Source organism: Megalops cyprinoides, chromosome 10 (genome assembly GCF_013368585.1).
Source record: "Megalops cyprinoides isolate fMegCyp1 chromosome 10, fMegCyp1.pri, whole genome shotgun sequence".
Taxonomy (NCBI): Eukaryota; Metazoa; Chordata; class Actinopteri; order Elopiformes; family Megalopidae; genus Megalops; species Megalops cyprinoides.
Genome location: NC_050592.1, coordinates 21784029 through 21928207, shown reverse-complemented (window position 1 = coordinate 21928207; position 144179 = coordinate 21784029). Strand labels below are relative to the sequence as shown.

General features: G+C 39.4%; 7 protein-coding genes and 1 long non-coding RNA gene across 10 annotated transcripts in view; 3 read left to right on the top strand and 5 right to left on the bottom strand.

Annotated features, from left to right (window-relative positions):
* Positions 1 to 66231, bottom strand: part of cdk14 (cyclin-dependent kinase 14) — a 127374-nt gene extending 61143 nt beyond the window's left edge. The window contains exons 1-10 of one of the 3 annotated variants that reach the window (XM_036539201.1): positions 65821 to 66231; positions 62657 to 62688; positions 34342 to 34587; positions 26634 to 26728; positions 25483 to 25562; positions 21906 to 22000; positions 18869 to 18931; positions 13508 to 13631; positions 6685 to 6805; positions 1879 to 1972 (exon numbers count right to left, since the gene is read on the bottom strand). In XM_036539201.1, coding sequence (XP_036395094.1) covers positions 1879 to 1972; positions 6685 to 6805; positions 13508 to 13631; positions 18869 to 18931; positions 21906 to 22000; positions 25483 to 25562; positions 26634 to 26728; positions 34342 to 34587; positions 62657 to 62688; positions 65821 to 65914 — 1044 coding nt within the window. In that variant the 5' untranslated portion in view covers positions 65915 to 66231. Of the gene's footprint in view, positions 1 to 1878; positions 1973 to 6684; positions 6806 to 13507; positions 13632 to 18868; positions 18932 to 21905; positions 22001 to 25482; positions 25563 to 26633; positions 26729 to 34341; positions 34588 to 43900; positions 44019 to 62656; positions 62689 to 65820 lie in introns of those variants that run through there. The other 2 variants (XM_036539202.1, XM_036539203.1) reach the window with 2 other exon arrangements.
* Positions 66232 to 70526: 4295 nt separating this feature from the next.
* Positions 70527 to 82519, bottom strand: LOC118784786 (pituitary tumor-transforming gene 1 protein-interacting protein). The gene is made up of 7 exons (XM_036539204.1): positions 82251 to 82519; positions 81612 to 81661; positions 80466 to 80574; positions 77665 to 77770; positions 76876 to 76941; positions 74177 to 74223; positions 70527 to 70667 (listed from the first exon to the last, which is right to left on the bottom strand). The coding sequence occupies exons 1-7, from the start codon at positions 82363 to 82365 to the stop codon at positions 70618 to 70620; spliced, it is 543 nt and encodes a 180-aa protein (XP_036395097.1). The 5' UTR covers positions 82366 to 82519; the 3' UTR covers positions 70527 to 70617.
* A 2967-nt stretch (positions 82520 to 85486) lies between these two features.
* LOC118784787 (sorcin-like) lies at positions 85487 to 87821 on the bottom strand. The gene is made up of 4 exons (XM_036539206.1): positions 87680 to 87821; positions 87051 to 87164; positions 86095 to 86165; positions 85487 to 85584 (listed from the first exon to the last, which is right to left on the bottom strand). The coding sequence occupies exons 1-4, from the start codon at positions 87702 to 87704 to the stop codon at positions 85561 to 85563; spliced, it is 234 nt and encodes a 77-aa protein (XP_036395099.1). The 5' UTR covers positions 87705 to 87821; the 3' UTR covers positions 85487 to 85560.
* A 5369-nt stretch (positions 87822 to 93190) lies between these two features.
* LOC118784629 (sorcin-like) lies at positions 93191 to 99014 on the bottom strand. Its single transcript, XM_036538959.1, has 8 exons — positions 98494 to 99014; positions 96800 to 96892; positions 96407 to 96476; positions 95939 to 95982; positions 95296 to 95443; positions 94761 to 94874; positions 93879 to 93937; positions 93191 to 93655 (listed from the first exon to the last, which is right to left on the bottom strand). The coding sequence occupies exons 1-8, from the start codon at positions 98539 to 98541 to the stop codon at positions 93629 to 93631; spliced, it is 603 nt and encodes a 200-aa protein (XP_036394852.1). The 5' UTR covers positions 98542 to 99014; the 3' UTR covers positions 93191 to 93628.
* A 177-nt stretch (positions 99015 to 99191) lies between these two features.
* On the top strand, positions 99192 to 103903 carry snrnp48 (small nuclear ribonucleoprotein 48 (U11/U12)). Its single transcript, XM_036539194.1, has 9 exons — positions 99192 to 99430; positions 99808 to 99921; positions 100396 to 100456; positions 100746 to 100826; positions 101846 to 102031; positions 102226 to 102347; positions 102879 to 102988; positions 103111 to 103260; positions 103676 to 103903. The coding sequence occupies exons 1-9, from the start codon at positions 99269 to 99271 to the stop codon at positions 103734 to 103736; spliced, it is 1047 nt and encodes a 348-aa protein (XP_036395087.1). The 5' UTR covers positions 99192 to 99268; the 3' UTR covers positions 103737 to 103903.
* Positions 103904 to 105525: 1622 nt separating this feature from the next.
* Positions 105526 to 120897, top strand: zgc:113232 (uncharacterized protein LOC541546 homolog). The gene is made up of 28 exons (XM_036539550.1): positions 105526 to 105530; positions 105887 to 106043; positions 106111 to 106179; positions 107152 to 107208; positions 110010 to 110094; positions 110751 to 110813; positions 111236 to 111537; positions 112776 to 112829; positions 112996 to 113049; positions 113464 to 113517; positions 113872 to 113925; positions 114437 to 114490; positions 114955 to 115008; positions 115722 to 115775; positions 115967 to 116020; positions 116123 to 116167; positions 116293 to 116346; positions 116488 to 116541; positions 116652 to 116705; positions 117953 to 118024; positions 118135 to 118170; positions 118615 to 118659; positions 118809 to 118841; positions 119318 to 119464; positions 119739 to 119915; positions 120072 to 120162; positions 120436 to 120513; positions 120692 to 120897. The coding sequence occupies exons 1-28, from the start codon at positions 105526 to 105528 to the stop codon at positions 120895 to 120897; spliced, it is 2262 nt and encodes a 753-aa protein (XP_036395443.1).
* Positions 120898 to 123611: 2714 nt separating this feature from the next.
* Positions 123612 to 124718, bottom strand: LOC118783970. The gene is made up of 3 exons (XR_005005214.1): positions 124641 to 124718; positions 124503 to 124544; positions 123612 to 124167 (listed from the first exon to the last, which is right to left on the bottom strand). It is a non-coding gene; the product is annotated as an uncharacterized LOC118783970 (long non-coding RNA).
* A 1741-nt stretch (positions 124719 to 126459) lies between these two features.
* Positions 126460 to 129993, top strand: LOC118785130 (CD83 antigen-like). Its single transcript, XM_036539670.1, has 5 exons — positions 126460 to 126500; positions 126627 to 126751; positions 127069 to 127300; positions 128469 to 128563; positions 128958 to 129993. Exons 1-5 carry the CDS (start codon positions 126467 to 126469, stop codon positions 129111 to 129113), a joined length of 642 nt encoding a protein of 213 aa, XP_036395563.1. The 5' UTR covers positions 126460 to 126466; the 3' UTR covers positions 129114 to 129993.
* The last annotated feature ends 14186 nt before the right edge of the window (positions 129994 to 144179 follow it).

The window sequence follows — 144179 nt, the reverse complement described above, 5'->3', positions numbered from 1 at the left end:
ATTATAGATTCAAATTGACTGAAACCTAGCAGACACAGCACATCCTGAGGTTTATTATCAGATGAGGACTTAACAATACTGCCTAACAAGATGCATTTTAAAGCTAAATTAAAGAAAAGCGCATGAAATAAATTCAAGGCCTTTATGCTTTTAGATATCTGATGGGGTTGGAAGATTACAAAATCATTCCTATATGTGAGGCTTTGCATAAAAATCTCATCTACAGCAAACAGTAAAGCTATCAGACTTATAGGCCTGGGTAATGTATTATCAATCATAACTCCAATCATAATGTGAAAAATGGTTACGCTGTCCCTGGGTCAGGGCTATTATCATGTTACAAACATGTTGTGCACTTGGTTAAATGCTTCCAATCAAATGCTTTTCCTGAGTTTTATTTTCAAATACATATTGACTGCTTTTTTTTTTTTTGAAAGATAAACATCAACTTCAAGCTCTGGGCAAACATGCTACACGAATATAGTAAGGTCAGGTATTGACAATTTTCAAAGGACCCTTTAACATGGAGGCACGTTCAATATTACTCATCAGCATTTCCTTTCACAGAAGACTGCACTCTGCAATATTCGCACCAATTACCAGCTGACACCAGCCTGGACTTTCTGAAGGCAGAGTGAGAAAACAATGTCAGAATATGGAATTAAAATGTCAGTTTCAGACAGCAGAAACGGTCGGAGCCAATACTCTGCCCGAGGTGCATGTTCCATTTTTACATATTTATCAAGCATAACTGTGGCTCCCTCTTCCACTGACAGCTGAATATGCCTGGTTTGTGAGGATAAACTTGATTGGAAGTGAAAAGTAAAACTGCACCAATTTGTTGGTCACCGCTTAATAAGGGACATGGGGTCTTGGGAGTATTTGTGCACTTTTTATGTGTGTGTGTGTGTGTGTGTGTGTGTGTGCGCATGCATGGATGTGCATGTGCATATATTTTTGTGTGCATATAATTTATGACTGGCCTACTACTGTTTCTTTACCAATAAACAGATGCAGGGCTGTGGATCCAGGGTAGCCTCGCTGCTAGCACAGTTTCAGGGTACAGGTGCACCCAGTACCAGACTTGGCTGCAAGCCATCTGATTTCATCCTATTTTTTTTTTTTTCTGGGTGGGGTGGGGGGTGGTATTGGTACTTTATGGATTTAGGCAGCTGCCTCTGGCAAATCTTCTCAAGAAAAGAAAAAAAAAACAGGAATCGATACAGCCCGTTTTCCCACCATCTCCTGTACTAGTGGGATTGGCTAGTAAAGCATATCTTCAGGGCTGCTCTCCAGCTCTCCCAAATCTCTTTATCCAGCCTCGAATGATGATAACAATAATGCCTTTTTTCTAACCTGTCCATCATTTTTTTTTTCTTTTCATAGCAATCATCACTTCAATCAGTTTTCCTCTGTTGAAGGTGGATATAAATGTGGCAGTATTACCCATTTCAGTCATTTTCAGTTATGGGAGAGTCACTGTAACTTTAGAAGAGCAGATCTCCGCATTAACATATACCCTTTAAATATTTATCACGATCATCCCGGGTCTTCTGCCTTAATACATCCAAATGGACATTTTCTTCATCTATTACCTTTTTAACTGAATTTGAGGTCGAAATGTAAGTACATATTTAAAATCTAATACATTTTATGACATATAACACACAATAGGCCAATCTGACACCTTACATAATTACATAAGATCACTAATATTACTCCACATCGATACACAAAACACACACATAAGTTACCTAGTATTTACAAAGCAATTGTCCAGACTATTGTCCTATTTAATAAAAATTGCCACCACGACAAACAAACCACATCAATGACTGACATCAATGACAATTTAGGGAAAAGATGGCGGTTACTCACCAGAAATATCCTCTCCAGCTGGTCCTGAATATCCTTCATCCCTGGAAAAGCAGCCACTCCTTGGATCATTTCGATGAAGATGCACCCCACGCCCCTGATATATGGAAATCCAAGTGGAATGAATGAAAATTAGTCATTGTGATGCAACTGAGGGCTTGATTACTATCAACCCGGCCTCTCCACAGTGCTTTACGCATGGGTCTTGTGCTGTAATTAAAACCCAGCTTTACCTTTCACAGGCAGGGGTGGCTTTAATGAGCACCCAGGCCAGTTCTCTGTGCTTTAACTTACAATTATCATTTAACATGTTCTGCACATCTATTTGGTGCTTGAAATTAATTAGAACTTTTCTGTAAAAAGTCAACAGACACTTCAAAAACAAACTCCAGGGGAAGTGCTCAGGTGCACATACCAAGCACAGGCAGCTAATTTATAAATTCTTGGTACATTCAGTCAGTCTTTCCCTGAATTTTATTTTCTCATATAACAACTGTAGGTGCCTTTCAATGAGGTCTGAAATTCACTGTTCAAGTGGAGGCAACAGAGAATCATTGTCAATAGAGAATTACTGTCAGTACTGTCATCGTTAAATCTACAATGGACTGTACCTGTACATGTTTACCTGCATTGTACTTGCCAAGTAAATTAACACTTCCAAATTCTACCAAATGAGTTGCAGACAACTCTAGCGATATACTGCTACAGCAGGACTAGACAATATGCTGGCTATGTACAGTTACCTAAGCCACACTGTGAGTAAATATAAATGCAAACTTTGCAACCATTCTGGTCAGATGAGAGAGCCAAGATGCAATGCCTCCCCGTAGGAAACCCAGTTTTTTTGATCCGTCCAGTCCTTATCTTAACTAAAACTACATCTGACAGGGTGGCTACAACTAGCACTGCTCAAATGAATAGATGTCTTTTGAAACACAGTTCAAGTAAATGATGGTATTAAAAGCCAGACCTGATAAAGCATCCTATTTAGGTGCTCCCAGTTCTCACAGTCTGTTCAGTGGTCTAGGATTTGACATAAAATGACTTAAGGCACTATTTCTTCTGTTTAAATACTAATGGACAGCACACTGATAAAACAATACCAGATCACAATCAGAACGTAACAACATCTCCCGTAGCCCTTTAATGCGGGGCCACAGCTGAGTCCATCCATCACCTTGAAGGATACAGACAGCGTGGATAAGACTCCCCTGTCTCTCAGCGCATCGTGCCCATCACGGCTTCATTAGGCACAGGGGAGACAATATAGATCTTCGGTCTGACAAACAAAGGACTTCTTCATGATGAATGCCTCAAATTAATACACACTGCAACGCGCTCACAACACCTCTCTTACACAGGACACCAGCTCGGCTGAAATGCTTTCATAAGGGTATTGTCTCATTGAAGGCATGTAATGGGAGACGCAGACACTTGACTGTAATGACCGTGTATGAAGTAAGTTGACAATACAGCTTTCTCAAATTGTCTTCATCAATCACAATTTTATGTATGCACCCGCACACACATGTACAGTGCCATCCATATCTACCCAGTACTAAAGATAAATAAAAATATGCTATAAAAGAAAAATAAACAAGCTGTTTCATTTTTTATACTTCAGTTTTAAAAGCACTGCAAAAGGCACATCATAATCCAGAAAAAATGCAGGTCACATTTATTCACACTTTTAAGTAATATGAAAGCAATATATCATAACAAATCTATAACACTATGGTTATAGTTATGGTTATGAACACTAAGTTCAGTGGGTGATTCTGGAACCATCCCAAAGACTTTCTGCTTTCCTGTGGTATAAAAGGAGGTACCAAACAAGTAAGAATCATCAGCAGCATGCATTAACATACATGATGTCAGAAAACTCTGGTAAAGAGTCAGTGACCTCCATGAGTTAGAAGATGGCTATAAAAGAATTCATAAAAAGCTGAATCTACCACTTTCCACTGTAATATCCATTATTAGGAAATTTGGGGATACTGGTACTGCAGCAACCCTGCAAGGAACATGTCTGTGTTTCCGCCATGGAGATTTTCTCAGAAAACTGCCTTCTTCAGGATAAAAAGTTTGAAAAAGAACCATTCAAAACTCATGCATGAATGTTGCATTTATGGCTGGATTGCGAGGGAGAAGCTTCCTTTGAAGGCAAGTCACAAAAAAGGCAACTTGAAAGACAATTGTAAGAATACCTCATGGTTAGACAAAAATGCAGATTGAGCTTTCTAGGTATGCTTCAACATTTTGGCCAAAAACCTGGTTCCCTCTGCCATGTGAAAATGGATATTTAACCACCACAATGGTCAAAACTATTTATCCCAATCTACACAGAAATGGTCATCTGAACACAAAATAAATGCTCTGAGCTGATCATCTCAACCACCAAATTTCAATCTAATCAAATATTTGTGGTTCAAACTCAAGAATGCAGTTCACAAATATAAACGAAAAGGTCTGGAGGAGTTAGCCTGATTCTGCCAGAGAGAAATTCTCACTAAGATGTGCCAGAACCACATAAAATACTACAGGAAGGGTCTTGTCAGTGTATTCCATGCCAGCAGATTTACAAAATACTAATTACAGGGGTGTTACTTTGCTCCGTCCAATGCCATTGAGTTTAAAGTACAACTTTTTTTTTTTTTTGCAGGAAAATGATTTTATATGTACGGTTTTCTTTCACAGAATATTCTTGTTCCTATTTAATCAGAAGTATAAACAAACAGATGGTACTGCATATAGATGCTTTTATGCCTAAAACAGTGCTTTAATGTGAATGCATCTGTAATGACCACCAGAATGACAACCAGTAACAAAATAAGTTCCATTGGACATGACATAAAAAGAAATATAAAAGGTGACTTCCTCGAAAGCTTATTGCTGTCCATCTCACTGTGCTCCTGTGCTTGCATGTTAACCAAGTGTTTCTTTAAGAAAGAAAGCCTCTCTGAAAGTGGCTCTGACAGTTGGGGGGCTATTGTTCAGTCCTGCAGCAGGAAAAACCCAGGGAGGCACTGTCGGTGTGTTTAAACTCGTGTCAGGGTTCATTTGTCAGCTAGCAATTGTTACTGACAGATTCAGTTAACGGTCCACCGCACACTGACCCACTCGCCCCCTGCAGGAAACGACTGAGCGGTTACACTGCTGAGATATAATATATATAAATATATAAACCTGAGGAGAATTCTCCAATAATACGGTGGTACTTCTCAGTTCACAATGTACTGTGCCTATAAATCATATGCACCATGCGTGATATTGTATTATCCACGTGTAATCTACTCCATCTGTCTCCATATGTTTATATGCGTTCATGACAAATCGATAGGCCCCTTGACACACCTACACGCAGGGTAGATTGTGGTGCAGTTTTGTCTCTAACTTCGATGTAAATATGCTAAAATCAAAAGGACTCACCTAGAAAATTTTCCTTTCACTTTACAGTGTAACTTGTATCATTAACTGAACTGTCCATCAAGCAGCAAGGATGATCTTATGAGCCACACTTATGCTTGACTTATGACATGACAAAAATGTCCGATATTTATAGAAACAGTGATCCAGATCCCTGCTACACTGTCAAATAGAAAAAGTGGGCCACTGTAATTTAAGTATGAACAATCTACTGTAATGTAAGTAATGCTTATGCATGGCACATTGACTCCCAGTGATTGTCTCTATCTATCGTCCAGTGATCTTCACTGAGGTGTAAAAGGCCTCCCTCCAGTCTTGTCCACCTGCTCCCCCTCTCCCTGCTGATATGTAATTGCCCACCGAAAGATGCAGCTGGGGTCTTCTATGTGGCTGTCCCCACAGAGGCCCGTCCAAAAATAGACAGAGCCTCGCCTCATTGCCCACCTTAGAAATCCCTCTCTATAGGATTCTCCTGGTCTCCTGTGACAAGAACATTCTTCTATATGAGAACTGCCCAATGAAGCAAAGCATTTTCCTATATGCTGCCCAGTAAAGCACAGCATCTTTATCCTGCTTCTGTTGACCATGTACTGTATGGTATTGTTGTACCTTACAGTACATGATCAGTACCATCTCTTTTCCCTCTTACACTTTCAGAGCACAGCATTATCCAAATGTCTTACTTAGACAATCTTTAAGACTTTCCATTCACTACCATTTCCCACCTTTTTTCAGTCTCACTCAAGCTCACTCTTAAATATTCCATAAATATTACTTTTTCACTCTAGGATATTCAAGAATATTGTATTGTTAAGAACATTTGTTTTACCATGAAACATTTAACTGTCCCTGCTCCAAACCATAATATTATTCCTATTCATCTTGCCATATTCAAATCATATTCATTAAGAGTTCTGAAATAGTATAACATCAGCTCCTCCATTAAATGGAGAGGACAGAGATATATATACTCTCCGTAAATATATATTGCAAATATATTCTGTTACATAGGTTTAATGTAACACTGAGTTGAAAGTTCTGCCCTAGCTGAGGTGAAGACACTGCATTTGAATCCTCATTAATAATGAAACCATTGTTAGTTTAGCACTGATTCTAATCAATACTGATCTGTGCCGAACCTTCCTAACTACTAATCACTGACTGTGAGTTCTACACCCTTTACATGAATACATTATGTATATGTATATGTAGAAAATGATCTTCAAAACATAGCTCCAGAAGAAGCAGGAAAAGTTATCTTGCAGCTAAGCAGAATTGTTTTGGAGATCTTTTTCTTCTGATTCTTTTGAAGTGGTAAAAAGCACAATATAGCTCATGGCTCTCAGTCATGGACAGAACAGACAGACATTGGTTGGTACCCACCACATGTCCAGGCAGGTAGAGTAGTCCGTGGAGCCCAGCAGTACATCTGGCGGTCTATACCACAATGTCACCACCTCATTGGAGTACGTGTGGCTGGGGACCGACTTCGCTCGTGCCAGGCCTGTGTGACAGCAATGCAGAGAAATGAATGGAATGAAGTGATATCATAGTTCTCATTTACATATAGCAATGAGATCTGCAAGGCGGGAGTAGGGGAAAGCCATGGAGTGAAGACGACTGATTTCCTCCTTCGAAACATTTAACAAAATTCTCTATACTGTTGAATTTTCAGAAAATACATGAAACACATTAGAATTAAAAACAGATTCAAATGCAATTAATATCCACACTCAAAGCCAATGTAAGGGGCAGAATATTGTGTGCAAGCCATGAATTCTGCCATCACACAGACCAATGGTGGCCATAAAAAGTATCTATCACAGGGAGGAATAGCTAATTACCAGGACTAACACCCACGTCCTGACATGCAATGCCTTCAGCGGGAAAAAAAAGACAAGCTGGTGTCCTTGGAGTGAGGAGACAGACATCTTCACCCTGATCAGTTCCTCTCTACACTGTAATTTACAGTGAATAATCTGCGCTTTAAACAAAGGCAGTGTCAAAGTGAGAGGCTGCTATTAACACAGAAATAGAGAGGGGGTATCATTTCCTCAGCCGGAGGTCAACAGGAGGTTAACACCTCAGGGGGTGGGGCCCCTCATTATCAAATGCACCAGCAATATGTTGCAAGAGGGGCAATTTCATCTGGGAACTAATTGTTATCATGATACAGCAAGGGGGCGGGGGGTGGACTGGGGGTCGGGGGGTGCACCACCATGCATTCAGCGGACACAGCGGGTGAATAACCTCCTCTCGTCCCGGGGCAGTCGCCATGGCAACAGCACAGGGAAAGCCACGTTCTCTTGAAAAGGAAGAAAGGCGGGAGGGAGCTGGGTGAAGTGACATTACACATCTACACGCTTCCTCAAAGCCTCTTTCTCAAAAGGCTGGCACTATCACACAAGGACTCCCGGCTGTGAGAGTAGGCTTAGAGACCAAGCGCCCACATTTCCCAAAGCCCTGGTGCCCCGGGGATGAAGGTCAGGTAGATCTGCGCTCTGAATTATACATCACTCTCTTTCCCCCAGCGCTGTGGCTGATCTGAGTACAGCCTACATGTGGGGGGAAGAAAAGAAATCCTCTCTTAATCCTCCCATCCACATTTCCCCCCTTCAGAAAAAATGCTGTTTTATGTGGCTGTTCCTAGACTGTGCTGTGTAGCAACACAGTCCGATCAGGCTGGACAGATAATGAAATCAATAAAACAACTATTGATTTGGTAAATGGCCTTGCCCTTGAATAACTTACGTAGCTTAAATGATGCATAGCTCAGAGAGAGGATTTCAACTTGCAACTGTTGAAAAGTGGATTTCCCAGAATACTCTGCTGTATTTCCACACATCATGAAATCACCATTTGGCACTCATTGGAAACCATCTATTGCTGCATAGATCATACATACAAATGAATTAAAGAGTACAGCTAAATTAAAGTGAACAACTGCTGCAGCTCTGTAAAATTGTTTCAGTTAGTAGTGTACAACCTCTTTTTCATCACCTCAGTAAATGGTTCAGAGATTACAGAAAGAATGAAAAGACGTAATTATAGTCCTATTCACATCGCTAGATGCCACTGCCCTCAAGAGCAGTAATTTACTGCATTTGTTCAGATTCTAGGGGCAGTGACAGATTACTGTTTTTTTCCAGGTAAATCACTGCTTGTGTTTTAGAATTTATAGGTAAAAAACATAAATCTATCCGCAGCAGTATGTGCACACATGTACTATATTGTTGTTCTTGCCTTTATTACAGTTAAGTTAAGTTAAGTTAAGTTAATGAACAATTTTATTCAAAATTCCTTATCACGATGCTAATGAACTCTGTTTTTAAATAAATTAAGTGTCAGGAGACACGTTTTTTTTTTTTACAACGAAGCTTATTAAACAGAACACCCATCTATCATCCACAGCCATCCCAGTCTGCCCCTGCCTCATATAATTGGGCTTCTTAACATCTGATCGCATTCATTTAATTAACCGAGAGCATACTAAATCTAACAACCTGTGTTAACAAAAGGATTTAAAAGTTTGGTCTATTATGGGGCAGACACAGAAAACTAGCAACTAGCATTAAAATTATTCATTCATTCAAATTTGATGACAGTTTTCCACTACAGGACGGCATTAATATGCCACACTCCCAATCAATTAAGAAACATGTGACTTGTAGGATCATTAAGCACTCACAAAACCCAGTGTACTGTATATTCAAAAAGGACAGCCCAAACTTGTTTATTATGCAGGACCATTGGCAATTTAAAGTGCCATAAAAGGGTCTGCACTTGATTAGAAGAATCAACAAACGCAATTTCAAAAAGGAAATACAAATAGTTGTTTTCGTCAGTTTATCCCTTGTGGACCTAATTAAAATGTGTAGAAATGAATCATTTGGAGACACAAAATATCAGAGAATAACAAATTGTCATGAAAAAAAAATTCCCACCTACATGTACATGATGTGTGAGCTTATATGGATGTAGGAGAACCATAAACCTTGACTAGGGGATTAAGAATAACGGCTCACAGCAGGTCTACCTAAGGGCTGGAATAACGATAAGGTTTCATTGACTTTCATGCCGAATTACCGTGGCTTTCCCCAGGAGAGCGACACTGAAGTGCAGATCCTCCTACACCCCCCACCCCCCCAGTCTTTCATGCCCTTCCTCCAAACCGCGTATTACAGGTGTATAAGGAGCACAGCAGGGAGACTCCATGCAGGACTTTGTACTCCTCTACAAATGACATTATTCTTTAAAATACTGTAGGCGGCAGGGGGGTGGTGTGTTTGATTAATAATTTTTGAGATATTTTATTGCAGATGTTTACTCTAAAATGCTGTTTTTGGGTATAAAGCAATAACCCTGATCCTAAATCACAAACTGACCCCTTTTGTCTGTTTTGTTTCATTCAGTTTTTAAAGAGATAAACGCAAACCCTTCAGTAAAGATGGACCGCCTCAGCCAGTACGTTCGATTAAATGGTCACTGCTCAGCAGAAAAAAAGGCTGTTTGATAACTCAGACTTCAAACCACAACAGAAAAACACATCTATTTCATCACCTGTCTCCAGAGAGCCGCCGCACAGAACTGTCTCGTCTCTGATTAATCTCTAGGGTCCTTGTGGCGCATCTGCTCCCGTCCCTACGGCTCGGAGCAGCCAAACGGACTGTTTTACAGCACGCAGGGGACGCTTCCCTCTTTCACGTGGATTCTTCCACTCGGCCTTTCGTTACATCACATCACCTTACATGCTGGCCATGATTTGCTGGCCAAATGGGATTGATTCATATATGCACTAAAATCCTACACACATTCTTCTGAGAGAAACGGCACACATGACCACCAGGCCTGGGATGACACACAGAGCCCTGCTCCCCATACATGAGGCTTCTTTTGTCTGTTCTTTTTTTGCATGATCAATGCACGTCTTTCAGACTCTGATGCTGCAGAATATAGGCTGCACAAAGTTGCATGCCATAGTAGTGAGGACTTGATGCAAATAAAAAAAAAACACCCCAAAAAAGCTACACAATTAACAGTGATACTTTCAAATGATAGAAAGGTCCTTAAACTGTGGGCACTCATTTCAAACAAACCACCCAAATCAGAGCAGTATTACAATATGGAATAAAACACACACACAGAGCACACACACAAACATACAAACACACATACACATGTGTGCACACACACACACATGCAAATGTCATCCTTTGAGTGACACTTGAACCTCAACTGCACCACTTACAAAAGCACTGAGAGAAAAGTGTCAGGCCTCCCAGAGGATTCGCTTCTGTTTTACACACAGTGTTTAAGCCCATTGTGAGTGGAATAATGTCCCAGACAGATAACACAAGAGCTACTGAATGCAGTTTGATCTGGAATGAGAAAATGGATTCCAAAAGAGAGGGATGACTAACAAAGGCAATCACGACTCCAGGCAGTCATTTCCACTCTATTCACACACAATAAAGCATGATTAATGAAGATAACTTGGATTCTGCCCATCTTTTCAGACAGAAACAACTACTGGCCTACACTACAGCTATATGGGAACTCCAAATCCTAACTGTGGCACTTCATTTACAGTAGAATTCATGCACACGGAGTACTTTGTTATTTCTTCTTGGAACAATGAAGGACTATTTTGTATTTTGTCCATTAGAAGTGGTTCTAATTGGTTTTCTCTGATTAGGAGCAGCCACTGGACTGTAGGCCTTAGGGACATAGGGTTCAAACTGGGTGCTCTAAGGTAGCCACACCTGTAGGGCTGTCGCGGTGAAGGAATTTCCCCTGCGGTGATTTAGAATGGCTCAACAGCGCAATATGCGGTATTATCACCATTTTTTTTGCAAATTACTTCATTTATCCTGAATTTAGTATAAATAAGCTTTATAAGGTAATAAGGTATATTGCTGCTTTTTAAATGACAAAGATGACACAGTTTTAAAACAAATTAAATACTTGTTTATTGTTAAGTGCAGAACACAGCAGGACATGAGGCGCAATAAGAATGCAAGGTAGGCTACACACCTTTTCCCCTTTATGAAAAAAAAGGGATTAAGCCCCCCGATCTGCGGTTTCAGTTACCCGCGGTCAACCGCGGTCTGAAAATATTAAATGGAAAATTCCGGGAATAAACAATTCATAAGTTTTAAATTGTATGCCGTTCTGAGTAGCGTGATGATATCGCGCGCTGTCCTGGCCGGGACATGAATCCACAGTGGAATCACAACACAACTTATTTGCAGGTCCCGGCAGTAACAAGGCTGAGGTGACATGGTTGTGCCTGAAAAAATTATGCACTGGGCAAAAGTATTGCCTGTGCAAGTACATACCAACTATAATGTCATTCTGAAAGCAGTTTCATAATCTATGAAATGTACAAGCACATATGCAGGAACACACACACACTCACACACACTCACGCACACTCACGCACACACATACACACACACTCACACACATACACACACATACACACACACTCACACATATACACACACACACACATATATATATATATATATATATACACCTTTCAGAATAAACAAAAAGACATATGTGCCTTCATCTATTAGTTAAACAGATAAATGTTATAATCATCTGCCTCAGACAAGCTGTTTAATGATATCTTTGAATTTTTTGCTGCTGGTAAACTGAGCCCAGAACCATATGCCCCAAGCCCTCAGTCCAAATGGCTTCTCAGCAGCTGTCTTAGAACAACTCTTTTTGTTTGGGGGTGAAAACAGAGATTTGGCAGGGCTCTGGCCTGCCCTAATGCCCTGAGCAGAGTTTCTATTGACATGCCATACGGCAAGCAGAGTGATTAGGGCAATGACATACTGCAGTCAGAATAGGAGCCAGCCTCACTCTTCTGAGCCAGATTTCAGTCCTCTCACACACACACCCATGCTAGAACATACATATACTGAAACATGCACACTAACCACACACACACACACACACACACACACACACACACACACACACACACACACACACACACAGACAATGCATCATACAAATGCAAATATACACTGGAAATGAATGGGTGTACACACACTGGGACATACACATGCACACACAAGTTTGGCACATATACATGTGTAGAAATGAGCTGAATCACACATATATATTTACATTCACACACAAGAATATAAATGCACACACAGGGTACCCAGTAGGGAAGATATTCCTGGTTTAGAAGCCAGCCAGACAGATGTTGTGCTGTTACAATCCATTTGCTGTGGAAGCTTACTTGTGTGTGATATGATTGAGGTATATGGTTCATAAACTGAAGACAATCCTCTCATCTAAATTACATCAGTAAAAAATGAGAACAATATAAGCCCGCTAAACAAACAAATAATGAGATACATATTAAATCTGTATTGACAGGCAGGAATGGGGTCCTTTGTGTTTTGCCTTGGCAGCAAATGGATCTGACAGCCACTTCCAATGGAAAGAATTGATTTTCTCACAGCCTTTTGTTTCTTAATCTTTGCTTCTCATTAAAATATAAATGCAATTAAGTAGAAGCTGACACAGGCTCAGTTCCATATACGACAGAGGGTATGTTATAGGGCAGGCACATGCCTTAGTCCTGCCCAGACAGGGCACCATCAGCCTTCCTGCTGAGCCACTGCGGGCCTTCTGAGACTCCACTGACCCCTCCCAATCCACATCAACCTCTTAGCCCTCCTGCCTCAATGTCGTTCATTCTTCCCCTACCTCACTCTGTAACTGCTTTATCAGTGGCTGAGGAGACTCACCCCCACTTTCACTTTAAAACATGTTGGGTTTCATGATGTGCATCACGCTGTTTGGGAAGACGTCCATCAAATGTCGAGTGACTTCTTTCTAAGGCATTCACCATGTTGCACATGTTTCTATTTAAATGGCATTTCTGTGCAATGTAAAAACAGTAACCTTGTTCTACATGGTGCGCTAATAGTAGGGTAGGCACTATATATATCTTTACTGTTCGTATCATACTGTTTGAGAGATTTATTTTCCTATTCTATTTTCCTGTGTTTATCTTGGGCGGTAAGTTTACAAGATTCACCAAAGGTATGCCAATGGTTTACAACTCTATGTAAGAGCATGTGCTTAGACAACATCTGACATATACCAAAGTCATCAGGAAGCATAACCCCCACACCAGACATCAGACAGACGGACGGACGGGCGGAGATGGCCTTACCGAAGTCAGCCAGCTTCAGCTCCCCCATGTCGCTGATCAGCAGGTTCTGGGGCTTGAGGTCCCGGTGCAGGATGTAGCGCTGGTGGATGTAGGACAGGCCTCGCAGCAGCTGGAACAGGAATAGCTGCAGGGGGGCAGAGGGGGAGGGCCGGGCTCAGTGTGCAAACTCTACCCATCGGGCCTAACTGGGCGGAAATGGAAAATTTGGACCACTCTCTCTCCACACAGAGGTCTTTGACTGGTTAGAACAATGTCCTCATTAAATAGCAACTCTAAAGCTTCCTCCCACTATACAAAGTAAAACCTTTGCTGCAGTACCAGTCCCATCATCAGCACAGGGCTTGCAAAGAACTTTATGTAGTGTAGCATAACTTTCAGCCATTGAGGTAAGCTTTCATCCATATGATACAACACATCAAATGGTAGAATTTAACCAAAGTGCCCCTTCAGTTCTGTCAGAAAATGCACCTTACATGCTTGTAAACATCAGTATCCAGGTAAGGAAAGGCATTAAAATTGAATACTCTGATATCAATGTTAGAAAAAAAATGTGTTTCAAATGGTGTTTTCTTCATGACATTAGAAACCCCACTAATACTCTTAGAATCTAAGGTTTGGTTATTCCTGGGTATTCCATACGATAAGACGATAAGATGATATACAGATATTAAATTTGTGACTTTGGCAGACATATTGAAGCATTCTTTCAAAATAATGTATGAGTCAATATTAATTTCTCCGCCATGTCATTTTGTTACAGTTATCAGGCTAGATTCACTTACAAAATTGTTCAACAACATCAAGGCAGTTATTAATTGCTAAAATGCTGTGGTCATTTCCAAACATTCCCATAATTCCTACTGCATAATTGTAATTATTACCACTATCGATACTACCACCATATATCAATGTTTACGGATTATTTATAAAGTAACTGCTATCAAATACTGATACAGTATGGCTGCAATTAATTAAAAAAATGAGATTTTTGCTTCTTCCAAACTGTGGCCGTTCATCCTTCAGAGGAGCTTCGTTTAAGAGTCATTCTGTATTTTCCCAGTTTCTCCTCCACATTCAAACCTTGTTACTGTCTCTGAATAAATAACTCCTCCTGAGCACTACCCAGTCTTCAGCCAATTAGGCAGAGCAGAGATGCATGCCATCCAATCACGGATCAAGAACATCAGTTTAGCATTCTGTAGCCCGTGTCGCAAATAATGAAAGGCAGGCTGAATCTGGCGTGGGGAATACATGTTTACACAAGTATGTCAAACACACGCATCAAATTCTCTGCCCTTGTTCAGAGGAGAATCCTGCATTGAATGTAGGTTAAAGCACATATTTCTTTGTTTGAATGTAAATGTGAAACTCAGCAACTACATGTAACCCAATGAAAGACTTTTTGGAAAAAAAGTGATTAAATATGATATCATGGGTAAAAATAACGGACATGAATAAAGGAAACATGACAATAGGTTTTCCTATAAATGACAACAATCCTTCAATGACATAGCATTCTATAATATATATATATATATATCTTTACGTATGTCTGTATCTCTGTGGCACAGTGACAGAATCCAAGCCAACTGCCACCTAATACCAATACCTTGTCCACCACCAAAAAACACACTTGGCTACCTAACAGATGTGACATCTGCTAGGAGACCCATGCTTCCCAAATATAATGTGGATCTTGGATCTGTCCATCTGCCTGTAGGTATCAGAGGGAGGACAAGGCAGATCCTCACTAATTAAAGGCTAGACAGTGTGGAGGAAAAGCCATGGTGGAGCGACAGGAGGAGTGGGGGTGGGGGGGAGCCAGTCAAATTTTCAAATGCTACATCATTCTGTAAAACACCTCGGACTTCATTTCAACAGTAATACAAGACGTGAGTAAAAAGGTACAAGCTGGAAGAGTGTGATTCTAAGAAGTGGTTTGAACTAGGCTCAGCTAAAACGTGTATAAAGTCAATAAATCAATGGAGGCAGAGTGAGTATCAAATGGACCGTGCATCCGTTCGCATCTGCTTTGTCTCACCGTGCCAGCATCTCATTTACCCCTGAAAGCATCTGCAAAAGGGTGTCTTAATCTGGCGTAACATTACTCCAGCAGTCTTACACCTGCTTTGTTCCTGGGACTGGTAATGGAGGATAGGACCTCGCCGGAGTGAAATCAAACCCCAGGGAGTGTGTATTAGCATATCCATTACTATCCTTCATCTCACTGCATCCCATTACCAGAGCAGGACTCTACAATTTAACTCATCATTTCTAGCACCCTTAGAGAAAATTATGAGTCCCAAGAGAAAAACAACCGTGTGCTGGGGTCAGAAAAATACCTCCACACATGACGAATACCTTCTGAAATCTGATGTCTACAAATATAAAATGAAAAATCCTCAAACATTTATCGTATTGACATTCACTGAAGAAATGTTTATAGGAGCTGCATTGTTTTGAATCAATTGATTCACAGCATAGATTACATGCTGTTTTATACAATTATCCATGTCAAACAGTTTTGGTTGGGTGTCAGTGCCAGATCGATCCCTGGAATCGACAGGAGTGCAAGTTGAGCCGTCCGTCTACTCTCTTCTAACCAGACAGAGCTGAAATAGAAAATCAATAGGGGGTTGTTCCTGAATAACACGATAACCTGATAGCCCACACAGAGTTGATTTTGGGGAAGAATGTTTAAATATTGTTTGTCACATTTGATAACATCACATGAAATCAAACCAAGCATGCAGTTTCTTCTATTTTCATTTATGCCTTCAACAGGGAGCGTGCTTGCTGTGAAACTAGAAGTTTGAAGTTTTGAATCCAATGGTGGGACACTGCAGTTGCACTATTGAGCAATGTACTTCATGTGGATTAATTTAGTAAATACCCCACTGTATATGTGGATTAATTGTTAAATGTATGTATACAGGTCTATAATGGAATGAAAGTTATTCCAAGATGCTTGTGAAGCATCCTATTGTATCCAGAATGTAATGAAATAAATGTTGTTTTTTTTCTCAAGACAAACCACATACTCCAACAGGGCCAACAAAGGTTGAGTTTGACCCCACAGGGGACTTTAAGGGAACTTGATGGGAGCCTGGGAGTGTCGGATTATCTAGTGTCAGCAGTCTGACCAATAATTACATTAGTAGTTTAATGGCTAAGCTCTTGGCTCTAAATGCTAATTTCATCCAACCAATAACAGAGAGGCTAATAGGTTGTATTTTAAATGATTAGTAAATATGGATTTCAGCAGCCAAGCCTCTCACAGCTCCGGCCAATCAATGAGGTAATGAGAAAATTAAACCGAAATACAGAGACTTCTCTTTGCTTGATTAAAAACACGACAGAAGTGATTAAAGATATGAAATAGGGGTTTAATAACTCAGCAAAGATAACATCAGTTAGGCAGAATCTCCATCTCGAAACTCATGAGAAAATATTCACCAACATTACGTTTAGTGGTATTTCACGGCTGAAAGATTCGGTTAGACCTACGCTACACTGACAGATTCTCGATTGCTCAATTCAAAGATTTAATAGCTTTCACAGCTGCTGTAAGAACTCGCCCACAAAACTCAATCTTCGCTCGCATTTCAGGAATTTGGTTTGTTTTGGTTTCAGCTGCCACGTAATGAGACTTCTCTCAATGCTTTGCCTGTCCCACCTGTGGTAGCTTGGCCACTGCTCTGCTACCATAATACTCTACTTCAATTGGTCCCATTCCTGCCATATGTGATGACCTTCATATGTATCAAGTGTGCTCACAAAAACATAATAACGATGAAAAAATATGAAAATGACATGAAAATGAGAATATAAAAATAAAAATGATGCATACATTTAATATGTCAGCTTCTTATATGTTCAAAATACACACTGCTATCTCAACATATGTAATATGAATGTTGATTTGTTTATATTGTTGGTTATTAATAAAACAGAATACACTTATACATCTCATAAATGTCAAATTGACATACTGAAAATACATTTGTCGTATCTTTTTGATTCATATTTAATGTATTTACTGAAATCCGCTGTCATGAAATCAGAAAAATCCACTGTGACAAGCATTGGTCCATACGTACAGCCTACCCACCAGGCATCCTTCCTAGAGATTTACTCCGTGAGGACAACAAGAATGACAATTTCATATTAGCTTTCAATGACCTGGTAGACATATAGCCCAAAACAGAGGGCAGTGGTTCACCTCATTAACACCGCATTTGCATTTACATAGAAAAAACATTTATGGAAGAAAGGAGAAATTTACATTAACAACCTTTGGAAAATGTGAGCACAGGTAAACGCAATTTCTCTGACGTCTCCAGTGCAATATGTTCTCTTTTTGAGTCCTAAATTATTCATCTGAATTTCAATGAGGCTGTCGACAGGATAAATGCATTACTTATGCAAATCCTTGGTGACAAAAGGTAAAACATATTACATAACAGACGTAGCCTACAATCTGCTCCATGCCTCCTTCTAGCAGACTTTCTCCCTCCCTCCCTCCCTCCCTCACTCTCTCTCACACACACACACACACACACACACACACACACACACACTCAACACACCATGTCAAGCACACAGTACTGGTTTTGAACTCATGCCTCTGTTTTTCCAGTGGGCATGCTCCAGCCCATACTGTGGGATCAGCATTAGGGTGCAATATTTTCACTTCCTGGAAAGATCCAGTGCAGTTCCAAGTGCAGTACTGTGACTTTAGATTAGTCTATTATTGGAAAGGCCTGTACTGAACTGTGTGGATCATTATACCTGATCAGCCTGTAGAATGCCATATGATCTAAAAATGAAGGTGCAGAAATGGCTGCACTTGACTTACAGATCAGAAGGAAGGAATAATATGGTAACCTTCAATTACCTAAACTTCCCGGATTACATATAGACCACCAACAGAAACAAAAGTATACACAAAAGTGGCAATTACATGAAAACATAATGTTATCAGAAAAGTAAAGTGCTTCTGAAATGCCAGTGCAACATATATCATACCTCATTGGTTTTACTTGCTTTTTCATATTGCAATGATCTGATCACAACCTGTGCCTGTGTTTTCAAAAGGACAAATGGTGTGCATGTTGATATTGCCTTCTACAGATAATAGAAAAAGACGTAAGTTTTCAAAAACGTTTTTCACACAGGCAGAAGCACAATAAAAATGCATTTTCTGAACAGATTCCCTGGTGACAAAATGCAGGCTCAATGGAATTATGTTTCACCATACGTAGAGGGGACTGACACAATTTGACTGGGTAGCAGTACCTCCTACGGAAGCCCTTAGCCTTTTTCTGTACAAGATGCTGTCTGTATTTTGGTCCCACTCACCTTCACATTGTCCGGATGGAGACCACCAGGATGCTTGTCCATGTACTGGCACAAGTCAGTATGCTGGAGGACAGAAAGAGGTAGGTCAATTCGGCTTAAGCTTAGAAAGCTGCAGGTTTCACTTGGTGATCAACATGCTTCTCTTGTACCCTTAACCAAGGCACTTCAACACTACCAATGTATATAGTGTATTTAGTTGTGTTAACTGGCAATTATAAAAATGTAGGTTTCCTTAGATGAGGGTTAATGCAAAGCAAGGCCACAATGTAAAACACTTCATTGAAGACCAGAGAGCATAAAAAACTTGGGTCAATTTCTTTCTGCTTCTGATTAATTAAAAACTCATAATGCTTTGTCCTCTGTCACTTTCTAGATCATTCCTAACATATGCTAAATGTATTTGCTGCATAGAGCACTTGTGCACAAATTGTGGGTCTAGGACAGCATAAATCCAAACTGGCCCAATTTCTGCTATACAATTTAGGAAAATATTGGCAGAAGGTATTCATGTAGTTTTCTGGGCAAATTCTACAAGAATTCATAGTACTTAAAATATCTGTATGCATTCTTTTTTTTGTTGACATTTCACAAAAGATGTATTCACCGCATTTTAAGGGATGTGTGTACATGCCCTTTGAAAGGATTTCATTTTGTCCGAATCCATTGAAATTTCAGATTTTCTGCACTCAGGATCTCCACAAAGCCCTCAAGTCAATTGCTTGGAAGTAGTGCTTGTCAAAGCGCAAAGTACAACATGTAATTCAGAGAGAAAGGAATTACCCTGAGCTGCTCTCTTCTTTCCTGGCAACAGACATGGGCTGTTCAGGGGGCACTGATATTTGCAAACTCCCACTGTTCCCTACATCCCGATAAATGTGTTTCCGTCATGAATAATTCACTCTGTTCACACACGCTTTGCACCGTCTGTCCATCTTAATCAGAACTGTGCAGAACCTGTGCTCTCCCCCACTCTCTGCCTGTCAATCATTATTAACGACTAGCCATGGAAAAGAATTGATATTCTTGGGGAGAGGCACAGATCATGAGGAGAAAGGTCTGGAAGGACACAGAGGAATTTGGATATGTAATATTGGTTATACTAGCAGGGACCATGGTAGACAGATTTGCTGTTTGGTGCATTCTAAATATCTATGTAGCTACTGTGGCTAGAACATGTTAGTCAACAAGTAGCTATTCTCTACATACAATACTGAGCTATAAATATTGATTGCTAAATTTTGAAATACATGAGGTCATTAAAAAATCCTCAATATACACTTAAGGCTATTTCATACCTTCTTCACAACAGAATAAAGTTGCAATATTAATTTGACTTCTTCTTGAATTCCAACACAAAAGGTATTATCCGAATTACTCTCTACTTCGTGGTCACCTGTTTTTTACAGATTTAACCTTAAACTCAATGACAGTACCAACACTTGATAAGTCATTAGTGCCTTTGTATGTACAGTTTATAGCTAAAAAGTGAAGTTTAATTCAATGTATGGTCTTTTTATGGTATCTTGAGTGCCACATTGTGTTTGACCACTAGAGGGCTTCCACCCATCTCAGCAATGTACAGTATTCATAAAAGTACGGGTACAAAGCAGTCCTGATTGTTAATGAAAGCAGACATTGTGAGTTGAAATATTAAACTGAGATTACACTTTTCAAGCTTTAAATACACATCATATTTACCAATACCGCAGATGAGCATTAGTCTATAAATCCTAAAACCCATCATATAAGACAGTAAGAAAACCGGTACGATCTTGAGTCCTACGTTTTCTGATATTATTTATTCATTTGTTGTAATTTACTGACCAGCTTTTGTCTGATGACTTAATGTCCAAAACCAAAGTCTGCAGCATGTTAAATCAAATTTGGCGGAAGGCTGGCAGAAGGTGAAGTCATATTTTTAATTTTTTTTGCTTTGTAACTCCAACAGAGTAACTGGTGCCACCATGCAGTGCACGCATAGCTGTATAAAGCACTTTTAACTGTTTGCCAAGAGGGAACAGTAAGTTATGAGGAAGAGAAGGGGATGTACATTTCTATTAATATCCACTGGTTTGCAAAAAAGAACCTATATTTGAGAGCATGGTTTGAAGACCTAGAAAAGCTCAAATAAAAAGCAGAGGAGGCAAGCCCCTCAAGGCCTCGGTGAAACCACCGTCCAATGTTTGGCAGCAAGACATAACAAACAGGCTCTTCATTGATTATTATAGTTTCAAAGAGGAGAAAAAGGCTGTGTTTGGGGCCACAGCTTAGAAGCAAGTCCAAACCTTTTTCAAATATTCTGCCATTTTACAAGCATAAAAAGTCTGAATTTGAATTTGGATTAAACAGACTAAACATTTCAACAGAGCCAAAAGCAAACACGCCAGCTTCCTCCTTTGGATGCAGATGAAGTAAAAATCCAAGGGAGCGATTCAAGTCAACCACCAAGCGGTCTGGCGTAGACTTTCAATGACTAAGTTATATGCGAGTGTTAAAACCTTCAAAACATGTTAATTTTGATTCAATGTGAAATAAATATCACACTGTTGAGACACTTTTTTTAAAATTCTCTCTGTACTGAAAATTCTTTACTCAATTATCGCTTCATACATATAGTATATGCAGTGCTAAAAATTCATTTTAGCTTTCCTGGTAAAGTCAAAAAACACATTTAAAAGGTTAACCTCAGGGAATGTGTTTGGTTGGATGCACCAGGGGCACAACAAGTCAACAGCCCTTCAGAGGGTGATTTATATATTCTTATGTGCAGGCATCTAAGCAAACACTCCATCAATCTTCCTTTTATAAAGAACTATCCAGAGTGTGCAACTGCTGTGCAGATGGATCAAACCACACTCCCAGTCAGCAATAAAATGACTAAACCAACTTTTTAATTATGTCAATACAGTCATAAATGTTGATGTTCACTTCGTTACAAACTGGGTGCTGTCAGCCTTCTTGCACTGAATAAAGTCAGCTTCTGAACCTATTATTTTTTTGCTACACAGGAGTAGACATCCAGTCTTCTTGCACTTACCACATACTCGAAGACCAGCGTTAGAGTTTCCTTTGTGTGAATGATGTCGTGTAACAGGACAATGTTTGCGTGCTTCAGGCCTTTCAAAAGTGATGCTGTGGAGATGAAAACAAGAGAATTGTCAACAGGTTACAGCTGTCCCACATGGCCTGCTCATGCTATCACAGACGCAGAGTGACGTATTTGCCACTCTGTGGATCTCTCGCTCGCACATTGGTGTGTGTGTCTGTGTGAATAGCAGTAGAAAAATCAGAGCAAAGGGAATAATCCCATCAACTTCAATTACACTCACTCACACTGTTGCTGTCACTCATTCCTCAGCCTGTCTGCCAATAAATCTGAGTCAAAAAAGGCAAAGCTTTGTTTTTATGCAGTGCCTTGGAAATACATTTTATATTGCAAAACGGTGCAAAACAGATTCAAATAAATTGAGTAATAACCACAAAACTATGTATGGTACACTACCCTTCCAGTGTCCCCAAAATCTGAGAATGTGGAACACCATATTAAACATGTTACATTATCGCAAATGTAACGTTCCATTCCATATTACTTGAGAGAAAGGTGAATACTGTCCTTCACAGTCCTCACTTTACCCATTTGATCTTGTAATTAAGCTGGGCAGAATAATGAAGGCATGAAAGGGAGATTCAGTTCTGTCCCTCGGGCACTAAAACTCAGAAGAGTTCACATTGTATTGGCGTATGTTTCCAGCTCTTCTGGCACTTGGGGGTAAGAGAACCTACTGTCTCACAGTCAAGGTCAAGACAAAAAGTGAGAAAACTGATGAATGAAATAGTGGGGAAAGTCTGAAGAAACCAAAGGCCACAGGACAAAGCATTAAAGATGTGTACTTGATTGGCATGACATTTGATTCACGGTGGGGGTAAACCCTTCTCTGAGTTTGTACAAACAATCACCCAGGGACAGTAATCATATTCAGCATTCCTGAGGCAGTGCTCCTCCCTATTATCTACACTAACAAGTTGTGCATGAAAATTGCAATTAGTTAGCTGTCATTTATAAAACTCTCCCTGTGTCTGAACTCTGGCCAAGTGAGAGCACTGAGGGTAGGAATGCTTACAAATAGGGATTCACATGTTTAAAGATTTAGATCAAAGACAGCACAAAGCTTTTGCAATTACAACTCCTTAATCACTGCAGAACAAATAGTTCACAGAAATATCATCTCATTAAAGCTAAACAAAGCTACACATGGTTTAATTTAAAACAAAGGCCAGTGCAGAATATTGAGTGTGTGTATTGTGAGTAGCAAACAGGATTTTCTAACTGTGGTGAATGTGATTAATCTGGCAAATCCAAGTTCATTGCAAGGGCATGCTGCATCTAAGGCAACTATACTCTAGAAGTGTATAAGGACTCATGACAAGATTTCAGTATCATCGATTTTTTTTTCTAAACATATTATTTTACATTTCTCAAGTCTACTAGCCAACATGCAGGAAAGCTTTTCCCATTTTGTTGTGGTAGAAATGACCTCTGTGTCCACCAAATGTCATACACTACTGGAATGAAAACGATTACAGGAGAGCAGTAAATGATGCTGTATCAGGAAGAGTAAGTGGGTTGAGGTTGGTGCGAAATACATTTTTTTTTTACAGTTATGGTTGTTGTTGTGATTGCCTTGGTGGATATACGTATGATTGCTGTCATGGTGGCTGTCCTTGTGGTAGCTGCACTTGTTGCCCTTACAGGTGTTGTAGTGGTTATGTTTTATGGTTTATTGGTGGGAAAATGAAAAGACCTATGAAAATACACAAAGATCATGTAAATTCAGGTAATTAAATATGGCTTGGATGGTGCACTAATTAGATGCTCACAGGCAAACTGAATGTGTAGGGAAATCCATAAGTGATATTGACATCAACCCCCGGAATCACAAAGAGCCTGATTCACTCTCCTTCTGTTAAGACCTTAGGTCTTTGGCGCAGTGAGCTGCTCAGTGTTGTTACTAAGGTTATGAGTACAATTCCCCTTTCACATCAAACCAGAGACACCAAACTGCAGACACCAAAACACACAGAGAAGCTAAGCAGCTCTTGTACTGGTGGGCAATTCATTGCATGTGGATGCCAGGCTTGTGCGCTGGGGCTTCTCCCCAGCTCCACACCCCTGCATGTCCTTTGCTGGGCTGTCCATTCGGAGCGCTGCATGCCTTCCCCTAACACCCTATAATTCTCCACACGTTTCAGGCTGGAGTCATCTCACTCAGTAATTGCTAAATTAGTTCCATTTCAAAGCAGCTTTCTGATCTACACGGCAGGCGAGGGAGCAGGAGGACTATCTGCACTCAATTTAACAGCACTGGATCTGGCAGATCAGAAAAAAAAAAATCTTTTTCTCGTCAGAATCAGAAAAAAAGGTGCAAGTTCTCACACTTGTCCTGAGATCCCTTCTGAGGTGTGCCGTGGGCGTGCCCTCTTTCAACTGGCTCTGAGCACTGTGGTAGCTGTGAAAAGCCCGCAGCACTCAGCCACAGCCACATCATAGCTGCTTCCATTGTTTTGCACAGGGCAAGGCCACAAGGGCTGCCAGATTCTAATCTTCATTTCAGTAACGATTACGATTGTTTTATGCTGTGAAAGAAGTCTGCCCACTGGTACTTCCCTCTTTGTAATGATGGACTCCCGAGATAAGATTAGCAGGATAAATGTATTTTGCCTGAGGAGCAACGGAATGGTTCCCAGCTTGTGGTGTTTGAATGTAAATTTAAAAAAAGCATCCAGGGTATTCCCATTGCAAGTCTAGGCACTTTATGCACTCTGTTGAACCAAAGAGCTGAAAATGACTTCCTACATCTCCAGCTTTATGCATTAGACCACTACATGGCTGTACCTTTCACTAACTGACAGGAAACAGCATTTATCCTAACCCACTGTTAGCACCGCCCCTCTCTGTCATGCAATCATCAACCACCAAGACGCAAGTTTATTCCTACACTCACACACATGCACACAAACCTCCTTGTATAATTACAGTTGTACACTAGCACCAGATAGCCCCTTTTCTATGTATCATTTACTGTATAGTATACATCAGTTCTGCACATTAACTGAAATCTTAACTTGGTTACATTAGAAATGGTAACACTTCAACACCCGAGATCTGACAATAACGTAAATAACAGTAACAATGCTGTTGCTGAACGTGTTAATGCACTGTTAGATTTATGGCTCCGCAGACATGTTTTGTGCCTTCATTCTATTTGCTAGCTAGCAAAAAAGCGTTCCAAATTAATGGAGTAGAACAGTTATGTTGTGACTACCTAGAAAGAAGTGCATACAATAAATCATTTACAAATGAAGTACACCTGACTGAATAGTCCCTGGTGTATAAAACAATCCTAGTAAGTAGGACATCTTAACCCCAAAAGAACACTGTGTTTGTAAATAGCTGTCTACTGATCACACGGCACTTTTTAGGATATTGTGGTGCTAGAAATGCTTCTTTGTAGGAAGAAAATGGCTGATCAGGGTTTTTCACTCAAGACACAGTGCAGCAGTGAGCAAAATGCAACAGAGCTGTAATCAGACGCCATTCATAAGCCCAAACCCACCTTCCCTGATGGCTGTGAAGGGAGTGCCTTCTTCTTCCTGCAGGCGAATCACTTTCAGTGCAACCAGCTTGCCGTTCACCCTCACATTATGGAAGCAAAAAAGTGCAATCAGTAAACAATGGCACCAAGGACAGTTTGTGCTTTTTCCAATTAGACGTGATGCTGTTTGAGATCACTGAAGTGAAACTTACAATACGGAGCGAGATTATTAAATAAAATGAACTTAAACCAAAAAAAATCCATTGGGGTGAAATATGACACAATTTTCCCTTATAAAAAGCATTCATACCATAACTTCATTACACTGAAAAATTAGATCAATAATTTTCATTGCTTTTTTTGCAAGTGAATTTTCATTTTCCACTCATTAATAGGTAGCTTTATTATTTTGAGGCTTTTGAGCATACAGAAACAGAATAAAACCGTTCCATCATGCCAAAGGAATGACAAAATAACTTTATAAAAAAAAGACATTAAACAATTAAATTCAGAAAATCTAAGATTTAATCAAATAAATGGTCTTCTGTGTTCTGCATGATAAAACAGCCATTTTTATCACTGCACAGCAATGTGAATTTTAATTGATTGTTGCTAGAAACATGTAATTCAGTGTATTAAAAGTAATCATATGAGATGACTGCTCTCAGTTCCAATTTCCCATCTAATTACTGCATCTTCTCTTATTAAAACATGCACTACAATCTCTACTGGCTGCTGGAAATTCAGTCTGGAACGATCATAATATTTAAGTCAGCCTCAATTTTAATAGGAAATCCAAATCTAATTTCATACTCAAATCTAGATGAATGAAAATGGAGAAAAATCTGCTGTTTCAAAACATGTTGAACAACATTAAGTTTGAAGTAACGGTCTTCACAGCAGCGCACAAGCCCTTAGCTTTTTTCATAGCCTATTCCCATTGGGCTCTGATGTACTAGCTTTACAGACATGGCTGTTCACATTGAAGGGGATATTTTACATTTTTTAATAACCTAACCATAGTATATTATGTCATTCATTCTGGGTGAATAGGAAATAGGAAATTTATTGAGCTTAGGAACCTCTTTTTTGAGAGTGACCTGATATTGTTGTGCTCATAGTAAACTCTCAGCTCATCAAAGCGATGTCATAACACAGAGGAGTGTACCTACTTGCTCTTCCCTTTGTAGACCGTGGCATATGAACCCTCTCCCAGCTTTTCCAGCTTCTCATAGGAATCTGCTTTCCCAAACTTGGGGCTTGTAGGCTGCAACAGAGGAAAAGAAGGGGGATCCATGAGAAGGGTGTGATTATGAGAGGAAAAGAAACCGTGGGGGCTGGAGCACTACAGCCAGGGTTGATTGACACGGCTTTATGGGTAGTCTTGATGTCCGCACACTGGCCCGCCAAGTGTAGCACAAGGCTGCCAGCGGCTGTGCTTTTTTTTCTCACCCCTGGGTGTTAGGGACTAGGTCCAGTGGATATCTCAACAGAGTCAGGTGTCACGCTTTTTGTCATGCACCCCTATGGGTGCGTTCCTGTGACACCGGATCCCGCAGCGTGCCTCCATACTGCTCAGAGTAGGAAAAAGGAGGGTTTTGTTACATTTTTTTGGCCCGAGGACCAATGCTACTGAAAGTGATGGACTGCTTCCATTCTGCCAGGGAATGTGGTCTCTGGGACTCTGCAATGAGGGAATTATATCAGCATCTCAGAAAACCTTAGAGACCAAAGTGGCTTTGCCACAGAGGGGAACTTGTGAAGGGCACAGCCTGGAATATTAAGGAAGCTTCAATGCTTTACGTGAAGGGAACCATTCAATATTTTCATGCTGTCTAATCATTGGGTCATTGGATTCATGAAGCAGGATTTCCTCTTGTGCATTTCCTCACAAGAGGAAATCCTCACAATAGCGAATAAAGTGACACGGGTGACACCTGTAAGAAACACTGTCCACGTTTACATGCATGTTAATAATGCAGGTAAAATGCGAGAAGGACAATACTCTACTCAATTAGGCAGAAGTCATGTAAACACCTTACTGTGATTATTTTAATGTGGCTAAGCTCTTAGTCACAGTAAAGAATCGCAATAAGACATGTGGAGTACTCAGATCTTATTCGCATTACAATAGGACTACTGGAACATGTAAACGCCTCATTCACACTTCTTGGTTTGTATTAAAACTGAGCATGTTAGAAAGAATGAAAAATTTTCTTTGTCAACAACGTTAACGTTAAGTAAACTATGTCTCTGGCTCTGCCCCCTGCTATTTCTACTGTTTCTTCGCCTTATCCACCATCCAACTGCAAACGGGACTACGTCAGAAATACCTTTTTGCAGAAACATGTAAATGGCTTAATCAAACTATTGTCTTAATCACAGTAATGACGATAATGTTATTTTGCGTACATGTGAAGGTAGTCTGTGCACTGACATGATCAGCAAAAAAAGAGCGTGTGCCTGAGTGTGAATGTTTTTGTGAGGGAGCAGGGTGAGAGGGAGAGAAAGAGAGAGAGGGTGAGAGAGGGTGAGAGAGAGAGAGAGAAAGAGAGAGAGAGTGCGAGAGAGAGAGAGGCCTCCATTATGAAGTGATTCTGAACGAGTCAGAGGAAAAGCTATTAAACAGATGCCTGAGCGCTTACAATCCATCAGTCTATGCTCTTTCATCCACTGACCTAAAATGCCATACAGAAATGATTCTGAAACACAAAACCAAAATCTGCAACCTTCAGCCACCTCCATTACCACAGAGCAGCTGAGCCAGATTCCTCATTCCTCATAAATGTCCCCAACCACATCTTCCAAAATCAAATTTCCTGGAAAACATATTCCAAAAATAAAAAAAAAAACACCCAAGATCATCATAACAGAGTCACTAGCCTTCCCTTGGCGCAGACTAAAAACCCACCTCTTCAGACTACATCTTGGCTCCCTGAACACTGACTATCCTATCTCCTGAGCACCATCATCTGCGATAACTACTATTTCATATCACATTTAACACAGGGTTTTTGAGTACTTATGCACTTTTGTGATTACAATTGTGTCATTTTCATATTTGACTAATTTGACGTGGTGCTCCATTACAGTACTTGGTACTTCATTGTAGTGGTAATGTTCATTGTGGCACTGTTTCATGACAACTTTCCAGTTTGTACAATTTTGTATCTAGACTACTGTTCACCTAACTCTTTAAATGAACTGTATTAGTCATTCTAAATGAGGGCTCCTCCTACATGACTAAATGACTACATGTAAATCACTGGTTTTTGGAAAGACTTCTAAGACTTCTGGTGTTTTTACATTGGTGAAGTATTTTATGCTGCACTGAAACATACAATCTACCTGTATGAAGGGCAAAATCTTGTTTATGCATCAATAAAAACCTACAGTGGTCAAGCCACAGATCTATTCATTTTCATTCTTTAGGAGAAATGTGAGAAAATGATTGATATTTATTTCCTACATTCGAAAACAGAGCATAGATTATTCTAAAAGGATATTTTCTGGTGTGGTCTAAAAATCCATAGTACTGATAGATACAAGCAAGATATTAAAAGCTGATATAAAATGCTACCCCAGCCCAAGCATGTTTTCAGATCTGGAATGTAATGGGTTGATCCATAAAGTCAGGTATGAAAACTGTTGCCTAATGACTGAGCAAAGTGTATGCACTTACTGCAGTCTTTAGAGAACACAGCTGCAGAAGTGGATGGAGGTAAAAGTGAAACGACAGCAAAAAGCACCCTGAAACATGAAAGAACACCTTTCTACAGTGTGGGAGACATTTATGGACATTGTTGATGGAAACAAGAAAAAGACTAATGCTGCAATATTTACTGAATGGGGAAACCTGCTTCATTCTGATTCGGTTAAGACTGGGACAATAAGTTTACTGAAGCACAGAAAAGGGTGCGATAAGAAAAGCACTCCAACTCCATACAAAATTCCAATAATGGTATTTGGAACAAGGTCAGGTCCTGTACCTGAAGAAAAATGAAAGAAAACTGGCTGAAAGTATCTGCAACAGACATTTTCATTTTGGTATTTTCACACAGACTCTACAGACAGACCAATCAGGACTCTGCAAGTAGACGTAATATGTCCATACAGAATGTCCCAACAAATGGACATACAGCTTCTAGCCTTCAGACAGTCAAGTGAAGAGATGTTCCAATCAAAATCAGCATCAACCTGATAGCACTGAGAGCGACAACAGATAGCCCATAAAGACAGTCAGCCCAACAAATCTAAATTAAGGAATTAGGGGAAGCATACCAGGACAAGTCAGGGCTGGGCATATAGGTTATTTTTTCACTTTGGAAATTTCAGGTAGTGCCTGTGTAAGTAATGTTCAGTTCCAGTCCTGGTGAGATTACTCATTAAGACCTCTATTCCACCTAGCAGTTTCAATTCCAAGGTACTAACACAACCACAGTTTTAAATTCTTTACTAAACACAACAACAGCTCAATTCTTTCAGCTGTGACCCAAGTAAACATAAGCTGAATCTAACTGGCAGTGGTGCTATCGAGCCAAAGCTACACATTTCAGAATTCACATGGCTGTACTGGTGCCAGCCTTCATAGTCCACTGATCTCTGCAGTCTTCACAGCGTTTTTAGTGACAGATCACTTGAGCATGAGCTCAGCTGCAAAAATATTGATAGCCGTTGTGCAAACTCCTCTCCGTCGAGAAGAGAAGAGCCCCGCCCTTGGAGACAGGACCCCCATAGTTCACAGAGTCTTTCATCAGCCTGTTCTGACACTTTCTTGTGATACCTACTGCAGACTCTTTGATGGTAAGATCTCTCCTCTTCTCTTTAATGAGAGTAGGGCTTTCTGCTTTCACCATGTCCATCATTGACTCTCCATCTTGTCTCCTGAGAGTGTTCACATTGTGTGTGTGTGTGTGTGTGTGTGTGTGTGTGGGGGGGGGGGGGGGGGGGGGGTCTTTTAAACCTTCAATGTGACACAACAAAACTCCTTAGTTCTTTACAAAATTATGCTGCTTTTTCCTTTAGATAATGTTCACCAAAACGGCCAGTGAATGACAGTGTGGTTCTTTTGTAGATATTTTAGTTTTACTGCTGTTCTGCACGGGTAACTGGAGCATGTATGTTTCAGAAGAGTGTTTTATTATTTTTATTTATTACTATCACTGCTTTCATATTGTTGCAATGCAACTATTCATGTGATAACTTAAAGGATGAAGGTTTTGGCAGCTCCACTATAAGGTGCAAGTTGTTTTTGGTTAGACGGCTCAAAGAAATTCTGACAGTCCCTGAAGAATTATCCAGTTCCCTTAGCAAAATATCTACTTGTGGACAGATGGGACTTCATAAAAAACAATTCAGACTCTGCCCAGCTTTTGAATCCTTCAGATGTTTCCTTCCTGTTGAAGCCTTGTCTTCCCTCAAGACCATCTCACCATCTTTCAAAGCACTAATAAGCTTGACATATCTGCAGATCTTATAAACAATCACTCATGTCTCCCGAGACTAGACAGGAAGTGAAATACTATCTAGCATAGTTTGCTGGACGGACACTTCTACCCACTACCAGCAGAGGAAGTCATAGTTGGGAGAATAAATGATGGCTATGATCCTTAAATGAAGTGTACTACAATAACCTGTGATGCATCCTTTCATTATACTTACATAACAGCCACATAATTGCTTATTAAGGCTTCCCATAAGCATTCGCAAATCTTTATAACAGTTTATGACAACCAAACACCATTGCTTATAATAGCATGGCTGGCGCTAATGGTCTTTTCATAACCTCAGAATATACTTTTGTAAAAATGTATTCAAATAATTTACTTACTTATGTTTTGCTTTTGCTTAATGCCAAATTACAGCACAACAGCTTCACATTCAGGTCACACTACAAAAGGCTGGTAAACCTGGTATCTGAGATGCATGTAATCCACACACCAGGGGCATGAATAGTGACCCAAATAGCAGTATCCCATGTCTACTGGTGCCACCAAAACAATATTATTTTCTGAAATGAAATTGATAATATCCTATAATAAAAACACTTTACAGTTATTTAAGAAAAGTTCTTTCCTAATATGTGAAAAATATCTCCCCTCAGAAAACACACTCTCCTATAAATGTTAGCCCATATGGACACACTCAATAAACAGAAATCTGATCAGTGCACAAAGAGATGTCCCCTCATGTTAACTTTAGATTCACTGTCCATGCTGTAACATATCTAGTGAGAACATTCTGAGGGATTTTTAAATGGAAAATTTTGACTTACACAAACCCATCCACATGCATACACACAAGCATGCGCAACACCCTTGACGGAGTGCCAGCCATGACAGTGGTTGCAATGGGTTGATGATGTCAGCCATGATCTAACGCCACTGGTCTGTGGCCCAGGAGAAGTGGTGCTCCTCCCAGCAGACACCCACAAAAACTACAGAACTGGGTTTAGGGGATCTTAAAAAACTAAATAAACAGGCTAAAATAAAAGAAGAGTAGCTTTCCCTGATTTTAGGTTGCATCTGCGGAGTTCAGGGGTTTTCCCTTGCTTTACATTATTAGATAACAATAATCCCAGGTTCTGCAAAGAGCAATAACCATGAAAAAATGCTTTTTTTGGACAGGATACCTATTTTTCCACTGCCCCTAATGAAAAGCTCTGGCTGGTAGTAAGGCTGACATCATACAGGAGAAGGAGGAGGGTATGGATGCAGGCTTACAGGACACAGTTCATAAAGCTCAGCTGCACACAGGAGTACTTGGTACATATCATAAAACATATCAAATTTAAATTTCTGACTGTAGTTTTCCCTTAAAGAGAGACACTCATACCTGAGAGGAAACCTGTCCCTGGACGGGAACCCCATAACTGTTGTGTGATTTCCTCCTAAGTGGGCAATAATGGAGGAGCACGAGTCAGGGCTGCCTAGAAGTCCCTTTGAGATGTTAAGTGGCTCCTGTTCTCATGCATTTTTCATGGCTATGAATCAGCCAGCAAATATGCTCTCCTCTGACAGGTTTTAAACAACTGGCCTCTACAACAGAAATAATGCTGTGAGTACAGCACATTCTGTCCAAACACATCCCCACGTCACACCAATGGGACAACCCTGGGAGTAGGCTGGGCTCAATATTTACCCCGCCCATTCTGCAATAGTGCCCGCCTCCATGCTCACACAGAGTCAGATGCTGTGCTCTTCTTCTTTTCAGCAAAAACCCTGCCACCCCCACAACTTTATTGAACAGCCAGCTCCAGAAACTTACACCAGCACAGCGATGTCAGCAGGTCACCTACAGCATATCAATGAACTCGTTTGAGTTCGCTTCGGTGTTTTGAATACTCTCCAAGATGCAACATGCGGTGACATTTCGCAGTGTTTGCTAACATGAGATCCCACACATGGTCATAACATCTGATCTCACAAGGCAACTGTAACCCCATGAGACACAGTAACAAACAGCTAAGTTCAGTTGTATAAAACTGTACTTGTAATCTCTGTAAGAAAATTCAACAACTTCAAAAAAAAAAACTTTTTTGTTATGTTCATATGCAAGTCATATCATCTACTTTATTTAAGTCTCAGGTATTCAGTGCAAAAGAATAACATGATCATTGGACTCAAAGCCTTGAGCTTGTATCTATGAGTACAGTACATTTGTCTTACTATTCCACATACATGCTTCAGTTTTTCTACTTATACTAGCTACCATTCACCTGCTTTATTACTTAGGCAGTATTTCCCTTTAGAGTTGTTACGATGAACAGACAGACATGATGTCCAATGAACAGTGTTTCTGATCAGTGCATTTAAAAACTGGCAGCCCATAACATCTCAAAAAGAATATATTGGACAAAAAGTTCTGATTAGCATTTTTTTTATAAATTAGATTTAGGCTTTCAAACGTTAAACAAGTGGGTTTTCCATACAGTTCAACTTCCATATAGTGTCAAGAGCAGCTGATTTAAGTAATTCCTATGAAAGTAATTCCTATAACAATTTAGTAGTCGGGCTTCATCATTATGGGATTTTTTCTCTTTTTTCAGGTGGTTGATAATCACAGCAATTTCTGTGAGAACCCAGGAAATCAAAAATGAATACAGACTTGTGCTTTGTAATAAAATCTGAATATGCAAACAACAGACCAATCAAGAGGAAAACAGATGAACTAATTATGGGCTTCACAGTCCCCATCGAGCCCATTTCTTTAAATTCTAAAAACGATGATTGTGATATTGAAATGATATTTAAATGATATTTAAAGTCTTATTCAGCAGCAAGTGATATGATCATCATTATTTGCTCATTTGGCCCATACTCTTATCCAGAGGTCTTACAGGGCTAATACACTATGATACATTAAAACAACAGGTACGGAGCAGCCAGAACTACAGTGAGCAAGAATAACAGTAAAAACAAAGCACCTAACAACTGACTGATCAACATAAAAGTAAAACATAATGATGATGTGTAAAAGCAGCATTACCTCAAACCACATACCATACACCAAAAATATAACACCGACTGCTCATATTAGCCATTTACAGAGCTTGATCAACACTGCCAACACCTCAGTGATAGCAAAGGATGCATCAAATAACAGTTATTTAAGAAAATATACTGTATCAAACAATACTGTATTCTTTGCAAGTATTTCAATTCCAATAGTTATAAACTCCCCAGTTTATGAGCTTGAATTGTTATTTCTATGATATATATGCATTAAGTAAGAAGAGTGAACCCAGACCCATGACTGGAACAATCTGTTGGCCACTGAACCTACTTATGACAATATCACAACATTTGCAATATGGCAGAATTTATTCAGCATCTTACTAGCATGATACTATTATCCACACTGACATCCAATGGTACTCACAGAGCTGGGGCTGGAGTGGCGTCGGAGTTTGGGCGATTCCTTCCCCGTGGACGAGCCTTTGAAGTTGATGCAGGCATTGTTCTCGGAGTGGACCCTCTTCACCTGGCTGGCGGGCTTCTCGAAGGGGTCGAAGCCGCTCTGCGTCCGCTGGACCCTCACCTTCTTGTCCTCAGGGATAGTGTCCAGGGGCTTGATGACTGAGTCCATTCCCTGGCAGTTGCGTGTGGACATCTTCGTGACACATATCTGTCGATGGAAAGGGAAGCGGAGTAGGAAGGTGTTAAGTGACTCATGCATTCCTCTGAACGTTATGAGAACACCCAGCAGTTGTCATCGCTCAGAGACTGCATGTTCTAGCTGCTCACCACTCCGCACAGCACTTCTCCCTCTGCGTGGGGAACTATGCTGCCTTTTCCCTTCAGTAGGTCATATGCTTCCTGTAATCAAGCATAAACCAAACATCCCCCTTGTGAGAGCTTACATAGATACTATATGTCTGCTACACTATGAAAGCTTGTGTACAAAACCACCCTAGTCTCTCCACGATAATGAGGCATATCCCTGCACAACAGGGGGAAGAGACCTGAGTCCTGTCAGCCACAGCTGGCCTAGATTAAAAATTCAGTATCTTTTCAATCAGTGTGGAAGCTAATACCAGCCCCTTTTACGGGAATTCAAATTACCACTGTATACAGTATCCAGCCTGAGTCACTTTACAGCTATAGGCAGGTGCGTTACAGGGGCAGAGTTTCGTACTTCAGGGAAGGGTGTTTCCCCGTAATCACTAACTCAATCTTCAGCTTCCCCTCAAACTGTTCCTCTTCCGTACACATAAGACCATTTTGTGTGAAACTAGACTCTTTCTGATAGGACAACTTCAGATTTTCTTGAAAGACATACCTACAGTTCTAAGACGACATTCACATTTGTATCTGACATTTTTTTTTTTTTAGCTACAATACAGTCCAGTAGCCTTTTCACAATTTCCATTTTCATTGTACAGGTTTTGTGTAGGATAGGTCAACTTGAAATCCATTTCAAATCTACCAGAAAAGCTCAACAATAATGTGATCATTAAACACACTTGGTTGAATTTACAATAGAAGGCTTTCAAACAGATGATTGACAAATGTTGTCATAGCCAAAATGGAACTTCCCCGCAGTTTATTTTATTCCCAGAATAAAATTTCTGTATTGCATCAACATATCTTCACTTTGAGGCTGCATTCCTGATCAGGTACCACTGTTTTTGCAAACTTTGACATGGAATATTCTCACTAATCCTGGTCAGAAAACTTCCAGAAGACTATCAGCTTGTAAGAAGCACTTTTTTCATGCACTGTTATCTATCTTCTGCTTTGGTGAATATGATTAAAAAACATCCAGTGGGATCAAAAAATAAAAGTACCATGCATAAAACATAGAAGTGTTAGGGACCATGTGGAGAGAAATTCTACTTTTGAGAATGATTCAAACCCTCAGCATTTCAGAAGCCAACATATAAAATATGATAGTCCTATGATTAAAATATTTTCTTAAGTAAATCCTGCTCCTGATTCATAGTGCAAAATTGTCTTAGTCTGTTGTAGGCTGTCTGCACAAAGCATACACATAAATCTTCATTGTGTGAATGAACTACAATGATGATTCAAAGAGCATAGCACTTAATGCAAAGTGCACTGGGTTACATATATTCATTTGGCTAACTGGTTGAGGTGATTCAAGTTAAGTACCTTAAATGGGGTACATCACTAATGCTATACCTGGGATTTGAAACTGCTACCTTCTGACCATGGAGAATATATATGCAAATCAAGATTCCATACACAGTCAAACACAGCACTTTGAGTCACACCTGGACCCCAACCAATATTTCTTTTGTTGACAAAAGATTTCCTTACAGAAGAAAACAGGGTTTGTTACAGACACTGTCTTATTCATGTGACGTTCTCCTCATCTGAAAGGCCTGACAGGTACGGCTGCAGTATCTGTGAGACTCTGCCAGAACAGACAGTCAGTTCAGGGAGCAGATCGTCAGCACTTTCAACTCCAGTGTCATGGCAAAGGGAGGCTGTACAGCCCTCAGAATGCTAAAAAGGTCAGAGTGAATTCTGAAAGTGCAAAGTATTCCCTGTCAAAGACAGACAGCAACATGACAGTATTATTTTACTACGCATGACTTCATTCATTTATTTTAAAGAATAATTTGAGCAGACAAAGGGAGAGTTTGAGCAAGTTATGATTTATGAGAGATTTACCTTATTTTCTAAATAATTTGCAGACATTCCTCTATATAAGATCACCAAAATAATACATTTTCTCTGATTGAAAAAGATTGAATCTGATTGAAAATTTTGATATATCAAAAGACTCCATATAAAATAAAGCCTTTCATTAATAGAGGCATATGTACATAATCTATTTACTGTTCACACTTAGAACCTATATAGTTTGTCCTTTATTTTTTTTTTCCCCCAAGTCTTTTTCAGAGGATTAATAATATGATATAATTCTCTGACTAATAAAGTAGAGAATCACTAATCACTGTGACAATACACTCATGCCTATGTCCCCAAAGGTTAAAATACATAAAGCAAAACTGATAAATGAGCTACTGTATGCAAGTGAATAATTCAAGGGTAAAAATACTTCAATCCTCAAGAAATATTATAGCTTACAGCAAGCAAGCAGTGTATGTGGACTAATCATTCAAAGCTGCTGGATAATTTCAGTTTTTTCTGTATCAGTCAAGTCTACACACACATATACACATAACATAAATTTATGTTTACAGATGGATGAAAACATGAACATGAATCAAAAGAGCTGGAATTCCCGAGGGCCTGCTGTATCAATCAACATGTGTAAAATAAATGCACTTACATTTTTACATATTCTCACATCATTACTGTATGCCATGACAGGCAAAAAAGGGAACAAGCAAATTAATGATTTTGCTCCATTAAACTGTTGAAAAGCTGTGCCTTTCCTAGACAGAGTCAAGCCACCTGAGTGTAAGGAAATTTATAACACTGCAGTTCAAAAGTAATTAGGACATTCTCTCGATGGATGGTGTACTTTTGCAATTGTGTACACCTATGCCTGTAAGTTAGGAGGACTCATATTTACATCCATATACAGAAGTGCTTAGATATGCAAAATACTACTGAAATTCTGAATATTGCTGTGCAAATGCATAAACTGGATCACATTTAGCATTAATGTACGACAGACACCTAGATGATTATAAAATGTCCTGGTGGAAGCTTACCTACCCAAAGTTTCTCTCAATAACAGTATGATGAATAGTACCTTTAGCACATAACCAAAGCACTTTAAACACATATGAACATCAGCATTTCTGATAACTTGATGACATCTGGCTTTACAAGCTTTGTGTAATCATTCTCCAGGGATAGCAGCAGATTACCTGCAATAGCACTACCTCATGTAAAGCAAGTCCATAGTGGTTTAATTTTTTTCAGAAGGTAGAATATGAAGAAAAATGATAAGCCAACTACAACATGTGAACAAAGCAAAGAGCAGATGAGGGACCAGAGCAATCATATCCATTTACCTTCAGCCAATGTCATACTTAAGATGAACTACTTTTTATTTTTCCTGTCAGCACTTTTCCCGTCAGTGCTGTGAGACAGATCAGTGTAGCACGGCACCACCTGCTTGGAGACAACATCATTAAGGTGGTTCTAAGACATGATAAAACTCAGGGAAGGTGATTGGTTGGACATACCAAACATTTTTAGATCAATCAGACCCATTTACTTGGTGCGTTCTTGACACATCTGCAAACCCCAAAGTCCAACAGTTGACTTGTTTTGAAATGCTGGCCCTAAAGTCACTTGTAAGACATGTACAGTGTCTACATTAGTACAAGCATTGCAGTCAATGGTAAATCTGATTTTAATAATGTATCAGTTCATAGGGGCTTGATATAAAATGGTACCATCAAAAGAATCACAATGGCTTTTAACTAGCGTTGCCTATGGGAGCAGTTCTGACACCAGGAATTCTGTCACTGACACCCTCTCAACCTCCTCCATGAAGCGCTGATTATGTTGAACAGTCTATTTTGGTGCAGTGCAGGCAAGACGCAATGAGACTAAGGGGGAAGCACCTTTGCAATCAATATAGGATTGTGCTTCTCAGCCACTTAATGGATTGAAATAAATGCCTAAGAATAATGCTTAATGTTTACTTTCTTGGTATACACCAATATCCAGGGTGACATATAAAGCTTCATATATTTCATTAATTGAACTTGCAACCTTCTGATTATAAGCCGATCCTTAGCCACTACACAACAATCCCACACTTGCAGATATCCCTTTATTTCTGTACTGTAATACAGAGGGTATGAATGGTGGGCTACCTTTCATACACTGATAGGATCTTCTACCACAACAGCACAGAGAGGCTGGGAGGAAAAGCTTATAAACAACCACCAACCGACCACCTCCACCTATAATCATGGATGGATTCACTGGAAAAAGTAATACCATCTAATACAGTAAGGCCATAATAACCATGTTAATACAATGAAATGTAATTATTGGAGATGAGGGCTATTCTCAGTGGAATGTACAAGTGTTGTTCATATGTATTTTGTATGTTTACAAAACATGTGGTTCTTTAAGAGCCTGGAGCAAAACAATACCACAGCATTATAAATAAAATAATAATAGAGTTAATAATAATAATAGAGTTATTGCATTTTATTATCCCTCCACCTAAGAAATTACTGAAAGAATAGGATTTTAAGACTGAAATTAAAGCAGGGCGATTATGCAAGGTGTGGAATATATCTATGTGGTAGACAATTATGGCTAAGAGGCTTGCAGGAAAAAAAAAATTCAATGGGTTGCTCAAATACTCTATATTTAATAGCAGACCATTCAATTCCTTGCTTTCTCAGACAAATGTTATGAAAAACTGAACAAGAAAATAAGAGTTCCTGTTGCAACATATCTACACTTCCGAAAAGAAACTATTCCAAATAAATTATCACGATAAAAAAAAGAAATTAAAAAGACACACACAACAAGAGCATTTTCATTCCAAAATCTGTAATTTCAATGTAGAGACCTTGTATCCAAGGCCTCTACTTGATATGACATACAGAGCATTTTGAAACACTCAAGACACTAAAAATGTCTATTGTGCTTCTTTGAGAAATATCACTGTGGCCTATTAAAATTCTGTAATCAACTACAGTAAGAACATTATGCATCCAGCCCACTGAAAACATACCGTTTAGCATAATTAACACAGCAGAGGACAGTTCCACTGTAAGGCTCTCTATCCAAGACTGCACTCAGATCAGTGAGAGGGAGCCTCACCATCTTGACTAATTAGCATCAGAAGAAAAACCCAAATAGCAATGAGATGGCCCAGATTTGAGTTTAATTCAAGAGTGGCGGAGACAGGGGAAACAGCCAAAGAACACAAATACAATGGAACACGAAAATACTTGGCTGACAGCACCAGACCGCACCGGACCCAGCAGAATCCTGTAGCACTCTGACAAGGTGACGAGTATTTCTGTGCGCAGTCAACCGGTCAGGCCGGGATTCGATCTATCCACAGCAAGCTTTGTCCTTAGCTTTAAGGAACATCTATAACCAAGCACTGCTTCTTTATTATTCTTAAATATTTTTTTTAATTTTCATTTATTTTCATAACTGCCAGGCTCATTATGATATGAAAATACCTGGAAAAAAAGTTACAAAAAGTTGAAGACAAAGCACATGGTAGATTGTTTTTTTTTATTGCCCCAGTATCCCTGAGTTCAGTTTCATCCACAGGTCTACACCTAAGGGAAGCATCTGAGAGGAGTCTGTATTAAATGTAAACAAGCAGTAGTCTCCAATTTACAAGGGACACATTAGAGGGGAAACCAGAGGGACCTCCACACAGCAGTCACCTTTTGAGAAACCTCAAGGATATCCAATATCAAGTGATCATTAGTCTAAAACATTGTGCAAAGGCCCTTCCAACGGCCGCTCATACGTGCCGCACCACATAAATTACCCCAGCAGTGGGTGAACTTGCGCTAACCTCTCGACTCCCGCTGCATGATGAGAGAATGCTTGGCACCGATTTTGTCGGGGGAAGAGAGGTAATGTATTAATGACTAAATTGGCAGGCTTCCCCTCTGCCGCCCTTCCTCAGGAGCATTAACGATCATTCAGCCGAATCACTCCCAACACAAATTCCGGCAGGCACGTCTTTGCAGGACGGAGCGTCCAAGCTTGTGTTTTGCTTTCAATGAAACAAGGTTCATGACACCACCTCTCGTCAAAGTGCTGCTGGTGGAAACAATGTGGAGCTAGAATGTTCAACTAGCAGCCCAGGGGGGCCAAATGTGGCATGTCATGGATCGCCTGTTGGCCCTTTGATCACTGAGAAACCAAAAAGAAAATCTTAAAACACATAAAAAATTACAATCATTGTCAATATAAATACTGCATTTACGAAGCACCATAATTACGTGTGTGTGTGTGCGTGTGTGTGTGTGTCTGTGAGAGAGAGTGTATATGATTTTACAAACACACATGCAACATGGTCTATAGAGATAAACAATTCTAGCCTGTGCTGTGTGTGTTTCTTGGATGATGTTACATAGGTAGAAAAGTTTAACATAGAAGCCAAGCACCGTTCAGGCACAACATTGCGTCAAACCAGATCAGTGGAGTGCAGTGCACCAAATACCGTTAAGTGAGACACATCTCAATGCAAACAGTGAAAGCATGTCAGAAGCATCCATTTCCCTTTGGACAACACAACAGAACATTGGACTAGTCCAGCAAATCATTGCTCTGATCTTCTCATGTCTTATAGTCTCCTGTTTTTGCAAACTATTTGCATTTTTTCCAATGATGAAGTTCTCCAACTTGCAGCTTAATAGCCAACCACACAACTCTTGACCATTAATTAGCTGGGTGCTGTTGATCTCAGAGGAGCAGGGTAGGGAAGGTCATTGTAAAAACTGTATGTGGCATGTCTGCGAACAGAATTTACAAAGCCCCCACCTCCCCACCCACACCCCAAAAAAAATCAGCTATGATCTCTGAAGCAAAATCATGCGTTGTTTTTACCAAGGAGGCCCGCCTTAACTGAACAGCACCAAGAGAAACACGGAAGGTGACAGAGCCAATATTAACCCACACAATTTGATGATTACATTTATTAGCACATCGATATTAAAGTGCTTTAAGGCAGTGCCTCTCAAAATGTTCCAATGAACACAAATGAGAGGAATAAATTAGCCAGTGGCTAGAAACATCTCATCTATCATTCATTTCAAAAGTAATGAATGATTAAGGCACAACAGGGTAGTGGTAACTGTTATTCAAAGATATACATTCTGGAATGAAAAACAAAACATTCAAAATGTAGAATTTACCATGTGTTACTTGTGCTTTACTAGATTTATATGTATCATTTTTATCAAGCACACATGCATTCTTCACTCTAATCTTTGTCTGAGACTTGTCTGAAGGGAATCTTGAACCCAACAAGGATTTCCAGTGTCTATAATGCAGAGCACTGCTTTATACAGTGACATGATATGTTAATTATTATTAACATAGCCCACATCCATTCCAGTCAGAGTTTCTTCAGGCTTAGATATATACATAATGTATAGTCATATATAGTTTTAATAGTAGCACACTGATTATTACTGTTATTTTTATTCAGCTTTTTAACGCTCAAATTCAACTGACTGGAACAAGAAATATCTTACAAAATACAATGCTATCAAGTGCTGTGAAGTTCTGTTGAGTTTTCTGCAATTTCTGATACTTAACTTTCTGCAAGAATAACGTCTAGTAGTGGACCTACAAATACACAACATTAACAAGCTTCAGGTTCATAAGGCTGAAAGTAAGGGATTGTGTGCTCTTTAAATGTGACAACCATGCCTTTATGGATTATCCTTACTGTAGCTAATAAAGACGAAACTCAAACTTTTTACTGAAGTGATTACTGCATTATAGAGGATGCTGAAATGGGTCTTTTTCCCTGTTACTCTTGTAAGTTGTTTTATGCAAGGTCCAGCATTTGTGTGCCATTACTGGCAGCAATCCAACAAGCTGCAGATTACGTGAGCAACAAGCCAAACATTTTTAAATGCTGCGTTGTGCAGCAAGGACAGTGGTGAGGGAGTGACACCGAGACCGAGTTCGACAGGAAGTTATTGGATTTTAATGTTTACGCTTTGGGCACTGTGGTTGGAGCCTGTAATATTCCAGCTATGGCCACACATAGGGTATCACTAAATGACTTCCGTCACCTTTTGGATAGTGACACCATTAAAACCGCGTGTCCATGACAATTAAGACAGGGGTCCCCCGATTACAGGATAAAAGATGTAAATAATTAATGTGTCCTGTCCTTCTGTTCCTCCCTCCTCCCCCCATTTCACCAGAGACCGAGCTTCAGTTAATTAAGTGCTCGCTCAGAGTGTCCGAGCGTAACTCTCGTTCTTCTGCTCGAGTGCTCTTTCACCAACACAGCCCTTGCGCTTGACAGCCAGAGCTTTTCAAGAGCCCTCTTCTTTAAATTTCACAAAGCGGGGCACATTTCGCCCCTCAGACGCAAACAGAAACACGTAGAACGGGCGCACAACAAGGCCATCGACACAGAGGATACGACAAAGCTGCAGCAGCTATACACGCATTCCACCCAAACCAACGGTGCGTAAGAGGGTAAAGGAACCCCAGCCCCTCCCCTTACGCTTCCTTAATTCACATGTCAGCACCCAGCTTTACTCCGTATTGGAAAAACAGGCCCTGCTCCTCCCCTCCATGCTGCTCAGGCTCCTTGGTCCTGCTCTTGTAGCCCCCCGACACCCAGGGCCCTGCAGAAACTGTCGGCAGAGAGACAGACCCCCAGAGCCAGTTGGATCCTGTGTGACACGTGATCTGTTCACACAGATGGGAAAGTGGCCCGCCACATCTCCTCCATCCTTCGTTCCCCCCCCAGGGGCATGAAGCCAAGCGTATGCCGAGATCACTCTGCATCCTTAGCGGGACAATACTGGAGCAAAACACTGCCACTCGAGCGGACGTTCATACGACTAAACGCTGCCACACCACAGCACAATGAGAGAAATGGACCTCTGAGAAAAAAGGGAACAAAAAAAAACAGAACAATGCCCCGCTGAAACCACAATCAGAACCTGTTTTGGGAAACTGCAGATAAGGCTTTTTGTACTGCACGTCCAATACCCCCGAGACCAGCCCAGTCTCTAACGGGCCTGCCAGAGTGTCGGCAGTATGTCACTGCAAATGCTAGCACACCGGCGATTCTCACACCGGAACTGGCACCGTAACATCAACGCATTTAATTCTACATACAAGGTGTGTTTCGGCGTTTGTGTGTGTGAGTGTGTGTATGTGTGTGCGCGTGTGTGTGTGTTGCTGTCATGGGACTACTACTGCTCCGCGAAGCGTTCATCGCCCTGCCCCGAGAGAGAGAGAGAGACAGAGAGGGAGAGGAGAGAGAGGAGCAAATCAAAGCTAACGCCTCGCCTTACCTTAACACAGTGACTGTTTGCGGTAGACAGCTCACCTGTGCCCCTCAAGTGTTGATGAAATGCATTCAGGCCAATCACTCTCGGCAAATGCACTCAAAACATCGCTCTGTCCTAGCCAGCTGAAATGGGAAGGTTGTACTAAAGCAAAAGGGGGAAAGGAGGGGCTTCGCAGAAAGATGCGCTGCAATCCTCACTGACAAGCCAGAGAAAAAGGGATGGATGGCTTTTTAGGCTCAGAGACACTTTTCATATAAGGTGTGACATGGCAAGCACTTCGTCTGGGTGCCTTTGAGCTGGATATTAGGGGGATGGGAGAGCGCATGGACCCCAGACTGAACATGGACTAGTCTGTGGAGTTTCAAGGAAGCTGATACAGGCTGCCTGTGCAGCATCGTTGCAACCATGCGTATGCTGTCTGGGCAATCCACAGAACTGTGCCTTTTAAAAATCTATTGATTTGCAGCGCAGCACCATTTAAGTGAAATATGAAACCTGGGGCTGCGGAGCATGCATTAATCCCACACAAAAATGAGTAACATCAACAGCACAAGAAAAATCTTAACAGAGGAGAAATACGACCATTTCTCAAGTCCTACATGCTAGACTCTAGAATTTCAGATTTTTACTACGAAAGAATGTAGCCTTTAGAATGCCGAAATAGATCCACACACACACACACACACACACACACACACACACACACACACACACACACACACAGACAGATACACACACACATATACACACACAACATATACACACATATTGATATGTTTGTTTTTTGTAATACTTTGTAGTAATTCATCCAAATATTACTACCATTTATTGCTGTTATTTTTATTCATGATTTTTTTTTATTTATTATCTTGTGGAGAAGTATAAAATATATACTTCCATGCATACAATATGATAGATCATACATTATTCATACAAGTGTCAAAACACATTTGCATTCACATGCTTGCATCAACAGTGTAGTATCCAAAAGAAGCTGGAAGCGCTAACGATGATGTTGACTTTCACTCTTAATTTCCTGGCCAAAAACCTGAATGTATGCCAGCCATTTTCTTCCAGCTCAACGTGAATAGCTCCAGGTACTGAAAAGAAATTCCAAATGGAATGCGCACTGCTGTGGGTCGGACTGGGTTTAGCGAGCATGGCTATTGACCAGAACGATATGTGGATCAGGAGCATGTTAGCGCATCTTATCTGGCCCAGCAGCTCAGGGTAAGGGGGAATGCCTGCGGTTACTGATGGATCAGAGGGGGATGAGAACTGGAATGGCGACAGCTTCCTTTAATGCATTCCTGATCACAGGAATAGATAGGATGGCTCAAAGCACTGGTGGTTATACCGATTTCTATTACATGAACCACCAAGATGTTCATGTACCTGTATTCCATGGACAGAGCAACAGCGTATTACAGCACCACTACCCAATCCAAATCCTTGAAGTAACAAAAGGCAGGGTAATACCATCTGGTGGTACCATCTATATCTGTACAGTACTATTTACACGGTTGCTTTACACCCATTTTATCGAGCAGGAGGCTTAAGAGAAACCCAAAGGGCTCTTCTCATGATTCCTTGGGTCTAGATTGGTGCTTTTTTCACCAATTCAGGACAGTTGACACATGTAGGGCAAAACGTTTGTTACTATTTGATAGCCTTCCTACTCCGCCTATTTCACTCCGATTCTGTGCGGGTAAGTTGTGTAATTTTGCACAACATCACAGAACAAGGAAATGTTAACAGTTTTCGGACTGAAAATTTAAATCATGTGATTAACATCAATTTTAAACTGAAATTATCTACTTGGTTATGATATTTCACGCCACACACACAGACACAGACACACACACATACAAGCTAAACCACACATACACAAGCACAACACATACAAACACGCACACACATGCACATACAACACAGACATGCACAGGCATCCCCCATAGATACACACACCTACAGAAACACACTTGGCTTTCTGTGAAGGTGTTGTTCAAAGTGAAAATTAACTATGAATCCTAAGAGGACAGTAGACTTTGCATCTTGCATTATTAACAACAGATCATCCTACACAGTCGTACGTGAGGCTAAACTTGGAGACAACACACAACTGACCATACACCACTCTGCCAGGCTCCCTGCGGCCAATACACAGGCTAAACAACTAACTTCCAGTCATGATCTTTCAGGTTCAAGCCTCAGTTGCCATTGTTCCTCCTCTAAACCACATCTGAACTATAATCTCTGCTCCACATGCAGTCACTCCACCACCGCCGTGTAATTTGTTTGGACAGATGACTTCCTTCCATCCATCGTTCTTCTCAATAACTGCTACCAACATGCCACACCATGATCTCTTCTCTCCTAGGGATTGAGGGGAAGAGGCCACAGTGATGAACAGACAGTCTCACAATGAACCCATTTTACTATAGGAAGCAGCAGGAGAGAAAACAGAGATACATCGATCTAAGGTTACAGGCCAGGGGAGGGGCTCTTTTATTTTTTCCCTGTGCCAGTTCAGACTCACACTATGGGACTAAAACGAGCCGAGGGCCCGAATCACTCAAACGTGGTCATACGTGTGTCAGTTTCATGACAGCTGTTTAACGTGACCCTCCTGAACAGGTGATCCACACATGGGAGATGGTCATTAAAAAGTCATTTAATTGTCATCAGCTTAATGTGCTGCTGTCAATCAAAATGGTGGGATGGGCAGGCTCATTATGTAATTAACATATTTTGAATATTAGCTTATTTCAGGGCAGACTATATGTCTATATATCCATATCTATTGCTCTCTCTCTCTCTCTCTCTCTCTGTACATATACATGCATGCATTTGTAATTTCAAGTTGTGAGGGAATAAAAATGTAAATTTCATGGCAAAGGGAAACAATTTTTCATTATAAATAATCTAATTCATGGATATTAAATATTTCATATTACATACATGTATCACTTTTTTATTTTGCCTGTATATCTTTTTAAAAATCCACATAACATGATGATTATTATAAAAGGTCCTCAAGTGGCAATTAGGAGAACCTATTCAGGATGTACTAAAAAAAACAAAAAAAAAAAAAAAACAAGTGCTACACAATAACATCATCTTACTCATGAATACTACGCATTAGAGTGTCACACAGGCACTAGAATAACCTCTTGTCCAATGCCAAATAATGGGACCTTCCATCTTCTTGATGCAAGAGAAATTCACATTGAACTAAAGATCCATCCAATATTCCATATCCTTTTCAAAAAGCCCACACAATTTATAATATGCAATGACTCAATGCAAGCTGTATTATGCTCTATATATAAACATCTCCATTAATATGTATTAGGGTGGATAACTATTCACCAACTCCCTCAACAGGAAGCCATATACACTGAATATTGGCACGGTATCACTTTCTAGCCACCTCCACGGCCCCCTATACCCTCACTTACAGGAGTTGACACGGAACATTCTGAAAAATCATGCTATTATTTTATTGCAACATTTTAATGACAGTGGCACAGTCACAGTAAGCTTATGTGACAGGTGGCTGTTTGAATTTAAAGTGAACACAAACACAGTTGGTAATTTCAAGACTGTGGGGGGTAAATCAAATGGAGGTTGCTGAAGGTTAACAGAAAAATAACTTCAAGCTGTGAATGCACAATCGCATTACGAAGTATTCTGAATCACCCCCTTACACACTGCCCAGTGACACACAAGAGCGGAGGTGGGAAGGCAGTGCCTGGGCAATTAGAAGGTTGCCAAAAAAGGACTGAACTTTGGGTTCACATCCTGGGTAGAATATTGCGATGGTACCAAAACACAGCAAAAATACAGGATGTGTAAGACACCCTGTATAAGGGCATCTGCTGAGCAAACAAGTAATAACTAACTACAAATATAAAGTCTGGCTTCCAAGATTTTGAAAATTAAATATGTCAAACTGTCATACAAGTGGTGTGATCTGCCAGTTGCTCATGTGTGGCAGTCCAAGCATCAAACTGGACCAAGCTGGTCTCTATTTAAAAATTCTGCAGGTGGGAAGAATATCCACAGGAGCAAAGTAGCAGCTGATGCTTTCATTCTTGCATAAACAATGGCTGGCAGAGTATTTCAAAAACCAGGGAAAATGAGAATTTAGAATCTTTGGATAAGAACACAGCAGCAGAAGTGGTACAGAGGAGACCACTCCAAAGGAAAGAACTCCCCTAAAGGCTTAAACTTACGAATCCAGGCCTTTTCCTAAATCAGATATTAACGAGAGAATAAGTATGCAGCTGGTCCATAAGTATGCATAAAATACTGCATTGCATGTAATAATGTTGTCATGTTACTTCATATCCATCGCATTGTATGTTAGCTGTTGTATCAGACTGTGAATAGGGTCACAGCCCCAGTCAATCAGCCTTCTTCCTTATGAAGTATAGTAGGACTAGGAGAACAGCTGTAACAAGCATGAGTATAAACACTTTGTATTCTGTTTGTGGAAGCAGAGGTGAAAACCCAGCAATCAACAGAAGGCAGTCAGGTATAGCGGCATCCCCTACTTCTTCTCCCCTCAGATGTGTCCGGGCCTGGCTGTGGGCACACAGATCTCTATGACTCTTTCACCAGTTTGGAAGTCCCCTGGCATGGCCTATTAGCATTAGGACATACAGCACAGACTCAAACACCCCCTGGCATGTTTTCAGACAGCGCCTTCCATATTCTCACTCTAGCAACAGCTTTGCTGTTATTCTGCTCTTCGTGCTGCTCTCTCGGCTGTTATGCTGCCGATCAATAAAAATAAGAAAACACTGTATATTGGAAAATGTTCAGATTGCTTCAGAGCCCCTGCAATGCTATTAATTTAGGAGCTAATTAATGAAGCCATGCCCTCCGCCTGAGGGATACATGACAAATATTTTAATTGATGGAGGGTTGCTAAACTGCTCATCAACTGGCTTTCAGTGATCTGGGCCGTGATATGCTTCAAAAGGTGTGCTTACCTTTGAATGCAAATACCTTCACGGCATATGTTTCCATCATAGAACCAAAGAGTAACCTCTTTTTTTCTCATTTTGTAACCCATTTACTCATGTCATTCAGTTGCTTCAGGGTCATAGCAATAATATGCTTGTAGCAATCATATTTATGAATAAAATATACTGCAGAGGAGAAAATCCTCCAGGGCTGTACTGCCCAGAGTCCATGTTCACATAAACATAAAATACAGCTCTATGGGCAGAGAGACAGCAAGTATAGTATATTCATTTCTGTAATGGAAAGTTGTGTAAAAGCAAATACAGCCATTTGAAATTTAACATGTAATGGCAGCAAATAAAGCACTTTTAGAATGAAGTATCTGTATGGCCAACAAACAAATATAGTTTGATGGAATACAGAATTAAAGAACTAATCCTATGGCCTAATGACAAAGGCAGAATACAAATCAGAATATGAATATATGCTTTGTTTATATCTGTTTTTCATTCTCTGTCTTATCTTGACATTTGGTATCCAAGCCAAGGGTCACAAAAACATCAGATCAGTTGAAACAGTTTCCATCTACCTAGCCGCATGCTAAATGTCAGTTTGGGTCATATTCTTTGAACTGCACGCAAACAGGAGTCTCTGGAACAGACAGAAATGACCCGATTGTAAGCTTTGTTATGACTGAGAAATGGATTTTGAAGTCAATGCCCAGTAGGTGGCAGTAGCTTGCCAGCAGGTGCAACAGGGACAAAAGTACTCAGGTGAATGGGGTTGTCTATCCAGTGGGGTTAAAGGGCAGTTGTTCAAGCATACTATGCTTATTTCATAGCACGGCAAACAATTACCATGAGTTATCTGAGTGTAACAGAAACAGAAGAGCCAACAGACAGCACTGCAGTCAAAAGCCACCTGGGGCTTTTAGTTACCTTTAGTTAAAACAAAGCATTCAAACCAAATCCACAAAAATTATTCTTCTGGCTGTAACAGATATTACAGAATCCATGGGTTTGTAGAGCACCCAATGGTTTTGGGTTTTGTTGATATATAATTTTTCCAGTATGCACAATTTAATTTGTGTTGACATTTGCCTGGTGCATGTTGGATGGATGCAGCTCAGACAGCGTGGACTAAGCAGTGCATTTGAACTGCTAATCCCCATTCCTAACAATTAAGTGATCCGTGAGGAAAGAAAAGATGCACTGCATTTTGAGCCATGAGGCTGAAATTTCAATTGGTAGAAATTACTGATGCATACCTTATGACAATGGTACATACAACCTTGTCTCTGCCCACAACTTTTATTTGTAATCATAGTTAACTCTATCAGAACATTACATCAAAAAAGGGGTATTACATATAATTTAAGAATGGATTCAACACGGAACATTTGAGTAACCTCTTGAAAGGTATTACCCTACAGAATTGCCATGAGGAAAAATTGGTTTGACCTTTGAAAGAGGCCAAAAGATCATTATGCTGCTGTTGCATTAGATAGCGATGGCAGGCCAGAGACACAGTTAAGAACCTTGTTCAGCAGACCAGCCACACAAAGTGCTTTTTTAAAATAAAATCAATAGGCCATCAGCTTCTCTATATTCTTGTCATTTCAATGACCTACAGAGAGTAATATCTACATGCTTAGAAAACCAAACAGAAGATGTTTATCAGAGGCGGTCGGAACATAGAGGTGATGTTAACTTCCCCAAAACTGGTAGGAAATTGGAGGGGAAAAAAAAAGAGTGAGCAAAATCAAAAATGCCACTTTTGCATGATTACGAATTCTATCCTGACACGTTCATCAAGCAAGGCATGCACAAGCTCAAAAAAGCACTCAGAGGAGACAGAGAGATGGAGGAGCTTTCAGTCACACTCAGCAAAGCCTCCTTGATGTCAATATAAACTCCAGGGGGCGCAGGGTCGTAAATCGTAAACTTGTGAATGATAAAAGACACCCAGATTTCTCCAATGACAGTGGCAAAATGGCAAAGCGTAATGTGTCTTATCGTGGGGGAGATAAGGAGAGATCACAGGCTCGCCTCGGCAGCCTGAATGAAAGGGGCCCTTTGTTGCCGTTCATCTCAGGTGGGAAGCATCAACAATGCGCCGCTTGCGAGAGGTGCATTTCGGCAAAGATTTTCACACTGTCACTCATCATTTTGTCGGGCTTTTAAACTGGCGTGCCTCTAATGAGACTTTCAGCATGGAACAAATTCACTGCGGCTGAAGTAAAACAATAAACCAACGCTTTGTATCCCATTGGTTATATATAATGGAGTGTATATCTGTATATGTTTATAAAAGCAAAAAAAAAAACATATAATGAAAAAGTTCAAATACATGAACACCGGAATTCTAGTTTTCGTTCATAAAATTTCAGTACTTCATCAGGCTTCAACAAATTATTCATACCAGCACTGTACTGCATTTAACATTTAACAGGTGGCTTCAAGCATTTCGTTTTTATTTTGCACATGTTGATTTAGGCTAAAACAGAAGAGGAAATCAAAAAAACGTATGTTTGCTGCTATTGATAAAAATATGAATATCAGAAGAAAATAAACACAACAGCTACCACAATGTTACAGAGGAAATATCCCCACACTGTCTGTGTTTCATGATTTCCACTAACATAGAAGAGGATTTTCATGGCTCACACCAGCTTTGTGTAAAGGTCGTCTGAATGGCAAGGTGGCCCATCTTTATTTGCCTAAGCCATAACAATCTCAGAGTGTCAGATTCTGAATCTTATAAATACCCTTCCACACCGGTGTGTTTGTGGTGAAAGGTCACACCATCTCCATTCTGAACACATTCCAGCCAAAAAAAGGTCAGCTAGGACTCTGCTGGACAGCACATGGTCCCTTTCTGCACTGACCTTCAAATCCCTGCGCCATCCTCACATCAGAGATAATGTTTTCCTTCACTCTTTTTTCACCACAGCAGTTAATTAAAGAAAATATTTACCTGTGACATTCAAAGCTCTCTCCACACTGATAGGTTTACAGTTTAACCACATGGACAAGATTAGGGTAAAAGTAGCTGTCAACTGACCGTCTCACATTCACAGTAAAGCATTTGTGTAATTGCAGTTTATAATTATAATTCAGCTGGGTGCTGCCTTCAAGAGGCAGAAGCAGGCAAGTGTCCTTTCAGTTTCATATCCGCATGTTAAGACACAAGCACAAAGAAGCTGACTGTGAACCTAACTTTATTCATACCTTTTCCACATACACAAATACGGCAATTTTCAAGGAGAAATACAGTCCATCGTTTAAAATTCCGATCATCATTTAAAATACCGATTTCATTATAGTCTGCATAGCATGATATCATCTTAGATCAACAGGACAATGAGCAGTTTAAATAGCTTCTCCCCATCTGTTCGAACCAACAGCACTATATAACAGATGTCTTTTCACTAAACCCTGTGTCCTGATTAACCCCATATTATGCATGGTAGCTGTTAGCTGTTAAATTGTTAAAAAAAAGAAAAAAAAAAAAAACTTAAAAACTGCTTTATACCAACATTTGCATTTAAATGTCAAAACAAACTTTAATCCATTGGAAAGCTTCAGGCATCATTATGAGGGGTAATTAAAACACGGAATATGAAAATTCTGTAAATGGCAAAGTAGTCTAAAATACTGATATCCAAGGCCTCACTCTGACATGAGGATTACCAAGGCGGTGTCTAAAGTATTTTCAGATGTTGTCCCAACAGGCAGCCTCAGCAGAGACTGAATGATAACTCCACAGCATCACGTGGTCAGGTTAGCAAAACAGTGGATGCAGTGGTCTCTTAAGAACCCACAGGTTGTTTTGGGGCAAATGAGCTATTTTACATTCATGTTTTTATCTTGTGAAAGTGTCTGGGTGGAGAGACAAACCACCGATCAAGCTGACTGCGTCTGTAGGGCTATCTTATCTTAAAAAAATACTGGTACATAAAACCTGGTACCTTACATGTTTTTTTTTTTTGTCCCAACCCCTTTGGTCCCTTTTCATAAGCCAAAGAGAATCACATGGGGTTGTTTCCAACAGGTGGATAAATTCTGCCTTCAACAGGGTAGTTTCTAATTATATGTCTATAATGAAAAAGAAGTGGCTTCTATGGTAACACATGTAGCACAAAAACGCATACAGAAATCAGCCGCATAACAACATTTTCACATCCACACATGGCTGAATACACCGAATCACCCACAATGCCCTATTGATGTTTTCAAGGTTGTTCCACAATCACTGTAAAGCAGCAGCTTCCTGATATCTCTGAGACAAAAAAAAATTATAGACCACTGTATTTTATCACAATATCTTAAATAACAATATGCATATTGTACAAAAAATATAAAACTGATGCTTAATCTTAAAGGGTTTTCATTAACAATCACCCACTGGGTAATTACTTACTGAAGGTTCAAGAATTTCTTCCGAGATCCTGAAACTCTTTACAGCTTACATGAGGACACATTAGGGGAAAAATCCTTACTATACTATGAGCTCTGACTGGATGCTTAAAGTCTCAAAGACAAAACTGAGTGTCTATCTGGCATTTTAGCCTTTCTTATAAACCAATGACCAATTAAAATCCTGAAATTGCACAGTGCGGATCAATTCAAATTAGATCTTTATTTTTCATAAGGAGCCTGAAGAATGAGGTACCATCAGCAGTCTGAAACAGTCTGTTCTCATGCACCCAGAAAGCCAAGATCAGAAGACTACTGCTAGACCATATGTAGCTATTCCATGATTTCCAAATGGGAATATTCTGTTGAAAGACCCCAGCTCTTACAGGACAAATTCAGGTGACCTTCAGTTTAACAGTGTTCACCAAATGCTCCCTGAAGTCTACCAAGCAATGTACAGTTCTATACAGTCAAAACCAGTGGCATATTGTGGTACAGATTTTGCCGCTTGAAACATGGGCAACTATATGGGACAACTACCATTGCTCCCCACTGAAGCCTCTCCCACTGGGTCAGTGGGGAGGGGAGCAGGGAACTGATGATGTTACCCTTGGCTGCTCTGTCCCTCTGATCGTGCCAAAAATCTGCCTAGGGTGAACAGGGGAAACCTGAATGGTTCTTCCAAAAAGATTCCTGACACTGTAGGGATGGAGGGAGGGAGAGAGATGGTGGGGAGAGGGAAACGGGAAAGAGATCACTAGAATCTCAGAGATTTTTAAGGCCCATTCTTCAAAGGCAGCAGTTTTGAGCATCATACGCAGGACAGGGGGGTCTCAGAGCTCTCATATCAAAACCTCAAATCATTTTCGAGTCGATCCATAGGCAAAGAAACTCACGAGGAGGAGAGGCAGCAGATCAAAGTCTTCTCTCTGGCTGTGAATACCAAGCGCAGCCTAGGTGCACATTCAGCAGGGAGTTATCAAATCGGATGGATGCATTGGATCCTAATCTATGATGGATTGATCTACTGAAAGGGTCCCTCGATAAATACCAGAAAAGTCTTTTCAAGGCAGAATCAAAGGTGGCAGAAGTATTTCAAGGAGAGCAATTTACACGGTGTAAGACTGTCATTGTCATTTTCACAAGATTAATGCAATCTGTTCTAATATAATCTCATCCTGATGTCTTACTTTTCATTTCCCCCCCCCACACACACACACACACACACACAAGCATGTTCTAATATATATGGTGTGTGTGTGTGTGTGCGCATTCATGTGTGTGGATGTGGCGTATCATTTTAATGCCTGGCAGCATGGCTTAAGAAGCTTAAAGCTAAGGTCAGCGCAGTATTGGAAATACAGAGTTTCAGTCAGTGATTAATCGTGTGAATTCTTGCTGTAAATTTAACAAGCCATTCCTTGAAAACTAAAAGAACACCACAGCAGCAGGAAGCTCAACAGAGCCAAGAAAATCCCTGAGATGTGAGCGGCTCTACCCTCTCATGCCAAAATTAATCTTTTTTATCACTATTATTTTTTGCTTAGTAAGGGCCCTTTATCAAGGGCAACTTACAGTTTAACATCTTATTTTGTGAGCCACATTATTAATATTTTGCATTTTTTACAATATTTTTGTTGTTTTTATAACAATTATTTTATTTTTTTATTACATTATGAAGCTGGGCTGTCACCCAAGCTGCTGGGGCCAAGTACAGAAATGTTCAGACTGATCATGAGCCCACAGCCCACGGCATCAGACTCTAGAGCTCTAACTACTATACTACATACACTCTCACACCCCCTACAGGATACATTGGGTATTCAACATTCAACCCCCATCATCATCATCACATTATTTCAAAGCTTTAGAAGTCAGATTGCACCATGAAAGCGACTGGAAGCTGAAAATTTCTTTAAGCAATGAAAATGAGCTGCTGGAGGGAAGCAGTGAAAGCCTCAGCATGTTTGTATGTGCTCCTAATTAATCTCATTCTGGCTTGAAAGAAACACACGAACCGTGAGCAGCACTTCTTTTTATCTGATTCACCACAGGGAGAAATGTAGAGATTACATTCGATCCCTTCTTGCACTGGAGAGATTTCAGTGACCAGATGCCAGTACTGCAGCATTCCCAAACACGCTATTTTAATGTTGTGCATCTTACTTCAATTAAACCTGGTATCAGCTACTGGCTGTTCATATGGGAAACCATATGGTGGGTCCCGTAATCCCTTTAGACAATTATTTCAGGGGTGACAGTTTCCATATATTTATGTCTATTTTTAACATTCACATTTGCATTATAAGGCTTTTTTCCTCAGACTAACTTACTATATGGCACGCTACTCATGCTACTACAAGTACAACCAAAGCTCAAAATATACCTTTACAGCAAATTTATAAGCATTTACAAGCATGTTCTAATCTAAGGTATTAAATTAGAAATAGGAAAGCTATTATTTTTACTGCCAAACATCAGATCTGTAATTTCTCTTGCACACTGGTACTTACTCCAAACATTGTCTCAATAATGAATTTTAGACTCTTGCTACAGTGCACAGGAGGTGAAACCTGCTGTTCAACAGAATCTTTGACTAACAGATGTGAATTTACAAATAAGATTCACTAGGGTACCTTTACCCCTATTATCCACATAAAGTGGCTTTGAATTTGAGCAAAAATGTGTGTACTTTTCAAAACAATAGTACCAGAGAGAACTGTTTTTTTTTAAATCACCCAAAAATATTGCGTTGCCTTTAAGAACTGGATGTCTGAATAAATGAAGTCTAATCGAATTAATTCAAACCTTTAGCCTCCTCCCTTATCTTGTTGACAGAATCCTGTGCTCCTCTGCGATAATCTCATGGCCCTGTCCAAAGTGGAAGGGTGACCTTGGCTTACTGCCCCCTGGAGTCAAATCAATGAAATTTCAGCCTCATTCTTCTGTTATCTGTCCTGAGGAGCATCCTATCAGTACATTCCAAACGCCTGAGGTGATAGCATGCATCCCAGCACAGTCCTCTTTTTTACCATCTCTAATGCATTTAAAATTGAGGGTTCCTCAATCTTCATTCAGAGTCATAATTAACTGAACCTCAAAACACCTGACCCTAGAATTAATGTGGATTTATCATGATTTGCAGATATTTGCACAGTGGGCAATTTTTAGGTCAAAATGTTGAAGCCTCTCTTGCACCTTGACTTAGTCCATAATCACTGAAACAACTGCAAGTGCCAAGGTGAGATCTTCAAGAAAGTAAAAGAGACTTATACAATGCAAACATTATAATGAGGAAAAGACCTTCACAGAGGCTGCAAAATGCAAATGTTGCAATATTTGACCCTGCGATCAAAACATTCAACTTAACACAATATTTTGAGAATGACAACAAATGGACGATAATGGAAAAAACCATGCTATATATCCCTACTATTGTTGCAAAGCAATGGAAATGTTGTCTGTAAGTGAATAACAGCTACCTAATTGTTTGTTAGTTGTATTCTAAACAGCGCACATATTAGCTTACAGTAGAGATATTTCATTTCCTGCCTCTACGATTTCACCAGTCATGATGATGTGCATTCTTGTGCAAACTTCACCACACAAAAACAGCTATCTCATTGCAAACGAGGATCATTTCCAGTGACAAGCTGAGAAAAATAAACACAGCTGCCTCTGTCTGAATGCATCTCATGAGCCAATTAGGACTGGTCTTTGAAACAATAATATCCAAGGAAAAAGTCTGGTTGGACATAAGTATTTAAAAATCTGCCTTAAAAGAGCCATTACACAAGTGTGTTGTTCATGTGGACAACTAAACACTTTTTCTCTAATTTTCACAATCTCTTTGACTTTTTTTTTTACCAATAACTCTGAGTTAATATACATTAGAAACAAAATTAGATAAACATAACACGAATTTGCTGATGCATTTTTTCAGATAACAGCCCTTGCTGTCTCTTACAATGGCTCTCAGGATAGCCTTTTGATAACAACTGAACAGACACTGATCCAAAAAAAAGCTGCTACTGCTTTGCTGGCCTTTTAGCCATCTAGTGGTAAAGACCTTACTGAGAGAGTCATTCATCCAGTGAGACAGTCGGAGAAGGAGAAAGATTTCCGCTTCTAAGACTGCTTCTTCCACGAATAGCCAAAAATACACACGGAAAATGTGAATTCAGACCAGTAAAAATGGAATTTGGTCCTGGGAATAAAGGCATGTTCTGTTTCCAGTGCCGCTCCAGCTGTTACCAGAGTACTTCTGGATGCCCAGAGCAGCTCTGGGAGGTACAGAGGGCTTCCTGTCATCCTCTGCTTCTCCCACAAGTTTGTGCTGGATAACATTTTAAATGCACCTTCCATGTTCCAAAATAAAGTGTAACCCAGGAAGCGTGTGGTTGACCATGCCAAGCATTTATAAAACAGCCTAGAGAAGGCCTCTTTCTTGGAACATGATTGGTAGGTCCAACCCTTTCCCAGGGGTTTTTAATTTATTTAATTCCAGAAAACACAGAGCTCCAAATAAAAATTAGATGATAATTGTGAGATTAATGATTGTTTTAAAGGACTGTACCAGCTGCCATTTCAGGACTTGACATCCCATAAAGGACAACAGAATCAAAATCACACAATCAATCACATCACAATCATTCAATCTCTTTCGAGACTGCTATCCATCAGGAAAGTGACCATGCACAACAGTGTCACCCTCACACTTCCTACAAGCCCCAGTGTTGACCTCTGACTCCACACGGTCACACGGACAAACAGTCCTTCAGAGCTCTCGCTAATCCTGACATCTCTTCTGACCCAGTTTCACACTCACTACCCTCTCGACTGCCCATATCCACCGATGATGCACAGAGACTGAAAGCGCTTTCACTATATTCTTTAAGGACTGTCTGTGTCTAACATTATACTGTGAAAAAACTGCTATTTTCAACACATGCTGAGGCTACTTACTATTTGAATTACCTTGATTTTAACCAGAAGAGCTCAAAAACAGTAACATGCTATTTAAATAGAAGTGCAGGATTTTTCCCAATAAGTTGACACAACAATATGACTGTTCCAAGGTGTGATTCTTTTATATCACAAAATAAACCATTCGCTGACTTCCAGCTCTTGACACCAAACTCATGAAATTCTAAAATAAGCCAGATGTTAATTCAGTTTAGTCGATAATGAACTTACCAGAAGACAACAGAGAAACACACCATCATAATAACAAGAACAAGCCTGGGTAAAATATGTGTGCATGCACGCACACATGCCTATATCTGTGTGTCTGTATGTGTGTGTGTGTGTGCATGTGTGTTGCTTCTCTTCCCTGCATGACAGCACATCTCTGTTGCTGTACTGGGAGCCTCAGCCCCTGAAAGAATGACAGGGCTGTGAGCACAGAGCGAACACAAGGGCCAGTCCTGCACAATTATCCCATTCTCACGGCAGGCTCCGAAACCCCCCGGGACTTCCTGTTTATTAACCGCCACGTTAAAGACCCGGGCATTCTTTAACCAGGAAATCATTCAAACTCAGATAGTTATTTACAATCCAATTAGGCTGGCCAGCTGGTCTAGTTTCCATCAGCAGGAAGAGAGGCCACAGCACCCCTCCAAGGGCGAGGGGGCTGTTGCGGGCAGGGTGCTGGTGTGTTACTCTGCTAGAGCACTGCAGTGGCTGTGATGGCTTTTACTGATGCAGGAACACTGAACTGTGCTGCCTCTGAGCAGAGCTGCCATTCAGCTCTGTGAAAGGGGTCTGAACACAGCGCAGCAAGCAGCCAGGAGAGGACAAAAACACACTATTAAATTATCAGCTGTGATGTCTACTACACTCCTCAGTGTTTTAAGGCACACATATGAATAGACTATATAGAAAAAAGTGAAAACAAACCTGAGATTTGCTTCTAGACATGAATCCTGACTACACACATGGTACGCTGTTCATTCTATTAGATGCTCTTTGGTGTAGTGATGAGTAGTAGAGCTCTAGAAGTAGGTCCACACACTAACATTTTATCCTTATGAGTCATCAAATCACAATGTGAAGCATTCCATTCACTGCTAACACATGGTCCTCTGTCTCTTTTAACTGCAGAGTCAATTTACTCTCAACTTATGTCCCACTGATACTTGAACTGCATACAAGCACAGATGCTAGTCTCCTCTTACTGTACAATGCACACTAGTTATTTTTCAACCCACTCACAGTATATCTCTCCCTACCGGTGTGGAAAAGGTTGGACTTTATAATCTACCTATCACTGACACTTATAACAACTTGTATGAATTTTTGTCGCTACATAATGCACAGTAATGTCTCTAATCATTGATATGTGTGCCTACTGGTATGCCTGTCGGTCGCTATGATTCTGTATCTCTGTACATTGAGACTACCCTCTTCGTTTAACTTTCCTCCTATGCTGTAAGAATCCTCCCTGTCTTCACAAAATCGGGAGGTCATATCAATGTGGAAACAACTCCCGCCCCTTTCTTAAAGGCGTACTACTCTGTCCGACAGGAAACAGTCCTTTCCTTTTCAAATTCTTTAAATGCTTTCCCTGGCGGCTAACACCATTTATAGCTAATGGCCCGAACGATTTCCCATGCCACGGAGCTCCTCAAACAGGCCACTTTGTTCCAGCAGCTTTCCCTGACCTAACAAACATACTGGACAAGATTGCACTTTCAGTTAAAAATACTCAGACTAGAAAACAAAATGGCACAATGTAAATATAATGAGAAGTTTCCCATGACATGAATCCGATCAGTGACAACAGCCATACTATGGGACATATCAGTACCAATTAGCACTACTCCTAACAACACCAATAATGAAATATTCAACTACCTGCATTATTTAAAATGTGAACTGTTTACAAAATACACAATAATCACAAATTTACTTCACAGATGTTAATCGGCATGTGTGCTTGACTGGAACTTGAAATCAATGTAAAATGGTCAAAAAATGTTAATAAGTACTACATGTAAAGAATGAAAAGAAGGTTTTGACTCTGAGGGAAGTTGGATGTACCAATCACACACCAAGTCACTGGACCTTTCAAGACTGTTTTAGAAATGCTCAAGACATCCAAACATATAACATTACCTGGGTTTTATTCTCTCAAAGAACCACCCTAGTTACCTTTTAAAAAACATTTCTAAATGTTATAATTACATAAAAATGGGTTCATAACCTACCAGCAGGTAGTCAGTGACCTCTGCTCAGTCAGGCATACGGAGAATATAGGTTGACTAAGCAGTTGTAAACATAGTAAAGAGGATTAGGTGTCCCAAAAACTGAGTTATATTGTACATGAAACAACTAGAGCAAAATCTGAGAAAATCTGCCAGCATACATATGTTAAAGCCTCTACAGAATCAGACAGACACCACAGATTGCTAAAAACAGGTGTGGCATTTGCAATAGTCCCCTACTGAGAGTGCCAGCAGCAACACAGTGACTGAGCATACAGAAAAAGGCCAGTCACCCCAGCCATTTGCCTTGGTCTGCTCACCGTTACGCAAGAGGAAAATATACACGCTCTCGAGCATAACAAGAACTGACGGGTGGAAATGGCAGATCAAGAGTGAGATCAGAAGTAACGATGCACTTCATTCTGAGACAAGTTACGTAAAAATCATAAAGAGCCAGCTAGCTGGAGACAGTTGGGATGTATGAAAATAATTAATGGTTACGGCACAGAGTCCCCCTGTGTACTGGCTGGTCTATTCTTTCAGTGCAGCCCTTGGGGCAGAACTGCAGCAGAGTGTATGGGCACGGTGTCCTGGGCCACTGTGGTCTGACCTCTCTGTAGCATGTACTGAGGAGCACTAGGGGTTCATTGGGATTCAGTCCTCCACACCTACCTTTCTCAGTTTAGCACATTCTGTTCATGGAGGCAGCTTATTCTGAGAATGACTTGCTAGAACAACACTATTTAAACACGGTACTGCAAACAAGTCCAAGGCTATAGTAGAACTGCAAAGGTTTTTTGGCAAGTACTGCATGAGTGAGTCTGAGGGACATTAAACACCATCACAGTGCTTAAATGAAAATGGCATACCAAGCAGTATTTACTTCTGTTTTTGTCCAATCAAATTCACCTCAAATTCTTTGTAAATGCACACAGTCAAAACCAGCTCACATCAAAGTCATCTCTGGTTTATCTGATGTACTATTTTTTTAAGCAAAGTCCCACATTCTTAAGGTTTACAGTCCCTAATGTTCATAACCAACATGTCATCACTGAAAACCTGTGGCCTTACACTACCTCACATAATAACACAAACAACACAATCCACCAGTCCTGGAATGTCTATAAATATGATTGTATGTCACTCAAACACACTGCTCCATTCTCTGTTGCTCCGTTGCTACTGTATAAAAGGACCCAAGGTAATCGTAGAGGGAACCATGTTTGACAAGCTTCACTGTGACACAGGCAGACAAGCACCAATATCCCATGGGCAAATGGCATGATGGCTTGCTCTGAGAAGAGCAAGCCATCATGACCACAGCTACAGTATACAACAGATATAACAGTGGCTTTCAATCCCTTCTAAATATGGACTGGAACCCTGCATACTGCAGGAACCCCTTCTGATGCAAGGCTGGGGGTGTGGATTAAATTTTACTATAAAGTCACTTCAGCAAAAAAAAACAAAAAGACAAATAAAGCTAAATTATTATTTTTTTAACTGGATGACATGGATGACTCTGTTAAACACTGTACAATATATTCAACTGGCAAGTATGGTAAGACACTTAAGGGCTCTTCTGGGGGAAAAAACTCTACAACCCACTTTTTCCATTTCCTGTATTTACTTTCCTTATTTTGACATCACACAAGTGGCCATCGTCATGACACATTAAGAGCAAGACATGCAGGCACTGTGACTTACACAGACATACAGTATATATACAGCAGAACACATGACATTCATTTTGATATGAAGTAGTTTTCATTGCAAATCTAATCTACTTGGAGAATAAAACATAACTGAATATGTGAAAATACCACTTTACATAAAAACCAAATTTTTATGTCATCCATTTTGTGTGAGATTTCAGTTTCCTGATGGAAAAGGTTCAAGGGATTTACATGCTTGTATGTCCGATCATTTTGCTTTAGTGCACCCGTGCCTTTCTGGAAACACTGGTTAACACCCCTCTGCAGTGTGCTAGGATTGGCTACATTGAGCCCAGATGCCCGGGACAGTTCACCTCCCAAGAGATCAATACGTAATGTGCATCATACATCTACATACAACCACATTTTGCATGTGAAAGTTGCCGACCTTGCAGCAATGACTCTGCTCTCTTTCTTCTTCTACGTGACATGCCATTTTGTACTTACCTCATCAAAGCCGCTGTCCTCTTTCTTGAAGGCTAGGAAAAAAAAGACGAAGCATGGTTTAGCCAACCGAAACATAAAACAAACAAAGAAGGGCTTTTCAATGTTTAAAGACTACTAAAAGTGAATCATCCGATCACTAAGGCATGAAAATGTTTTGTGACGGACAGCAGCCAACAGTACATATGTCCGTTTGGTCACACTTCAGATTAACCCAAACGCGTCGTATATGACAATGACCTTTCGCAACAGAGGTAATTAGCATCACTGTAATGAGCAACAATGAGGTGCCTTTTAATCTTATATGCACACAGCCTGTTTGAAGATATACAAGTACAATGTTCATGGTAAACGGGAAAAAGTAAACATGCTTATTTGTTTGGTGAGGTTTCGGGAAATTGGCGATCTGCAACAACAACATATTCTGCAGCATCAGTTTAAGCAAGCTTTCTCAACAGCTTTATGACAACATAAGCCTTTTCTGTACACTGTATGCAACAGCCCTGTAGAGAACCTATAGCATAGAAGTCATGTATTATTTATGAAAATCTCAATATTAAGGACATAATCAAATTTATGATAAGATGCTTGGATAAAATCAGCACTGGCTTACTATTTTGCCATTTTAAAATCATTAATGGCAATGAGTTCCCTGTTAGTGACATTTTATTCATGACAGGTTTACTCAAAGCTTTTGACTCCTTCTTCAGTCAATCCTATATACTGAGCTTTTTTGATCTTTTATTTCTTGATTTCTTACAATTAAAGGGACATCTCTGGATCTTCAGCAAGGCAGAATATTGAGTCAACGCTGTAAATTACTGCACTGACGTCCTGCATACACAGGAGATACTTGTGTCTTTGTCATATAAAAGTCTTTCATAATTATATATAGCATTTCTTACACTGAATGAAATTTTCAGGGTGAAAACATCACCTTTGTAAAATAATGATACATTTTATCCATCTTGAGGCTAAAAAAGTGTGCTGTGAGCTCAAACAGGGCTGGTAAACACAAAAAATAAAAGGCCACACTCAAGGCGTTAAATTTGTTCTGTGGGAGGATTCAGGAACAGCTGTTTTTAACATTGACAGGCAGGCAATTTTCAACCAACTACACACATGTGTGCACACCAAAAAAAGGAAAATTCTAGCTAGAGACAATGGAGCACTCCGTAATATTTCTGCATATTTCTTTTCATTGAGTCAATGAAAAATATTTTCCCCTCAGAGTCTGACATAATTTGCATTTCAATCCTTTGGATGAAAGTGAATTAATTCACCAATTCACCACTATGGAAAAAACTGACTCTGTGTCATCCTTTCTAGAAATGAAAACTATGTGATCAACAAGGATGCATCCATTACTGATAACGCAACTTATTATGTATACTAACAAGGGAAACAGCATTCCAGTACACAGGCATAAACACACAAACACACACACACATACACACAACATGGGATTTAAATGTTCATATTATCACATTTAATCCTCATTTACATCAAGAATCATGCAGAATACATTCAGGTCCCATGGTGCAGATTTTCCTCAAGCAAAACAAGACTAATGCACTGCAGTGTTGCACCTGAGTAAATTCCAACACTGAACACACGCCATGGGGCTATAACACCAAAAAACATGGAGCAGCAGCTACAGCACTAGACTCAGGTGAGTGCTCTGGCTCCTGTCTCAGGTAAAAATGCAGCTGCATGGCAGGGTAACAAAATATGCTTCAAGACATCCTTACAAATAGTAATATATTCAGAAATACCTTCTTAAAATCACAGCATTTGTATAGGTGACAGTGATACTATATATCATTCTACACTATACTACTACACATATTAAACTACATAACGTTTCTGGATCCAGTTAAAATTTTCGAAAATGTTTTACAAATACAAGGCACATATTTAATCATTACATTGCATGTTCTAACAAAGAATTAGGCCTGCTGTCTATAACCAGGCGTTCAAATGTATTTTCATTCAATCGTATTGCAATCTGTAGAAATTGAGTGTTATACCTCGACAATTACTGTGTAGCTGCATAATAATTCACTAGTATCTCAAGAAACTATACGAACCTGAACTTTTGCATCTTAACGAGGGTAAGAGCTACAGTGGTATCTACAAAGGAAATAGTTTTTGTTCAAAGTGGAGAAGTTTAATATCAACTGACAAACTCACTGAGATACAGAACATGAAAAAGTGGAGCTGCTTTAACTTGTTATTAGAACAATGTGCTCTATGGACTTCAATTCAACTTCGCAAAGTATGACGTAATGTTCTTTGTGTAATCATCCGTGTAAGACAGACAGTGACGGATCGATGCTTTGAGCTACCTCCATTCAATAATCAACTACAGAGACAAGACAAACAAATGTTATAATGCAAACCTGCATCTTGGGTACATCTGTGGATGCAATTTTAAGTCTGAACAGCACACGAAGGTAAAGGGGGGATATTGTTGAAAATGATAGTATGCACCATCATGTGCAGTTTACACTAACCTCCCTCCAGGTTTACATATAGCTACCTATACCTGGCATGTAATCCGGACAATGCTGACGAGCAGAAGCACTCAAGGCTTTTGCCCATGAAACTGTCTTGTTTCATTTAAATAACGTTACGTATTTTGAATCGCTGTTGATCTTTAAACATTTCTTTAAACATGTGGAAATCTATAGCTTTTTAACAACACCATTTAATTAATGAACTACAGAAACGTTTCCTTCTGGCTGAATATAGTTTTGTCGTCACTCAAAAGCATCACGTTAGCTACCTAAACGCATTTCAACGTCGCAAAGGAGAAATTCAGAAGTAGCAAGAGCTAGACATTTGAACTTTAGCTGAGTATCTTTCTATTCTCACTAGGATTTAGCATCTGCAGGCACGCCCAGTTGCGATTTGGGATGAATAATAGCAGCAAACATTCAAGCTAAGAATTAGTTCGTTTCTTTTCTCACATTTTGGTTTAAGCTTCCTGTGATGCCCTAAGCATTCCGACTCCTGCAAGGCGGCGTCATTCCACAAACGAGCGAAACCCTTCCACCGTCTCCCTACTTTCCCTGGTCCAGTTGTGTCTTTACACATAATTACTGGCGATAAACGGTTCTTTATGAGGGGCAGGCGAGGTTGTTGGTAAAATGGCTTTTACTTACCAATGCGGCTGAAACTCTCCGACAAAGTTCTTCTCAACTTTTTCATTTTGCCTATTTTCTCTGTAGGTTGCGAAGCTGGCATTAGGTCACACATTGTCTTAAACAATAATAAATGTCATACACAGCCTTGCGAATCTTTTCGAAGTGGCAAAGTGTTCGCAACTGAGACGAGGGCTTCTCCGCTCTTTGCTGTCAGGCACAGGAAATGTGTTCTACGAAAACGGTACCAGTTTTTAAGGATGCATTTTCTGTTGTGTTGTTTTTTTTCAGGATTTTGTGCTTGTAAGCTTCATTTCTTGCTGATGAGTATTCCAAACAATGAAATGGAACATATAGTTTTAGCAGTGTAAAATACCATGCGCTCTACTGCTTTACTGCGGACAAAGCCGCCTGACTAGTCCTGCTTCCTCTGGTTTGTTCTCAATCTGGATGTCATTTTTTTGGGATCCACTTTGGTGAGCGAAACACGCTCCCGTTACAAGTCCCACCCATACTGTTTACTGATTGGTCAAAGTATGAAACGTTAGATCATGATTGCCTGTCAGGGCTGTCGATCAAAATGTAACGCCCGATTGCGATTCCTGGCATCATTGGGGTATGCTGTCATATTTTGAACCAGAAAGTTTGTCTTAAGAGGAACTGATTTGGTCTTGACCGATGGAAAGAATGTGAGGTGGGTTGCCTCCCCCCTCACGTACTGTGCCATATTTATGACATTTCATCTTCCTGTGTATACATAATTACGTTAATAAAGAATCATTTGAAGTAAATGCCAGTCTTTTGTTTTGAGTAGGGTTTAGAATTAGGCCTAATACCATTATGTTCCTCCACAGTCTATCAGCATGTCTGAGGTGACTGCTTGCATTTGGACACGATGGAGCGTTATATTGTTTAACAAACCTTAAGTACTCTTTTCTATGTCTGTTCTAGGTAAAGGGATTTGAAATGGCGTTTCCGATTTGGCTTCGTGAAAACGTAAAGCAACATAAGCCTGCATAATCAAAACAGAAATCTACAATCACACACACTGGCCTGCACTGGTGAATGCAAATGGAAACTGTTCTCTACAACGGGATGGATGTAAGCGGCACTCCAAAACTATGTCCAGCTGCTTTCAACCGCACGTTTACGTTTTTGTCACTTAGAATACGTTCGTATCCAACGCATACATTGTATCAGTATTTGTAAATAATGTGAATTTAATAAAACAATACACTTCCTGAAGTCTGAATGTGATACATCAGCTTGATCTTGTTGATAAAGGTTTTCTTTGTTTTCAAAATCTTGACTTATTTGTCACTCATAGATTTACGGTTTAAATCCATATTGTTGTCAAAATTCTTCTGAGGACAGTCAATGTAGCCTATGTAAACGCTTATGTTTTAAATCTCAGAGCAGCTAGTGCAGCCTTGAAGAATGTAGCCTCCATACTGCGTTTGCGCCGATAATGCCTCCTTTCTGGGCGCACAGCTGAGGAATATCGTTTCCGAAACAAGCTGTAGGGCTGAGGTCAACTGTTGACCGAGACGAAATGTGAATTGAGACCCTGATTTGACATGTTCAGATCAGAACACAAAGTAACAAGGTTCCCTAAATGTTTTGAACTCAATTTTCCCTTTTGCTGAAACAGTGCATCGGTGAAGTTATAATATTATTCTAAGACTTGGAGAAACACAGCTCTCTGATTGACGTATGTGGAGCTTTTTATCTAATCCTCTCGTATAAATATAAAATTTTTAAAAATCTCACTTGGTTGACAATTGATTGATGTATGGTGACCAACCATGACCCCAGCATACATGAGTCAAAGCTTTATCCAATGAGGGACTTGGTTTGAAGAATTTTTGCAGTCTTGTAGGTGCTCAGCATACTTCCCAAAACGGAAGGAAACGATTGCATATGGACATTTTTGGAAAATGAAGCACGAGTCAATATTTATGTGAAGGTTACCATTTAACCTGTCATTTTAACTTCATGTATACAGCCTTTAAAATGATCCTTAGGATGAACTTTGACTCCGCTGGGGCAATAGGCAAAACATGCGTCGCCGCTTAATTAAACCTGCTTCTTACAACAGTACACTAATTATAGTTACTAAGTACATTAATTACTCAATTAATTATTTACCTGAAATACCAGTTGATTATTTCCAAGTAAGAATAAAACATAGACAGTAGCTTGACAAAAGATAAAAGACAGAGAAATTATTATTATGATTTTAATGACAGACAGATATGAATTTCATACAGTAGGAGTTACTCCCTGACATCCAACCACAGACTTCAAAGGAAAGCGATGCGCAACGGCTGAAGTATTGTACAATAATATCGGACATTCTAATTGGAGATATAGCTTTTACATGTTATGTGCATTTTTCACATATGACTGCCCTTTCACATATGACTGCCCTTCCTGCCCTTCCTCAAGATTTCTTTGACCTGCATTGTACCTGCGAGACCACGAAACCTGCCGAAACAGCACAGCACTCCTTGTGTTAGCTCAGGAGGATGTAGCCTCTGAAAACTGAACCTTGATCTGCATTGCAAATTCCTGTAGATACGCTTTTCAGAGGCAATCTACCCATTTACATATAGATTCTGCAGAGCATGTCTTTGTAGATTCAGAGGCAGTATCTTAACTGTCAAAAGAACGTGGTTAGTAAACTAAAGACGGGTTTAACATTTCAACAGGGATACTGGCCTCAAGCATTATTTGCCACAGGGAGACCAGGTGTTTTTTCACACATTGTTTGCCACAGGGATTTTCCTTTGCTATATCTCATCTTCCCTATGGAAATGTGCAATTCAGGAGACTGAAGCATCTCAAGAGATTTTCATAATATAATTAAAATTAAAGTAAATGAAGATATTTTGGAATAGAGCATGATATTTCAGAGTAGGTGTTCATTAAGTCACACAGCATGTTTCCTTTTATTTGCTATGTACAGTACACAAGATTGGGTTGTATTTATGGTAAACATACTAAATCAATTGCACTGAACATCACAGAATCTGGGCACCATACCAGAACACTGAAACATAATTTCGAAACACTGTGACATGGATATATTTATGAATCCGTACAATATTCCAGTTGGTGTTCCAACAGATAAAGCATTTTATCCTTTCAGTTATTTCATTCAAGTTATGTCAAGATATTACACTTTGCAAAAGATATTGTTTTGGTGGGTACTGTATCCAGCATTCATTATACAGTTCATAAAGAATATAAAAATCATGTAGAAAGTCTTTCCTTTCTCTCCAGGAAAAATTGCATTGTATACAAAACTGTAGTGCTACACAAGAGCAAAGATGCAGTTAAGAATTTACTCATCTTCTTTGTATATATCAAAATACGCATTTATTCACACATTAAAACATAGCAATACAATTATGAAAGTATCACCATATTAATTACACAAGTACTGTAAACAGTGAATGATAAAGTTAACTCTGCAATCTTAATACATACTGCACCGTACAGCAGTACTTTGCAGATAATATTGAAGCACCAAATAAATATTGTGATTATATTGGGAATTAGTAGCTTTAAAACCACCTACATTTTGTGCTGCCAGCTAATATACCCTCACTAAGCCCTAGGTAGGTTAATGCCTGAACTGTGTATTTTCTTAATTTGAAAGACAGATGAGGAAAACAGAGTAAGTCAACTCAGGAAAATATGGTTCTTCAGACTTCTTTGAGAACATGTTTGGTTTACCAAATGAAATACCTCTCACACAAAAAAATTAAAGTTTGATTTTACATTTATTTCAAATGATGGAAATGCTGGTTCCCTCAATTGATTCTAATTCTCACTTACTTACCTTGTATTACTGGCTTATGCAGACATACAGCATTGTGTGAGAAGGGCCACTAACCAAGCTGAAATCATTTTACTGAGAGACCCCCCACCAGGCACTGAAGGAAAGAAACGAAGGAGAGTCGAGGGAACTAAGCAGAGCGTAGTGTGATGAACTGGAACTCACTTATTAGACTCACTTCAAAAAGAAACAGCTTCATTTGGTCTGTGAAAATTCAATTTTACCAATAGCAGCATATCAGCTGAACATCCAACAGCACTTACCTTGTTAACATCAGCAGTCATTTTTCACAGAGTAAGATCAGAACCAGATCATACCACATCTTCCTGCAGCATGTTAGGTAACCATGAATGCTGCACATATTTTTGGAAGCATGTTTCTGGTTTTGTTAAACCTACTACACTTCACTGAAAACACTTATCGACATAAGATGCAATTAGTCACATTATTGTATAAATGGACACTATGTGAATCTTCTGTTAAAAAGACATTTTATTAAGAAATCTGTTAAAATGTCAATACAGATGATCTCACAGTGGAGTATGTACAACAAAAGAGTAATGGACATTACAGTGGCTATTCAATTAAAGCTTTCAAACGTGTTCATAAACTCAATGCAAAGCCATATGGTGGAAAAGGCATTTCAAAATTCTGCATCTTATCAAATTATCTGAATGCATGACTATCACACAGTTTTTTACATGACTGAATTTCTAGCTAGAAAACAGATTCACATTATGCACATAGGAAAAGAAAGTGATCTTTTGCTCTCAATCATTCCAGAAAATTGATCATTGAAAACTTATAGCAATGCAGGCATACATGTTTCTCTCTAAAGGAAATAATTTATGCTGTCAGTAGCTAAATACAGTTGGAATATCAAGTGTGTGTGTGTGTGAATGAGAAGGCAAACTAGGAAAATATTCTGTTACTTCCACTTTGCTCAGAGCAATAAGTTTCCAATACTTCTGTTTTTATTCATTTTCAAACTTGCTGTACGGGTGGTCAGAATCAGGAATAAGACCTGAAAGAGAGAGAGAGAGGGAACACGTGTACAATTACAATATGAGTAAATGGTCATATCTATTAATCCCAAAGCAAGTAAGGATGAAAATCAAGTTACACAGATAGACACACACACAGACAGATTCACAGAGACACAGACACACAAGCAAGATATTAGTTCACTGCCTGGCTATATCTGCAATCCAGTCAAGGTAATAGGCCCTACCCCAAGCCAGGCACATCAATGCCTCACCGTGAACTTTAACCATGAAAGAAAGAAGTAGTGGAGAGGGCTTTTTCCTAATGTAGGCTATATAGTTCCATACAGTATTTATCTGTGCATGCATACAATAAGTAAACCAGATGCTTTCAGAATGACTCTAGAATGTAATCTGAAAGTGAAATTTGTGGTGCTTGAAATGTTATGAGCAATAACATGTTGCTCAAATTTGCCTGTTCACTGGTTAAACGCATATGAAATAAAGATGTTGGGATGGTTTTTTGGTTATTATTGATATGCAAGCCCTAATAACCCTGCATCCTCCATACTGAGGTAAACATTCTAATACCATGCCTTGAAAACACAGTATGGTGACATTTTATGCTCATTGCACAAATGCACAAATACTGTAAACAAGACCAGCAAAAATGCCAGTTCTTTCAGCAACAGAACTCCAAGAGGTTATAGTCGAGTTGCCTGCATGTGATATTGATTGACGAGATCTGATCAGGCCCAGCTCTCCTCTAATGTTTAAAAAAATTCGACCTGGACAAAACCTTGCTATGCAGGGTCACTTCTAGAGGAGGTCACATTTGTGTGTCCTTCAAAGGCAGATGGTGTAAAAGCCAGTGCTGAATAACTTGAGAAACAGCATCCTAGGCAAATGCACACCAGTCCCCGATGCATAGCATGCTGAGATCATGAAAAATACACTGGGGGTACTCATTTATCAAGTTGTCATGTTGTCCATACATGTATCATTAATGTGTGTATGACTGGACATGCATATACCCAGGGACATGTAAATACATGCAATGGTCGAAAAAAGGTACAAGAAGCAATGCATTATTCCTACTTCTCGGGTGGCATTAACTGTTTAAAATGTAGCAGAGAAATAATGAGGTTCCTATCAAAATTCTTCATCTTAAAACAGTCAGTTCGCAAATGACAGGCTCTGACTAAATGCAAGGGGCCACAGCACAGCACAAAACTAAGAAAGATGAGAAATCTGGAGGGGAAAAAACCAATGCAGCAAGAAAAAACTGAAATAGCAGAACAATTCAATCATACTATACAATATACGATGACAGATGACAACCCATGACTAGTACTTTAATCCTTTGCATTTCTTTCTGGCTAACAGGCTGGGGTTAACGGATTGTCTGATGTCATCTCGAGGCAATTCTCTGGGTCCCCTGTCCCCCCCTTTCCAAAAACTGGATGACCTTTACAGAACTAGCCAAATGGGTATGTACCCTAAGCCTTCTTCCTCTTTATCTAACATTGTCTTGTTTTATTTCAACTGTAGGTGCCCTTGACTTCACAAGAGCAATGCAATCTAACATGATTGCTTTGTTCCAACATAGGACTTGATTATTTTACATGAATGTGCTAGATCCTGAAATGTAACTTGCCTTAAAATGCAGAGAGGAAAAAAAAATCCTGTCTCTTTTGTCAACAAAATGAAGACTGAACCATTTCTGCTCACAGTCTTATTTTGAAATGAAGTGAAGCTCTGTTAGCTAAATGAAGTTGAATGAAAAATTTAAAGTATTGAATGTTTTATAGATACAAGACACAAGGGGGGCTTTTGTAACAGCAGTTCATCTGTGTTTACGTCAAAAATAAAATAAAATGAAAGCACGTAAGAGCCTCTTCAAAATCTAGTGACTGTAACCATATCTTCTGGTCAAGAAAAGAGAGAGCTCCTTCGTCAACTCCAAGGACAGGATGCAGACTCCATTTCCACTGCATTATGAATGCGTAATTACCATTTAGACAGGAGCAGGTCACCAAATGTCCTTATTTTGAAGGGATCTATCACACGGCCATCCCCCCAGGGCTGACATTTCAGGCTGTTTCACCTCAACCCAAGGAAATGAGTTGAGAGAAGGGCTGCCTCTCATTGTCCTTCCCCCCACCTGCTCACAACCAGCATTTCTGCCACATTGCTTTTGAATTCAGCATTCAGTATCACCTCTCTGGAGTCATTTGAACTACTTTAAAAATATCTGTGCTTTATTGTCTGCAACCGCAAAGCACTTAACATACTATGCATAACTAATAATAATAATGAAGGCAAAATACAGACATTGGTGAAAAACGTATGTATCTTGAGCTTCATGTAATAAAGACCTCTCCCACAGATGGGTGGAAGAGCAGAGCCATCCATACAAAATCTGATCATCCCTTGAAGACAAACAGAGCAAGGTCAGATGGTGCGTCTTGTCATAGTCTGATGTTCTGAACTGTCTACAAAGGGCATGTGGTTGCTATCATCTCACTCAGCCGACCTGTGAAGTGTCAAATCATCCAACAGGAATGCTGGACGCCTTTGAAATTAGTGACACCAATATAAAAAATGTGAATAACCCAAGATGGTGAAAAAGTCAAATCTCAAAATAAAATCACTTTCCCTGCAATTAGTGTCACACAAAGTACCTACTCCCCCCCCAAATGTCATGTAATTCTGACATTTATTCATTAAATGGCTCTAAACCCAAATGTAAATCTGAATATTTTTCTGGTATTCCATTCATGATAGCAGCAAACGTCATGCTGTATGTACATATCAGAATTGTCTGAATCACAAAAAAAACTAAAAATCATACCCAGCTTAGCAATCACATGGATGGGTGTGTGAGTCATGTGGTGACAGCAGGGTCTGGTGTTGAAAACACGACCGACAACAGCAGAATGCAACTTTTTTTTTTTTTTTTTAATCCAGTGAAAATTGACTGTTGGTGTAGAAGACTTGTGAGCAGATGTGCAAAGTTGAAAAGGGAGATCACATCCTGTTGTAACAGGGCCAATGGTGACCCTGGGGCTTTTTCCAGCAGACAGGAGAAATGGGCACTGGGTCACACCATGTGTGTGTGTGTGTGTGTGTGTGTGGTACTCTTTGCAGATACCACTACTCAATACAAAGTATGCAGTGCTTGATTAAACTACTCATGTCTAATGCATAATTACAGTTAACACCTAATAACACCTGACAATTCCACTAAAGGATGGAAATGACCCTTCTTGGCACAAGCGATTATCTTTGGGTTAGCAGCAATTTTTTGTCTGCTTTGTAAATAAAGTCAGATTTTATTTTCAGATGCAGGGATTGCTATGGTACTCTCCACTGGACTAAAAAATGATATCACATTGAATATTATGAATATCAATTTTATACAACTAAGCTAAACCTCTCAATATAAAACTAAAAGGAACTATCAATATATAAGAGCTGGTACACATAACTGAAAAGTGTTAATCACATAGCACCCACATCAAGTCACACAAAGACTCGGGGTACATACCATACTTCTTACGGATTTCATCGTGTCTTGCCCGTCTCTCTGCCTTCCTGTGTGATGAAAACAACGCAAGAGAGAACATTTTTTCATGAGCTCCACACAAGCCTTGCATAAAACAATCACATGAATAATGTAAAAACACCTATAAAAAATGACTGAATACTGAGATTAGTTTTGCGACATGGAGTACATTATCCAAAAAGTGCCTGAACACAGAGCAATAGGAAATGGGGATCGACCAGGCAGCCATACTGGGGCCTGACAGGGATTCTGCAGAGGTCAGGAGGTCAGGGTGAGTGAAACACAATGGGGAATGCCATCATTGTCACGCAGAGCTGCACTGTGCGCGCTCCCTCAAACAGGAAAATAAAACAGCCTTTCTGCATCACTAAACGACAGGCTAATTCACAGCGCTCGTAAAACTCAACATGCCAAGTGTATGCGGAAAAAGTAACAGGCTAAAGAAACCAATGCTTCTGCTTGCTTTTTAACTCATAACAAAAATAGCTGATGGGTGCTGTCTTTGCTGAGACTTTCAGTTCAGCTACCACTTGCCTGATGATGTGCAAAAAGAGGAAAAACTGTAACCAACGCTTAAGTTTGTCACTCAGAATTGAGTAAGAAGGTACTGCACCAAGACTGAATCCAGGCCTTGAACCCAGTATTAAACACAAAATACATGAATGAGAGGTTTCATTACTCAACTATACTATATTACTAGAGAAGTAAAACTAGGAGCAATCATGTTACACTCTATACAAGTGCAAAGCCTAAAAGTTCTAAATGTCTAGCAGTTCCACTTGTTGCACATCCTTGAGAAAGACCGTCTTGACTAAACCCATTTCATTCCAGTGATCCCTTGTATCTCATTTCAAACAGCAGCATATGTGTTTCTTAAGCAGAAAAATTTGGTTTTTTCTTGGCCCTGTCCTTGCAGTTCAGTGAACTCTCTTTTTGGGTACCACAAATCACTTGCTTTTTGTAATGGCTGTAAATGCAGCCATTATCTGGGCGAAGTGTGACGTAAATCAGATTCCTTTTATTGGCAGGTAGTGACCTGTGAGTGATCAGTGCCATTGAAATCACAGGAGTGAGTGCTGTTTGCCATCTGTCCCACTCCCTCCTTACTGACCTGAGGAAACACTTTCCCACATAACTCCACACATACCCAACAAGTGGGGAGGGAAAAACAAACACATACACTTTAACCTTAAACCTTTAAGAGGTCCTTAATAAGGTTTTCCGAAAAAAAAAAGCATGACCAAGGCACTGAAAAAGAAAACTCCACTTCCATAGGAGTTTTATGTGTGATCATTCATAACAGTAAAAAAAAATCTGTGTTGTTCTCAGTGTACACATTTTTTCATACAATTTGTATTTTAATGTTAAACTGTGTTTCTCACTCACTATGTAATGAACACATATGCATTATGACGACATTTGTACATGTGTAAGAGTACTGAGAAGAGAAACAGGGGAAAAGAAATTTTACTACCGAGAAAAGCTGTGCAATAAGGCGTAACCTGGTGAGGAAAGGGTTTCATGGGAAAAATGAGAACCACCCAGAATTTTAAAAAACACTGCTGCATCACACCCAGCAACACATTTGGCAACATTTCACAGTGGTTAAAAAAAAAGTGTACATGAAGTGTAATGCAAAACACTAGGGGCTGTGCAAGTACTCCCTCCTACAGATGATGTAAGCATTGCTTCAACATCTGTTGAGCCACACTCCTCTTATTTTGATTTATACTGGTATGATACCAAAAACATGGTATTAACCATTGGTTTCCAGTAATAAGTCCCAAATATAAGTGCATAGTTATAGAAGTGGTCCTGATTTCCCAAAAAATGATTTTCCTGTTTTTACTGGCATTACTTACACAAGCCTATGATGGGAGAGGATGTCTTGGCATGAAAAGGAGGGGTTTGATGGCAGCCTGTATTATGAAAATGACCATTTAATTAAGTACAAAATGTAATGCAGTTTGATTAAATCTGAGCTCAGGTTAATTACATTTAATGAATGGCAAAGAGTGACTTCAACCCTCTTTTCTGACAGTTTGTCTCCAGGCAATACGCACCCAGGTGTGCCTTTAACAAGAGGGAACTGTCCCCGTGAGCTGTCTTTGGCACCCATGCATACCCACAGAGGGACCGGACCCCCAGTGAGCTGGCTCTAGGACAGCTGTGATGGAGTCCATTCCTCCTGCCATCTGGGGAGTGACCTTTCCCAGTATGACATATTCTACTCTGAGCCATGTGATGCACCACTGACACCAGTGATTTCTCTGACACGTTCTTTGGATTAAGTGTATATTCAGCAGGATTGCAACACAAGTGTAAGACGGTGACAGTGAGCAATAGCTGCTCAATAGGTAACACTGTCAGTGGGTGGTTTTCTCAGATGCTGAGTTTCAGAATGTGTCCTTTTTGCAAAAGGTCAGTGGAAATATTGGGCACAGGGGCAAGCAGGCTTTCTGAAAACCATTTGGCTGTTTGCATACAGATAAATGCTACTCATAGCCCAAAATAAGCAGCTGACTCATTAGTCATTAGTAATTTAATAATTGCTAAAAACTTCAATGGTGCATTCTTGCACAAATGACAGACTGATGCAAACCAATGGCTCACATTCGTTAGATTCCAAACTATCAACTGAAACATATCATCTGAATGTCATTTTAAAACACAGGCCATACCGGTCCTCATACCGCTGTCTTCTCTCCTCTTGTCTTCTAGTGAACCTTTCTTCGTCTCTGTCTGGCCTATTTTAAAGAAGAATGCATACATTAATTCAATTTTTACTGCGTCTGCCATGCCGATAAGCTGCAGCTAACATTGCAAGTCTAGTGTAAAAGTGGTGCGTGATTTCATCTGGGAAGTGAGACATGAGTGTTACTTCTTAAATAGATGTGACAAATTCTCAAACAGATTTTTTTTTTTACTTCAAAGAAAAAAAAAGTTGCCAATTTATGCATAACCAGTTTCGGCAAGATCTAACAATCAGAAGTGAATATAGGGGTTACATAAATTAATAGGGCAAAGCAGAAAAGTTCAGCTTTCTTCAAAGACTTCAAAGACTGGACACAAGGTGCCTTTATTTAAATATTTAACATTCAAAAGTAAATACACACCAAATCAACACCAAAACCTAAGGATATTATTTTTACATGGTATATACTGCATATCAAGTGTCTTTCCCCTGAAGCCTGCAGCCCTTGTAATGATATGCATATTGCACTCTGCCAAGTCAATGTCAGCCAAGTTCATGTGCACTGCCTCAGCGTACTCTCAGTCATTCTGCATAAAAATGAGGAATATTACAAACTAAGCAAGACAGCAATGTGTGCAATGCAGCGCTAAAATAAGGGCACGAACTGAGAAGCAAAGATGGAAAATAGGGGTTATCAAGTTACTGTGGCATTTTCCCCAGGACCCCTAAACACCAGAGGCACTCAGAAGCAGGGACTGTGGGAAATGAGTATTACCCTGCGGGGCGCTTTCGGCAGCAGCAGCAGCAGCAGCATACGGTGATGCTCAGCAGAAGGGTCCCCCCCACCACCGCCATGGCTATGATGAGCGCTTCAAAATTCACTGCAACAACAAAGAAAGAGAGGGACGGCGTCTTTACACCACAGCAGGTTTACATTCTGCGTATCAGAACAAGAATTACCTGCAACATGCAGGGATCATAACCGTCAAGGTTTTTCTGCAGTCAGAAACTGAGAAGTGGTTGTGCTAACATGTCTGGTTATGGGAGTAAAGAAGAAGAAAGTGTTGACGAGTGCACAACAAAGACTGAATAACAGAGAAAAAAAAATAACATTTACAATCAAGTGGAAAGAGACAGACAAAAAACACAATAATCAAAAAATTTGGGACAAGCCAATATGGCATTTTTCCAGAATCTCACAATTAATGGATGTGAGTATCTATAGACTTGTATGAAGCAATAAAAACTATTTCCTTTAAAAATAAAAATACAATGAAGAGTAAAATCAAGGTAAACAAATACAATTCTCACAAAGGGACTGCCAAGTATCTCCGCTTTACCCAAATCTACTTGTCAAAATGATCATTTTTTTGTGCAATGCTGCCACCTCCTGTTATTTCCTCTGTAAGACAACCTTCCGACAGGCATTCTTCTTGGATAGATTCAAATTTTGAGAAAACTATCCACACTTTTCAACCCAAAAGAAATGGACCAAAATGGATTTATCTTTCCAAAAGGCTGAAAGGCTCCAAAGAGCCAGAATGAAAGAATTTGGAGAAACAGTGCAGGGAAAGTTCGAAAAATGTACAACAGTGGGTAATTTATGTCTTTGTCTTCTTCCTGTGATTGGCGTATGCACGCTTTGTAACGCACAGCTAGCTAGTTCTTAAGATGAATGTATTGTGTTTGGAATACCATTTGGGTGTTCCCCTTATATTCCTCTGTCATTGCTATCTATCAGTAATGTTGTCTCAAATCAGTAATGTACATTCCATATTTATCTATACCCCTAACCCATTAGGATTAGCACAAAAAGGTGAAATTTATATGCTGAGGAAGAGTCCACGCCCATTGCAAAATACAGTGGGTTTATATGTTTTGGGGTTTTACATTTCATGGAGTCCTTGTTAAGACAGAGAGAGCTCTGAACTCTAACATGTACCAGGTCTTTTGACCAAAAAACTTTGTTCCCTCCTCAAAGAAATTCACACTTAGTTGAAATTGAACATTCCAGCATGACAACAGTGCAAAATACTCATCCAAAGAAGAGGTCTTTCTGGATAAGAGCAATCTGTTTTCTGACCAAAATGTGAACGTAAAACGGGAATGGTAAAAAAAAAAAAAAAATCCAACTCCAACTTGCCAAAACATCATATAATACTACATGAAGTGTCTTGTTTATGTAATCCATATCAGAAGAGGAGATGAAAAAAACACTAATTATAGGGGTGTGAATGAAAGTGAGCCTTGTGTTTTCTGGAATGAAATCCAACACTTTTGAATGATTTTAATTTGCTCTGTGCAATGATATTAAGATTAATGTGTCCCAGATTTTTGTTTATTTTCTTAATTAAAACAAGAAAAAAACACTGACTTTTATATATTTTCTTTTATATCATGTTTGCTGTTCCTATTTAGTGAGTGGCATGAACAGAAATGGCCTCTGGATATGCTTCTTGGATGGAAGAAGGCATTCTTTGTGATTCCTTTCACATGGATCTTAAAGTTCATATCAACATCTAAAATAAGGCCTTGATTTTTTCATACGAGGTTTGCTATTTGGAGGTAGATGTCTTTGATTTTTAAGCAGGTCTCTCTATGACCTAAAACCAATGTCCAAAACTTTTTTCAAATTTTTTTTCTAGGTTCTGTGACATCCATAGTTGAATATCTAAGACCACTGTCTAGGGAGCTAACAGCACTTTTGTCACCAAATAGCACATATGTACAGTTGATTCAGAGTAGCTCTGGATGTTCACATCATCACATCATTTTCCCTAATAATTCTGCCAAGGACAGCACGTATAATGAGAAGAGTAAAGGGCCAAGATTTGTGTGGAACCCTACAAGTAACATCAACCTTTCTGGATGTGAAATCCCCAAGACAACAGAGAATTTGCCATTAATCACTCAAAGGGTTACTTAAATCCTCTTAATTCTGTGCCAGAGACCAAGCCATTTGTCATTAAGAAAAAGTTGTGGCCAACAGCATGAAAAGGCACACTCAAACTTAACAGAAGAACATGAGCAAATACACCACCAGTCAACACTTAATCAAAGGTGACTGGCAACCGTAACTAAATCAGATTTGGTGCAGAAAACCTTGCTGAAATTTTCCTAAAACATTGTTCTTACTGAGAGTTGTCAAATTTCTTTAAAAAACACATTATTTCCAGAATTCTGTTTAAATATAAATTTGTTTAAAGACAGATTTGAGATTACTAAGCACAGAGTAACCCACGTTGCTGCACGTTCTACTGCAGAGGTTCAACAATGGCAGCTTTCAGGTGAGTAGGGATCTTGCCAGTCAAAAAAAAGAACAAACAGTAACAGCACAGCAGAACAGCAAGCAACCAGTGGGTCTCATTTTCAAGACAATTTTGCTTGGTATTTGTGCACTGATCAGAGCACCCATCTGTACCAAAACCGCATGTTTTGTCATTAACTAACAGCAATTACAAACAAACACATGAAAAGGATGTTCTTTTTGAATAGGAGGATTTGAAATGGCTGTTGCAAATCCCTTTTCTAATCAACAGGCCCCTCAGACAAACACTCCGCACACCCGCCACTTACCCCAGCACACCCCCCATCGAGCCTGAGACAGCGGGCAGACGGAGGAAGGGGGGAGAACGTGTTTGACTGGGTAGTCCGTACAGGTGCCATTGGTCTGACACCACAAGCACTGTTCAGGGAAAGCACACAGGCAGTAAAGTGTGAATACGTAAAGAGTAAAAACACGAATGACCAATAAATACATAAATATCATCTATGCTGATTACAGTGGTAAAAGCAATGGACTCTGGGGCCAGAGGGCCATGGGTTACGCAAGACACTCAACTCAAGTGACTCAGCTGCTCCATGTGTTCAACACAAAAGTAAATGCAAAAACATTGCTCTTGGTCAGGGAGTCTGATACGTAATGGTAAAAAGAAAAATTATTTAATGCGAAGTTAGATGTGCCTGGGTCTCACTGGGGTGACACCATATGAAATCAATTGGGAGTGGATGACACCTATTTCGATAGGAACTAATATGTTCGTTATGACGAGAGGAGTGGTCACAATGACCATTAAGAGCATGAATGTCCACCAAGATGGGAAGTACAAAGCTCTCCCTTTCAGAGACCACGTCTATTCCTAAAATGCTTGACTGGAATGGAAGATGAAGGCAAATTTACTAAAATTTTACAACTAGCTTCTCTATACATAATACAGAATTAAAAAATGACATGCCAGTATGTTTCAAAATTTCAGTATGCTGCACATTTTACAGGGGCAGAAGTTAACAACAAAGACAAAAACACTGTATGCTACCCTCAGCATTTTAAAATGGCAGGTGGTTCAACACACAATGTGTGGTTTCAGTACTTGAGAAAAGGGGACTTCCTTATTCATCACAGACTCTGTATTGATTTAATATTCCTAAATTAAATGCCAGCGAATGCAATTTGGAAGCCTGGTGACTTCTTAAGTCCCTTGACTTCTGTTTATTATTATTATTATTATTATTAAGAACCTGGGTTCGTGTGTAAATTTTAATAATGTACGCAATTCATTTCGGTGTTACCATTTTAGTCACTTCGCTAATTGTCATTAAAGGAAATTACTACTAAAGCCAAGTGTCAAGTTAATCTGTATTAAAACAGAGTTCAAGCCTACACTACCTAATACAGACATTAGAAAAGAACAGTCTGGTAGCTAGATAGCTACATTTACCTACCGATACATTTCCAAGGCATTCTTCACAGGATGATCCCAAGTCCTTACAAGCTGTAATTGGAAAAGAGGTTAGTTAGCTACGAATAATCTCCGATATTATACATTAACAAACAAGGCAACTGCTGGCATCAAGAGGCTCAACGTTACTACTTTCATGAGTTTTACATAGATTTTTATTTGATCGCAAAAAGGTGTCATGAGGAACACGGAAATAACTGAAAACGGAAGGCATCAGCTTTCGCGTTTGTCATCCAAACGACATGCAGGGTCTTTATACTTTCCGTCCCTGTACCATGTAGCTAGAGGACCTCGCAACGGCTGGCTATGTCATCCGATGGCCTAGTGACGCATTTCCACTTTTCTGTAATGTTCTACAATGCTCACAGGCAGTTAACTAGATAGATATTAAATACATTGCTTTATTTACCTTGTTATGCATGAAATGGTTAAAATAAACAGATACTGAGATACATTTATTGTTTTTAAACTCCTTGTGTAGCTTGGTAGTTAGTTAGCTATCTAAAAGTTGTAGTAACTTATAACCAGTACAGTTTATCCAGTATGCTAAAAGTACTGCTCTCTAATGAATGCATGTAGCTTGCTAAATAATACTTAAATAGTGTATATAATAACAACTTACATTTACGTGGTGGAGATGCTGTCGTAGTACAATTTCCTGGGGGTACAAGGAAACAGCCGACGGCGAAAACAAGAAACAAGCAGGCCACAACTCTTGGCCTCGTCGAAAAAAGCATTTTTTGTCGATCGTATGGTTTGACTGCTTATCTTATTACCTAATCATACATTCAGATTCAGGCTTTTGTGTAACAGTTACGCTACTTTGTAGTTGATAACCACTGTATCGGATGTTGACGCGAGACGGAGTTCCTGGTTCCACTGCGCATGTATTATTTTGTGTGCGTCAAGAAAAAGCTTCCCCACGCCCTGTGCGGAACTTGCGGTGTAGCTACAGTGACGGACGGTGACGGAACGGTGTGCGGTCCTGACAGTACAGAGCATGCGTAGCGACGTTCGGCAACTGTGAGGTTACCAGCGCAAGGGTTTCTTGTGCAAGAGATACTGCATTGTGAGCCAACCATTAAAGACACATAGCTACAGCTAGCCACGGCGAGCAGAGAATGACATTTAATGCAGAGAAATGCACAGAAGTTTTAAGGATAGGAAACCCCAACAAAACTTGTGGTGCAAACTGCAAGAGCGCAAAACTAAAGTAAAGAAGTTGATGTATTTCTAAGTTCTACATTTTTAAACAGTTCATATATTACTTTAGATTTTAGACATCGCGTAATGGGCAGCAATAAGTATTGCGGGAAAATACTAAGCAATCTACACTGTATTTATAAATGTAACGCATCTGCCAGAAAGTTTTCCTTTGCTAACAGTGTGCTGTACATTGAATGTGGATGACACCACTCAGGAACTGCAAATTCATGGTTACTATGGCAGTGTGAATTTATGGAGATAACGTGAACACATACATTGTTGAATAAGGTTTATGAATGGCATCAGCTGTCTTTTGTATGTAAGAAACTCCTTCATATGGGAAAAGTCAGGATCTAGATGCATTATAAAAAGCAGTCGCTTCAGGCATATGCTGTACTATTATCGCACAAAATATCAGTATTATTGCACTCTTTGATAAATGACATGAAAATACAGAAATAAGATTTGACAAGACGAGGAATTCAATAAGTACGCTTTTAGCAGAGGAAGGTAGCTGGATGGATACACATTGAATTGTATTTGACATGCAGAGTGGACACAATGGAAGAGTGGAAAGCAAGAAGTTGAAGAAGTGCCTTTTAAATAGCATCCAGAACACCTTCCCACACTTACAAAGATAACTGAAAGAGATAAATGAAAAACGAGCGAATGAAACTAATTACAATTTTAAATTCTTTGAACATTATAGTATAACATTATGTGTTTGTAACACTTACTTGATACATATTTGATAGAGTATTTCATTAAGTGCATAGCAAATTCAATAAGACACACTAAGTTAACATAAATATTAGACAAATATAGGCAAAATTGTGGAATACTGAAGATGAGACATGCATCATTTAAAATGGTATGAAATTTATTTTTGTCAAGAAAATCCTGCTGCCTGTATGTATCATATAGGCTGTAGTTGGCCACAATTATTGTAATTGTGCTAATGAAATATTGATCAGGTGACAATTGTATTGGGCATCCAGTCTAAGATGACTGTATGCATGCCAAAAGGTATCCACCAAATCTGGTGCTTTTCTTCACCGTGTAATGATTTATTGAAGTTTTTGGAATAACAGACTGCAGTACAGCTAACGGAAGAAAAAAAAAAACAGCCACTACAAACAATAATTTAGCTTACAGTCCCAATAAAATTGAATATAGTTTTTGTTTTATTAAGATACCAGCTAATATTTTTGGGATCATTAAATCATTTTGATTGTTACTTTTAGCATGGGAGAAAATCAATGAAAACTGCTTCAGATGGGGAATTTTTGACTCAACAGGGAAGTTGAAAAGGGAACTACGCAGTGCTGACAGACTGATACACACACACACACACACACACAGCACGCAATTATGTGAAAAAGGTAGTGGAAATGGACATGGTTTGCAGATAGAGCTGCTTTTATTTTCATTATGCATAACAAAATGGCATTTGTAAGAAAGAAAGAAAGCAATATTTAATCAATATTCCGAATTCATTTTCCAATTACATTCTGCATTACCTCACACAGGTTGAACAGACACTCTAAATGAATGTTACCCAACTGTTCAATGTAACTTGGTTATCTGTATAGTCAAGACATAATCACAGTCAATTTGCCGAGAAGCAACCTGTCTTCCAGTCAGGAAACCCAGCTCATCATGCTGACCATAACTTCAAGTGGCTCATTCTCCTCGGATGGGTCCAGTGAGACGGATGCATTCCATGCTTTCCAGCTAGGGAATATGGGTGGAGGCTCTCCAGTTCTAAACGTTGTTGGAAAGTTGAAGGCAGCAACTTTAATGGTTCTTCTGGGTCTTTTGAGAGTACGGCCAATTCAGAGGTGGTTCATCAAATGTATTTCTAACCTAAATGGAGCAGGAGGCTCAAACTTCAGGTGACAAGAGCCAAGGGTGTTTGTGTGCTCTCTGTGAGTCCCTCCACTGGCTACCAGTTGCAGCAAGGATCCAGTTCAAGACCTTGTTACTAACCTTTAAGGGACTCCATGGATCAGCCCCCTGTTACATACAGGACATGACTAAGGCCTACAAGCCAGTAAGAGCGCTGCGCTCTGCTACCTTGGGTTGCCTCTGTGTCCTGAAATACAAAGGCAGCATCTCTCGGACATGCCTCTTCTCAGTACTGGCTCCACACTGGTAGAATGAGCTTCCTGCTGAGATTCATAGAACAGACTCCCTGGGTGCCTTCAAGAGAAAGCTGAAAACTCAACTCTTCAAGCTTTATCTCTAGTCTAACTTTCTCTAAATTCCTCTCTATCTATCCCTATTTTCTATCCAAAACAGCACTCTACACTAGCTTAGCACTTAACTCAGTATTTTACAGACCTATTGAAGTACTTTTTATTACTACTCTTAGCATTGTAATGCACTTATTTTGAAATTGCTCTCAGAGAGAGTGTCTGCTAAATGACATAATGTAATGTAATGTAATGTAAACTCATTATTGATGCTAATAACCACATAATATATTACCCTTCAGACTCAATCATCCAGCAGACTTTCACTAAGCACATTTTGCATCTTTCTGACAATTCAGAGAGAGAATGTTTGAATTGCAGTCATTGTATTGAAGATATTAGAGAACATTTTACAGGGCATTCATAAAAAGTAATACATAGACACAGATGGGAAAAGTAAGAACAGACAGATATTTGTAATCTTCAGAAAGTCAAAGATTATAAGTTGTAACATTTCTGCATGTTAAAGCACTACAGGAGGGATGTTTTGATGAACTGAAAAAAGACAGAAAGTCAACGTTTTAAAATGTGTTTTTGTATCACACAATTTTCTTTTAATTATTAAATATAAATAAATGTATAATAAATATAGTATAATAAATATAGTATAATAAACATAATATTAGAAAATAAATTTCTAATTTTTTACAGAAAGTAAATTTGATCATTTATGGGATAGATAGGGTTTTAGAATTTATACTACTCTGTATCTTGCTGCATCCAAGTATATGCCTGCATTGTTGTCATCATACTGTAATCAAATCAATAAACTACCTCATGAAATCTACTATTTTAGTGGGAACCATCATAAACCAGAGGCACTTGTATGTCATAGGCCTATTTGACACCTAAACAAAATTATGTGGTTTAGACTTGTATAAGGGCTCTCGAGCATCTGTAAAATTTGCCTGGAATGATGATGGTAACAATTCCCTGGTCTTTATCAAAGCTCAGAATTCATTTGAATTCATCTATTCAAATCATTTAAAAGCAAAACAAACTTACTTCTTCCAGAGAGAATGTGGCCACTTGACAGTCACAGTTCAAGCCAGTGACAAGCCGTTTCTTGAACCGATCTGTAATATTAATATGGAGCTTGTAAGTACCAAGCAATTTTACACAGAACCTAGCTAGAAATTTATTTTATGTTTAGAATGGCATTATCCACATTTGTGAAAATTTAGTATAGTTGCATTATGTGTGTGTAATATAAATGTTTTTCATCTTTAAAAAGCACAATAAGTGCAGGGCTCCTGAGTGGCTCTGTTGGCAAAGCACTGGTCTCAACTGCAGGGTCAGCCTTACAGCCCTGTCTTAATCCCAGCCATGTCACTAGCTGATAACCGGGAGCCCACAGCCATGAAGCCAGTTTGTTCTGTGTAGGTGTGTCAGGAGATTCCCCCATCTCACCTCCCTCAGGCACCCTGAAATTTGCCATGGCCCTGCAAGTTGCTGAAACAACATCAGTGGAGTAGCACCTATCCCCCAGCTTTGCTGTGGGGTGCTGTGAGACTATCAGTGTGATTGCATTTGTCTCCTTTCAGTGTTCCTTCACAACTGCAAAGGTTTTCTCAGTGAGACAAACCAAATGTGCACTTGGTGATTCTAAAAAGGGTTGCATGAATTAAAAAAAAACATTAAAATGCACAACTCATGTACAATAACCTTTTAATTAATGATTATTTTTAAATTAATGATTTAATGTTTTTTTGTGGGGTTTCTGATCTCAATAACATAACCTGATATTTTGACTGAAGCTTGAGGCTAATGTTTGTAACTATTTGTAGTGCGCAATGTACATATTGTACAATGTACAATGTGTTGTTAGTGGTTTTTGTTTCCTTTTTTTTCTGCAGACATACAACAATCCATAAGCTCTCATTTTTTAGGACTGAATTCAAAATACTTCAGTTGGCATTAAGAGTAAACATTAAGAGTAACTCACAAAATGATTACTCTACCTGTCAAGGCCTGTAGCTTCACAGTGCTTGCCACAAAATCATCAAATGTCATGCGTCCTTTGGAGCTGTATCGTTTCCATAACAACTCAAATGTCTGAGAATTTATGGTGAGCCCTATAAAATATTTTAGGAGGATTTAGAGTGAATCTGCACTGCACTGGATTCGATGTACAGTACATTATCACATTATGCAGATCTAGGCTTTGCATATAAATTCATACAACTAGATACACACAAATGTAATTTTAGGTCACACCAGCAATACCCCACTCAGGATTCAAAGTAACTTGCAGCTCTCTGGTTTCCATTACAGAATACTGTAACCCATGCACTTGTATTCTAATTTGTGCTGACTGAAAACTAAATCATTTGAATCAAACATTTCTCCAACAGCAAATAGCTGTAAAGATTAGAGGGGTCACATCCCAAATGGCTCATTGCCATCTTTTTCACGTGTTTTGAACCAAAATTCCCAATTTCTCTTTGATTTAACACCATTTCTGTATGTTCGGTAAACCTTGAGAGTGGTTCCCTCATTGAGCTGATTTTGGTAGCCTATAATGAAATACAATCATATTTATCAAATAAAATGTTAAAAACGGATCATTGCAAGATGTTGAATTTACTACCTTTGGAATCAAGGAGAGTCTTCATTTGACTTGAGGTCACATATCCAGTTTTGCTCAAGTCAACATCTGTGAATTCCTTCTTCAAGTTTCCTACTTGTAGCTCCAACTTCTGAAATTCTTCACCATTTAATTTCCCAGAATTATCATTCTATGTCATTTTGACATAAGGAAAAAATAATAAAAAATATCAATCAATGGTCAACCTCAGGATATATCAAGCCAAAAGCTACATTTTTGTGCTGATTTTCCTTCCTAGTGACTTTAATTATGTCTGCTTGATTGAATATCTAGCAGCTTTAGCTTCAGTAATTAATTAGAATGAAAACAAGCTCACTGATAAACAGGAGACCTACAGTATGTGATCACATTTGACAAACATAAATGTAAAGGATACATCCATAATAGACAGCAAGGTTTTGGATGTCTCCAGACTCAGATCTGAAAATGAATATAAAATAAATGATTACACAGTATCTGGGTATGTATGTACTGTATGTGTGTTCATATAACCTCTCTGTCTTATAATGCAATATACATTGATATTTTGATATGTTTAATTATAATTATATAAAATAACTTCAGTTCAGTTAGAGGGAAACTTTACAGCATAAACTCATATATTGTACACAGGATCACTTACATCGGCCTCCAACAGAGTAATCCAACTCGGTGAGCTTTTTCTGAAGTTCATCAGCATTGAGGTCCTATTTAAAATAAAATTTACATTTTTTTATTTGACTTTTTTCACATTTTCATGGATAATGTTTCATATATTGTGTTCTTTCTGATCCTCCAGGTGCCTTTGATGATACCAATGAGCTCTAATTGCCTTTAAGGACAATCTTACAGTGTTAAACAAATGCTTTACTAGCAGAATAAGTGGGTGTTAAAATATGCATTTCACCAAAATATAGAAATCTAGTTGGTTAGGAGTTGTTAGCTAGTTCACTAGCTAGACAAACAGCTGTCAATGTAGCTACCAAGTGAATCAAAATTGGGCAATAAATCTCAGTAAGCTATTCCATGCAACAGATCTCTCCTAAATCTCCGTTTGCTGAGATTACAAAGTTTAACTGTAATAATGTGATCTGACAAAGGCACTGCGTGATGTTAATGAAACCTCCTTTGACTTTTTGCTAGTGGTGTGCAGGTCACATAGGTTCTGGCTATGTATGTCGGATAGAGGATAAATGAAAATGCAAATGACTGGAATGTAATATTTTTATTGTATTGTGTATGTATAATTTTCTGCATGAATCACATACCTGTGCCACCTGTTTAGAGATTTCCTTTACATTATATTACAGGGATCAGCCCAGGAATGAATGTGTTTATTTTGAATTTTATGTTGAATAAAGAACAGGTGAAAATTTGATTATGATATGCATGCATTTAAACATGAAAAAATTTAGGTGAAAATCTTACTTTATTTTGAAAATATTACACTTGCATGAAAAATGCTGCATTTTCATCCATGAACACTGAGTTGTATAGTGCTATTTTTTTCTCTTCTGTAGTATGTTTAGTTTAACCTATGTCCTCATTTTCTAATAGATGACATTATTAGCTAACCAAAACTCATTAATCAATGGGCCTTAGAGTCAGCTGAAAATCAGTTTAATCTGAAAACAACACCTGGATATTTTTCAGTGAAAGCTGGTAAAAACTGAAATTTCTGGGCCCTAGAGATATATTCTACTCAATTCTATTCAACATGTTATTGTGACAAATATTTGAAAATATGTTCCCATTTTGGTTTTCCTATTTTATAGTATATGGATACACATTTACCTTTCATATGGGACAACTGCATACTTTTTGGACCATACATCATCCACATGAATTCCCTCTTGGTTTTCTTCAGAGCATAACAATCATTGAATCTTGAATTAGAATCCATCAGTATTGCAACCTTGATTGACTTTATTTGTAAAGAAACATGCATCAATACCCAAACAACCATACTTACACTCACACATGATTTCTCAGGGAAAGATTCACAGGTCAGGTTGTGTGGCCACTGGAAGCCAAATGAGTTCAGCATACTCTCACAACCATGTCTCGCTTGCTCACAAAGTGGTCGCAAAGGGAGATGAGCTTACCCCCTCACATACGTAAACAAAACATAGATGAAATTTTATGTCTACTGGATGCATAGCCTCATCCTGATTTTATGCATAAATGTATTTGACATGAAAGTCTGGCTGTAGGAGATGTCCTTACAAAGTGTGATCCTGACTGGTTCACAACTTCCTTGAGAAAACTACAAACTATCACCTCCAACAGGAGCTGAAAGCTCCTGAGAAACATGGAGGGAAAAAGGTCCATGGTGAATGATAAATACAGTACCAGTCAAAAATTTGGACATGTCTGACTAAGATAATGGGAAACATGTATTCAAAGACATTTTGATCTAAAGACTTATGCTTTAAATGCTTGAAATTTGTTTCTTAGACAGATATAAACTAATTAATGCCTGTGTATGAATTTCTTTCCAAAAAAACTTTGGCTATTTTAGCTATTTTGAAGAATCTAAAATATAGATTATATTTGAGATAAAAATAAGATAGTTTTCATTTGTTTAACAAAGTAATTCAATTTTTTTGTGTTGTTTCATAGTAATTATTATTATTACTGCTATTTACTATTATTCTAAAATGTGGAAAATAGTAAATATAAAAAAAAAAAATAAAGAAAGATGTCCATGCTTTTGACTGGCACTGTAGATCCAGCAAATTAAGACATTTGTGTATAATCAATTTAGCATTGGCTATGTGTCAATTCCTGATTTAAGGACTTAACAACACATGTTTAAGCAGGTTGTTGATGGAAGTTAATACTATTTTGCTATTGTTAAGTGGAGAAAAACATGTACAGTACCACTCAAAAGTTATATCAATATATACAGAAACGATACCCTTAAGCAGGTAACGCCCTTAAGCAGGCAAGGGTCCACCCACTAATGAAAAAACCCACTCTGAACCCCTCCCTAGTCAACAACTATAGGCCAGTTTCCCTACTCCCATACCTCTCTAAAGCTGTGCTGTGCTGTGTTTAACCAAATCTCCCACTTTCTCACTATTAACAATTTACTTGACCCTAACAAATCTGGTTTCAAAGCTAATTACTCCACTGAAACTGCCCTAATTGCTGTAACTAACACACTGCAAGCTGCAACGGCTGCCTATCTCTCTTCTGTCCTTATCTTCCTAGATCTATCAGCTGCCTTTGCCACGGTCAACCACCATATCCTCTTGTCTGAGTTGTCGGCCCTGCGAATTACTGGAATGGCCCTGGAATGGTTCACCTCCTACCTCAAAGGCTGCTCCTCCTCCTGGCAGGGCTCCATCTCCTCGCCCCGGTTCCTGAAGAGAGGTGTTCCACAGGGATCAGTGCTGGAACCACTCCTGAACACTTGGAGAGGTCATAACAGCACTGTTGCATCATTCATATGCAGATGATACACAACTGTTCATTGCCTTCCCTCCCAAGATGGACGTCACTCCTCAAATATCAGCATGTCTCACTGACATCTTGGGCTGGATGAACAAGCAACAGCTCAGACTGAACTTTGACAAGACTGAGATAGTCTATGTCCCAGCACGTCTCCTCTGAGTTACCTGTCAATTTGCATTGACAACACAAAGGCAATGGCAACCACAACTGCCAAAACCCCAGGGGTAACCTTGGACAACAATCTGTCTTTCAAAGAATGTATTGCAGACACAACCAGGATCTGCAGTTTAATTTTATTCAATATTAGGAGGATCAGACCATACCTCGTCAAATACACAGCTCAAGTTGTTCTCCGGGCTCTTATCCTGTCACGTCTGGACTACTGCGACTCGCTGCTTGCCTGCCTCCCTGCATATGCCATCTGACCACTGCAGCTTCTCCAGAATGCAGCAGCCGTGACTTACTGACTCCTTGTAATACTTCTCGATAACTACTCTTAACATAGTGATACACTTATTTGGAAGTCGCTCTGGGTAAGAGCGTCTGCTAACTGATGTAATGTAATGTAAAACACAGTAAATCATCTGTTAACTCAATTACTTACTTTCATGCATGAGTCCTGTGGGAAAGAATCGCACGCCAAACTTTGTGGCCAGGAGAAGCCAAATTTAGCCATTAGAGTGTCACAGCCCTTTTTTGCACTCTCACAAAGTGATCGGCAAGGACGGATAGCCTCGCCCTGCTTGCATTGCGGGGCATAAACAGAACACAGAAATAACTGCATGTCTGGAGAGCACTGAACTTTTACAAGTGGGTAAAACTGATGAATTTCAAGTCCAGCATCATCCTGGTTCCGATGTCCTAATAAATTTGGCATGACAGTTTCACTGTAGGCTATATCCTTACAAAGTGGAACTGTGATGGGTTGGCAGGACCCTTCAGAAGCTTGGTGACTGCTTTCAGCTCCCTGCATGAAACTCAAAAGTCCCAGAAGTATCAGAATGCACATCCTCGTATCTGCTGAAAACCACTGGCTTTAATGCAGAATGAATTTTCTTCTGTCGAATTCCAAAAACACTGTTTGGCTGCTGCCTGTTTTTCGCTGCTTCTCTCCCTCTGTTTGCCTTCTGCCTACACACCCCAGTCCTTTATATGGGAGGGTTAGGTACATTCCTGGCAGTTTCATCCAGCTGGATTCAATTTCACAGCTCACTCATTTTCCAGACCAGCCCTCTATCTGGCTTCAATTATCACAATAATTCAAGTTTGTTTATTTAGTTTTGACACCAGTTTTAGATAAACATGATCTGTCATATACTGTCATCATAGAAGAAAAAAAGTCCCTCATAATTATTTGGAGTACCTTAAAAATATTTGTCTTAGCAGAATTTTAAGTGGCAGTGCTTAAGGTGAGTGAGCAAATTTGCCATCTGAAATGTAGACATCGCATTCACCCACCGTGTCGCTTGTAGGTGTGACCGAAGGGTAAGTATAATAGAGAGCACCATATGCCTAAAATCTCATTATCTCCACAAAAGGTGGTATTAATTGCAAAATTGTGGGAAATTTTATATTAATATTATCTCAGTTTTACTGTATTTTAGTTAAACTTGTCTTTTGAGCTGACAATGTTTTTTGCCAATGTAAGATGAGGTGTTTAGCTAAAAAGTAGGCACTTAGCTAAAGGCCCAAACGTTTAAAGAAAGGTTGTACAACCTGGTGCGGTTTTCCAATACGATAATCAGCCTTTCCTCAATTTTGTCCCTCTGTCTGGCTGAAAGTGAGCTGCCATGAGTGGGTAATGCCTTGAAAGTTGATATTTTCTCAGCAGGATTTTTTTATGTATGCTTTTCTTTGATGGACACAACCATAGAAGATAGTGGCACAGATATTCTCTTCTGACCAGATATTCTATGTTCCCTCTGTCCTCCATCTATGAGATTTCTCCTCTCCCCTTCTCTGGTACAGTGCTGGAGCTGAAGGATTATAGTGTAGTCAACTGAAGCCCAGATCACAAAAAAGCAGAAGTGACCATTAAGAATACAGTCCTTACTGTTAGTTGAATGGAGGTGATACACATTTTATTACATTCCAGTAAACACAGTATAGACTGTTTTCCATTACTTATTGACTTGACACTATATTAATAGCATACACATGGGTAAAAATGATTAGAAACTATAGCTGGTGGTTAAAAAAGTAATCAGTACATATGTACATCAATTGTAATAACATCAATCTAGAGGAAATATTTCAATTATCAGTATTATAACTTCTTGCTAATGCACAAGTTGACTAAAAAGGAAGCAAAATGATAAACTAATGAGGCAAGCAGAACAGTAGTTAAAAAGTATGTTTATCTTTCATTAGTTAAAAAAATAACAACCAAGGATAGAAAAATACCACACATGCATTTTATTAGATATGGCATAACATTCTGCTTTGTAAAGGGTAAATGTGGGCAAAATCCCTTTCAGATGTTCTCCTGTCCGCTCATGAGCTCATGACACATTGGATAAACTGGAAAGAAGGGAAAGCAATCAATTACAAGGGTTTCTTCCATGGACTGACAACTAAACCATGCGTGGAAAAAATGTACGTACTGTAAGGTGTATTTAATGGTACATTTACAATCCAGTTCAAACAACAACCATAACACGTGCCTTTAGGATTGCGTTGTGTATTGCTTTTCAACTTTACCAGTGAGAAGAGATCTTTTGGCATTGAGCTCAGAGACACTTACATCATCGTATTGAAAAGTGGCCATTCCCTGCCCAGCCTGATCCCGTTTTCTGAATAAATCTGTAACAAATGCAGAAAAAAAACTGATACTCGGACTACATGGGCTTTATAAATGCCATTTCATGAAATGTATAAAATGATAACAAAACAATGGATTTTCAAAAATACAAAAAAAAAAAAAAAAAACAAAAATCATGTATACAAACTTAAAGAACAGATACCTCTAACAGTCTTCAACAACAACAATCTTCATGCAAGCAATGGACTCTCTGTTCACAACTTTTGCAAGTTATGCAATAATGTTTTTGCAATTTTGCCGCATAATACCTCACAAGGTACCCCAACTGTAGCTCATCACTGAGCAGTGCAATTGATTGGTTAAGAATAATTAACCAAAAACACAAGTGAGTGTCTGTACTGCACGTGCCCTTTAAACAGAACAAGAATGGAATTCATGCAATATTTTCAAAGGAGGCTGAGACAAAAACTTGTATTCATGCCATAAATTTACTTTCCAGCATAGATCGGCATAGTTTAACTTGCATCATGTTGGTGAACACACCCTTTTTCATTTTGCTTTCACTGCATAAAACAGCCTTTGTGTCCAGAAATGTTTCAAATGCCATGTTCTTCAAGCCAGCATTTCTATGGTTTTGGCTCTACAGCATCCGTGACCCATCACAGTGAAAAGATGTTTTAGTGAAGCTGTGAAGTTTGTAATAATAAATGTTCAGTTTTTTGTGAAATGCAATGCACCTTGCATTTTATGCCTCTGAATTCAAGTATGTCAAGGCGGATGTGTAAGGAACAAAAGTTGTTTAACAAAACCTTGTGCAACGCAGTTAGAATACTTGTAGACTACATAAAAGTGCAAAACTCTTACCAGTAAGGGTTCGGAGTTTGATGCAGCAGGCGACATAATCATCAAATGAGATCTTCCCATGAGTGCTGTATCTCTTAATGATGCCATTCATAGCTTGAGGGCTCAGTCTGTAGCCTGTAGACACAGAGACATACACAACACAAATACAAACTGAATGCACTAATTTGCATTTCAAACCCACATGCAGTTGGACAGTTTATTTACAATAATAATTGTGTCTGTGGATGAAATAATTCTCAGCTTTCTTTTCTAAGTAATATTCCAATCTCTGCAGAAATACAGCTACAACTCGTTCTTCACATCTACAAACACAGCTACTACACTTTAAGGATTCAAAATATCATAAACAAAAAATCTATATTTAACCAAGTTAGCAACCTAATTTTGCTCTAAATTCAACATGCAAACAAAACCTACAAAGTTGAGAACACAGATAGAATTTACACTACACTTCATTCCTATGCTTCAGTTTGAGGTATGGACACAACTAAATTACTGCTGGTCATCCAGGAATGAAATATCTGTGGAGACATACCCATAGAGGCGACAGCTTGGTGCATTTCCTGTGGGTCCACAGTGCCACTTTGGTCTCGGTCAATGGACATGAAATGCTGTTTCCAGGCATTCAGGACACTCCACAGCTCCTTGAACTCATTGAAGCCCATTGTGTGTGAGAAGTCTCTCTGAGATTGTGTTAGGGATCGCAAAGCAGGTGAGCAAGGTATTCAGGCAGAAATCTGCTCTCTCACTTCCACCATACTGTATGTCAATTACTACTCCAGTGATCACTCCAAAATGACAGCATAATATGTAAACAGTAAGACAACAGAGATCTGAATTTTTATTAGTCGCAATTATTATTACACCAATTTTTAATAATTGAAAAGGCTTTACGAGCTCATCGCTGGAAAAATATTTTCCAAAGAAGACTTTCTGTAATTTATCAATGAAAAAGTTCCCAGCAGTCAGGGTTGTACAGGCTGTTGACTTGGGGAATGGCTCATACATCCCACTGAAAAAATTCCTTGCATTTCACTTCCTAGAACATTCAATTGTTCCATGAAACATTAACATATTTTCAAACTTCTCCTGATACACACTGTGAATATGAGAAAGAAATAGTTGGGTGAGATGGTCAGAAGAACTCATGTGCACTTCACTTGGAATGAAAAGGATACATCCAACATGCTGATCATCAGCCTACAGGTCTCAAGATTGAAAGCTGTTAAAAAAGGAAGGTGCTAGAATTAGTTATGCAATTTGCCAATAGTCAGGATGTTAAGACATGTCCAAGCACAGCATACTTAAGTAAATACTTCTTTTTTTTTCGCTTGGCACCATTTTCCTTCCTAGCCACATTCATCCTGCACCAAACAAAATACCTTCTTTAAAAAAAACATGTTATAAGCACTGCTGGAGGTTACAGCTCAATATTAAAAATACAAAAGAAACTGTTGCGAAAGCAAGATCATGACAAAATGTACTTTTGGAGAAGCCAACATTAAGTGATTAAGGTGCAGTAAGGGGAAGGTTACTCCCTCTCTGTCCACACAATTTATATAGGGTCTATGTAAATGGATTCAGGAGTCTGAAAGCTCATTTTCCAAATGGAACAGCAGGAAGCACGAGAGGAATTCTAATCTTACGTTTATAGGCTCCAGAGATGTTGGACTGAGTTAGACATGTCTGGAGCTCATCTGCAGATATCTGACCATCCTATTCAACACAAAGAAACATCTCCACGTAAATGAGTAATTCAATTTGTGCAAATAATAATAATAATAATAATAATGTGCAGGAGACACAGGATGTGAATAAACATCACTGTTTCAATTTTACTAATAAATCATGCTAATTACTAATCATGTTCTTTTACATGAGGAAAAAAGAATCAGTTAAGTGCATTAACACTAAGATACTTGCTTAAAAGGAGCAGTAGACAGTTTATGACAATAAAAACCATATCATTGGCTACATCTGTGAACTAACTGGCTGTAAGGTGCTAGGGAAGTAAAACATTAGATAGACATTAGATTTACCTGGCCTGCAACAGCAGCGAAATAGCTATAAAGAGGATCTTGCGGCTGGCCAGGAAATCCTCCCATAACAGGGGCACCAGGTGCTCCCCCGTACTATTCAGAACAAGAGAGAAAGACACAAAACAAACCAAATGTCACTTTTCCTATGGCTCTTCTCTCTGCATAACTATTTTCTGTTTGAACAATGACCATTGTTTTGTTATCACAATCTTGCATTCTAGTTGTACCGACAACATACGGGCTACGGACAAAAAAATAAACAGGCTGTCTTCCGAAACAGTATGCATCTAAGTTAGTGTAGCCTATAGACTGGTCGAAGTTTTACAAACTTCATAGAAAAGGGGAGTTTGGGGAGTTAGTTTTTATTATTGTGATCACAACATAGTGCCAAGCCCCCTTTATCCGTTCTGTGACAGCAAAAAAACAAAAAAAAGAGGTTGCAAGCTGCAAGCTACCTCAAATGCTTCCAAGCCCCAGAGGTGTAATGCAATATATACAACAATTAAACAAACTGATAAGAATTAACATCTTATTAACATCTTACGTTTGGCCTGGGAGAAAAACTAAAGGGAAAAAACAACGAAAACGATATGCTTTCCAGTCCATGAAAAAAAACATTCTGCCCAAGACCTCCGTATAGGAAGTGACATAATCACATTCCGAGAAGACCACCGCCCACTTAACTGTATCCACTGAATCAATCGAAAAGACTTAGGAGAGAATAAGAGATACATATTTCAACGAGTTGTTCTCCCTGTAGTGTCCCGCAACATATCCGCAAATGTTTAGCACTACCTGATACATAATTCTCATTTTCACTGAACAGCGTGTTCTGTAACCAGCTGGGTTGTGGCTGGGTTCCTTTTCAGATAATCGTAAAAACGAACGAACTGAATCTGATAAACTTCACCTTCGACCAGCGTGGAAATAAAGCACCACTCTCATCGAACCTTTGAACATTTTATAAAACGTTAAGCTGCGATCAAATAACTGATGTCACTACATACTATCTCGTTTAGATTTAATATCTACGTCATGGTGCCACTATCCGTATTAGGCTACCAATCAACATCCATTCTAATAAATCTCGTATGTGTGATTTCTACCCAGTGTTCCAACAAATGTCCAACAATCAGTGATGTATTATCTTAACATTAGATATCCACATGATTAACTAGGAATCAAAGGAATAATGCATGCAACTCGAGTATATTTTACGAACTAACCAACTACAAGTTTCACGAGGGTAAGTCGGTCAATAACTGGAGATCTTCTGGACTATTTTCTTTTATCCGCTATCGCAGTACAAATACATGGTTTCTTCTTCATGTACCTTCAAGTGGCATCGCAGTCAGTTAGCAACTTAAGCAGCTTTGCAGGCCCTCCTGAAACGGTGCAACCTTAACGTAATACATTACTTCTGAGTGACTACATTATTTTTGTTCGACTCTCTCCTTGTTCGTAGGCTATAGGTGGTTTTGCATGTTGTCACATAAACCTTCAGTTAGTTAAGTGCTACATTTTCATTTCTTTCCATAGTCTAATGCGGGTAACTTCCGCAGCAGAAACATGCTCCGTGTATCCCCCGCCAACAACAGTTCTACAACACGATATACACGGACACTTGTCCCATTTCCCCGATATTTCTTTCAAATCAATTTTCAATATAAGAATTCAACGGGAAACATTCATACCCCTCCACCGAATCCTCCGGGGGGGGCACCATATCCTGGGTAACTCATCTTTCTGGACTTTTTTCAAGATGACGGAAATTCCTCGGTACAGCTTGGTGGCTAGTTACTAGTGACTCTCACATTCAAAATGGGAGGGCCAGGTAGGTTATTGCGAAAACGATGTCCGGTCTGCGGCAGGGATGTGGGATGCACAGGTTTTTAAATCTGCTGTACAGCCTCACATGTTTTAAATAATGAAAATGGCAACATCTACAATACACAGAATGTGAATGTTATCAACACAAAAGTTCATAGATTAACGAGTGTGGCGAGCGAGCTGATGACTAATTAATTAGTACGGATTTTATTTTTTTTTTTATCCCCTTGCCATTCACTATACAAGGTTTTCGAAAATGATTTTAGAAAACTGATTATAAGAAAAATGTTAAGGTGCAGCTGTTTGTTGCTATATATTTGCAGCTGGTTTGCTGTTAGCATAGGTCTAAATAGTCTTAACAACATAAACCGTGGTAAATCCAGGCGACGGGTGAACTATGTGTAAAACACTTGCCATATGGCTACACTAGCTGTAGAAAGATTACAAATAACTTCAATTACCACAATGCACCAGTAAACTTAAACCCCACCCATTGACGTCATTGATAAGCGCACCTTTCCTGGAGTCGCCATTGTTTGTTCTCATGCGCTAAGGAGCAGCGGGAAGGGCCGTTGCTCCAGTATGCTTTGTCAGTTCAATAACTTATCCGGTGACGTACACACGTAGCTAACCTCCAAGATGTGTGACATGCATATGAACAACGAGGAGTTAGATTCACTTCATTCTCGACAGGAGAGACTTCAGGAGTTGACGGATTTCACTGAAAGTTGTCAGAAGAAGCTGGAAGGGTTGTTTGAGGCGCTAGGATGGAGTCAGGAACTGAACACAGACTTGATGCAGGTAACTTGCGTAATGCAGTGGATAAGCAGTAGGGACCTATTACCGGTATACAATGCAGCATATTCACTATTTTGAATATTAAAATGTAATGATAGTTTAGTGTGTAGTTAGGGTCAGAAGTACAGCATTGGACATCATACCCCAGGCACTGGCAATGTCGTTAGCCGAAGCAAGAAAGGCTTTTAAACGTAAATTCCTAACCTCTCTTTATGTAACTAACAGTTAACTAGCTGGTCTGGTTAGCTATGCCTTCGTCGTTTTGTAGATACGTCATCACGTCTATTAAACAGCTAGACTAGCTTCTTTGAGAAAGCTTGTACCGGTTTAGTGTTTGACGTCTGAGGAGTAATAGTTACGTTTCTGTTTCGCATCGTCAGGAGCCCATGGAGGTGTGTCCGTATGACCCCAACCACCGAGTCCCACAGAAGAGCATGGAAAGACACAAAGCAATGTGCAAATTAACCAAGATGGGCTACAGTCGAGAAGAGCAGGTATCCACGATGTTCACGCATGTGCACTGTAGACCATTTTGATGCCATTTTGTTTGGCTTCTTCACAAAGCCAGATAGAAACTGTGTTTATGAGTAAAGAGGCCTGTATAGGCCTGTATCGATTATATCTGATCAATGACTTATCGTTGCTCTAGTAGTAGTTAAAACATGAGTCCGGATATAGCTTAGCAAATTACATGCCTTATAGAAATGCCTAATATCCTTTTCTAAACTACTAGAAGTTTGAAACTACACGTTTTGAGTCTGAATGACTCAGATCAGACTTATCGAGTATCACTGCAACATTATTTTGTCAGCATAAATAATATGCATATTTGTACTTTGTATGTAATGCTGCATATTCACTGATTTTAGTCTTGCAATTTAATGATTGTTTTTAAAACAATCATTGTTTTAAAAACATAGCATTGGACATCATACCCCAGCCACTGACAGTTGTATTGTTTTTTTCAGGCTGAGATGTATAACCCTACCATTTGTTATGAAAAAACCAATATTCCCTCCATTATTATTGGTGAGTATATAAAAAGTAAGAGTCTCACTAAGCCAAGAAAGATCCATGCCTTCATGCACAGTTTGATCTTCATGCAAATGGGTCTAATTAATTTTTCTTTTAAAATACTTTAAAGTTGAGCAGAAGGTTTATCTGTTAACTGATGCCATTGCTTCCAAGGAAGTACTTTTCACCTCCTCTGTCCAGAATGACTTTCTTCAGGTTCAGGACTGGTGCAGTCAGTTCAGTTCCTGCAATTTATTTGTGCAAGGTGTTGTTGTAATGTGAAAACAATATTCTTCTTGTCCAGACAAACATGCACAGCGACAGATTATTCTCAAGGCAAAAGCATGCGCAGCTCCCGGAAGAAACGAAGTACAGTACAGCCAAAGTAAGTAGTACTGCATTGTCCCTTTAAAGATGGCCAAGAACAGATACAGTGTTTAATCTAAGGAGCAAGACCTTTGCACCACCAGACTTCTGGATTTTGAGGACAGCAATAAAAGAATTTGTGGGAAAATTCTCTGGATGCTTTCTGGTGGGCTACATGCTGCAAGCCTGTTGATGAACATGAAGTTGAAATGAGAAAATGCTTACCCTGTTTGTCCAGCAGGGACCACTAGTGAGCAGTTAGAACATTTGGTGAGGAACTTGAGGAAATTGTCAAAACTATGCTGTTTCTCTAAGTATGTCCCGGTGTCATTGGTTTTCCATTTCATTTGAACCTAGTGCCCTGTTTGCTGACTAAACCTGTAGTCCTGCTGTGTGCTCTCTCCTGCGTATCTCCATATATTTGCTGGTGTATGTTATCACTGTACTTGTGTTTTGTTTTTCAGCAACAGTGGTGAGTATAAAGAGGAACTAGACTGTTCTCCTCTCATTCAGGCTTGGCCTGTTTACTTGCAGTATCCTTTAATATAATATCCTTTCAGATGTGCTGGTAACAATAGTGTCATTCTAATAGCACTTAACCAGGAGACGTTAGGCACTCTTGATATTGTTGTGCTTGGAGTTTACTAAAAGTCAGTGGCTTGCTAAAATCACACCAGTGGTTTAATTCCCTGTACGTGTTTGGGGAAATACAGCTAGATCCTTGTTATTTCATTCTCAAGTAAACTGTCTCCTTTTGAAACTTTTCTTTGAAAATTCTGGACATATTAGTTGATGCGTCATTGTTCTTAACAGTGAATTGCATTACCTCTAAAAATACAGAGGATAGGAACGGTGCAGGGAATGACTCGTGACTGTCAAACCAGAAAGATGATTGATTTTTTTCGTGTTATGGATTCTGCAATTTGGCCTGAGCGAATATTGGAACATGCACTGAAAGCGGCTCCATGTGGAGTGTTTTGTATGCAGGTTTGCACATGCTTGTTTGAGTGTATGTTAAGGCTTTTTTGTGTGCTGCAGGTGAATATTCTGCAGATCCTCCTGATGTTCCTCAGAACCACAAACATACAATATGTGACCTCACTGTGGCTGACCGGTTGGCTCTGTATGACCATGTGACCAGAGAGGCCAACCAGCAGAGGGCGCAAGCGCAATCTAGTAACAATGATGACCTCTATGTGGATTTGGTGGCCAAACTCAAGAAAGGTATCATTCGAGAGAGAGAGAGAGCGAGTTGCACACATTGACCCTGGTCTTTTCTTTAGTATTTCTGAGCTTTCTGAGTATAGCTGCTTGGAACTTGAGGTTTCAGTAATGTGTATTAAAGAAGCATTGTGGTATCTGCATGAATAGAACCTTTACCTCTAAAAAAGCCCATTCTAAATGGTTGTTGCTTACAGAAGAGGAGCAGAATGGGCCCAAGTCTCACCTGGAGGTTCTAGCTGAGATGAGAGACTACAAGAGACGGCGACAATCCTACAGAGCTAAGAACGTCCACATCACCAAGAAGTCTTACACAGAGGTAAGTCTTTGCCTCTGTTTCAGAGCAGAGTGCACAGTTTTGTTTGCATTGCAATTACATTATAACATTATTTGTTTAGCAGGTACCGTAATCTAGTGACATACAACTAGCCAGCATATTTTACATTTTCCATTACATTATATTATTGGCATTTAGCAGATGCTCTTATCCAGAGTGACTTACATAGGTTACAATGTTTACATGTTACCTATTTATACAGCTGGATATTTACTGAGGCAATTCTAGGTTAAGTACCTTCCCCAAGGAGCAGAAAACTTTCGTTTATGAGTCCTGCTCCTTATCACTATGCCACACACGCTCATGGGTACAACAACCTTTGGATTAAACGCCCATGGCCCTCACCACTTCATCACACTGATACACAATTACAGTGACCTATTAGTAGATAGTTGTTAATGTAAATGTGACTGAAGAAACACAATACACATTGAACCACCCACCTAGTGAAGGCACACCACTACTTCTTACTTAACTCCTTTTTAATGATGATTGCGTGTGTATGAACTCCAGGTTATCCGGGAAGTGATCGATGTTCACTCTGGTGAGCTGGCCCGTCTGTGGCAGGAAGAGGAGAGGGAGGCAGAGGAGGAGTCTCAGTCGTCCAGGCACTCCTGTCACAGGTAACCTGACTGTCACAGAGAAATCTCTGCACGCTTTACTACTGCAAATCCCTCAGTGTAAGAGCTCAGCTTTTAATTCATGGGGGTGTGTTTCTGACGGCCCTCTGCGCCTGCTCCTACAGGAGGAGGTCTGAGGAGAGGCGCTCTGCGTCGGAGGAGTCATGGCACTCCCACACCAGCTCCAGAGATGCCCACGGCTCTCGGCACAGGCGCCACCGCAGCCGCGAGCGAAGCCGGGACAGGGAGAGGGAGAGGGAGAGCAGGAGGAAGAGGTGAGGCTATGAGTGTGGTGGCGGCACAGTGAAAGCCATTTCGGAATCGCAGGTGGTCCTTACTGATTGTAGCAGTATGGCAGCATCTTCAGCCGTCATCAGGACTAGATAACACTTTGTGATTCGATGTCTGATACATTCTAACTATGAAGTTTGGCTCTACGTGATCTAGTACAAGATTTATGTCTTTAACTTGTCTCTGTTACATTTTATTGATTAGATTGATGGTGTGCATTATGGAGTGTTAGGTTTTGTGGAAGGAGCAGTTATTGTGTGAAAACATGCTTTGGTAGTGCCACGTGCAGGGACCAAAACAGCAACAGATGACAGCCCTCACAAACCTGGTGCACAGCAGTGCCTGTCATTTTGAAGTTGCACAACAGTGTTGACATCTCACTTCCTGTGTTTGTTGCAGGGATTCCCGCTCTCCAGCGGAGAGACATCATGATCGAAAGAAGAAAAAGAAACGTTCTTGATTGTTGAACGTGAGGAGACCCGACGCTTTATCCTTGAAGTGCTTTATTGCTGAAGCAGGGGAGCCACATGAGTGCTGTGAATGGACAGCACAGGGAGTCGCATATCTGAGCTCAGCTGTGTGGCTCAGAGGAGTCTGCATCAGAAAGTGCATGAATTGAAATCTTTCCCAGCTTGGTGACTCCAAGGAGATAAGGTGTGAGTTAAAGAGGAAGAGGCTCGCTTTTCTCACTCACTGATGTGCCATGTTTCTACCACAAATCCATGCTTTTGTGTAGGATTTACTGCGCTTACAGGGGGAGAAGTAGCAGTGGCCATCAACAAGTCTTATCTGTTTTTTATCTCCCTAATATGAATTGTATGTTTAACATTTTTATTTCCTGCAAGTTTACATTACACCAACATTGTTCCATGTACAATTTAATAAATTCACTGACTGACACAGTCTGAGGACTCAAATGAAAAGTTGCTTTTAGAGAAGGCATTGCCTTTGTGTCTGATGGTGCAGGGTTGGTGTCAGTACAGCAGTGTGTTTGAAGTTTGAGTTTCTGTGTTGGTGTTGGAAGTTTTCAAATTGCCCAGATTCCCTTCAGTTTTCAATGTGATATGGCATGTCATAGCTCAGGACTATTTAACTAGTGGCAGGGGATCAAGTACAGCCCTGTTTGGCCTTTCTATTGGTGTAATGAAAAAAACAAACAAAATAAATGTATTTACGTTCTCTCTCAAATTATTGTTTCTTGCACATAAGGTAATGACAGTGCTTTACTGAATGTCATAAGCAATGTCTCAGTGTATTTTAAGACTATTTTAAGCTTTTATGTATATCCATTTGCATATTAATCATCCCTGCATTGTTTCATCAGTCAGAGAGTGTTTGTCCAGCATGTTCATTTTAAAGAAAAAACCCCCACCATGTCCCACATGAAGATGAAGAACCCTTTCCTACGCCCTGAAAAAGCATCAGAATTTAATATCTAAATCACACGCCTTTTGCATGGAAATCTTTTGGGGTGGTCAGTGTTTCAATCAAAAGCTCCGTTTTGGATTTCAGCCTTTTGGTTGTGTAAGGTGGTCTTACTCAGAAAAACCCCTTTAATGAATGCAGGGCGAGTTGTACAGAAAGGGGTGAGCTGCAGAGAGGAGTGGAATGAAGAATATGAAGTGCCTGAGTTGGGCTGCTCCCGCGCAGGCTCAAATTTCTGAAGAATGTGATTGGCCCTTGGGAAAGTTTAGTTTGGATTGTCTGGCTGAGCCCTCATCTCCCATGAACTCTTATCAGGCTAAGATGTGAATGACTCCCAAGAAAAAACTTGAAAAATGTGAGTAAGGGGTGCTATAATTGGCACTTTTTTGCTATGGGGGTAAAGGTCATTGAGTTTCATGTACTCCACGGGGTACATAAGTAAACCGTTTCTTTGCATAAAGTGACAGCAGCAAAATGGTCTCACCCATACTACAAAAGGTTAAAATAAAACTATATAGTTTACATTTTGGAAATTTTTCTGAATGTGTACAGAATACAACATGACATGAAAATCAAAGCCCAGTTTAATTTATATATGACTTGAGTCAGATTTATATCACTTTCATATTAGCATTTTTTATTCAGCATCACATATATTTAAAATAATGGTATACATCTGTGTCCATTTTAACTTTAATAATTGTGTATAGACTGGTTTTTGGTACGAGCTGTGTCTTATTTTTTAGCTGTGTATACAGAAAGTTATCCCCACCAGTTAATGCAAAAAATTTAAAATCTCGGTCTATTTACACTACATTGGATCTATGAGGTACCGTGTGTGCCTGTTCATACTGTATTATTGTAATATAAATTATTTTTGATACAATTATGGTTTACTATAATTTGCTATAGTATAATAGTATAATAGTATACTAGGCTTGAATGGTTGAACTGTTAAAACAATTGTTTTTGTCAAAAAGAAAGATTTGGAAGCAGTTTGTGACAAGTAGGCCCTGTGTGTACATGAATGATAAAATGTTAGCGTGTATTAGATGGCCAGTGGGAGGGAGAAAGGACGGCCTCTTTCATCAGCAGCTAGCACATCTCCCTCTTCTTCCTTCTGTCTATCTTTGCACCAGTCTTTCTCTCTCTCTCAGTCTGTCAGGAGCGCTGTTTGCTCTTCAGGGGCTCAGGTATTTCTCACCAGGTTGAGGAGAGGAGGGCGCAGAGTCCAGTGCTGCGCAGGGGCCCAAGCCTTCGCTCCCTGACTCGGACACGGGACCCCTCAGGAGAGAGAGAGAGAGACGCGGGGGACTGCACTTTCTGCAGGAGCTATAATGGTGTAAGGGCAACCTAGCGGGTATACGAGTCACTGATAGTCTTTTTGTTAAAATCCTCCGCTGTCACAGCGGGACAGACGTGTGGGACGTAGCTACCTGCTGACCCAGCCTGCGGTCATGCCAGCGTCCAGGGCAAAGGTAAGCAGAGAGCGAACAGTGTTGGCAGTCCAATTTTCAGCAGAGCAGGGTACGGGGATTTCAGTTAAAGCTGGGACTCCGAATGACAATGTATGTCAGAGAACAAATGCGCCAGTGAGATCAGTCAGGTTATAAGCTTTAAGTGGGATAGTTCTGGCTTGTCTGTTGGGATAGCGTTCTCTTTTTTTTGGCTATAGAAAACATGGTAAATATGTCAGGGTATATAAGAATATGTGTATTGGGCCTTTTGTCCTCCTTTTAAATGCATCAGCATTTTCTTATTGTTTTATGTTTTATGTGTATCATAAAAGTAACATTGTCTTTAGTCACCTGCTATTTGAATCAGATTAAAATGTGTGCCATGGCACTCCTAAGTGCTCTAGACCCATGGTCTGTGGACTGGATACTATAGGTTAACTCTCAAACACAGCAGAATGCGACTGCAGTTCTCTGGTAAATAAGAAGCAGATGACCACAATTATCTTTTGTGATATTTTTCTGTAATTGCAGAAATTTTGTTTTATTCTTGCTATCCCATCGTATACTGCAGGATAAGTAGGTACAGGTGAATATGAATGATGCAGTGTGAAACCTGACAATGTATAAAACAAGTAAATTGAATAATCATTAAAACCATGCAATGTGCATCTCAATTCTAGGCTGGATATTTTTGGCCCTGCATAAATCCTGTTTGTTGAAGAATGCATTGAGCTTTTAGGTAGCCAAGTATAGATGAAAACTCATAGTGGTCACAGAACTTGTTGACAGTGAACTAAACACATTTCTAAAAAGATCCATGAAAAGAAAAAATTCCCATTTATGTTTACATGCCTGGTTCTTGGCAGAATGGCAGAATGTTTTCTTTTGGTGAATTCAGTTCAATTAAATGGCAAAAGAGACACTGCTGAGCCCAGTGATGCTTCCTGAGTAAGTGTGGATCATGGATAGTTGTTGAAATTCCCCCCCCTGCAGGGGAAGCAGAGGGGCATGCATCCCTTGCACCACCTCAGTGTCCTGGGAGGCCTTCGGGTCAGTGCATTGAGCTGCAGAGCAGTCTGGGTACACAGCCCACTAAGGGCCCGTCTGGGAAGAAGCCACCATTTCCCTCTTATCCTGTTTCTTTGAGGCTGTTTCAGTCTAATTCTAACAGTTTGCTAAGAACAGTGTGCTGCTGACTGCGGGAACAGGAATAGTCACATTTTACATTTGTTCATATTTCACTTTCCTAAAGATTTTTGTTCTGACAAGACTAACTAAAAGAAAATTAAAACTGATAATTCAGAGGTGCTGCCTACTTTCTTCAACCATGGAGACCGCAACTGATTTTGAAATTGTGAAAAGATTTCCTTTGTTTCAAATGTGCATGGGAAGTAAGTGTGTGAGTGTGGAAACATCACAAAGGTGCACTGTAAGGACTGTGGAATTTGCATAAACATGCCAGCAGAGAGCAAACTCTTCCCAAGCGCTGCACACTTAAGTACCGAAATGACTTTTACAGGTTCTGAAGACTGAATAGAGAAAAGGCCTCTTCACTCACACCGATTTGGCCAATTTTGGAATGTAGGACCTGTCTGAGAATTCCTGCTTAGGCTCCTTTCAGTCCAGCTGTGGTAAAATGGTCATAAATGGATCATCTTACACAGCCTGGGCCAGCCCTACTCAAATACAGAGCTGCTGTCCATTGCCTGAGTCCGTCAATGAAATAGAAAGACCACAAAGATATGTGCATTACATGATCAAACAACCAGATGTCATTTGTAGAAGATGGCATGGTTTGGTTTAACCTTTAAAGGACCAAAAGGGTTCAATCTCAAGCTATTGTAAAGCATTTTCAATCTGAATATACAGGGCAAGTGAAAATGAAAAAGTTGCTTTTCTTTAAAAATATGTAGATATTATAAATGACTTGCTTTGATGGGGGTAATGTATAAATGATGCAGTAAATTTGCAGTTAAATAACATCCCCAAACTTTTAAAACACTTAATAATACATGTATGCCTATATGTCACATTCTATTCTTATGGGAAGATACAATACAATGGCACCTCCATTAATGATTGGGAAAGTTGTTATTTTGCAGTCAATACAGCATGATTTTGTATGGCTTTCAGTGGGGATGTTTAGTGGTTTGGGCTTGTTAACAGAGACATGTACAGTGCTGATTATTGACTCCTTATTTGTTCATCCAGTGCCAGCCAGAAGCAGATGGGCTCCCCCTCTGACCCGGGTTCTGCTCAAGGTTTCTTCCTATTAGTCAGGGAGTTTTTCCTTGCCACTGTCACCTTTGGCTTGCTCTGAGGAGGTATCAGGGTATCAGGCCTGGAATACCGCTGTAAAGCTGCTTTGTGACAACTCATGTTGTAAAAAGCTCTATATAAATAAAACTGAATTGAAATGAATAGAATTATTTATTATTTATTTCCTTTCTAACATTCTGCTCCTGGCATCCCATGATACTGCTGGAGTGTTGAGTGTGTGGGACGTGTGTCATAGATCAAGTGACATCACTCTAGCACGAGTGGTTTATCACAAGTCTTGGGTTGTCATGTTGTGACTCTGAATGTTGACTAATAGATAACCTTTGGGATCCAGGGTTCTAGGTTCAAGGGAACCTGAATGCCAAAAACAAATTATCATTACAAAACACTTCACCCTCTGTTTGCTTTCCTGTTTCAGTTAAGGATCTTAGGTTGCTGTATTACCAAGTTGCATCAATGGAGCCTGAGATTCAGGACAGAATTTTCAGTGTGTTGAGAGTTCAGTATCTTGTTACTGCTGCAAGAGAAACTGTAAATAGAGCTCTTCATGCAAAAATATAACTGGATTTGTAATGACATTTCATTTCTACAGTTGTTTTATACTTTTAGTAGGCTTTCCTTCAAATTGTAGTAAAATTAGTAAATCTAATTTTGAATAGTTAGTGCATAATATTGGGATTGATACAGAACCAAGTATTGAGACTTCTTCAGTGGCCTGTTTTTTGTCTTACTGTGTTGTGTCAATGGTAAGTGTTGAAGTTGAGGACTAAGTTTCTCAAAGGACACTATCCAGACATTCTTCAGTTCTGAGCTGGGGAACTCAGAACTGCATTACTGTAAATGACCACTAGAGTGATTATACAATGGGGTTTTGTGGAACCTCTATCAAATATTTCATTTGTTAAACCTATTGTCAATTTGTCAATCTACCCATGATTTTTAGGCATGAAGATGCCTCTAGATGTTTTTAGCATTTTGTCTCTAATATGGTAAAGACCAACAGACTGCACAAGATCAACCTCAAACAAACACAATCTCAAAACAAGAAATTGTCTTCCCAGAATGTCTCTGATACAAATCATATGTGTGACTTACCTCTGCACAGGAACAAATGCTTTACAAGCTTACAACATCAATGATAATGTTAACATCTGTGCCACACATGGGGTATCACTGGAATATCAAATCTGTTTAATTGAGTAATCAATGCTCTTCATGAGTTTATGAATTTACTTAAGTATGTGGACCTGAGTGACTGTTCATATTTGTTTTAACATCAGTGTTTTCTTTCACATTTGAACTCTCTAAAGAAGACATCAGGACCATAATGGAGACGTGGCGGCACACAGGAGAGATACAGGGCAGTGTGATATCAATGTCAAATAGGGCCATGCATGGACATGGAGCATCATCATGGAATGAATTATTTTCACACAAGATGGCGCATAATGTGTACTCGTCAACAATTGGCCCAGCAATACCAGATGGGGTGGTTAGACCAATCGGTGCTGAGTGCGCACTTTGTACAGCACCCTCTTACTTGCATTTGTCTCTCTCTGTACTTATCCCAGGTGACCCTGGCCTCCCAGCTGTGTGTATTCCTGCTGTGTATTCACCATACCTACAGCCAGGATGAGTACTCCGCCTACCACTCAGGTGAGACGTGTGCTCTTACAATTACAACCAAAGGACATCCCAAAAGGACAGGACCGTACTGCCCAGAAGGAAAGACTTTGTAATGAAAGTGTCTTAAATTTCACACATTGTGTTCACTGAGGGAAAAGAGGACAGTTACTTTTTGTGTGCGTCATCAGTGCAGCAGTTGCATAGTCAGTCATAGTTGTAGTAACTAATTAGAACCTTTAACACCTGAATTGAATTAGCCAGCCTTGATGTGTTGAGAACGTCTGTCCTTTGTGGTATTTCTGGTGTAAATTTTAGACTCCTACATTAGAGTCTGACATGGCCGACTGTATATGGTCTGTGAAAAATTAGTTCTCAATAATTTATGTTGTCTAAATCATGTTTTTTTTTGACTGAAATTTAAATTATTTTTTAGTTGAGAAACAGTCAGTATTTGAAATGAACCACAGGAAATGGATGTATTATGGTCAAAGTAGTATTCTTTCATGATTTGAAATACACTGACATAGTCTTAGGTGTCTTTCCCTTCAGTTTAACTGTTTAGCTTTAGTGCTGCCTATGAATAAATGTCTCAAAATAGTAATATATAAAAATCCTCATAATTATGGTATTTGGTGGTTTTATCTATGTGGCTTCATCATTAACAAATACAAAATGTTTGTTTGAAGGTGATGAACATGTCTATGAGGGCTCATTGGATAACTACGAGCACTCTGGATACCCTCACCCAGGTACTGTAGACATATGGTGCTGTATGTGTGAATGGCCTCAAACCTGCTTATAATAAAAACAGTGTGGTGATTTTCGCAATTTTCCCCAACTTCCCATGTGACTGTGTAGAGAAATCCCTCTTGAGTCAGTGTTGGAGCAAGTACAATGTTATATGTGCTTTCCCAGAACATGAAACCTGAAATTTTGCCTTCATGTCTACATCTTGTAAAATGATGACTGACAATGACTTGAGAAATTTTTGAAAATACAATTTTATGGAATTGCATTTGATGTAGATACCATATTTGAACTTCACAGTGATATACTTACTTCCAGTAGTAACTTTCTTTGATTGCGCCCTTTAACAAACAAAGCTTATTGGGAAAATAACAATGACAAATTATCTGATACACACCTTTGTGCACCTCTCTGTAAAAAACAGTGGAGTATCCCCCCACGCAGGGATATGAGGATCCCACCGCCTCAGGCTATGACCCCTATGCCCCGGCCCCCACCATGGTCACCATGATCACTGAGGAGGCGTACCCCTATGCCCCCACCAGCGAGTCCTACGACTACGCCAAAGAGGTGACCACCATGACCACGCAGGTGCCGTATGAGTACCCCACTGACCCACCTTACTATGAGGACCCTGAGGGCGATGCGGCACTGGGAGAGCAGGGACCCACCGACTGCGACTGCCTTCCCGGTGAGCCCGGCTTTGCCGGATTCGCCGGCCCCAAGGTTTGTGGCCAACTTATTTGTATTTTGTCTCTTTTCAAATATTTCAAAGCATCAAATCGGCACTGCCGTTACCTAACCCAACTTCATGTTCTCTAAAGTGGTGACTTTCATTCTAGTCAAAAGACAACATAAAAGTGCATATGATTTTGAACATTGATCAAATGATCTTAGTTTTAGCTTCCACTATGTCCTCTCTTATTTTGGATTGCTTGTGACAGCTTTGTGGGGGTTTTCTATATAAATTTTTCTGTGGGATTCAATTACTACAGTAAGATATGGACAAAGACGACATCATGAAGAGTGAAATTGCAAGCGCATTATTGATGTGTGGTGATGTGCGGGAAATTTAATGCAGAGAAACTTTGTAATGTGTAAAGCAGGTGGAAAACACAGGCTTCAGATACACAGTGTGGTCCTTTGCGTTATTCCCAGTCAAACACAATACTGATTTGTGGGTGCCGAGTGTAAACACATTCATCATTCTGATTTATCCTCTGGCAAAAGAAGGTGTGGGCTTGCGTCAGTAAATGTTCTTATCCTTGAGTAGATGATATTCACTTGTTGTTCAGATTTGCTTAAACAGCAGGCATAAGTTTTGTATGCTCAATGTAAAAAACACTCAGGAGAAAGTATGTGTACATTCTATTTTAAATAACATTGAAACAAGCTTTTGAGCAGTGACATTCATTAGTCAATTAAAATGTCAGAAAGACTTAATTTAATTTTTCTGTTGTTTCATCCTAGTTTGTACATGTATTGGTAGTTATATCTCATATAAAGTGATGAATTGCAGCAGGTTTTAAGTGAACCTTTCATGTCTTTAATGCCTGTCACACAGCAACTAACATCCTCCCAGAGATACAGACAACTGCCCTCATATCATTGCATAGTACATGTTTGAGTTGCTAAACCAGTTACATCTATAGCAGTGACTGCATCCAAAACTTTGCAACAACATTGTTTTTAATATTAAAAGACACAGTGACACTATCATGGCAAGCTTACATGAGACTTCAATTGTTCAGTTCTGCTGACAAAGCACATTACGTCTGCCTTCCCCATAAGTCACATAAGACACACTGGAGTGCATGGTAGACGCATAGTAGGCTTTTGATCTAAGAAATATTTCCTTTGAATGCACTATTAGTAGAATTATCAAGATGTAATTGGAATGTTACTGTCTGGATGTTGATTAGGCTATAGTGTCATGCAAGGTGTTTGATGTCTCTGTCATCCAGGGTGCCAGAGGAGAGCAAGGCAAAACAGGATTCCCAGGGGAGCAGGGGCGGGAGGTACGTTCTCCATGGGCCATATCCTAAAGATGTGATCTGAGTCTGTCTCCCCCCTAGTGGCTGAACATAATTCACCTATATTGATGAAAACATAGAGAGGCATGAGTTTGCTGATGAAACATTGTTAAATCAACATTCTTACTCTGTATTAATATCCCTTTTTCAGGGTTACAAGGGAACGAAAGGGGTACCAGGAAGAGGAGGAGATACAGGGTCTGAGGTGGGTTTTCCAGTATAAAATATACATGACCAAAATATTATGTATCATACCAAGCTCATCAAGCTTCTCTCTATATACCGAGAGAATGCATGGGTTAGCATGGTTTCTTCCTGACACGAACACAGCATGGACAGATTTTTTCAATTCCCTAAGACTCCCTTCATAACTGGCACTGATGGCCTTTGAGTATATGTGAGTGAATGTGGACCGACTCGCTCTGCCTTTTGTCAGATTGGTTACATCTGTGAGTGAATGGCCAGTTGTCACATTTGTATTTCCAAGACACTAAGACAACATTTGCTGCATCAGTCCCTGCCTGGCTTCATTGCAGATACCCCCTTCTCATTCCGGAACCTAATTAATTCAGGAGATGCCTGCTTGTGTGACCTCTCAGCTCCTTTCTCTTTCTCACAGGGTGAACCGGGTCCTGATGGGGCTGAAGGTGCATCTGGATACTCTGGAGCTATGGTAAGTGAGTGGAAGACCAGCTTGGAGAATTTCATCTCACAGAAAGTTCCTGTGTTGTAGTGAGCAAGGGAGGGGTAAAATCAGACTAGACCTACTAGGAGTGTCTATATGATAAAAGTTAGAATTACTTGTATCTTCACAGTTTTTCACCTTGATGCTACATGTACTGTGTCACTGGTTGTTCTGTAGTTACCTGTGTTGCTGTTCTTGTTGGTCCTGTGATACAATGAAGTATTTTACTACGAATGTCTGCCATATATTATTATTATTGTTGTAGTTGTTAAGTTTTTTCATAAGTGTGTAGATATTCTACTGTGTGTCTGCTTCACTGCTCCATGATCTCTCTTTCCACAGGGTTTACTGGGGCCACCTGGTGACCGGGGCGAACCCGGCCTGCTTGGTGTCAAGGTAAGAGCCACACTCCACTGGAACAGGGGTCAAAGGGCAAGACCTCCCTCATAGTGGCCAGTAGCGCTTGGGGCAGTGCAAGCTATGTCATCAGTGTCTCACACTGGCTTGTTGGGAGGATTGGTGGAAAGATAAATCTGACTACCATGACTACAGTTTAAGCAGAGCCATAATTCTGAAAAAGAAGGAAATCCGACAGTCATCACTTATACTATACTATGCTGTACTTTCACATTACAACTAACATCGCAGACTTACTGTAATATTGTGATCTATGGAAGACAAAGACTTCCATAGATCACAAAGATCACAGAGACTTCATTAGCTATTTCGCTATAATCTGTTTTACTGTTTGGTCATTGAATACATTGTCGAGCCATGTCACATGGATCAGAGGTACTCAGCAACTTAATAATTGATATCTTAATAATTTCAGCTTACTGTACAGTGGTAATATCAACACTGGAATCCCTTAAATATGAAAGCTTTAATAATACTCTCCTCATCACAGGGTGATATTGGCATAGAGGGTCCACGTGGTGAAGTTGGAATCAAAGGAGTGACGGTAAATTGGAAAAAAAATTTTCTCCATGTGACACAGTCCTTTACCCATATTGGAAACAATGTAAGATTATATGATCCCTTTGAGAATGCAGCTTTTTAAAAATATTCCTCTTAACTCATTTATTCCCATAACAGTCACCACAGTCACTTCCATTTCTGCCTCCACAGACTGCTGCATATTTCCTGAAGTGTAAATAGAATTTGAACATGACTGTATATGGGTATATGTTATAAAACACATGCAAAAGCAGCAAAATGTTACTGTATGATGCCATACAAGACGCTATGATGATGCTATATGTTTTTACATTCAAATATACATAAATATATAGCAAGAATATTCTACATACAGTTATAACTTCATTTTGAACAAATAAATCACATTTTATAGAGTGGTGTGTTTCATTGTGCACTGCATGTCTGCAAGAATCATTTTAGCTGAAATCTCAATTTTTCCAATTCCAGGGCAAAGTTGGAAGGTTGGGGCCCCCAGGCAAAACTGGATCTAAAGGTTTCAAGGTAAAAAGGTCATCATCCAATGACCTCACCCACAGGAGTGTACAGTGCACCCGAATCTTTCCCTGTGCTAGGGATGGACACCATGCAGTAGAGATCCACAGCATTCTTCAGGGGTATAGGAGGCATATTTCCAGTGGAGTTCAAATATTTCAAAACATATATTGCCTGATAAAAACAAAATCAGCTTTAAAACACCATTCTTGATTGGTTTGTGAAGACACTTAACTCTACACATAAGGACGAGAATAACAAACTCACCAGTCTTGGAGCCAGAGGTTTGACATTCTCACATGTGAGATTCATAGTCTGTCGACTTTATGTAATGTAAATGATCTCAGTTATGAACATAAACATCAGTTTATATAAGGCTTGCTAATATTTCTGTGAGTCTCAGAGGTCTTGTCTCTCACCTCCTCTGTAGATATGCTGTTTAAGCTAAAGTTTTTTAAAACTTTTTAACTTTGATTTTAAAGTGATATCCAATAACTAATCACCTCATCAGATTAAAAGGCAATGGATCTATGCAGTTAGTCATTTGCATTATATACTCAACCTATGCTGTGGCTGAAAGGAGCAGGTTCACACTTCCTTCAATGATGTCAAAGACCAACTCTCAAGGCTGGAATTCTGAAGTTGTACGGGAAGAACTCAGGAATGTAATGTAAAGTAAAATTCAGACTGTGAAGGCTGATGTCCATTCTTGGTGTCAACAGGGATCAGTTGGGAAAACTGGCAAAGTAGGACCTGAAGGCAGAGTGGGAGAGAAGGTAGGGTTCAGAACTGTCTACACCGAGTGATTGATACTATGAATAGCCAATGGGAATTGGTGAGCTGAATTTACATTCCATGATGACACACGTATGCGCGAGGGACACATACCATGTGTCAGATACTAAGTCAGTATGGGACTTTCACCCATCCTTTCACCTGAGATAACTGTCTCTTACTACTCTCACAGGGTCAGATAGGAGCACCCGGATTTTCTGGAGACATTGGGGAGCAGGGCTACTTGGTAAGGAAAATTCCTCTTGGTTTACATAGGAGGTCAGTATTAGCTTCATCCTGCTCTGAGACAGGAGGCTAACCAGCCTTTTCTGTTTGCTGCATGTCATAGGGTTACCCTGGGATACCTGGGAGCAGAGGGGAACCTGGTCTGGAGGTAGGAAGAATTAAAACTCATTACAATGATGATAAAGCTATTGCTGCAGTGTGACTAACACATGAATGGTTCATGTTGTCTTGCATTGATGTAAAACTGTGAGGACCTCCTCCTCTGTCATGCAGGGGGACCAAGGTGTGGGTGGCCTGCCAGGTAGTGATGGGGAGCCTGGAGAAGATGTGAGTGGTAGCTTTTCCTTAAACTCAATTCTGAACCATAGATAAAACTCCATCAACTGCAGTGGCATTGACTGCAGTATTAGTAAGGAAGACCAATAAGCACAGAGCACTGATACCTTTAGGTCTTCTTTTTTTCTCCAGGGCCCTCTTGGAGTACCAGGTGTCATTGGTCCACCTGGATCATTTGGAATTAAGGTACATTGAAGACAGAAAATGATCATTGGCATGGAGAATGGACTTTGGGATATCTGGTGATAAATGACTGTAAGAAGTTGTATCTCTGATGGCTGTTGTGTTTTTGGCAGGGTGTGAAAGGGGACCCTGGGCCCAGAGGACGACCGGGAAGAGTGGGAGCTGGGGTAAGACACTCACAGCTGGGACTGTTTACAGGCCCCTGCACTGCTAAGATTTAAAAAAAATCAAAGTAAGCACTTAGACCTGTCATGTAATCATCAAAGATGTTTAAAAGAACCATTTTCATTCTGTACTGAAACACCGTCTTTACACTTATAGCTCAAAATGACTAAGGTTTGTTAAATGACAGAAATAATGACAGGATACATCCCCTTCCTTTTTAATCTAAATAAAAACTATTACAGACTAAGACTGTAAGACTGTGTAATGGTGTTAGAGTCATTATTTGTTGGTACTATTGCCACAGGTTAGAGGCCACAATTAAGACAAAGATAATCTTATTAGCCATTTTTATATGTACAGATATAAACCATGAGTTAAAATCATTATTGCCATCTCAATGTGTGGTACTGAATCTAATCACATGTAAAATTAGAATCATCAAATAGTGATTGAAACATGAAAAATAGTCATCAAATAGTGAATAGTAATGCTATTCATTAGTCCATGATTCCTATAATTGATTCCTACAATATTGACTGATTCCTATAATGTGTGCTAAGAAAACACTACACATTTGAAACATGACTCTAAAGCAGAACAAGCAAGAGAAGTAAGAAAGTTTTCTTGGCATCACTTATATGTATGGTGTGAATGTGGTGAGTGAAGCATTCATGTGATGAATATAGTGGGTGGATAGACACGTGATAATGCCTTGGAATTTTTCTCTATGCTCTATTTATGACCTTTGCATAAAGAATGAGGAACAAACCTACACGTGGTGCTCTCCCCTGCCACCAACTCTCTCAGTTTTCAAGATACTACAGCTAAAAAAGGAACTTAGTTTGGTTTCAGGGGAAAATGAACAGCCTAAAAAAATCCCTTTTGAATGTGAGAGAGAACACATTAAAAATGATTAAAAGTGAGACCCATACAACATAAAAATGTTAGCTAAGTGTTTTTTATTATTTTTATAGTACGTGATGTGTCAATGAATTGTTTTTACAGGCTTTGTGATACAGAATATTTGTCTGTGGGTACTGTCTCTGTCAGTATGTGCTGTGTGTGTGTGTGTGTGTGTGAGCGCGTGCCCATGCGCATGTGTTTCTGGTGGGTGTGTATGTGCATGTACCACAAATGTGAGTGTGTACGTGTGTGTTTGCCTGTGACAGTGTTTGTGTGCATTAGAGCTTCTTGTGTCTGTGTGTTTTGTGTTTTGCCTGTGACTGTGTTTCTATGGTCTGTGGTACAGGGACCACCAGGAGCAAGAGGTGATGCAGGTGTACCAGGCAAGCCTGGACCAAAGGGCCTGCCAGGCCAGCCTGTAAGTTTTCAGTCACTCAGTTTCACGCAAATGGACATTTTCATTTTTATATTATCTATTTATTGAATTAATATCTTTGCTGCAATGTGTGCTGCAATTTTCCTTCTCAGGGAGCTAAAGGGGAGACAGGCCCAGATGGTGAAAAGGTAAACCTGTCAGTTTTCTTCTGTAATGAAACTAACATAAATAACTATCAGCTGTGAAAGGTAAAGATTATATAGCTACACAATCATAACACAATTCAATCTGATGGAAAACCCCCATCGAGGTCATCATGACTACGATCATCTGAATTACAGCTAGCCGCTTGCAGGTTTTTTATCACTTGGTACGTAATTGCTCCATGCAATTAAAGATCTAGTAGGCCTTGGAGTAGAACTCCCTCTTAATTTTACAGAAAAGAGTGTAAGTTGGGGGCTGTTGTATAATAATTTAGTATGCAACTTTGCTTGCATTAGTTTGCAAAGCACCTGTCACAGCAAAATGACATTTGGAAAAGCCAGTCATTTTCTGGTGGCCCCAGATGTTCTTGTTGACACAAACGAGCTGTCTTGTAATTAGTGTGACATTTGAATAATGTGTTTCCACAGGGTGCGACAGGGAGGTTTGGCAAAAAGGGTGCAAAAGGAGATAAGGTAAAAAAAAAAACCTGTTGATTAGTCTGTAGGTTTAGTAAGCATTTGGAATTAACAAGCTTGTTGAAATCACCCTCTTCTTTTTACTGTCCAAAACCCTGGTCTGCACTGTTTTGACCTGTACAGCTTCTTCTCCCTCTCTCTAACAGGGGAGTGCTGGTGACCGTGGTGACAAAGGCCAGGTTTGTATAACATAGTGCATTTTTTAGGAATCAAGTTGTTGTATTTTCTCAACAATCACATTAGTAACACTATCTTGATGAAAATATATTAACAGAAATCTGCATTATATTCTGCGGGCAGCAGTGTAGCATAGTGGTAAGGAGCAGGGCTTGTAACTGATAGGTTACCGGTTCAATTCCCCACTAGGGCACTGCTGCTGTACCCTTGGGTAAGGTACTTAACCCACAACTGCCTCAGTAAATATGCAGTTGTATGAATGGATAATATGTAAACCTGTAAACTATTCAAGTCACACTGGATAAGAGTGTTTGCTAAATAACAATAATGTCATGTGTGTCTTCATTTACTTGTGGACTTTATTGATTGTCATAACCGATTCACCAGAACAGTCATCACATCAGATCATGGTTCAGAGAGTGACTGTGTTTGTGTGTCTATGCACGTGTTCGTGTGTATGCCTTCTCTGTTCTTGTAGCGTGGAGAGAAGGGCTCTCCTGGCCCTGATGGACCTGTTGGACGTGTTGGACCCCCAGGTATCCCAGGTTCCAGGGGTAGGCCTGGCCCAAGCGGGGACATTGGAGTGCGTGGCATGGCTGGAGCAAAGGGACTACCAGGTGCCCCTGTATGTGTTAGAATTTGCTTTCCAGTTTACTTACAACTGTTGAAGTGACCGCCAAATCCTCTGATTAGATATCTATTTGTCCTGCAATGGGAGCAGTTAATAAGTACTTTTTCTGATGTTACATGAGTGGATCCTTATTTGATATTCAAGCCTTCCAGCCTTTAGTCCAAGGCAGTCTCTAATGCAGTCATGATGAATATGTTGCATTAGTCTGACAGGCAAGTGTATCACTTCAGTTTGTGTGACAAGTCTTTATGCAAACCCTCTCCTGCAGGGCCCTGGTTTGACAGATGCGCAGGTCCTTGAACTGTGCAGAGGGGTGGTCACAGCCCAGATCTCCCAGTACGCAGCCTCCATCCGCTCAAAATGTTCCCGTGGCTGTCCCATCAACAACCGGACGCTCATTGGTCCACCTGGTGTCAGGGGGCTGCCTGGATCTCCAGGGAAATCTGTATGTAGTCTAGTTGAAACTGTTTATGTTCTTGCTACTCAGTGCAACAGCCCAGCTGATGGTTTACCAGTAACTGTTGGCACAATGCTTTTTGTTCATTAATCTTACGTCAGCTTGCACTGTCAAATGATTCTGTGTGCCATCGGTTTCTTCCAGGGGAAACCTGGGAGGGCAGGTGCCAAGGGGGCCCGAGGCATAAGAGGAGAAACAGGTGTGCAGGGTCAGAAGGGAGCAGATGGAGACCGAGGTAGGAACTCTCTCAGACCGCTCTGTCCTCTCTCCTGTCATTATTCCCTTGCTCCTTCAGGTGACTGATTATCACAAGAAATCATTAAAGTCAAATTAAATCACGGTAGCAGCAAATTGATGGCACACACCTCCTAGACACCAACGAACACTTGCACTTTTGAAGACAGCAGTGCTAATGAAGACTGATAGATGTACATCAGTGCCAGAATGATTCACTGAAGCCAGCAATGCCCGTTGTGCAGTGCATATCTGAGCTCCTCTTGTTCCCAAGGCTCAAAGGGTGAGAAGGGAGTGCGTGGAGATCCAGGAGAGGGTCTGCCAGGACATGATGGACACCAGGGCCTCAGAGGTGGGATCGCTGATCACTGTGATGGCCCATTCCATTTCTAACCTGATAGTTGGTAGAGGGTAGTCGCCTGCCCCATATTAAGAGGCCCCTGACATAGGTCTTTTGTAACATGTTTTTACCCATTCGTCTGGTTTGAGTCCCACAAGTAGTTGAACTGACCGTTTCTTGTATTTGACAGGACATCCTGGCCACCCTGCAGTGCCAAAGAATGGGGCAGATGGTCTAGACGGCCCCCGTGGGCACCCCGGCCCCGTGGGACAACCAGGCATGGTAGGGCTCCCAGGCGTGCCAGGCATCTGCGAAGCACGTGACTGCAGTATTCACGCCCCAGTGATGAGGAAGGAGCAGGGCCTGGTGAAGGGCCCCCTTAGCCCTAAAATCTAACTGGGTAAAGCATTCAAAGAAATGGAGCCTGACAACCTGCTCGACTTTGCCATCAGTTGGAGCAATTTACCAGTCCAAAAAAAAAATGCACCTTCTAAATAACATCGCCAAAAGAACTTTACCTGAGCCAGCTAAGGCTCTTGAAGAACAGTAATATTTTGATTCTGATTGTTGAGATTGTTTTTTTCTTTTCTTCCTTTTTCCAAGATGCAAAGACTATACCCCATAATCTAACATCCAGGGCCAGAATAAAGACCCCCCTTTCCTCCTAATAAAATCGCTTCAGGGCATGAAATTGGCAGAAATGTGACACGTTTTTTCAGTCTGTTTTATTTTTTAATATGATCAATGTTGTGGATGCAAAAAATAAAATAAGACATGTAAATAATTTTGTATAGTATCTGATGTGCATGTACTGTTTGTTCTGAAATGTTATTGTGCAAGATAAACGTCTTACTTTTCCAAAGACGGGCCCTCACTTTTTTAGTATCGACACTTGGACATTTCTTGGAAAACAATTTTAATGTTGCATATTTAGCATTAGTTTATGTTGAATATTTAGCTGCCATGAAGTTAAGGAAAAAGGTAGGTTTTATTTTATTTATTTGCAGTTGATGAGGTGTGTTTGCTTGAAAAAGACATTTGTACAGTACTTTGTTTTAAAAAATAGCTTCAAGTCATAAAGTTGACATTAATATCTGGCTCAAACAAACTGTATTTGTTGTTTAATTTGCATCTCAGTACAAGTTAGTATTTTGTGAGTATGTGTGTTAGTATTTTAAAGATTGCAAACTGATAACCTTTCCACAAAAATATGAATGCAGTGCATGCATGTGATCACAACCATAAAAACATGTTTCTTTTCAGAGTAATATGAACATTTTCATTCATTGCCTTTGACAATGATTCCTTTTCACATTAAAAACCAAAACAGGGTGGTAGTGCAGTTTGTTTTTATTCTATAATACGTTGTAATCATATAAAGTGCTGTAACTCAGAAGCAGCAAAAACAGACTTGGGTTAAAATAGAAAAAAAAATTCTTTAAAATTGGACAGTGATTGCCTTATAGTAGGGATTAGGCTGGAACAAAATCTTGCACACAACACAGCCCTACAGATAGCATTAGGTATTTCATTTTACCCCTTTCCTGAGTAAAACGTTGAAATAATATATTTGGGATTTCCCTGAGTAAAAACTCTGAAGCCACCCCAACTCCTTCTTAATTAAAAAATATAAAACAACGGTAATTAAGGCTTTCGGTTTTTATAAATGCATCTGTGACTAAACTGTAAACACATGAACAATAATACAACAATGTTTTGATTTTATCTGAGGGTAGACTCAGAAACAACATAGGAAGTGAAATATCTTGGAAAATACTGGCCATTTCTAAGTGATGACAACAAGGAGAACAACACCATCATTGTAGGCAGAAAAAACTCAAACTTCCCCACTCTTAAAAGAGGAAGAGAAAGTCTCTTGGTAAGCGAGTCACAACTTTGACTACCCATGACCTCACAGTTCACATTCATTTGTTTTGCATGACTAATGTTATATTTCTACTGGCAGTGGATTGACCTTTACATTAAAGCAGCACAATTCAGATTAACCGGTTACTCCTCATGTTGTGCGTCATAAAGAACCAATACTTGGAATAAATCCCTACGTATGTAAATGAAATAAATTATGGAAAAAAATAAATATGCAAATAAAGGTCCATATAGCAGTCAAAACATGTGGTGTACTAGAAAGGTGCACCCTGAGAAAATCCTCCCTGAGTTCAAAAGGATCTCTTACAGCACAAAATAGCACAGGAAATACTCCGGTTTGGTTTAGGTGAGGGGCGGCGCCTGGGTAAGCGTGCAGGAGGCAGGACGCAAAAAGTACGCTGCAGACATCGCACTGGCTGTAATCGAAGCAGCCTACTGCATACTGTGTACTGTGTACTACACAAGTATATACTGTATACTGCATGCTATTTTTCAGTGTAGTACCCAGTATGTGACCATTAATAATTACATTTGTGGTATGTTACATTGTCGCTTGAAATCATTGCGAGTTTAGAAACTTCCAGATTTCCTCGTGGTATTTTCCAGCTAGACGCCACTTGCATTCTCATGAGTGAAAAATATTTATGAAATCACCTAAAGTATTCGCGAGTATTTTCAGTTTTTTTCTTTTCAATGTCTTACCTTTCAGTGGTATGGGTACATAATGTGGCATAGAGGAGGAGAAGGCGAACATAGCTATTGTATTTGTATCTATTGCTTTTGGGTAGCCTATAAAAAAAAAAAAATCACACATAACCATCCAAATGGTGCTACTGGTACACATAATTTATTATTAATTATACATTTATTATAACAATAAGGTAAGTTTTTGTTGTTCACTATGTAATGTTAGGTGACCAGTTCACCTATCTCACTATACCTATCACTATTACTTAGCTACAGCTTAGCTAGCTACTAACCAGATAATAAACTACTAACCAACGTTATTAATCATCGTAAGAGACGAGTTTGGCAGTATATAGTTAACTATCTCTTTAATGATCATTGGACTCAAAATAGCATGTAACTGGACATATCCGCAATGTCAACTAAACAGTGGAAAGCCATGTACAGGCACGCGGAAAAGAGTTTGAGGCAGACGTTTGTATTCTTCCAGTTTTGCACCAGTCACATAATAGAAACGTCATCAACACGCCCACTCACTCGCGATGGATTCTCAGGAACGTTGCCTGTTCTATTCACACATGGGCTCACTCCGACATGAGGCAGACTTTGTACTAGGGAGCAGGCAGAACGAAGTCTGTCACATGTCTGGTCCGACTGATTCGAACATTTGCATTCTCACATACATCTCCTCCGGCTAAGGGCCGGATACGTTCCGGCGTCCAGTGCATGTGTTAAAGGGGCTCAAGAGATCAAGGCACTTATTTAAACATCCAACACCCTTCAAAAACCCTTTCACTTTCTGACCTAAAGTTGGCCCACTACTCAGTTTTCAACAACAGTGTGTCATTTTTCTGTACCATACACCAACAAGATATATGAAAGTGAAACAGATCATTTTTATAACAATGCAGGTTTTTAGCATTGCTATAACATATAGTAGTGTGGTTGGTACACATTCATTTGCAAGACTGTTGGAAGATTATTCTGGCCTCTGGGAGTCTGGCTGGTGTAGGGCTGTAGTTTGTTGCTTCCTGCACAGATATATAACCATCGCAGCAGCTGCCACAACTGTAAAGCTCGCAAACAATAGTCCTGAGAGAAAAATCAAAAGCCACTTTGTCATGCTTAAGCATGTTGCATACTGTATGTATATTTTCAGATCACACTGTAAAATTGTGTATACTGTAAAATTTGTTCTAATATGCATTAAAATAGCAAATATTAAAGTAGTAATAACAGACATTTGGTATAATTTCATGTATATTAGAATGTCTATATATGATACATATTCCTTATGTCAGGAGTTTTATGTTACTCTTCATGGACAAATACTTCATCATAAGGGCATACGCTACGTAGAGCTTATAACAGTTTCATGAAAAAAGCCCTTGTACGGAAATTATACCCAACAACACTTAAAACTGTACCTATATGATAATTCTGTTGTCCACGGGTGCTGATGCCATCTCCTACAAGACCAGAGAGCACATTGAGGAGATGTCAGGAAAAATACATCTCATAGTAATAAGTATATTTTTCAAACCAAGCAAATCCCTTTATTGTACCTTCAAGATCCTTCAGTCCTTGGCTGCTGTCGAGCTTTCCTAGAGCATGCATGACAATTTGTAATTAGGAACATGGTGAATCTGATAGCAATTACCAGCACTCACTGTCCAGTCTCATTTAAAGTACGTAGCTTACCTATAAAATGAACCCTGACTTCATCAATCATGTCCTGTCAAAGAGAGTGTTTAAACTTAAAAAAAAAAAAAACCTTACAGATACAGTAAATATGTTGAATCAAGAACTCAATACCGCAACTTACTCCGAGGTTGCAGAATAGATTGAGGGTAACCTTGACGCATTGTCTTAGACGGATCTCTCCAGGGGAAACCCGCACACAAGGAGCACTGCACTGATTGTTGTGAAAATCTGCTATAGGCTGCATGAGACAGGGCAGGAGTTCGCCTCAGATATAATTTCCCATGACAGAGTTTTAACCCAATTTCTATTATTTCTGTATCTTTAACGTAAGGTTCAGTGGCCAATTACTTAATGTTCAGAGGTAGGACAGACTTACTTTTTCTGCCAAATTCCAAATTTGCTCGCACTCAGATATGTTGAAGTGTTTGTGCACGTAAACGATGTCAAATATCTGCTTCTGTTCCGGACATCTATAGTACTCGGATTTCTCCGGTACCGGGGGACAGAAAGCTAAGAAAAGAGATGAGAAGAACTATGTTTTTAAACAATGTTTAAAGACCAATTAAAGTATTCTACATGCAAATAACTGCTTTTGGTTTGTTGTTGAAATTTACACAGCACACACGCAAACATAGCTAATCTACACTGTGCCAATTTGGCTCCTGTAGTAGGCCTATTATGAGATGGGAGATCATGAAAAATTCCACTGATCAACAGCCTATGGTAGGGAATTCCCATCAACCGGGGTACTTTCCCTCGGGGACTTTCTCTTACAGGCCTTCAAATGTCAACACACTGTTTGATTAAATATGTCTCCGTACAGACAGCGTAATGCCTTATAAACCTGCTAAAAGTCAGATGAAAAAAACAGACGATAATCTTGATTTTAACGAAATATGTGATTAGAGGATATTGAAAGCGAAGACGAAACCCGACCACTCCGCCACACATAATACGTGACAGCACCATGGAATAAACGTGGGCTACACGTGGGCAGACTATCTACTTTCTAATCGCAGTTCCTTGATTTGACAGCAGTGTGTTTATGTTCTAATGATAGGATATACTTGAAAAGACGCTTTTAAGTTACTGGTCTGGATGGACTTGCTAAACGGTACAGCAGACTACCGTATTTCCACGCGCGGGGACCTAGCTAACTAGCGACATAAGAAACGAGTCCGGTTTGCAAGATAAATAAATAAACAAGTCACAACTAATCGCCGATTGACTTTAGGGCACTTCGTAGAATCGACAACATTTCTTTAAACATCCTCATAAACTTACAACATCTACAAAATGAAGAAGAGCAGTCTGTCTTTTATCAAACATCATCGTTGGTTTACCATCTCAATTCAATTAAGACAAGCATCTTGCAATGACCCACAATGTTTACTAAGGTAATTTAATGAAAGCTGTCGATAAAGGTATTTTCCAAGACAATGGTGTGTCGACTCGCGATTATTGGGCTAATTACTTACCTCCGATCAAAAATGCCAATATTAATACTACATACATTTCTTTTTTGTTAGCCTGTATCAATGCGAAAGTATAGTCCCTGCAGAGTCTGGCAATTCGGAATTACCCATAGGCTACGTCATCGTGTCGTCAGAGAAAGTTCTTACTTTCTTTTTCACAACTACAAATTACTGAAATGTTGCAGGGACCTCACATAAGCACGTTGGCAAAGATGATGTTACTGGTTGTCGTCCTTATTGCATGCGGTAAGAACCGTAATATAACCATTTCATTTGTAGGCTAACTTAAGCGAAGAACATTGCACCAGATTGATGTGTGTTATTGTACTTCATTATCTACGAATACATTCACTGAATTTTGTCCATTTGCAGTCTCTTTTAGCGATGCTGACAGTACATCCCGAGAAATGCTGTCCAGGTGTGGAGAGGATTCGGTTCTGAAATGCGAAGCTACACCAAAACCAGGAGTTCTGTACAGGGCTGTGATGTGGTACCGGGTAAGTGTTTAGGATTACCCTGACAAAAGTTGTTTGCCTCATTAAAAGATTAGAAAACCGTAAAGCGGGTGTGTTCTCGTCATCTCATGTTTTATTTAAAACTGGGTTGCCAATTTGAGTATTGTGATTATTGTGTGACGAAATTTATCTAAAGTGAGACAGTGTTACTTCTGTTAACATATCTGGCCTCTTTTGCTTACCGTTTTTAATGTTTCTTGTTTGGGTATCGTAGTATTGGTCTATCTATATTCTCTAGATTCATCGCCTCTGGCATTTTCTCATTCATCTGCAATTAATGGTATCTTTGGGTCCTTTAGGTCAGTGAGGAGTCGCCGTATAAGCGAGGAGTGCTGAGTAAGAGACTGACGAACAACAGCATTGTCCGGATATACAGTGGCTTTGAGCGTCCCGCAGAACTGCTGTCGGACGACTCGCTGGACCTCCTCCTTCCCAATGTGACAGCTCAGGATGCCGGGAAGTACTTATGCCATCTCGCAGCACCCGTTGGAGAGAAGAACGTAGACGGACATGTTCGCCTCACAGTTTCCGGTGAGTTTATGTGAAACATAGAAATATCAATATACGCTGCATTAGCAGCCGTAATTGGCGTTGATAAAAATACAAAATATCTAAATACAGGGAATATACTTTACGGAAATCTTTGCCATTATGAGAAATATATTGGTTACTGGCATTTCCACCATGCATATGTTTGATATTATATTAAAATTTATAATATATTCTCAATATATCAATTCAGTTGCACACACTGTACGTATATATGTGAAATTATACCAGCATGTGTTCAGTCTGGTCCTGGGGGTCCACTGTGCTGGCTTTCTTTTACAGCTGAGTTCTCTTCATTAGGATTGATTAAACTGTGATTTGCATTTAAGATTGTTTAACTCCTATCTGCTCTGAGCTCATTATTACATACTGTGTTTGTCTAACAGAAGGTTACAGTAAAGGTGTCACTGGAAATGTTTTCTATATTCTTGAGCCCTTAATGAAGTTGGTCATACAGATTCATATTCAACTTTATTGATGAATTGCTATAATAAAGATGTAACTGTTGATAAAGAGTACATCTTTGTGATTAGGTAAAGGGGGGCCTTGAAAGTTGAACCATGTGTAATAGATTACTTGAATGAACTGAACAACTAATTATCTTAAGAGGCAGCTGATTTGTATTTCAATAAATTGTTTTGAGTAAACAACAGCAATTTATATTTTGAGATAATGTTGATATAGGTGGAAGAAGAAAAAACAACCCACACCATCTCTTAAAGATGTGTTGAGACACACTGTGATTATGCAATCTCAAATCCAGATAAATATTCAATTATCATTCTAATTGACCCTAACTGAGAGCTCAGATGGAAGGAAAACCACATGGTGGGTCCCCAAATGGTGGGTGACCAAAGCTGAGCTTCCCTTAAATCCAAATCATTTTGTGTGTGAATTGGGTGCTGGAACATGTAGCAGAATCAAGTATATATCAAAATATTTACATTTCTTGATAAAAATGTTATAACCTTTGATCGTATAGGTTAAAAGTATTTGAATCATATATTGAATTGGAATATATGTCATATTATGTCATCACAATGCATAACAATAATTTTACTTCTCAGTGGAAGTTTATATGTATGACATCTCTAAATGAAGAACCAATGTGCTATTGCTTAAGTGTCTTTGCTTTTCTGGTCATGTGCAGGGTGTACAGAAGAAGCGCTGTACAAGGATGTGGTATTTGACATGATCGTTTGCATGGCACTGGTGTTGGCTCTTGCGGCATGTTTCCTATGCTGGGTAAGTTTTGTGTTTCCCAATGCTGGGTGGGGGGGTTAAACTGATGCAGGAATATAGATAGTTAAATGAAAAAAATGACATGATATGCTTTTTTTAATATAATTTTCAATTTAGCCAAAGAGTGGGGCACACCTTTGACCAGATTGATAGCTTAAATTTAATCACTGATAATTAATGATATTTGTACTATTAAGACAGAGCCCTTTTTCATAATTTACTTCTTAATAATTTACTTTTGTAAACCCAATTTTTTCTCTTTATCTGTCTACTCTCAGGAATTGCCTATTGTACCTTAAGGAAAAAATAAGTAATTATACCTTTGAAAATGTATAGTATAGGTATGTAGTTGCATTTAGGGTGGTCTAAAGTTTATTTTTTTATTTATCCATTGTAGAGGTACATGAGAGATATATCGATCTTGAGAAGCAAAATAAAGGGACCTCTGGAGCAGATTGTGAAAACTCCTCTTCAGAAGAAAAACCTAAAATTAATTTACACCCCTGGATCAAATGGACTGGGGCCCTGTTCCTATCACCATGTGTGCGTGTGACTTTAGAAGCCCTTCAGTGGTGAGAAGCCAACGTGCATGATGAAGATAAGGGAAGGAGCAGACCACAGCCTGACAAAGCAGCGGTAAACGTGCATGCCCTTCAGACAAGTTGCAGGGGTGCTCTGTGCTCGAGTGCCCATGGTGAATCAACCATAGCACCAACTGTCAGTCAATGCAGTAGTTTTTCTTCTAATATCACTGTTTTGGCTAAACTCTCACCTGGAACCTGTGTTGAGAGTAAATGTAACAAAAGCAAATGCCAATGCTACTGAAAGAGAAGGATAAAATTTTGCACTTTGACTGTATCAGCCCCTAGTGGTGTGAAGGTCAAATGCATTGGTGTGTTGTTTGGTTTGAATATCCATAGGCTGTTATAAAGGAAAAAAAAACAAACAAAAAAAAACTACCTCAACTAAGGATCCACCGTCTTTGAAATACTCTCAATTTATTTTTGAGCTATTTAATAAAAAGTTCTCATGAGCAGAAATGCAAATCACAAAGCTATAGCTGCACGACTACATGTTTCCTGATGAGGACAAAAATTGTGAGCCTGCTAGTTCCATCTTAGCATCACTTCACTTGGTTCCTTGCATATGGGACCAATTTAAAGGTTATGATACTAACTTTTAAAGCCTTACATGGAATTGCACCTAGCTACCTCAAGGACCTGCTTCTCCATTTGTTATCCCCCACAACCACTTTACTCATGGAATGCAGGTTACCTCATTGTCCTCAGAATATCAAAACCAAAATCTGGAGATAGATCTGTCTCGCACAGAATATGCCTACGGCGGAACAGCTTGCAAGGGACTCTGACATTATCCCAATTTTTAAATCCCAGTTTAAACAAACTGCACCTTTTGAGAATCACGTAGTCCTATAATTAGTGCTCCATTTTTAAATTTGCTTCTTTAATGTTTTTACATTGTTATTGTTTTACTATGATCACATTTAAATGAGTGCTGCGATTAGTTTTATTCTCTTTTTAATCTTGTTTTGTTTTCCTGTGTGTTTTTTTGCTTTTCTATCTCTGTAAAGTGACATGACACTCATTAAATTCACTATATAAATAAAATCTGATTTGATCTGATCTGCTGCTGCCACCTTTATTATTTACTTAATTTCAGCTTTATTAAATGTATTTCCAATCTCTCTTTGTTTTAAAACACAGTTATTTTCATTCATATTCGTTCACTGTGGAAATTAAAAACATTTACACAACCAACATAAATATTGGCACAATTAGAATAAAACTAGTAACAGAAGAGGCTTCTACATACAATGAATATAGCATGTTTTTGATGAATTGAGATGAGCCTATATGTAACAACATGTAAACATGCAACAGTTAGGGGAGCATGACTAAACTATTACAGATCCAACAAAGAATTATAGCATTACATTCATATAGACTTTTTCCACTAAGTCCCTATGGTTTTAGAGGAACTGCAGTACGAATATATAACAAATCTTTCATAGCAGAGATTCATCTAGCAGTGAAATTATCATAAGAGTGGCACAGATGTGTTACAATGGTTTCATACCAGGCATGAAACTTGCTTGTTGCATGCATATGTTAATGCAACATTAGTTCTAAATGCTGTAAGCCAGGTCGGATCAGATAGGGTGTTCAGAACACAAAGCAGAAAATAGCAGGATGGATAATCTGCCTCTGAAAGATCAGAATTCTTCAGAGTTGCATTGATTTCATTGGTTGCAGCAAGATTTGGAGATGATCCCTATTGATAAAGATAAAGATGGTCATGTGGGTAGTCAGTGTCTTCATTAATGAATAGTTTCACAACATAAATAGTTTTGCTGACCTCTTAGGTTAGAGGCACTGACATATGAAACGGTTTTATAGACAGAGCAATTCACCATAGGTATCAGGAATCAAAAAATCTAAATCTCTGTCAGTATTTTGATACAACTGAAACAGACAGCACATTCAGTCCTTTAGGAGAGATCTTTTTTGGGCTTCTTGACTGTGTGCTGTGATCACATATTTTGCATATTATTTTGATGCATTTTTATTATCAGTGATGTTTTCTGTGCCTAAAAGTGTGAACTGTCCTGTGTGACGCTCATGTTTGCTTACCCCAGTGGCCTCCTAAGGTCTGACTTACATTTATTCATTTGGCAGATGCTTTTATCCAAAGCGACTTACATAGGTTACAGTTGTTTTACAATATTATCCATTTATACAGCTGGATATTTACTGATGCAACTGTGGGTTAAGTACCTTTCCCAAGGGTACAGCAGCAGCATCCCAGCGGGGATTGAACCGGCAACCTTTCAGTTACGAGTCCTGCTCTTTAACCACTATGCTACACTGCCGACTTGGTGTAAAGACTGCTGTGGAAGGTGCTCACCAGCTGGGGGCATTATCCCATTATTTGTAATAATAATCTCATTATGTCTTTGATTTGTGTCTGCTATACTGAGGCGGAGCTCCCTTTTGCTCCTGGATAAACTAAGGGGAGGTGTAGTCAACTTTCTCCCTTCAGTAGGACGCTACATTCGCTTTCACCCAGTTGGGAATGTTCTGACTTTGGGGCCACTGTGTAATGTAACTCACATGCATCTGGAACACTATCTGAGTGCGTTTACAGTTCTAAGCACTTAATTTTACTGTGTGAATAAACAACCTGAGATCTGCAGTGGTCAGTAATTCAGATGTGTGGTGCTTGTGGGGCAGGCTATGCAAATTTTAAGGATAACAAATTTTTTTCTAAAAGCAAATGGTAGCCAGTGTGAGGAGGCCAGGAATGGAGCAATATGTGCCCTGATTGGCCTAGAAAGAAGTCTAGGGCCAGTATTTTGTATCACCTGTGAAGACAACTGATGGCAAGAGTTCAGCTGTGTGGAGATGAAAGCATGCATGTCACTGGAGAATTGGATCTGATTAAGTGATTCCTGAATTGTCAGTAGATATACAGTAAACTGGTGCACATGTACCAGGGTGTAGATAAAACACACCGGGGGTCTGGTATATTTCTACTAAATAGAAGAAATGGTAGAATCAGGTGTTCTCCTGTTAGAAAGTTGGTTAAAAAGAGCTGATTAAAGACCCGAACCATGCTAAAAGGGCATTCACACAGAGACCAGGGCCCCTGTTCATCAAGCATCTAAGAATTAATCCTTGGAGTCCTACTAAAAGCAGTTTTACAACTTAAAAAAGTCCTATCTCAGAATAGGCAGTGGGAGTTATTTATAAGGCCTCCTACTCCTACATTTCCTTTGAGTACATCTCAGTTGATTCTTCATGACATGAAGTGCTGCAAATGAACAGTAGTGATGACATTTTCACAGTTCATCCCATATGTTGAAAAATTGCCAAATTAAAGCTATTGTTGAAAGTAGTAGCATTGCCATAATGCTGCAGTTTGTGAACATGATAAAACGTCCCATAAACATGTATACATGCCAGCATATTAGCACAGATGGCTTCCGTTTTTAGTCAGCTTGAGAGCAACAAATTATATAAAATAATTTTTGTTAATAATCACACTAATAAAATGTTGGCCAGGACTGTATTGTTTTATTTTTTCATTACAATTAGTATTGCCTTAATTCCCAATTTCCTCCTAAGATAGAAGTCCTACTTATGCCAATCCTTGTCTGCAGTTTACAGATATTGTGCAAAAGCTGTTATGCGGTTAACTTTTTTGGGGCAGTTGCAAAATTGTTCAATTCTATTCAATGCTCAATTCAGTTCTGCTCAATTCTGCTCATCCTATTGATGAAATAATTGATGTGTGGATAAGTCATTTATGGGTTTCTTAAACTGCCATACATTGCTATAAATATTAAAATGTAGTGTAAATATTAAACATGTGGCTAGCTGTTATACTTGAGCTGTGCATCTGCAAGTGATCATGGGGATAGAGTTATCAGCAATGGTTTTTGAAGGTATCCCTTATCAGAGTGGGCGACTTCTTAGTGGGATGAAATTGTTTTCAAATAAAGTTTCTTGCCAACAAAGTTTAAATTAGTGAAGCTGTAAGTGGTGACAGTCCTCTTACAGAAGAAGTGTCAAAATAACCTCATTTTTAACAGCTCCGTGTTGTCAGATGTAAACAATACATATTTGCTTGCCCTAAAAATGGGTGCACGCTGCCCTGATGTAGCCACTGAGTGGAAACTCATAATGGGTTAGGACAATTTGCAATGACTCCTAAATACCTACCAAGGTAGGAGTACTTTCAAACATAAAGAAAGTGGATGAATCTGGATAAAGTTATTGTAAGGTAAACCACAACCTGAAATAATGTAAAGACTGGACTACCTGCAGAGAAAGACTAGACGTCCATGGACACATTAAAACCATATATGTTTGCTTCCATTAGGCATGGCAAGAATAATATTGTCTTGATCAAAGGACTTGAATTTCCTCACCACTGGTGCTAGAGTACAGTCAATAGAGGGGGCAGCTGTATGCTCTGATAGAGGCTTTGCTTTTGTCATTCAAATTCTGGTCTGGTCCTGTTCACTTGTTTAATAATAATAATTCCCAAATCTCAAGTCTAATAAATCCAGCTTCCTCTCTCAGGTACCGACAGTGAAACTCACAGACCAAAGCACAGAGGTGAAGGTGGACATTAGCTTCAATGTGAAAACTGGAATGGAAAAAGCTGGAGTGCCTCATTAAGGATTAGGTGAAGGTAAGACTTCATTTTAAAATAAAAAAATCTTTAATAGTCTTTAAATTCTGACTTGCAATATCTGATTGCCTCGTGAACACCTTGGCTCACAGAGCCATTTGTATCTGTTTTTTCCCCTTACTTTTGTTTCTGAGTAGTTTTTAAGTTGCCTGTCCTTTGTAAAATATTTTGTAACAGTCACTTAGAATATCTGATCTGTAGATTGCTTTTTTGGCAAAATCTGGATTATACAACTTTTCTGTTGATACTTTATACTTCTTAATCTATTCACTAACAGTCAAATGATATTCCATTTAAGATCCTCAGTTTAAAATTTTTAAACTAACCTTGAAATAGGGAAGACGAGTGAAACTGTTACGTTTCAAAATTTTATTCACAACCAGAACACTGAAAATGTGACTTTGTATAATATTAAAAACTGAAGAACGATACTGGCTCCTGTTGTTTGACATAGAGATGGCCCTGATGTAAGTTGTTAGCTGAAATGTATTGTTTTTTAATAACATAAATGCCATGCTTATATATTCTACTTCCATCATCCCCCAAATGGTATTGATTGTATAAATGTTATTTATTTATCCATAGTTTACCAGGAGAACCCCACTGAGATTAAAACCCCTTTTGCGAGTGATACGTGACAAGTGTGTGTCAAATGAGAAGAAAATTAATAAGACTGTTCAATTTAAGCTTCTGTAAAGTATTCTAACAATTGGGTGCACGGTAACTAAAGGCTGTTTTGCCAAGTTCAGCACAAGATCGGGGAACTGTAAAACGAAACAAGACACTAGAGTGAAGATGATAATGGAATCCCAGTAGGGTAGAAAGTTCAGGTGAAATGGTAGCTTTCCTAAGACGCCTTTGTAGAATAAGAGATACCAGCTGAGTGTGTGGGTCTCCTGCTGTGTCTTTCAGAAGTATTCTGTACTGCCTTACGTGAATTTTGTACTGAAGTAGTTTCTGCTCCAGAGGGACCTGAACGAGTTTTTCACTGGTGGGATCAGCTCAAATGGTTTCATTTGAATGGTCATCAGCTTCCTACAGGTAGCCGGTGCATTATGTAGAGTATTTTTCCCATGCTACTGTATATGATTCAAATTAAATGGTAGTCACACTTACATGGTGGTCCTAATGTACACTGGCTCTTCCATGTTCTCTTAGCTGCATCCAAGAATTGATGCCACAAGTGCCAAAGTCAGCCTTGGCATCCTGCTCATTAAGGTCTTTGAGCTGTAAGGCATTTAATTACTTGAAATTATTCATTCTCAGGATGATTCACTCATTCCTTGTCATATCACAATTTTGGTCATCGGGGTCCTCCCAGCAGATCCACAAAGGGCTGAAGGGACCCAGGGGCCATACACAGTCCACTCTTAAACTCCCAGGGCTACAGCCAGTGTAACCAAAATACCTGGCTCAGGAGGAAGCAGGCATGGGAAGGCTTCCCTGTCAGCCTAAGCAGGTAGGAACAATCTCAGCTGAACAGGGTCTCCACACAATTAGATCAGCATTTCCTGCTTCAGCCTGCAGGTGGCACTGCACTGGTCCTCTGCAGCCGAATCTTTGCATGACTTGTGTTTTGGGAAACCATCTCGCAGTTATTGTTGTTCAGTGCTCTGTCAGTGATGACCTGTTTGGTTGTGATTGTTTTATGTCCATTTTTTGGTTAGTCTCTAGGCCAGTTTCTTGGCCTTGCTCTATTTTGTCAGCTAACTCTGGATGCCACTTGTCTCAGTTATTTGGGAACAGTTTGGAGAAATGGCCCCTGTCAATAACACCAATTTTGGAGGGAAGTTGGGAGTATTGGGTATTTTTTCTTTTCAAGTCACTGACACAAATCTATTCTGCCAAACTTTTTGTACTTACTCTTTCCAGAGAACAAAAGGAACTATTACACATTTTTGCAAAAATATATATGTTCTATTTTCATTTAATTTTGTGATATAATGAAGAGTTTATTTATTTGTTTGTTTGTTTTGAAGTCATTGAGTCATTTTATTTTTTTTCAAGGTTTTATGTATTCAGTCAAGTTTACAAAGCCTTTTCTGGACATTGTTCTTTGGATGTTTCTTGTTTGCAGAAATTGTATTAAAGAAAGGCTCCATTCCTTTTAACCACATGAGAAGAAAAGATAAAACAACTGAAATGAAGAAATCACTATAGAAATGAAGACTCCCAGTGCAGCAGAGCAATATTATACCTGCTCCCCAGCAGGTGGTACTGTTGGGAGAGTAGTTTAGAGCTCTGTGCCAAATCTCCTGACCTAATTTTACTGAGACTGAGGTGGCATTACGTTTTGTTTTATTTGATTTATTCCTGGATGTGTGTGTATGAGAGAGGGGCCTATGCTACTGTAAGCTGTCTAAGTGATATATGAGAGCATTTGGAGATTGCTCCATTTGGACACCTGATACATTCCCATACAGGTGGAACTGTGCCAAAGCCTTTTTTTAGCCATGAATGAAAACTGGAGACAAAGACTTTTTGCTGGAAACCATCTCATTTTTCAGGATTTCTGTTATAGCTGAGGTTCCAGTATTTATTTACAAATTTATTTTTGAGAGAATAGGAGGATGTAGGGTTAAAGTGCACCAAAGAGTTTATGAAGTGTCTGTATTTAGTGAAGTAGGACACATGTGATGTGCCCACTGTTTACAGTTAGAAATTGTATAGTAGATATCGGTAGAGTTGATTCCTAGTAATAGCAGAATGATATAACTAATGTTATATTGTGGAATAATACTCCAAGAGTGAGATGTGTGTTGGTTCAACTCCTAAAACAAAAATTCATGACAAAACATAAGAGGATTGTGTTTTACAGAGCAGTAGAATATAACAGGCTTTATCACTTTCTCCTGTGGAGGCACTGGCTTTGAAAGCCCACTTTAAGCAGGTCCCGTTACTGACGAAGGTATTTTTCCCCAATTACAAATATACATTGTGGTTTTCCATTAAATTAAAGTAAAAGTCCTTTTTCCCTGTCCTTTTACAAGTTGCATTACATTATTCATTTGCATAGCAGAATTTCTTATCCAGGGAAACTTGCAAAGCTGCCAGTTTAGCATCTTTTCCATTTCTACAGCTGCATATTTGCTTAGGCAATTTGGTTTTAGTACCTTGCTTGAGGTGCTCAAGCAGTGTGGTATGAACCTGCATATTTATGCCCCGATTCCAAAACCCTGTGCTGCACTGTTACCCAACAGAGAGAAGGATTATTTTTTTTTCCCTCTTCATCTCTTGTAGCACACTGAATCCCGTTATTGATCCTTTTATATTGCTAATCTGGCAGTGGTATGAGGACATTGCTAAAAGCTCTGCCTAGTTTCAGAGCACAGCATTAATCAGAGTAATGGAATTGCTCTCTTCTTAAAAACTTAGTTTCATATTTCAAATGAGGTAATTATTCTGAGAGTCCATTTTAACATATATATTTTGACAGTCCATTTTAACATATATATGACCTGTGCCAGCGCAGAGTGGTGTGGTCAGGAGCACCTCTCAACCTACATTTGACAGGGGAGACCAAAAACACCACTCGACCTGAATTCATTCAGGAAATCGGTAGCATCATTCAACTCAAACAGATTTACCTTAGTAACAATAAAACATAATCAGACAATAATACCTTTTGATTAATGCATAATGGGGTAAAAAAAAAAGCAGAGCAGAGAGGTGGATGAATGAATGTGATTGACTTGTTTTTGTTTTTATTAAACAATCATTTAAGTCTCATTAACATTTTATGTTGTCAAAATCGAAAACATTAATACGCGTGTTACAAACTCTTTTCTCTTGAGGTGTATCAGTGTTGTGTTTGTTTTTGAAAGAGGTGAAACTGAGAGTCAGTAGCAAGGGACCAGCAGACTGCTGTCAACAAAAGCATTAGACTGATCCATTCATCCTAGTCTCTGGTCATCTTTCATAATATAGTTATCCATTCATCCTAGTCTCTGGTCATCTTTCATAATATAGTTATAATTTTTTCATTGGTTAATAATTTCCCACAACTCAGTGCCTTATCCTTGTCAATGCAAGAGTTTTAATAATAAAACACCACCCTAGGCTCTCACTGGTCATGTGCATGTGTACTTGGCCCATGCTTTACCAGCTCTGAGCTGTTTACATTAGTTGTGCAGATTTGTTGAATTTCTTCAGGTGTACCTGACTTGGATTCCTTCCTTGGCACACTCAAAGTCAGCAGTGTCATTCGCCAACAATGACCGGGAGCCCCCATCGGCAGAACAGAGTGGCTTCTGCCGGGGATGGAAAGTGGTAAGGTAAGCTGCGGCCCCCTTGTCACTTTGCTCTCAGCAGCATGAACTCCATCTATCCTCTGACGTCTTTGCCTCCTGGTTTGTTGTGGGGCGTGCAGTGTGAAAAGTAGTCACAGCAGGCTTGATTATGTATCAAAGGATTGCATGTGCCCTACCCCGTGATCCTATATTCAATGAGTGGTGACAAGCTTAGATGCATAATTACCGACTACTGAAGTTAGGCAAGAAAGGGGGTCATATATATGAAATTTAAGTAATAATAATTTAAAAATGTACACCTCTGATGACAACAAGGGTTTAATGTTAGATGACTGTTTAGTGACTTTACTATAACAATTAAAATGTATCACTCACTTTTCACTCCTCCATCTGCACACTGTTACTTAATGTTTAAAGTAGGACACTGTTTTGTTGAAATCTTTATGCATGAGTGTGTGTAAATGAATGATATTTCATTTCCCAAAAAAGGTAAAAAACATGCTGTGAGCTCACGTTTGTGCATGTTATGTATCCTATCCTATCAGAATGTGGGTCGTCAGAAATTCATGCATAGGTGTACATGAAGGTATAGTAAGTACAACAATAGTGTAGGCTCCAAACACTAAAACCTGATTTCCTTAATTCAGAATTGGCTTTTTTTTCTACAAAGGCTAAAAACACAGACATGAATTTGTGTTTGATTCTAGAATTTAATAGAAATACTGACTACTGACATGTCCGGGTTAGATAAGAATGTGCATACATCTGATAGAATATGCATACGATCAGACACCAAAATAAGGAAAAATATAAAAATACTATATATAATATAAACTGGATTGTAATTGCTATTGAGTTAATTATTTTGTATTTAGGAAGAATGTTTTGTTGTTACATGGGTTGACTGTTACATTCTAATTAAAATCTCAAGAGCTAGTTGTCAATAACCACCCTGCATCGTACCAGTATTTGACATTTGATTCTGTCACTCATTTTAGTTAATACATGGCAGATGATTGCTTATTGTCCCCCAAATCAATTGCTGGCTGTGACTCCCATGAAGAAGAGAATCACGCTTGATAAAGCCTCCAGAGAAATGAAATTAATACCATTATTAATGCAGGCTTTGAGAGGGATATGGAGTGTAGCAGAGAGGAATTCGCTGCAGGGAAGCTGACAGTGGACTTACTCCAGAGAGATAATGGTACCAAGGGGAATGAATGTAACTTCAAAGTGATTCTGACAATGATGTATAAGAGAGGAAAATAACATCCCACCATTACATGACATATTAAAGTAAAGTACTGCTCATCTTCGGGCTAATTCACCACACAGTAATAATACAAGGGGATGAATTGTAGTGAAATTGCTCTGCAGCACAGAGGGCACTAGGAAAGAGTCACTTCAATCCTCATTCAAAACGAATATGCACATAGCGGTCACACACTTGCAAGGACATTCTTAAACTCTGAAAAAATGTATCAAATAAACACACACTAAATGCAAAGCAACTCTGAAGCAATTTTGGGCAATTTCACTTCGTGCTTACACAACTTTTTCAAATGTAATTTTAAATAAAACAGATTATTGTCGTGTAGTTTATGACTAACATGGATGCAGCACTGAAGACGATTTGACAGATTCCTTCATACTTTATGATTACACTTCACATCTCATCTTCCATTGATGGGTTTTTAAAGCCAGGTAGTAAGTTCCAAGCAGCAAAAGAATAGTCATTCGAAAAAAAAAAGAAAAGAAAATGCAGCACATTCACATTGAATTTACTCACATGGAATGGCTCTTTATTTACCTTGTATTGCAGTATCACAGACTAATGAGCTGTAGCAGGTATGTACGGTGTGAGTCATACGTCTTATTTATAGAGACTAATGGCCTTCCAGTGAAGAGGCTCGGAGAAATAACAGCAGCCTTGCAGGAGCCCCGTGAAGGAGGATGATTTGCAGCACATTAGGCCGTGCGCAGTTTATATTCCCAAACAGCCTGCTGTTTGAGGGCTTTCATCTGTCACCCGTCACAGAGAGCCGCTCCTCGCCATCAAACAGAGACCGGCAGCCTCGCATGGCTGATGAGAGCAACGGAGCTGGACCCACACCGAGCGGGACACTGCTGCGTGTCCCCCAGGTACACGGCTTCGACAGCTATCGACTTATGTTAATGCAAATGTGCCGTTTTACATCATATTATCTCATCCATAATTCATCTTGGATGGATAAAGGTGTAGATTTGCTTTGTGAGGAATAATGACTCCTCTGTTCAAAGGGATCATTTGGCACAGGCAGGGAGCTGATTCCGTTCAGCACGAGCACCTTCACTTCAGTGCTGAAGCTTTAAGAAAATGTTCAGTGTTAAAAAAAAAGTCATATCTGTAGGAATATGGCCCCTTATGTCTCGTTAGACATTTGTCCAGAACAACCTTCATCATGTTATTAAACCATTTTGAGCAGTTTGAAAGGGAGACTGGCAAATTAATTTTTGGACAATGTGCCCATTATATATTGCTGTGAAGGCAGTAATGATCTTGTTTAATTAACTCATACAGCATCAGGGCTCCCATTGGTGAAGCTCTCATGACAAGTGTTTCCAGTGGTGGTGCTCCTCCAGGGTGGGCTCCTTTAGAGGCAGTGAGGGAAGGGGTGAGGGGTTGTGTATGATTCTGAAACAAACAAACTAAACCTTTTCTCCCTCTGAAACTGGAGAGTCCTGTTGTGTGGCAGCTCTGCCTAGGGTTCACAACTTTCACAGCGCTGTTTTGTCCCCTGTACAAACCATGTGTCATTTCACTTTGTCTTAAAAACATCCACTCCTCATGTCTTACCTCCCCTAATTGTGTGCTTAGATCTTTTACATTTTCACACAGGAAATTTCCCTGAAATTGGAATTCACTTAAAGACGTAGATCTAGTCCTGTTTTATTTATCTAGTCATCATTTTTATCTTGTTTTTATTACCTTTTCATAGTATTTTATGAACCTTAGTTATCATTGTTTTATTGGTTGATTGATTTATTGTTTTTATCAAATTCATCTCACTTTTCAAACATACAGCTCTGCTGAAGTATCCAAAACAGCACCATACACAGCAACATACATGAAAAAGTCAGGAAAATACAATAAAGCAAAGACTTACTTCCACTGTGGTCCTTGAGAAAAGGGGGTAAGGGGAGATTTTGACTTTATAAGCAATACTGGTGTGCTGTTTCAAGTTTATTTTTTTCAAGTTTGTGTCCATCTGTTCTCTAGCCAATATACATGAAAGTTATCAGGAGCAGTAGTCATTTGAACATGTAAAATGATTTTATACATGGTAAACTCTGTATTATATCAGTGCAGCCTGTTTCATTGGCCATTGTTTGAATGGTAACCATTGTTCACCCCACAAGCTACAGTCAAATTCCAGCTCCAGGAATATTTATTTCAGCATGGTCTCCCAAAATATATTGAATAAATGGTGCACAAGGGCAGTGCAGTAATAAGATTTTATTGTCTCTTAGTACTGTGGAGTGCATAAAAAGCAAAGGTCTCTAGGTCTGTCTGGTATTCGTTTATCTCTCCTCCAATATTGTGTCTGAATTCGTACTTGATCTCCTACCAACCATAGTTTGAGAGTGAAAACATCAGCAAGGATTGTGCATAGGTGCTTCCTCCTAACATAATGTGATATTTATGTGCAATAAAACGATTTACCTTAATGCCATTGAAGTTATTTTAATCAGTGAAATGAATGTGAATGAGGTGAAACAGTAACATTTCCAGGGCCATAGAAATCTCCTGTGATTCAGGTTTTGTCAACAAAAAAGTTATATCTTTTGAATTGGCTTTTATCTTGACAACCTGAAAGTCCTTATTGACTGACCTCCATTAATTTCCTGTCTGAGCTTCCCCTTGAAGATTCCTATAAACATGTGTGTTTATTATTATGCCATGGCAAAGTGTGATGCGCTGTTTGTCTGCCCACTGTCAAGAGTTGAGTGTTTTGACTGGTTTCAGCACTTCCATTTTTGAGACTGTTTACCCCAGCCTTGTTTTGGGTGTGGTCACATTCAGTCACGGCTGTGTGATTGCTCAGCTTTGCCTTCGATTTATTTGTTTAATGTGAGTTTGTTTTTGGCTTTGGTTTGTATGACACATTTGGGGAGAATTTGTTTGATTTTTGTTTTCTGTTTGTGTGATGAGTTTGATGGGGAGATGGCATCTGTGTTTTTTCAATTTTGGTTTTCGTGATGAAATTGCCATCTGTTACAGTGGCTGGACATTTGAAAGGATGTTGCAGGCTGATTTCATTAATCCTCTTTATCTCCTTGCTGGTGCTTCTATTTCCTCTTTGACAATAAAATTGATAAAGCTTCATAGACTGTTTGTCTGGGCACTGACTGTTTCATTTTATTGCACAAAATAATGCACTTGTGAGTACAGTAGCTCAACAAATCATGAGAACCCAGACAGAAAGACAGTACACGCTTTTCAAAACATTTTTTTTTTTGTGTATCTGCATTTTTATTTTCATTGTCTGTCATGATAAATTATTATGTCTTATTGGAAGATTGTATTATAAAAATATGCAAGACCTGAAGTTTGTGTGAGGTCTGAGATGTTAAAATAGTTTCATTTCTGGATAAGACAGTCTCTATATCCATGTAATCCCACATATGCAAAATTCTCTTAGAACCATACATGCACACTTGTTATATTTGAAGGTATGAGTTGATATTTAGAGGAAGGGGAAAGCGGGCCAAGATTTTAAAAATAGCTCCTCACTGTGAGAGGTTTTAATTACTTCCTCAATTCCCTGTGTGCTCATTCTATTTTATTTTTCCCAAGTTGTCAAGGTGATTCATGTAAGTTTTCATGTTCACTTCAAAATAAATACAACTTGACTTCTTGCTATTAATCATGTTCCAAATGACCACTGACACATAAAGACTGCACAGGGATGTCATGGTGCATGTAGAAGATGGTGTAGCCAGATATATCCTGACCTTTGAATAAAGGTGTGCTTAGTCATATTCGTGTCCTCCTTCTGTATAATTTAGAGCTGCATTTTCACATCAGGTGATGATCCTTTCAGGTTTTCAGATAAAAAAAAAAATGAAAATATAAAATACCACTAACTGGAATATAATACCCAAATATGTTATTCCACCCAATCTACAGCATATTGTTCTCATGATTTGTCTACTTTTTCATTTGTAAACCTATTCTATAACTAAATGGATTTGCTGGTGGGCCATATACGTGCTAGAATAACTGGAATAGGAACTGTACTACTGTTCAAATGTATTTTAATAGGATCATGGACCAGCACAGATCTGTTGGGGATGGAGGGACAACACAAAACACAGTTCGTTCAGCAATGTCACAAAAATACTGATTAGTGAAAAGAAGAACAGAAGAAAGAATATTCATAAATGTTGATATTTAACATTATCTTTAACACTGGAAACCTGATCCATTTTCTAATACATACAAAGCAAAATAAACTCACACTGATAGAGAACAGAATTAATTTCTCAGAACATTAAAGGAATGCTTTGGGAGAAATTCTCTTGAGTGATGTCAACTGAAGAACTAATTTAAATTCTGCTGTAATATCTTACATAATTTCTGTGTTACTTACTTTTAGGATGGATGAATACTCATCTCATCATTGATCAGTACATAGAGCACTGAGGCATCTTCAAACCAAACGTAACAATCATTGCCCCATTCATGTGAATCATGGGATTGCTCCAGACAATGACATACCACACCCAAGAAACATTTATTAGACATGTTCTTTCAGAATTTAAGTGGCTTTTTTGCTTCAACGCTTTATTTTTTCGCTGCAATGTTATCCATATTATGTTGTTAACTGTTGAATTATGGGTCTGAGGCTCAATGATGAACCATAATGGTATCGCAACTTAAGGAATGGCCATGAATTATAAAGGCGTGTATTTTTCAATTTAAACTTTTTTTCAAAAGCTAAGATTTTTTTAATCTTAGGTTTTCTATACTTAAGAAGTGGAAAAATAACGGTTTCTGCCTATAGCCAGATTAAAGATCATTGAACTCCCAAGTAGAGAGGCTGCATGTTTTTGTAGAATGTGGGAGTCATGAAAGCTGTGGTAACTCATTATTCGAGGGCTGGGATTAT

What these genes read in the sequence shown, in the direction of transcription:
- zgc:113232 (XM_036539550.1), top strand. An exon ending in TGCCAGCGTCCAGGGCAAAG is followed by an intron (nt 106,180 to 107,151) that starts GTAAGCAGAGAG and finishes CCCCCCCTGCAG; the next exon opens with GGGAAGCAGAGGGGCATGCA. An exon ending in CAGGGGAGCAGGGGCGGGAG is followed by an intron (nt 112,830 to 112,995) that starts GTACGTTCTCCA and finishes TCCCTTTTTCAG; the next exon opens with GGTTACAAGGGAACGAAAGG.
- LOC118784787 (XM_036539206.1), bottom strand. Translation starts at nt 87,704, where the DNA reads ATGAAGACTCTCCTTGATTCCAAAG. An exon ending in GAAGCTACAGGCCTTGACAG is followed by an intron (nt 86,166 to 87,050) that starts GTAGAGTAATCA and finishes TTAATATTACAG; the next exon opens with ATCGGTTCAAGAAACGGCTT. An exon ending in CCACATTCTCTCTGGAAGAA is followed by an intron (nt 85,585 to 86,094) that starts GTAAGTTTGTTT and finishes GTCTTTTTTCAG; the next exon opens with TTCATCAAAACATCCCTCCT.
- LOC118784629 (XM_036538959.1), bottom strand. Translation starts at nt 98,541, where the DNA reads ATGAGTTACCCAGGATATGGTGCCCCCCCCGGAGGATTCGGTGGAGGG. An exon ending in CCGGAGGATTCGGTGGAGGG is followed by an intron (nt 96,893 to 98,493) that starts GTATGAATGTTT and finishes TGTTCTGAATAG; the next exon opens with TACGGGGGAGCACCTGGTGC. An exon ending in CATCTCTGGAGCCTATAAAC is followed by an intron (nt 95,983 to 96,406) that starts GTAAGATTAGAA and finishes CTTTTTTAACAG; the next exon opens with CTTTCAATCTTGAGACCTGT.
- LOC118785130 (XM_036539670.1), top strand. Translation starts at nt 126,467, where the DNA reads ATGATGTTACTGGTTGTCGTCCTTATTGCATGCG. An exon ending in TGTTCGCCTCACAGTTTCCG is followed by an intron (nt 127,301 to 128,468) that starts GTGAGTTTATGT and finishes GGTCATGTGCAG; the next exon opens with GGTGTACAGAAGAAGCGCTG. An exon ending in CGGCATGTTTCCTATGCTGG is followed by an intron (nt 128,564 to 128,957) that starts GTAAGTTTTGTG and finishes TATCCATTGTAG; the next exon opens with AGGTACATGAGAGATATATC.
- LOC118784786 (XM_036539204.1), bottom strand. Translation starts at nt 82,365, where the DNA reads ATGCTTTTTTCGACGAGGCCAAGAGTTGTGGCCTGCTTGTTTCTTGTT. An exon ending in TCGATGGGGGGTGTGCTGGG is followed by an intron (nt 77,771 to 80,465) that starts GTAAGTGGCGGG and finishes TTGTTGTTGCAG; the next exon opens with TGAATTTTGAAGCGCTCATC. An exon ending in AGACAGCGGTATGAGGACCG is followed by an intron (nt 74,224 to 76,875) that starts GTATGGCCTGTG and finishes TTCATCACACAG; the next exon opens with GAAGGCAGAGAGACGGGCAA.
- snrnp48 (XM_036539194.1), top strand. Translation starts at nt 99,269, where the DNA reads ATGTGTGACATGCATATGAACAACGAGGAGTTAGATTCACTTCATTCT. An exon ending in TGAACACAGACTTGATGCAG is followed by an intron (nt 99,431 to 99,807) that starts GTAACTTGCGTA and finishes TCGCATCGTCAG; the next exon opens with GAGCCCATGGAGGTGTGTCC. An exon ending in CCAAGAAGTCTTACACAGAG is followed by an intron (nt 102,348 to 102,878) that starts GTAAGTCTTTGC and finishes TATGAACTCCAG; the next exon opens with GTTATCCGGGAAGTGATCGA.